Source organism: Phyllobates terribilis, unplaced genomic scaffold (genome assembly GCF_046119375.1).
Source record: "Phyllobates terribilis strain yellow unplaced genomic scaffold, ASM4611937v1 Scaffold_8__6_contigs__length_399053987, whole genome shotgun sequence".
Lineage (NCBI taxonomy): Eukaryota > Metazoa > Chordata > Amphibia > Anura > Dendrobatidae > Phyllobates > Phyllobates terribilis.
Window position 1 is genome coordinate 275,499,676 of NW_027362768.1, and position 123,194 is coordinate 275,622,869.

The 123,194-nt window shown below is 43.6% G+C and overlaps 1 protein-coding gene across 2 annotated transcripts; it reads left to right on the forward strand.

The window, feature by feature from the left end:
• Positions 1–23,076: 23,076 nt before the first annotated feature.
• On the forward strand, positions 23,077–95,989 carry SYNGR1 (synaptogyrin 1). 2 transcript variants are annotated; one of them, XM_073644255.1, is made up of 4 exons: positions 23,077–23,567; positions 83,018–83,255; positions 86,803–86,948; positions 95,598–95,989. In XM_073644255.1, the coding sequence occupies exons 1-4, from the start codon at positions 23,469–23,471 to the stop codon at positions 95,808–95,810; spliced, it is 696 nt and encodes a 231-aa protein (XP_073500356.1). In that variant the 5' UTR covers positions 23,077–23,468; the 3' UTR covers positions 95,811–95,989. The 2 variants fall into 2 exon arrangements, with proteins under 2 accessions (XP_073500356.1, XP_073500357.1); XM_073644256.1 differs by lacking the exon at positions 95,598–95,989 and adding an exon at positions 91,644–93,069.
• Positions 95,990–123,194: the final 27,205 nt, after the last annotated feature.

Below are 123,194 nucleotides of genomic sequence, written 5' to 3' on the forward strand. Positions count from 1 at the left end.
GCTGTTGGTTTGACGCTGCGTATTTATGCAGCGTCAAACCCGCAGCAGCCAGATGTTACAGCTCAGTGGATGGGATTTCTAGAAATCTCATGTCCACTATGCGTGCATCAGAGGCTGCGGACCACCAGTGGACACTGACATGCGGTGCGTCTTTCAGGACCACAGCATGTCAATTTCTCTTGCGGACTCGCTAGTCTCCGCAACAGAAATTTGACCACTAGAATGTATTTAATGCAGTAAATCCGCATGGTTCAGTGAACACATGCAGATTTACCTGCGTTTAATAGAACGCAGCAAAAATATGCTGCGTCCAAAGCGCTGCTACGTCCGGATTGTGGGCACATACCCTTAATTTAAAAAAATGGCGTCGGCTCCCGCATTATTTTCATAACCAGCAGAGTGAAAGACAACCACTGGGGGCTGATATTGCTAGTGAGGAAGGGGCCATTAGCCAAAAATGTTCCCTGGCTATTAATAACAGTCCACAGCTGTTTGCTTAGCCTTTACTGGATAGATTACAGGGGAACCCCAGAAAAAAATTGACGTAGGGTCCCCTTATAAAATCTAACCAGCAAAGGCTAATCAGACAGATGCTGGCTGATATTAATAGCCTGGGAAGGGGCCATGGATCCTGGCCCCTTTCCAAGGCTAATAATATCAGCTCTCAGCTGCCCCAGAAATGAGAAAACTCTCACACATCAGAGCAGTAAATGAGCTCACCGGAGCTTATCAGCTGATCATCAGCTGATTAAACTCCAGTGACCTGAGTCCCGGCAGCTGAGTGCTATACACTGTCGGGAGCTATTGCGCTCCTGTCAGTGTATAGAGTGCCACTGGGTGATCAGATCGCTGTGAGACACTCGTGATTAAGGCGGATAGGTGAGTATGAAATGCTTTTTATTTTAATAGCAATATATTTTAACTTTTTTTTTTTTTTTTACACTGCGCACAGATGCCAGCTGAAGAGACTACTTCTCCCTTCAGTTGTGCCTGCTCTCGCTATTATAAGTGGTGTGGGGGTCGTGATGACATTCCACTCGTCCTCCAGTCACTCCAAATTCAAACTATGAGCATGGGTCAACCATTCAAAGAATGAGTCAGACAACAAGCTGGTTCAAGCTCAGAGCATGCTCAGAAGGCTACTACAGACAACGTCCTCAGCAATGTTCTGAATTTATTTTTTACATGCACAAATCTAAATACACTACATAATGGGAGGGGAAAGGGGTTGTCCGGAGCGGGGTAAGCCATGAAAGTCCAATGTCTGGCCACTCCTGATTGGTCCACATCTCCTTATCTCAGTCTCTGGGCAGATATTGCAGCCGTCAGCTTATAATCTTGTTTCGTTTCTCTGAAATAAGTCTTGGCAACACTGGAACTGTCTTAGTTTAAGTTTCGATTTGAGTATTACGTAGCAAGGAAAGCTTATTGTTATATGACACAAAATGGTGGTTAGTACATTAGCAAAAAAGCGTATAAAAATTACAAGAATATAAAAGTGGAAATAAATATATTCTCTTTTACCCCGACATTCCCCCCTAAACACTAAGCTTTCCTTTGCTTCGGGGCCTTTGAGACTGTCCATGTGTGGGGAGAGGGGAGGTGGATTTCTTCACCCAATCATCTTAGAAGCTGCCCCCTTATGGGACGCCCCCAGACAATCGAGCCCTATCCTGAATGACACATGGAGTTCTCCCAACTGATCCTAAACTGAATCTTTCAATTGAACTTTGTTATGGGGGGCTGGTCAGACTTGTTCAAAGAAGTGTATTTCTCTATATAAGAGGACTATGCAGCACAGGACCACCAGGCCCAATACTAGTAGACCTCCCATTACTAGACAAACTTGTTGGAAAAATCCCTTGAGCCCTCCCAACCAACTTGAGAAGAAGGAGGTATCTACCCCTGTGTGGTAGCTGTCCACCCTGGGACAGACAGTAAACATATGGAAAGGATATAGAAGAAGGTAGTCATCTTTTATAGACTCGTTCTGTCTCTCTTGCAGTGGGAGGCGTGAATCCAGGTGCTCTTGCCCTCAAGCTTCAGAGCCGTCGGGGTGGTGAGAAGCACAGTGTACGGTCCCTCGAACCGCGGCTGGAGGCAGTCTTTCCGGACAAACTTCTTCACATACACTAGATCGCCTGGGATGAAATCATGTACTGCATCACCTGTAGATTCTGGGAGAGAAGCAGATACTGGAGAGCGGGTGTTAGTCAATTCTCTAGACAAAGCAATCACAAATTTTACCACTCTATCATGTGTTTCAGACAACTCTTGGGGCCTAATCTCTCCTATCTTGGGTGGGGTCCCAAACAAAATTTTATAGGGAATCAGCCCATGTTTGGCCTGAGGAGTGTGTGTGATATGATACAATACTATAGGGAGTAGGTCGGGCCAGGGGAGGGGATGATCTTAGGTCATTTTCAAGAGCTGGGTCTTGAGTGTGGAATTCATTCTCTCCACTTTGCCTGAACTGGCAGGATAGTATGGAGTGTGGAGGCCCAAATCTGTTCCCAACATGTTCCAGAGTTCTTCGTAGATATTTGCTGTGAAAGCTGGTCCTTGATCCGATTCTATGACTTGGGGAAACTCCAAATCTGCAGGCAATTTCGGTGATCAGTTTCTTGGCTGTGACTTTAGCAGTCATGTTGACAACCGGGTAGGCCTCGGGCCAGGCTGAGAACATATCCACGGCTACCAAAACGTACTCCTATTTTCCTGTTTTAGGCATTTGGATATGGTCGACTTGTATTCTCTGCTAAGGGTAGTCTGGTTTAGCCAGGTGTTGGAGAGGGACCCGTGCCGTACACGTTGGGTTGCAGGTAGCGCAGACAGAGCAGGATTTTGAGTACGCAGTCACAGTGGAAGAGATTCCGGGTGCAAAGTACAGTTTCTTGATACATGCCAAAGCTTGATTTTTTCCTCTGTGTGTAGGCCCGTGAGCCCATGCTGCCACAGCTGAGTACATGCGTCTAGGCAAGCAAGGCTTCCCATCCACTTGGTAAAGAGTCGAGTTGACCTTTGAATCTTTGCAACCTGCCAGCACAGCTCCTGCCGCTTTCCATTGCTTGACTTCTTCCGTGGGGGGTCTTCCTTTGTTCCTCACACAATTTTTCTTTAGGCATCCTGACCCCCCTGGATTCCACTCGTGTCTCCGCTGGACTTGTATGGTCTTCCGCCGGCTGTTCCTTGGCTCTTGCTCTAGTGAGCGCCACAGCTACGGTTTGCAGAGTCTCTCCCATCTCTTCTTCCTTTTCCTGCCACTTTGATGACACATTCTCCACTGCTGCAGTCTTGGCTGCTTGGTCAGCTAGGTGGTTGCCCCTGGCTTCTCTGGATTCTAGTCTTCCATGAGCCTTGACCTTGATAACAGCAACCTGAATGTGTAGTTCCAGGGCCTCCATTAGGGCCTTAATCCATGAGGCATGTTTCACTGGTGTACCTGCAGCTGTGATGAATCCTCTAGACTTCCACAAAAGTCCAGAACCATTGCAAATTCCATGTCCATACCTGGAATCGGTATATACATATATTCGCCTTTTTTCCTGCTGCCAGGTGGCAGGCCTCTGTGAGAGCCACAAGTTCAGCTTCTTGTGCAGACATGTATGGTGGTAGAGCTTCAGCCTTGAGGACTGTTAGGTCCGTTGTGACAGCATATCCCGTGTGGAACTTCCCTTGAGGGTCTGCGAAACGGGATCCATCAGTCCATAGGTGCAAGGCAGGGTCTGCGAGCGGATGTGCCACCATATTCTCTGGAGCAGAAGTCTCTTCCTGCAAAATTTTTATACAATCATGAGGTTCCACCAATGGATCTTCACCCTCTTCACCTTCCCCCCTAGAAGGTGGAAGCAAAGTGGCAGGATTGATAGTCAGACATCTGGTAAATGTTATATTGGAGGGCAACAATAGGGAACACTGCAGCCGCAGGTGTCTTTGGTTGGTGAGATGTTTCGGAGATGTTTGTTGCAGAACAGCTGAGAGATCATGGCCAAGGACGATATCAGCTGACTTGTCAAGGAGAATGTGAGCAGCGTGGACCGCCTTAAGGCACATGGGGGCAGTTCGGGCGACAGGGTCCAGGCGGGCTGAGTAGTAGCCCAAAGGCCGATACTTATGATCATAGCGTTGTGCTAGAACTCCAGAGGCATGACCTTCCGATTCCGAGACAAAAAGGTGAAATGGCTGAGTATAGTCTGGTAAGCCCAAGGCCGGGGCAGAGACAACAGCCTGTTTAAGACGGTCAAAACATAGTCTGTGTTGATGAGAAACACGTGGATCTTCAGCATGAAGCCAAACTGAGCCTTCATTCTTGAGACAGTCGTACAGAGGTTGCATGAGCTTTGAGGCATCAGGGATCCATTGCCTGCAGTAAGTGATGAGGCCAAGGAAAGTCTGCATAGCGGAGTAGGTGGTTGGGAAGGTGATATCCATGATGGCTTGTTTTCTTTCTTCAGTCAGATGTCTAGCACCTTGTGATATACAATGCCCGAGGAAAATGACCTTGGGCAGACACCATTGGACTTCGCCTTTCGAGACTTTACAGTTAGCTGAGTGAAGAAACCAGAGAAGGGATACTGACATCTCTGGCAAATTTTCTTCAGTGCCACAGAGTAAAAGATCATCCACATACTGTAGAAGGGTGACCTGAGGGTTCTCTTGAACCCATGGCTCCAGAATAGACTTCATAGAATGAATGAATTGGTTAGGAGAGTTCTGGGCTCTTTGAAAGGTGAAGGCAAAAAGAAACCACGAATCTTCATGTAAGGGTATACTGAAGAAGGCGTTGGCCAGATCTAACACCGTAAACAAGGTGGCCGTTGGAGGCAGCTGAGACAAGAGGGTGTTTGGGTTGGGTACCACTGGAGTTTCTAAAATGGTAGCTGCATTGACGGCTCTGAGATCCTGAACCAACCGGTATCTTGGAGGCTCTCCCGGAGCGGTTTTCTTTTTTACAGGAAAGAGGGGTGTATTGCATGGAGATACACATCTGACAAGGACTCCTGATTCCAGGAGCGAAGCGACTTGGGTACTCAAGCTTTGTTCTTGTGCAGCCTTGAGGGGGTATTGTGGCAACCGTGGGTACCTGTGTCCAGGCTTGAGGTGTACCTGGACCGGGGGAACCTGCAGGAGGCCAACGTCCTCTGGCCCGCTGGACCACAGAGAGTGAGGGAACTGTGAGGTTGTATGGTCATCATCATGAGAGGGAAGGCTTTAAGAACACCGCGGTCTTCAGTCCCTTGTTTGGAATGAGGGTCCCGCAAAAGAAGCTCCATACCATGGTTTCCGAAGGTAATTGTTGCCTTCATCCGCTCTAAGAGATCGGCTCCCAACAGGTTGACAGGGCAAATTTCAGAGACCAAGAATCTTGTGAGTACTCCGGTGAACGGTCCTGCAGACACAGGGACTGTGAGTGGAGAAGAAATATGTTGGCCTTCTACCCCAACACAGGTGAGGGTATCCGGTGATAGGGATACAGAAGGAGGGAGCTGTGCAGAGGAAATGACAGATGTGGCCGCCCCAGTGTCCACCTGTAACTCCAGTGGTTGATGGTCCACCTGTAAAGTGACAGTCTCTGAGGATGTGGTCAAGGCTACCACACTCCCAACATAACATTCATCCTTCAGAATCACGAGATTGTCTTCTGTTTCTAGATGATCCCTTGTCATCTCTTCTGTCTTGTTTTCTATATGTGGGAGGAGTATGATCACCTGTGCCTTTAACCATTACCCACTTGATTCCATGTTGGTTGCCAGGGGGTGGGTAGCTTTCTTGAGCTTGATATAGCATGGCAGGTGCGACTTTCTTCTTTGGCTTAGTATCTTTTTCCATTTTTAGCATTGATTTTTGGAAAGCTTTAACGATGTCCACCGCGTCGTTGAAAGAAGAAGAACGAATCTCGGGCCGTACTCTCAGGACTTCATCTCTGAGAGCGTCTTGTAGGCCATCTACTAGGGCCTGAACCAACAGGGCGGCCTGCGTCCTGACGTGAAGACTGTATCCGAGATCCTCAAAATGCATGCTGAGTCTTGCAGCATATTTTTCCACAGATTCATCAGGGTTTTGTTGAACATCTTGTACAGACCCAGCTTGATCTGACAAGCGATCCTGAGCCCAGGCTTTTAACTGTTTCATGTATTCTAGGCCGGATTCATACGTACTAAGGGGTCCTGCTTTTGTGGAAACCATGGCCTTTTGAAAGCTCTCCGTTTTCGGCTAAGTGAGCCTGGCATTCTGCAGCCAGAGTAGAACCAACAGCAAGGGAAATTTTGCGAGCCAATCCTCCAACATGGCTCATACAGGTGTTTGCAGGGTTGACTATGGCCCCCACCCGATGTGTAAGGATGTCACCATAGCCTATTGACAGAGTGACAGGGCGTCCTGATGGGTCTACTAGATTACGGGAGCGGCAGGGGTCTCAGACTTCTGAGGGGCTGGGGGGGGGGTGCTCTTTCAGCAGTTGCTTGGAGCAAGGGCCAGAGTATGGGCAATGAATGTGGGGTGGAGGATGCCATAGGAGACGTATGGGGTAAAGGAGGGGGGGCTGGAGTATCTTGAGCCCATCCCTCATCTGGCTCCGTATCGTCTTGAGTAACAGTATGTTGGCGGAGGGAGAGCAGTCTGGCCTGAAATTCTGGGGGGGTTGAGGAGGATATCCCCAGGGTTGTGAGTGACTCCCATAGGGAACAGGGGAAGCGTCTCAGCATCGTGGACTGGAGCAGAGGGTGTCACATTAGTTTCAGACGGGTGCTCTGGGACTGCGGGCTTTTCCACTTGTGCTGGTGGCTGGTAATATGCACCGGACGGATCTAGTAGTGGATATAGGCCAGATTGGGGCTTTCCGGGCCTCCCACAACAAGTAAGAGGTGTAGCAAGATGGCCGTGGGAGGGAGGAGTTAGAGTGGGAGCGGGATAGTTCTTGGGGGCAGGAAAAGGTGTAGTAAGATGGCCGTTGGAGGGAGGAGGGGGGAGTGGGGGTGGGATTGTTCTTGGGGGCAGGGAAAGGTGTAGTAAGAGGCATCAACGGGGTTACGGCCAATTTAGGGTCACATAACAAATCACAGTCTGCAGCTTTCATGTATCCGAACAAAGGCTCGGCATTCTCTGTTCCCCCCCTGCACCATCTACTTATTTCCAGCCTTCAGACTTCAAATCACTCGCTACTCTAAGATGTGCCTGAGCCTGATGCAGAAGTCGTCACCCAACTTTCCCAACTTTTGTGTAACACATTGTTTCCAAACTGAAGACTAAAGCCTGCCTGTACTGGATAAGCTTATCATATTCTACAAATTCCTAACATTCTTCTTGCCTTCTTGCCTTCCCGTAACTCCACTAATTGGCTTAACTCCCACAGCAGCATTCCGCAACTTACGAGATCTTTCAAATTTAAATATACACAACATTTTCTTATAGAATGCAATGATCTGTCGCGACTCAGATCACTGGTGCAGTCTACAGGTCGCCACTCCTCAGCGTAGAGTACTCCTCAATACACTGATAAGACAGAGAGTACACCTCGATCCGTCCCTTCCCTAACCTTGAATGGCGACTTTACAGTACGACTCACCACGGCACCCTGACTGACAGCAGAACCCCTCCTTATGAGGTTTCTCTGTATAAGACGAAGAGTACACCTCAATTCGTCACAGACCCTTACAGCAGAACCCCTCCTTATGAGGTTTCTCTGTATAAGACGAAGAGTACACCTCAATTCGTCTTCCTTCCTACTACGGCACCACCCGTCAGTGTAGAGTACTCCTCAATACACTGTTTCCTAACCTTGACTTTACAGCAGTCTCTGTGTTAGACGAAGAGTACTCCTCAATTCGTCACAGATTCTGACAGCACAACACCTCCTTTACACTACAATTCAGGAATGCTTCGAAACTTCGACTATCAGTTACGGGAGGCAGCTATCTAAGAAAAGTACAGTGACCGAGGGAGGAGGAGGTGGTGTTCACACGAGCACGCGCAGGCATGCGACGTCACTCGTTTTAACACTTGCTGGTTCAGGACGTGGTGCGGGACGCCTGAGGTCTCACCACTCGACCGATCACCCACCCAGATCCAACCTGACAATCCCACAGGAACCGCTGCGGCTGACACACAGGCAAGTGAGACATATAAAATACATCTCAACTTACCGTGTTCGATGGAGGTTGATCAGGCCTCAAATTCAGCCACCGCGGTCACCACCAGGGAAGTCAGCAATATGGGTCCGGGAGGGCGGCGTACCGCTAGCCACGCCGCACGTTGGGCGCCATTTGTGGGGGTCGTGATGACATTCCACTCGTCCTCCAGTCACTCCAAATTCAAACTATGAGCATGGGTCAACCATTCAAAGAATGAGTCAGACAACAAGCTGGTTCAAGCTCAGAGCATGCTCAGAAGGCTACTACAGACAACGTCCTCAGCAATGTTCTGAATTTATTTTTTACATGCACAAATCTAAATACACTACATAATGGGAGGGGAAAGGGGTTGTCCGGAGCGGGGTAAGCCATGAAAGTCCAATGTCTGGCCACTCCTGATTGGTCCACATCTCCTTATCTCAGTCTCTGGGCAGATATTGCAGCCGTCAGCTTATAATCTTGTTTCGTTTCTCTGAAATAAGTCTTGGCAACACTGGAACTGTCTTAGTTTAAGTTTCGATTTGAGTATTACGTAGCAAGGAAAGCTTATTGTTATATGACACAAAATGGTGGTTAGTACATTAGCAAAAAAGCGTATAAAAATTACAAGAATATAAAAGTGGAAATAAATATATTCTCTTTTACCCCGACAGTGGGAGCGGCCGTAGGATGATGGGAGGAGTAGTCTCCCGTGGGCAATTCTTGGTGCGTTTTTGTCTAATTTTTGATTCATTGACTTGAATTGAGTCCATCAAATACGCAGCAAAAATATGCAAATATTTTTATATCGGCGTTTTTGCTACGGATTTGACTGACTCAATTGAAGTCAATGGGTTAAAAACGCTGTAAAAACGCACAGAGGTTTACTAGTCCTCTAGTGGGGATTTACCTACAAAAGGGAATGTGTGCTGAAATAGAAAGAGATTCCAGAGGGAGTAAAATAAACCACAAAATACGAAATAAAGGATTAATTACGTACTGTTAGAGAATATGCTGCCAACTTCCTAAAAAGAAACAGAAGATAGGTGCAGGGTAAAGAATATAAACAGCAGAGAGATAAACCCTAGCTGGTCTTTCACGGACTGGCTAAAACTATAGCAGTGTGGCTGGACATCCAAATGAGACTATCACCAGCAGGAAATACCAGTAGGAGAAAAGTATATAAAGCTGCACCCAAAACGTGATAAGGCAGACAAATGAGTAAATGAAAACACCTGTTACCTTAAAAAGACTGAAGCAAGGATACCAGAAACTAAACACCCGGAGAAAAGGTGTAACTGTAGTGGCTCAGCAGACAGAGAAGCCAATCACACAGCACAGGCTCAAGGGTTCAAACCCAGACGCATGACACCTCCATATTCATGAGCTCTGTATAAACCCCGCCCACACCACTGATTGGCAGCTTCCTGTGTACACTGTGCATAGGCAAAACATTCAGAGAGCTGGTAGATCTGCAGCAGATAAAACATAGATTTTTATCAATACTGCAGCAACCAGCAAAGTAAGTGATCTATTACTGTAATCAGGGTCTCTACCCCTATATCATGCTGCTCTCAGATGGGGTAGCAAAACTCTGATGACAGATTTCCTTTGCTATAGCCAGTGGACTCCGCAGCTCTGCTGATGTAGGCGACACAAACCGTTGATCTCAGTGATTAGCTGCAGTGGTCACGTGCGATGTATACATGATAGCCCTACTGCAGTTTGTTAACAAATACTAAAGCTGCAACATCTGAGTTTATCATTTTAACCTAGGGAAAACCAATTGAGAAGAAAACATTATTCGTGCAAAACTACTTTAACATATTAGCACACTCTTTAATCAATGGAAGACTAGGAGTACTATTGGCTTACAAAAAAGAAAATTATTTATTAATCAATAGGTATACAGTACCAAATTTTAAATATCATAAGCATATAAATAGGGGACAAAAAAAGTGCAAAGTGCCTATCCAAAGCCCCTAAGATGTAATGCGTCCCATCCCAGTGCAGTAAAATCACTAGAGCCGCCAAGGAACCCACATAACTAGTCAGGGATGCAAATATAGAGTGCTCCTATCAAAATTAGATCAATGGCAAGTTGAGTCCTTTTTATACCTGCTCAGGTCACTACTTTAGTGGCGAGTGCGATCTAATTTTGATAGGAGCACTCTATATTTGCATCCCTGACTAGTTATGTGGGTTCCTTGGAGGCCCTAGTGATTTTACTGCACTGGGATGGGACGCATTACATCTTGGGGGCTTTGGATAGGCACTTTGCACTTTTTTTGTCCCCTATTTATATGCTTATGATATTTAAAATTTGGTACTGTATACCTATTGATTAATAAATAATTTTCTTTTTTGTAAGCCAATAGTACTCCTAGTCTTCCTTTATTTCTAATACGATTTGAGTAGGCTTTCTGGGTTAGCCCCGGTCATCCGGGATCCTAACCCGGTCTTTTCTGATTAATGATATGTTGGTCGTTGTTTATAAATGCTTTAATCAATGTAACTGTGTTACATAGTATCTTACATGATACGGATTGCATCATTTGTACATCAGAACCAATTTTGGTCCATTAAAAGGTTGGTCCAAAACCTAAAAGTAATTGTTAATTAATGAAACTTTAACAATCACTTTTTGTAATTTAATTCAAGTTAAAATTCCCTACCACTCACTCTGTACTCTAACGTACTGCATGTGTCTGGTTGTATTACTCACTTTCGATGATGATTCAGATGATTGAGAAACCTCGGTGCATGAAGGGAGACTCAAATAAAGCATAATCATAGGGCTGGGACTTCCTTTACTCCCCTTGCTTCATTTGCCGCCATGAAATGAAGAGTCATCAGGGGACTGGGACTTCATTTGCTCTCTTGGCTCGTGAATCGAGATGTCATCAGTGATGTTTCATTGGCTGGGCTGTGTAATTTCTACGGAGCATGCATCGGTTGTTAAACCCGAGGCATGCTCAGTATGCACTCCCTTCTTGCTATGTTCACTTACATTTTGCACACTCCTTCGCTGGTGCATCAGTAACCCTTTACTGTGCAGGTGCAAAGGTAGTGACAGCAGTCGCAGCCTCAAAATGACTCTTCGTTTTGCGGTGGCAAATAAAACAGGAGGAGTGACACCAGAACCAGAATCATTGTCTGTAAATGAGTACAGCAGGAGAACCATCATCAGTACTTTAATACAGCACCAGAATTAAAATCAGCACATGAAAACAGCACCAAAACCAACATCAGTAAATGAAAAAATCACCAGAACCAACATCAATACATGAACACCACACCAGAACCAACATCAGTACTTGATTAAAGCAATAGAACCAGCAACAGTTCATGAATACTGCACCAGAATGACACATGAATACAGCATCAGAGCCAACATCAGTATATGAATATAGCATCATAGACACCATTATTACCTGAATACAGCACCATAACTTCCATTAACACCAAACCATAAGCCTCATCAATACAGCACCAGTACATGAATACAACACAAGAACCACCATTAGTACATGAACACAGCATCAAAGCCAACATCAGTACAGGAATACATCATCAGAGCCACCATCATTACCTGAATACACCTTCCCACCTGTTTTCCATCTACCTTTGCCCTTTTCTGGCTCTATGAGTGAAGCCAGAGCTGTCAAACAAGAGAGGGAGAGGAGATTGAGGGAAAAGAAGCAGGTGGGAAGGTGTATTTAAATGTTTAGCCACACCTTAGTGCATTGAGCGCCTGTCCTTAACTTGTACGGTCATTCAACGCTGACAGAGTCTCTTTAAATGTTGAGTCGTGTATATATAGCTAGTGCAGCAGCTGTAAGCACAACTCGACACTGACAGCCGGGTCTACGGTGCATAATTGAAGAGCCGGCTGCCAGTCAGTGTGCTGGAGCATAATTACAGCCACCGCCCAAAGTGCTGTGCGCGTTGACTGCAGCCGTGCTAGCACGCCTATATGACTTAAAGCTAGTATCTTCTGGGAAGAATAAAATTAATTTTCTCCCATGAGCCGCGCTTTCAAGATGGAGGCCAGGCTCTTTCTTACATTATTAACCGGCAGATTAACCCCAAATCTGCAGGTTACTAGCGTTATCCAAAGTGACAGGTTACCTTTAAATCACATTTATGAAAAAATGCAAGAATGTGCCTGTTCAGGAACATGGCTAAATGGCCTTTTCCTGAACTGTTTAATGACTTTGGCTTTATGTTTGGGGTCAGTTTTCTTGTTTCAGAATAAATTTGGATACAATGAAATGCCTCCCAGATGATACTTTTCCATCATGCAATACCTTCTTGTATTTCTCAGCATTGAGAACACTTAGAAATAGGCAATACTGAGGACCGCAGTGATCAGGCAAGGAAACTTGGTGCAGCAGATGAAAGACACATAATAATTAGTGTTGAGCAAGTATGTTCTATTAACCCTTTCGCCGAGTACGCTTGGGCCGAGCTTCGAGTATTTATAGCTGTTTGGTGATATGGTTGAATCGCTCCCGTGTGTATGATTTGCAACTGTTTGACAGTTTTATTACATGGGTGGAATGTCTATTTCTTACACATTCCTCACATGTAATAAAACTGTCAAACTGTTGCAAATCATGCACAGGGGAGCGATTCAACAATATCACCGAGCAGCTATAAATACTCGGAGCTCGGCCCGAGCATACTCGGACAGAACATACTCACTCTACACTAATAATAATGCTTACTTCCCTTCGAAGTCAGAAGATGTTGCCATCCATCTACTGTTCGAAGAAGTCTGGCCAGAAGTGATCTTTATGGAAGAATTGCAGCTATAAACATAACTTAGAAATGGAAACAAGGCCAAGTTACTCAACTATGCCTGAAAAGAGGAACTGGAGTGCAGAAAAATGGCAGCAAGTGCTTTGGACTGATGAGTCAAAATGTGCAATATTTGGCAGAAAGCCACACGTTGAGTGTTTGGTGAGTTTTTACATCAGTATTTGTAAGCCAAAACCAGCAGTGGGTAAAAATGCAAAAGTGGTGACATGTTTCTATTATACTTTCTCTCTGATTTTTCCACTCCTGGTTTTGGCTTACAAATACGGAGGTAAAAAAAATCGCCAAATACTCAATGTGAACGCATGACCTAACAAAAGACAGTTTGTGCCCCAAAGAGCTGGAAAGTGGTACAATAATAAGTGTCTGCAAGCAACAGTGAGGCATGGTGTAGGGTCCTTGGAAGTTTGGGGTTGCATTTCAGCAAATGGAGTTGAGGATTTGGATTTAGCCAGGATCAATGGTGTCCTTAAAGTAAACCTATCACCAGAAATAACGCTATTAACCTGCAGTTATGTGGTTAATCTGCCGGTTAATAGCATTATTAAGCTGCCCGGCGCCTGCACGCAGCCGAATGCAGCAGGGAGAAAACAAACTTTATTTTCCCTGCCAGCATTCAGTTTCAGTGATGGAGGCGGGGGTGCCACAGGTTCAATCCCTGCTCTGAGAATACCGAGTGGCAACTGTAACTGCGCCCGAACTCTGACTGACAGACAGCCTCAATGTAGAGCCAGTGTCAGTCAGGGCTGGGGGTGCGGCTACAGTGGCCATTTTGTATTCTCAGAGCGGTGACTGAACCAGCGGCGCCCCCGCCTCCATGACTGGAACTGAATACTATAAAAAAAAAGGTCAAAGTTGCCTCCTAAATTGCTAAAAGTGATTGCTCTAAGACATTGAAACTGTATTGCTGCTATAGAAACATAAGAAAGCGCTACAAAATGTACACATGAAATATTTCAAAAAATGTTTCTGTAATATTAATATGAAAAATTACAGTAATGGAAGATACTTATCGCATAGATGAGCACACATATATTGGCCAAACAGCCAGCGTCAAGGCGTCCTTCATTGTCGGGTCCCTGTCCTTTTCTATCACCTCTCTTGGGCTGAAATGCAAGCCTACAATTTTATGGGTCAGGACTGAACCAGCTAACTACTTAAAATCACCTGAGGCTGAGGTGGGAGGGAGTGCACATGCCAAAAGGAGAATTAGAAACATAGCGAAAATGGCCAGCACATCCTAACTAATGAGAACAGGAGCCAACTAAAAATATTCAAACTATAAAAAAATGTCAAAGTTGCCACCTAAATTGCTACAAGTGATTGCACGAAGACATAGAAACTGCATTGATGCTATAGAAACATAAGAAAACGCTACAAAATGTACAATTTCTTTTAGTTGGCTCCTGTTCACATTAGTTAGGATGTGCTGGCCATTTTTGCTATGAAACTGACTACTGGTGAGGAGAATAAAGTTCATTTTCTCCCCGCTGCATGCAGGCGCCGGGCAGCATAATAGTGCTGTTAACCTGCAGATTAACCGCACATCTGCAGAAGACACTTGTTTGGGCTAAAGAACACAAGGAATGGACATTAGACGAGTGGAAATCTGTGCTTTGGTCTGATGAGTCCAAATTTGAGATCTTTGGTTCCAACCACCGTGTCTTTGTGCGAAGCAGAAAAGGTGAACGGATGGACTCTACATGCCTGGTTCCCACCGTGAAGCACGGAGGAGGAGGTGTGATGGTGTGGGGGTGCTTTGCCTGGGATTCTGTTGGGAATTTATTCAAAATTGAAGGCATACTGAACCAGCATGGCTACCACAGCATCTTGCAGCGGCATGCTATTCAATCCGGTTTGCGTTTAGTTGGACCATCATTTATTTTTCAACAGGACAATGACCCCAAACACACCTCCAGCCTGTGTAAGGGCTATTTGACCAAGAGGGAGAGTGATGGGGTGCTACGCCAGATGACCTGGCCTCCACAGTCACCAGACCTGAACCCAATCTAGATGGTTTGGGGTGAGCTGGACCGCAGAGTGAAGGCAAAAGGGCCAACAAGTGCTAAGCATCTCTGGGAACTCCTTCAAGATTGTTGAAAGACCATTTCCGGTCACTACCTCTTGAAGCCCATCAAGAGAATGCCAAGAGTGTGCAAAGCAGTCATCAAAGCAAAAGGTGGCTACTTTGAAGAACGTAGAATATAAGACATATTTTCAGTTGTTTCACACTTTTTCGTTAAGTATATAATTCCACATGTGTTAATTCATAGTTTTGATGCCTTCAGTGTGAATGTACAATTTTCATAGTCATGAAAATACAGAAAAATCTTTAAATGAGAAGGTGTGTCCAAACTTTTGGTCTGCACTGTATGTATATGTGTATATATATATATATATAAAAAAAATTTGGAATACTATGAATAGTCTGGTATAATCAATCAAGCTTATTTTCTACAATATTAAGTTTATTTTACTCGTGAAGAATCATTCCCAATGAGGAAAAAAAACAATGCTGCTTCAGCAAATGCTTTTTCTATATAAAACAATTTCAGCTAATTACTGGAGTTTACCGCTACAGTGCTAACAATAATCGGCTCAGCAGCACATTCAATAACGCTCTTAGCAGATGGATCTGTAAAACTGGCAGAAATGCTTGTTATTGGTGATACTGGCCAAGTTATCTGTTTCTGTCGCCATCTTTCCCCACTACAGATATTATGAAACATCAATGAGATATACAACAAATGTCTGATGAATAGAACAGAGGTTTTTCTGTGTAAGTTCAAAGAAAACAAATGGGCATGCTCTATCATGGGATGTACATGGGTAATCTCTAAATGTTCTCCTTCTAGGAGGAACATCTCTATATACTACAGCACCTGGCTCTTCCATGTACATGTGGCACACCTGCAAGGACCCACGATGAAGCTTTTATTCACACGCCAGTGTTGTCATTTGTGTGCTGTAGTTTTTTTCCACTGACAGCACACTGATACATGATATTCTATAGGGGCTATGCCCGTCAGTTTTTTTTTTTTTTTTTTTGCTGATAGCCTGAATAAAATGGAGACATCCTACTTTAGTCCATTTTGCAGACAGGTCAGATAAAAAAAATGAATCGTACATAAAATAGTTGGCTGATTTTACTAGCTGGTTGCGAGGAGTAGCTTGCAAAACCTTCATAATTTTTTTTCATGTATTGTAAAACAGATGATACGTGGATGGTACAAACTGAGACCAAAACTGGATCCAGAACATTGATGAAAAATTGAACTTTTATTTTTTCAGATGTGAAAAAGCGCCAACATAGCGCCAACATATTCCGCAGCACTTTACAATTAAGCGGGGACATGTATGTGGCACCCCAGAGAGTCTGGTTGCCACAGTGGTAGTAATACCATGTCTGGGAGCAAAACAGGGGTTTCCTGGCTAGGAACACACTACATGCAACACCTCCTGCTCCAGACCAGAAAGGGGAGGATCCTGCCCTTTATAACCGGGTCTGGAGGCGGGGTTAGTCAGTCTAAGTCTAAGTCTAACTCGGAGTCAGTCTAGTGTCAGGAGACAGATAGGACACAAAGGAGCAAGGAGCTGAGGACTGGAGCTGGCAGAGCTCGTCCTGGCCAAAGTACTTACAGAGAACCGGACACCGGAGTCCGAGGCTGTGGGGATTGCATACCCAGCAGCAGAAATCGCACGGCAGGAAATTGTAGGTCTCCTGGCCCCATCAGAAGCCCGGAGACTCAGCCACATGAGAGGATCAGTGTCGCCACAGAGGAGCGAGGAAATCACGGGATCCGAGTCGCCAGCCATACGGGTGAGCACAGCACGTCACACTCAGGGACGTGGGCTACCACACGACTATAAGCGGGATAGCCAAAGAGTACAGTCAGAACGGCAGGCCTACAACTCCACCTGGCCAGGAGGATTCTAGGATTGCTCCCAGACTGACCAGGCCCTCATCCCTAGCAAGTACTCCCGTTGGGGCCTATATAATTGCCACCAGTAAAAACCCTAGGACTGCACTGCAACGACTCCGTGTTGTCATTAATGATCCCGGCACTATCACCACCATCATCCATACACTCTGCCCTGAAGCTCCACTCTTCCTGTGGGGAGTCACATCACCTTGCTGCACACACCATCAGCTTCAGTGGACTGCTCCGCAGCGGGGGTTCCCAATAACCGCATCCCACAGGTGGCGTACTCGGACTATATATAACAGAGACACATAGACTACCCTGGTTTGACCGCCCTGAGTCACGGACCGGGTCACTGCCACAGTGACTACAACTCCCAGCATCCACAAGGCCCGGCTCCGGGTACCCCACAGCCCAGGGGGAACGTCATGTACAGACAATAAATTCAATACAAGGTAAGACAGTTTGAACAGCTACATTAGGAGTGAGGTCCCTGCTCGCAAGCTGACAATCTATTACTGATGTGTGACTGAGATGTGTCTGGGCCCTATAATGGCAGCAGGAGGGGGACTGTGCATATACAGTTCCTCTCCATTATAGTGAACGGGAGATTAGCAGCATGCCCCCATCAGAGACGTGTACCAGCTATAGGGAAGGTTCACCATGTCAGATGTCAGGGGTGTGTTCTCTAGCTTTGAACTTTCTGAAATAAAGATAATCTAATCTACAAGTTAAATTCTTGGAATTTCCAATTCTTCTCAATGGGACTGCATTAGTAAAGGTATACCAGCATGACTACAAAATGGCCAATGCTCAACAAAAATTTGGTACAATATCCATGAGTTTTTTAGCCGTGCTCTGTGATAGAAATTCGCACTCATCTGACAACTAAGAGAGTGACAGATTTCTCACTGCACATGGAGGGGAAAGATAGAGAGTAAGGCCATGTTCACAAGTTCAGTATTTTACATCACTTATATGTAAGCCAAAATCAGGAGTGGGACAATCCAAGGAAAAGTATAATAGAAACACGTCACCACTTCTGTATTTATCACCCACTCTTGGATTTGGCTTACATATACTGATGTAAAATACTGTACGTGTGAACATGGCCTAACAGACTTTGTGCTACACATAGAGGGCAAGTAGAGAAGAACAGACCCAGCAATACACATAAAGGACCGATAGAGACTGACAGACCCCACAGTACACATGGAGGACATGTAGAGAAGAACAGACGCCGCAATACTTATGGAGGGCAGGTAAAGAGTAGACCTAAAGATGAAAACGGCTGAGGAGAAAACCCCTTACATTGACGCCTGTTGTTTGGGGTGGAACCTCTCTGCTGAGAAACCTTGTTTGTAGGTCACTAAAAAAAGATGAATTTCATTTAAACCCCTTCACGACCTTTGACGTACCCATATGTCATGATTGGATAGGGGTTCCCGACTATTGACGTATGGGGTACATCATGGAAATCATGCACCGTTCCTGGAATTTTAACCCCCTAAATGCCGCGATCGATATCGATAGCCAATCGGCACTCCCACGACAAGAGGGCCCAACTGTTGCCATGGCAACCCAAGGTCGTCATGACGACCCCCTGGTCGGCCAACTATGGCCAGCCTGTTGGACCATGCCAGGGGTATGGTCTAAGAGGCTTTTGTCAGTGCAGCACTGACAGGTATAATGCATTGCAGTTCTGGTGCATTGCAATGCATTATACCAGTGATCAGAGTTAAAAAAATGTTAAAATTCTATAGAGAGACTAAGTAAAAAAAAAGTTTTAAAAAATTAAAAATATAATTTTTTAAAAATAACAAAATAGAGAAAAAAAATGAAAAACAAAACATCAATAAGTACATATACATATATATAAGTACATGTAAAAAAAATAAACCACAAAAAAGTACACATATTTGGTATCACCATGTCCATTCAGGACCCAACCTATAAAACTGTCACACTAGTTAACCCCTTCAGTGAACACCGTAAAAAAAGTGGCAAAAAAAATCATGATTTTTCATCATGCCGCCGAACAAAAAAATGGAATAAAATGCAATCAAAAACACAAATGCAAATAAAAATGGTACTGCTGAAACGTCATCTTGTGCCGCAAAAAAAAAGCCACCATACAGCTCCATCAGCAGAGAAATAAAAAAGTTATAGCTCTCAGAATAAAGTGATGCAAGAACAATTCTTTTTTTATAAAAAAAAATTTGTGTAAAAGCAGAAAAACATAAAAAATTTTTATAAATGTAATCGTACTAACCCAAAGAATAAAGCTACCTTATCAATTTTACCACACGGTAAACGGCATAAAATAAAAAAAAAAAAAATAAAAATCCTGAATTGCTGTTTTTTGTTCATTCTGCCTCTGAAAAATCGGAATAAAAAGAGATAAAAAAATGTTATTTGCCCAAAAATAATACAAATAAAAATGTCAGCTTGTCCTATAAAAAACAAGCCCTCACATTACTCTGTCAGCGGATATATAGGAAAATTATAGCTCTCAAAATATGGCGATGCAAAATAAAAAGCGTTTTTTAGTGTATGACAGCAGCCAAACATAAAAAAGCTATAAATCTGGTATTGCTGTAATCATACTGACCCGGAGAATAAAGTCATCTAATCACTTATACAGCGCGAGGAACGACATAAAAAATAAATAAAATCAATTCTTGACCTGCTGTTGATTTGTTCATTCTGCCTCCCAAAAATCACAGTAAGGCTCGGCTCACATTTATCCTGTGGTCTACTCTGAGCGCTTGCACCTGTGTAAATTTCTGAAATATGTGATTCAAATGGAAACCTCGATGGAAGATTCCCTATAGTGAGGCAGATGGAGGCACTGTGGTCTATGATCCGGCGGTGTCCGTCTTTTTAAGCATGCGCAAAAGAGTGGTTAGCCAAAGTTTTGTACACCTTTGAAAAAAAGGACACCGCTGAACAGAGTCCAAACGGAGTCCAGAGTAACTCTAGTGAATGGATCCATCAGAGTTTCATCGGAATTATGTCATTCAGAGATTTAGATGGAAACCCTGATGTAAGTGCTCAGCGTAGAGTGCAGTATAAATGTGATCCCAAATGTTATGTAAAATGTCCCAATAAAAGCTTCAACTCAATCCACAAAATAAGCAAGTTCCCACTCAGGTCCGTCATCTGTTAATGGAAATATAGGGGGCATCCACGTTACTGGTAGTACAAAGGCTCTGGAAAAGTGAAATGCTCCTCGCCCCCAAAAGAAATCCAGCGAATTCTATGCTCCCAAATCCAGATGCCCCTCTCCCTTCTGAGCCAGAGTGTGCCTAAACCACATTTAGAGTCCACATGTTTGACAACTCTGTAGCGGTGAGAACTCGCTTAATTTATGGGTGCATGTCTCCAGAAGCACAAACTGGGCACTACAACATACGGGCACTACAACGTACTGGGCACTACACTGGCAGATTTGCAATTTTCACTCAGCAACATCCACTGCTGCTTATTTCTGGAAAACAGACATGGAGTCAAAATTGTCACTACACCTGTAGATAAATTCCCAGAGGGGAGTAATTTCCAAAATGGGGTCACTTGAGGGGGAATTCTGCTCTTCTGGCACCTAGGGACTCTGTATATGGAGTCCGCAAACTATTCTAAATAATTTGTTATCTAAGAGTCAAATAGCGCTCCTTCCCTCCCTAGTCTATGGGATATTGCCACGTTCAGCAGAAATTGTGTGACAATTCTTTTTGACAATTTTACTCCTTTCCCCATGGGAAAATGTAAAATCTGGGGCTAAAACAAAATTTTTGTAGTAAAAATGTAGTAATTTTTTCTTCACTGCCCAATAGTATAAAATTCTCTGACACACCCGTGGTGTCAATATGATCATTGTACCCCTACATGAATTCATTGAGAGGTGTAGTTTGTAAAATGGGGTCACTTATGGGGGTTTCTGCTGTTTTGGCATGTCAGGGGCTCTTCAAATGTGACATAGCATCCGCAATCTATTCCAGCCAAAATTGCGCTCCTTCTCTTCCAAGCCTTGATCTGCGCCCATACAATAGTTTTCCACCATATATGGAGTATCGGTGTACTCTGAGGAAATTGCACAACAAATTGTATGGTCCATTTTCTTCAGTTGACCTTGTAAAAATGAATTATTTGGGGCTAAAGCAACATTTTTGTGGAAAACTCACGGAGACAAGTCCATTTTCTCTGGTATCACGGATGAAAAGGGCCAATACAAGTCTATGGGTCCGTGAAAAGACATATGGCACATAGGTGGCATCAGTGTGCTGACCGTGCTTAAAATTGCAAAGTACAGGAGAAGCTTTGTAATTTATTTCTTTATCTATGTGTGAAAAACTGATGACACAATGATAGTAAAAAAGGACACATGGACCATACACTGATCCAAAACACTGAAGACACCGATACCATTTTTCATATACGTTTTTAAACACAGATGTGTGAATGAGGTCTTAGGCAAAATTCACATGAGCATATTTTCGGTCCCTGTGCAGTTTGTTTTACATATTCACAGCATATACGATCTAATGTTAATACTTTTGGTAGTTAACATGAACATTTTTCCATAGGTCTCAGACTTTCCCATTTGAAAATGTCATATTGTGACACCACAGACAGCAACTAAATGGCATCCGTTTTTAACAAATTCAAAGATTACTTAGGAATCTGTATTGGGCCTGTTATTATGTTTTGTTAATTGTAGATGTAAAACATAAAGGACACGCGGACCACTATGTGAATGAAAAAATATCAGTTTTCTCTGTGGTCCAAAAACAGATAATTTTTCATACGCTTGTGTGAACTTAGCTTTAGCCCGATTTTGGAGTATATACTGTATGTCACGCAAGGTGTGGGAAAGACTGAGTGCAACACGAAGGGAAGAGGGGTAGGAAGCCCAAACACTAGGGAAAGGGGGAGTGGAGACCCCTAGGCAGATCTAATAATACCCTGCCTATCCTACCGTCCGTATATTGGTTCCACACCAATCGCCGAGCAGGACCCTAAACCATGTATATCCCTAGAGCTTGGCCCTAAATAGGGAGGGGGAGGGGTGAGCACTGGTCAGGCCCCACTGCAAACTAAGGACAACAAGGTAGACAAACAAAGGGGATTAATTTAGCTTGAGCAGACAGCAGAAGAGTAATGCCAACTGTCCTCCAAGGGCACCAGAGAAGAAGCCCGCCAACAGCTAGTGCTCCAACCATGCACAAAAGAACCGGCAATTACCTGGAGCAAACTGAGAGTTTTTAACTCACATGTAAGGGAGTGTCAATCAGCAGCAGGAGGGAGGTTGCCGCTGCGTCTTAAAGGAAGAAGGATTAAAAAGGTGTCTGCAATGCCAAGCGCAGTGACCTTCTACAGCCAGCTCCACAGCGACTGTCTATTACACCTGACACACCCGTGACAATATAGGTACATCTTAAAGGGACATTCACAAGTTTGGAAGTTATTCCCTATCCATGGCATAGGGCATATCTTCTATGGGATAGGGCAACGCTTCCCGATCGCTGTTACCCCCACCGATCCAGGGAACTGGACCTCTGAAGAGCCTCGTGTGAATGGAGCGGTGGTCGATCATGCTCCAGTCATTCTGTACGGCCGCCGGAGATTTCTGAGCCCAGCGCTCCCATAGGAATGAATGGAGCAGAGGTGATCCTGATGGACCATCGCTCCCATCAAGCCCCGGCTCTTGGGAATCGGTGGTGGTCCTAGCGGTCAAACCAGGGAAGGTTTCCCTTTTACTATAGATAGGGTATAACTTCTAAACCTCAGAATCCCCCTTTAACCCCATTCTGACGTGGAGCAGTCATGAAGGGGTTAAGCCACGCCCCCGACAATACAAGACACACCAGCTATGCCCATTACGCCACGTTTTCAGTGTGGCCCTTAATAAATAGGTCCATTTATGTGTGTAAAGATGCCAGTTACATTTCCTTGCATTTTAATCATTACTTTTTGATTTTTTTAACCTGCTAATTGAGAATTTGGGCAATCTCTACCTACATTTTAACTAGGTCATTATAACATCACAACTTCATTTAACAATAAGCAGGTGAAGCCCCTTCTATCTCTACTACTGAGGGGCACTGTTTGCCAAGCCGTCCTCCCTGCACCCCGCCTGCTTCTGTCGCCATGGAGATAAGTAGCGGTCCGAATCCAAGATGGCAGCGCGAGGGATCACGTGACTTATGCCATCGAGGAGGCAGCTGTGAAGAAGGAGAGGGGCGCAGTGCGCAGGCGTCGGACGCTGCTACACACAGCAGCAGCCTGTAGCTGTCGCACTGGCTCTGATCGAGGGTTTGGCTGCATTCTCTCATCACATCAGCTGCTTCCATCCCATCTCCTGTGCAGGCAGCGGCTCCCTCCCCCCGATCTGTCCCCAGGAGCCGTGATTGTGCCCAGATCGCCATAACCCGGCACATAACCTTGTCCTTCTCTGCATTTACTGGGAGCATCTGTAGTGGATGGTGCTGCGCTCACCTGGAGAGATCCTGCCCATGCCCTTGAGCTGTGTAGCCATTATCTGATCAGCCTCATCCCCAGTCATCACCAGTGCAGACCCCCACATTGCCTCTGCAGATACATTTTGGAGGTCGTCAGCATGGAGGGAGGCGCGTATGGAGCTGGTAAGGCTGGAGGAGCCTTTGACCCCCAGACTTTCATCAGGCAACCTCACACTGTCCTAAGGATGGTGTCTTGGGTAAGTCATACCTTTTGTGTATTTTTAGATCACCGTCTCTTTAATCTCTGGCAGCATCAGCACACCTGCCCTATAATAATGCTCCTGAATCCCCCCATCCCTGGTGCCCCTCCTGGGATCCAGCTGTGATCTTGTGTCCTGCATGTAGGAAGGTCGCAGTGACATTATGTGGTGGCCGCCGGTCTGTGTAGGTGCTGCTGTGTCTGGCCTGCTGCACAAATCTGGGGCATCACTCAGAAACTTGCATCAAATATTGTCTCAATTTTATCCCCAAAACAAAATGCATAAAAAAAAAAAAAAAAAAAAAAAAAAAATGCCATTGTGTTTTAGTTTTTTTAAATTATATATGATTATTTTTATTTTTTTTTCCAGCATTTAATTTTGTTTTAATTTTTTTTTTTATAAGTTTCCATATTATGATTTGTGACGCCAATATTCCTGGTACGATTACCTGACTTGTAATGTCAAAAATGCAACATAAATGTGCTGCACATAAACAATGAAGGTCCACGATTGCCTGAAAAATCACCATAGCCATACAGAGGAGAGTGCTGCCATTTGGGAAAATAAAATCTGCAAACCCCAAAAAATGCAAGTAAAGTGAAGGGGGGGGGGGGGGGGAGCACAAAAAAAACAAAGCATATGCAAACCACAGGCTGGAGCCTTTCTTGCCATTAAATATGCAGCAAAAACAGTCACAAAAACCCCCTCTGGTGTACATTTATCAAAAACTGCCTAATATGTCCTGTAGTCCCCTACTCTGCTGCTCCAAACTTCTCAGTTAGGCTATGGGTTGAACTAGATGGATTTAGTCTACCTTAAAGACTATGTTACTAGATGTGGCGCCTTAATGTTAATGTGACTGCCGTGTTTCAGCATGGTCGCGCACCTCCAAACGCTATGTAGGGGCCTAGGACACGTGTGTCAATTGTCACAAAGTTTTGCCCAGATTGTGACTTTTTGTGCTTGTTATTCAGCACAGTTCCCTATGTTAGGCCTCATTCAGACGTCAGTTTCTCCCACGTACCGACCGATAACACTCGGACCACATGGTGATGAAAGTAATCAGTTTTTCTCATAAGTGGAGGAAAAAAAAGTTTCTCCACCTCCTTCTTTCTGACAGTCCATGATGTCGTCTCAGTGCGGTCTGATGTTTTTTCACAGACGCACACCCTTGCATTTCCAATTCTGATCCGACACTCAGATAAATATCGCACATGTCCCTGCAATTTTCCACAAGCCAAAAAATCACAGACATGTGGATGGCCCCATAACACTCGTATCTGTGAAAACCACAGATTGCATTCGTACATAAAAGAAAATGGACATCTGACTGAGGCCTTCAAAAAAAAAGCGGGAACCAAATGTAGAATTAATTTTAAAATTGTGACCATTTATGCATATTAAAAATGGTTGGTCCATAAATGTCTTTGTTCCAGGCGATTGTTTGGGACCCTGCACCCTCAGGCTGATATCCGCTCTGAGCGCAGCGTGATATAAGCAGTGTACAGGAGAGAATCGCTTAGTGACTGCTTCACAAGACGGTGTTGGGATATTTCACACATCCGTGACAATCCTGATCCAGGGTGGGGTCTGTGAGACTCGGAGCAGGTCCTATTTTGTTCCCATTTTGAGGATTAGAATAGGACGTACCCAACAGGTCTGTGGAGTCGGTATAAAATGGACCGACTCCTAAAATATATAATAAATTGCGTAAAGTAGTTTAATGCAGTTTGTGGGGAATATTTTTTCATAAGAATTTGGGAAAGTTATGAAATGTCCTATTCCTGATCTAAGGGTCTAGACATTTAGCTGAGATGAATCTGTGCTACAGTAAATCTATCACTTAAACATGAGCCATGTATGAGGGAGTCGGTGTCATGGAAATTGAGGAGTCTGAGTCGAAGGTTTTGCTTACTGACTCCATAGCCCTGGTACCCAATGGATCTGTGTGCTCTCCGATAAACCGATCGGGCAGCACACCGACACTTCACACAGATGTGGTAATGTAGCCTTATAAAGGGGTCGGCCAGTGAAAACACTGAAATATGTTACGGTTAATGAAGGTAACCTGCCCTGCTGGATAAATGACACGCCGCAATGGAAAATGAAATGATGGTTTATTGTCAACGCGTTTCAGAGTCACTCCAACTCCTCTTTCAGGACAACCTCGGAGTGACTCTGAAATGCGTTGACAATAAACCATCATTTCATTTTCCATTGCGGCTTGTCATTTATCCAGCAGTGCAGGTTACTTCCATCGCCTGTGACATATTTCAGTACTTTCCTTGGAAGCTTCAGCAGTTGGAATATATGCTAATCTAGTGGTTGTCACACACAACCCTACAAGGTGAGCATAACTATCTATTTTTTCCCCTCTACCACTTGGATAAGACCCTATTGTACTTTTGTATCTTATATCTATCCAGTGAAAACAAGTTATTACCAGTACACAAGATGGGGGATAACTCACTGATAGGAGGGAGTCCCACCTGTGGAACCCACACTGTTTGGCAGAAGAGGGAATTTTTAACACTTACAACATGGAGCCACAGATCAGATTACCAAACACTGCTCAGCTCATTGTGTATGGGGCTGCTCTAAGCGTGTCGCTCTGCAGCACCGTAGGGAATGAAAGGAGCAATGGTTGAGCATGTGCACTGCCGCTCCTTTCTAACGGGGATAAAAGTCCCCAATTCTGCCGATCGGTGCAGGTCATAGCAGTTAGACCCCCTTCCAATCAGCAAGTTATTACGAGAACTTGTTTTCATTGGCGAATCCCTTTAAGGCCACGGCCCCACTATCAGTATTCGGTCAGTACTTTTTCTCAGGAGTGGAAGCCAAAACCAGGTGAGGAACAATCAGGGGAAAAGGTATAATAGAAACAAGTCACCAATTCTGCGTTTATCACCCACTCCTGAGAAAAAATACTGACCAAATACTGATATTGAAGCTGTGGCCTAACATTCACTTACATGGTAGATAAAGCTCAGCTCTTCGCAGTGGATTTCAGCTCATGGGTGGCAGTGTCGTACTCCCACCAATCTCCTTTAATGACCTATTCTTTGGATAGGGGCTTATGCACACCCCACTAATGCATGGACTGGCACGGCTCTCCTGACCGGAGCGTGACAGCCTGCTAGAATTACAGTATATGAAGCTGTCATGCTTTGGTCAGGGACCCTGCGGCCTGTCTGTGCGTTGCTGTCCAAGATTGAACCGAAATCCAAGGATGTCTTCATGAGCCCCAAGTCATCAGTAGTTTAGTCTTGGACAGCCCCTTTTAACTTTTTTTGCAATGACTAAAATCTGGTGTAATGGAATAAAACATTGATATATATGGCTTCGGCATTGACAACAATGAAATGTTGCAATTTGCACAAATTTTGGAACAAACCCAGTGATAATTGTCCCCCATTCTGCTTGTGCTTGTATATCATGTCGATCTATAATTTTTCCAACTTTGTTATATTTGGTGGACTGTTCTTAAATTGAGGCTGTGGAGAAAAATAGTGTGAACGCATGTGACCCAGTCTATCACAAATGATACTTGTGTTCCTGCTTTGTATTGTCTGAAGGAGCCGTTCACTTATTATAGTATTAGCCAGAAACAGACATGGATGCATCCACCATGCGCAGAATCCTGTCCTGGAGTTTGCTTGTGACCTAATCTGTGTCGTGTGACTGATCCTCATGTTAGGGTTTCTCTGTATTTTCTGAGACCACTCCCTGTTCATGGTTGTTCTGTGATTGCTGTCATTACCCTAGTGTGAGATGTTCATCATTGTATTCTGATAATTTGGGTATCTTTCATATCCATTTCAGGAGAATGGGGTCAGGACTAGCCTCACAATAATTGACGGATGGGGGAAGTATTTATTATATACTAGATGGTGGCCCAGTTCTAACACATCGGGTATTCTAGCATATGTCTCCCGACCCTCCTATATAATGCCCCATGCAGGAAGTCACATCCCCCCTATATAATACCCCATGCAGGATGTCACACCCCCCCCGTATATAATACCCCATGCAGGATGTCACATCCCCCCCCCCTATATAATGCCCCATGCAGGATGTCACATCCCCCCCCCCTATATAATGCCCCATGCAGGATGTCACATCCCCCCCTATATAATGCCCCATGCAGGATGTCACATCCCCCCCCCTATATAATGCCCCATGCAGGATGTCACATCCCCCCCCTATATAATGCCCCATGCAGGATGTCACATCCCCCCCTATATAATGCCCCATGCAGGATGTCACATCCCCCCCCTATATAATGCCCCATGCAGGATGTCACATCCCCCCCCTATATAATGCCCCATGCAGGATGTCACATCCCCCCTATATAATGCCCCATGCAGGATGTCACATCCCCCCTATATAATGCCCCATGCAGGATGTCACATCCCCCTTATATAATACCCCATGCAGGATGTCACATCCCCCCCCCCCCTATATAATACCCCATGCAGGATGTCACCTCTCCCTATAGTGCCCCATGCAGGATGTCACATCCCCCCTATATAATACCCCATGCAGGATGTCACATCCCCCCATAGTGCCCCATGCAGGTCCCCTATGGCCCCATACAAAAAAAAAAAAAATCCAATACTCACCTCACTGCTTCTCTGGACTCCAGCGTAGCCGGCATATTCCCGCTGTGCGCTGTGACCGCTCAGGAGAGAGCGCGGTGTAAAGACGTCACCGCGCCCTCTGACCTGTGACCTGAAACATCACAGAGCAACTGCGGAAGACACAGGAGCTGCTGCGCAAGCATGGGGAGGGGTAAGTATGACGCCGGGTGCCGGGGTCCTGATTGAGTGGGGGGAGGGATGGGAGAGGAGGGGAGGGGCGTCACACTTGTCCTCGGGAGATAAGCGGCTGTAGCCGCTGATCTTCCGACGATAGCTACATGTAGGTCAGCGGCGCCTGTGGTCGGGGGACTTATGCTGCGAGCAGCTGGCTGCATCGCCGCTGACCTCCGTGCCACACATGAGCCGCTAATGGCCGCCATGTTTTTCTGAAATGCCGCGTTGCTGATTGGCCGCGGCCGGACCAATCAGCGACCCGGGATTTCCAGGACAGACAGACGGACTGGATAAGACAATTATATAGATAGATGTTCATTTCTTTTCTCTACTTTCTCTAATTTTTTAGTTTTGTTTTTTTTCCTACATTTGGCCTTATGTGACGAAGTATATTCTCTCAATAGGCGCATTGCACCAAAGATCAGCACATGGAGCCCGTACAGGCCTGTGGTATGGATCGATAGGCACAGTACAGGAACCATGTCCGTGGCATTGGATATTCTGTTTTCCCAGGAAAATATCTTTATTTAAACCCTTCTGGAAGTGCAAGAAGTTCCTGATACAGTTTTGTTTTGTGGGTTGAGTTGTCACATTATGGTGACCTCAAATTTATCGTTTTCAGGAGCTGAGCAGGTGGCGGCAGTGTTATACAGCCAGCACCTGCCTGTACCTGCAGCGTTCAGAGTTGAACATGCTTAAATCAGAAGAAGCTGAGCTGATTTATTAATGAATTCATTATTAGGGTATGTGCACACGACGTCTTTCCATGTGGGTTCTGTCCGGAAAAGCATTAAAAAAGAGCATAATGCACAGCAATGTCATAGCGACTTGTCACAGCTTTGGAAGCTGTGAAACCAGCCTGCGGTGCATGTTTGAAATTCACAGCATGTCAATTTCTCTTGTGGGTACGCTGCGTTTTATGTGCAGATTTTCTCCCTAGAATTGCATCAGATGCGAAAAATTCACAGGTAAAAAAACATATATGCACTAAAAACTCTTGTAATCCAAACAAAAAGTTTTGTCAAAGCAAAATATCGGGAAGTATTAAATACAAAGCAGCTTTATTTAAATATGTCACACCAAAAATAGACAAAAACACAGCAATAAAAATGCATGTAAAAAAGAAACAAACAAAAAAAACTTCCCAAGTAACCTATTTAACAAATCGGTGCAAAAATGCTTTAGAACATCTGCAACATCAAAACATCACCAAATGTTCACTTAAAAGGGCTATTGTCAGCACAGAATGACTGTTCAAACCAAGCACAGGTTCTCCATGGCGGGCCAATCATTTAATATACACCTCCCACCTGCTTGTTTTCCCTTTATCTCCATCCCCCCCTCTTATTTGATTAAGGCCATGTTCAGTATTTGGTCAGTATATCATATCAGTATCTGTAAGCCAAAACCAGGAGTGGGTGATAAATACAGAAGTGGTGACGTGTTTCTTATTCTTTTCCTCTGATTGTTCCACTCCTGGTTTTGGGTTAAAAATACTGACCAAAAACTGAACGTGTGAACGTGGCCTAAAGAGCCAGAGAAGAGGAGATGGATGGATAACAAGTAGATGGGAAGGTGTATTTAAAGAGGTTGTCTTGTCAAAAACTGTTACTGCAGACTTATGAATCCCCCCCCAGCACAGGCACTGTGCGCTGCAGGGATTCACCGGTTTCAGACCCGGTAACGGAGGGTATTAGTTATACATACTCCCGGCCAGTGAGCGCGGCCTCGCTCCATACACTTGTACTGACCGAGGCTGCGCCCTCTAGTCGAATGCGCCCACTAGACGATGGGTATGTATGACACATATACAAACCCTCCGGACACTGGTCTGAAACCAGCGAATCCCTGCAGCGCACAGTGTGTGCACTGGGGGGGATTCATAAGTCTGCAGTCACACAGAGCGACTGCAGACTTATCACTTTTGACTGGACATCGCCTTTAAGTATTTGGCCACACTAAGGGTGCACCGAGCGGCTGTACTTGATTTGAGCAGTCCTTCTGTGCTGACAGTCCCTGTAAGTTATTCTTGCCTATAAGTAATAGAGCTGGACCCGATTTACATTTGCATTTTTCCAGTTTTGTGGAGTAATTTCTTACTCCTCTCGCTCCAGTCCCTACCTGGAATAAGATTTCTGGTGGCTTTCTTAGAGACATGTGCAACTTTTGGGACTAAATAGTTGGATAAACCAGTTATAGACCAAAATAAAGTGCATTTTTGGTGTATTCCTGAACCGCTTTTGCCATTTTCACGTGTTTGGTGCAGAAAAACGTCAGCAGACACTACAAAGAAAGAAAGGTGAGTAAATCGCAAATGATGTATTGGGGCCTCCACCGTATGGCAGCAGTCAGCGCCTATGGCTCCGGAGTACAGTGCTCCTCCGCGAAAGCTCTGACAAACTGCTATCAGATGGTTACAAGTGTACAGTCCATGAGATTACAGCAGCTGGAATGTACATCAGGTTTTCATGTGACTCTTCATTGCAAATCACGTGATCATTAGTAATGAATCCAACATGTGACAAGTGAGATGTGTAACGGGACACAACAGACTCGGGGTGGATTCATACACGACTTTTTTTTTTTTTTAAGTCAAAGGAGAATTGGGAAATGTTTTTGTGGTATTCTCACTTTCAGTGCTTCACTGGCTTTTTTTTCTATTTTTATTATAAAGAAACTTTTTCCCATAGGCTTCACTATTCAACAAGAAAATGCATGGCCCATTAAACTTTTTGGAGCAACATACATACATACATACATACATACATACATACATACATACATACATACATACTAGCCAGGGCCCCGGACAGTTTAGAAGGCGTGCTGCCCCCCCCCTCCCCTTCCCGATACCTGTTGCATCACGTGACATGTCACGTGATCCCCTTTTGATAAATCATGTGATGGGGCATGTGAGTAACATACAGGTGCTTTGGTGCAGATCTGTAGATGGAAAAAGACAGATAGCGGTGTAGAGCCCTATACATAACATAGCACCATACATAATAGGGCAGGGGTGGGAGATTAATTTTCCCAAGGAGCAACATGAGAGACCGTGACTGTTGTGGAGGCCGAACAATAGGCTGAACTTAATTCTACTTAATATTAATATATTAAATTTTTTTACATTAATTGTATGAGTTAATATTGAGCACAATTAATTATGCTGACATCCCCCTATATACAGTATGAGACCCTACATACATTTATGCCCCTGCATAGCCCTCTACAAACAGTTTGAGCTTCCACATAATTCCCATATATACAGTAAGAGCACCACGTAGCCATCTATACACAGCGGGAGGCCGCACGTCGCCATATACACAGCTGGAGGCCGCACGCACACCCATGGTCATGCACATGCAGACTTGCACGTATATGGGTCGCAAAAAAATGTGCACACACAAACATACACATGCATTTACAAAGGCACATACATACAGGCATAAACATATATTTGAAACACAAAAATACATATAAATAGACATATCACAATGATATCGTCGCGCGCACACACACTGGTCGTCCAGCTCCTCCTGTGGTAAGTAGCAGTACTGGGCACACTGTGTGACGTCACTTCAGCAGACACGGCCGCGCACAACCAAGTTTACAGGTGCAGTGCCAGCCCTTGCCCTCATTATAATACATACAGGCACTACCGTTCAAAAGTTTGGAATCACCCAGACAATTTTGTGTTTTCCATGAAAACTCATACTTTTATTTATCAAATGAGTTGCAAAATGATTAGAAAATATAGTCCAGACATTGACAAGGTTAGAAATAATGATTTTTATTAGAAAGAATAATTTTCTCCTTCAGACTTTGCTTTCGTCAACAAATGCTTGATTTGCAGCAATTCCAGCATTGCAGACCTTTGGCATTCTAGCTGTTAATTTGCTGAGGTAATCTTGAAATTTCCCCCCATGCTTCCTGAAGCCACTCCCACAAGTTGGATTGGCTTGATGGGCACTTTTTGCATACCATACGGTCAAGCTGCTCCCACAACAGCTCAATGGGGCTGAGATCTGGTGACTGCGCTGGCCACTCCATTACAGATAGAATACCAGCTGCCTACTTCTTCCCTAAATAGTTCATGCATAATTTGGAGGTGTGCTCTAGGTCATTGTCCTGTTGTAGGATGAAATTGGCTCCAGTCAAGCGCTGTCCACAGGGTATGGCATGGCGTTGCAAAATGGAGTGATAGCCTTCCTTATTCAAAATCCCATTTACCTTGTACAAATCTCCCACTTTACCAGCACCAAAGTAACCCCAGACCATCACATTACCTCCACCATGCTTGACAGATGGCATCAGACACTCTTCCAGCATCTTTTCAGTTGTTCTGCATCTCACAAGTGTTCTGTGTGATCCAAACACCTCAAACTGGATAGAATAGCCAAAAGAAAATCACATTGTATAAATTAGATACTTATTTCTCACTGCAAAATGCAAATAAATGTATTTGATCCCTCTGGCAAACAACACTTAATACTTGATGGCAAAACCCTTGCTGGCAAGCACAGCAGTCAGACGTTTTTTGTAGTTCATGATGAGGGTTGTGCACATGTCAGGAGGAATTTTGGTCCACTCCTCTTTGCAGATCATCTCTAAATCATTCAGATTTTTAAGCTGTCGCTTGGCAACTCAGAGCTTCAACTCTCTCCATAAGTTTTCTATGGGATTAAGGTCTGGAGACTGGCTAGGCCACTCCATGACCTTACTGTGCTTCTTTTTGAGCCATTCCTTTGTTGCCTTGGCTGTATGTTTTGGGTCATTGTCTTGCTGAAAGACCCTGCCACGAACCATTTTTAATGTCCTACCGGAGGGAAGGAGGTTGTCACTCAGGATTTTATGGTACATGGCTCCATCCATTCTACCCCTGATGCGGTCAAGTAGTCCTGTGCCCTTAGCAGATAAACACCCCCAAAACATAATGTTTCCCCCTCCATGCTTGACAGTGGGGATGGTGTTCTTTGGGTCATGGGCAGCATTTCTCTTCTTCCAAACATGGCGAGTTGAGTTAATGCCAAAGAGCTCAATTTTTGTCTCATCTGACCACAGCACCTTCTCCCAATAACTCCCAGAATCATCCAGGTGTTCATTGGCGAACGTCAAACGGGCCTGCGCATGTGCCTTATTGAGCAGGGCAAGATATCTATCTATTATATATTCCTTACAGATTTGTGTGTCCGTTCCATAAATCTCAGTGAATGTCCTATTATTTTCTGCGATTGAGGATCAGACTTGGCCATTAATGTCTATGGGTAGACATCTGATTAAAACATTGGAAGATATCCGTTTTAAATCCGTTTTCAAGTGGCGCTTTTACTATGGGGAATGGGGAAAATGTTTGGACAGTTTATATCCTTCAGTTTTAATAACAGATGAGAAAATAATGGAGGAAAATCAGGAAAAAAATGGAAGACACGCAAGAGAAAATGTTGTCCTTATTGGACAGATTTAAAAGCAGAAATGTGTACGTGCTGCCTTAACCCCTTCAAGACATCCGCCGTATATGTACAGCACATGCCGGAAGCGAGCCCACCCGATACCCGGCAGATGATAGCTGTGTAATACAGCAAGGACCTGCCCCTAACAATCGCGGGTGGAGCAGTGCAAAAAATAAGCCATCACACAGCTCTATTGGGCAAAAACAAAAATGTTACCGGTCTCGGGAAAATGATGTCTCAACCCCCAAAATTGTTTTTGAAACTTTTTTTTTTTTTTTTTTTTTTTTTTTTAAACTAAAATAATAATAAAAAAAAAAAATGGACATGTTTTGGTATCTCCATAATCGTTTTGATGAGGAGAATCATTGCATGGTCAATTTTATCACAATGTACACCGTAAAAACAGTTCCCAATAAACAATATCAGAATTGTGTTTTTGTTTTGTTTTTTCACAATTTTGCTGCGCCTAGAATTTTTTTTTCCTGCTTTCCAGTAGACCACGTGGTAAAATGAATGGTGTCATTCAAAAGTACAACTTGTCCTGCAAAAAACAAGCCCTCATATGGCTATATGGCCAGAAAAATAAGAGTTATGACTTTGGCAGGAAAAAAAACAGAAACCCAAAAACGAAAATGGTCTGTGGCGTGAAGGGGTTAAAGCCCTTGCAATGTTTGTCTGGTTCATCACCACAAGTCAACAGTGTCATAAAATGGGATTTTTACCAAATACCATAGGGGGAAAAGATTAGATTTCTGTCATGTATAAAAGCTCTTCTATGTCTCCAAAAGTTGGACTTTTGATCCAAAATACTTTTTTTATGAAGGCGCTTTAAAAGCACAACTTTTTCCTGATGTAAGGCCCCTTGAGCGGTGATATAATGGATGAGTCCATACAGTAACTCTGCTTCTAAATAATATTACTCAGCCCCCACTGCCTGGCTATTCTATCTGCATCTACTTTTTTTGAGGTGCAGCTTCAAACTGCTCTCCCCTGAGATGTGATTTATAAGAGCTTACAGGAAGGAACCTATTACAAGTAGGAGGCAGGGTAGTGAAGCTGCCTTATATAGGCAGCACAAAGATTTTGCAGTGTCAGGAGACTGCAGTTTTAGGTCACTGATCCATTACATAGTGTCCATAGACAGGGCACAGAGCAAGTGCAATGTCATAATATTCTACCCTCTTTCTTGAAAAGCTGCTAGAGGCATAATGGGACACACAGGATGTATTAGCGGAAGAAGGAACCACGAGCTATAAATGCTACATCTGTTAAAATATAAAAAAGCGATAAGCAGGAATACTCCAATACAATATACAATTGCCAGCTATTGCCGATTTTAAGTCCATGCCTAACAGTGGACTGAGCAATAAACCCATCAGATGGACTGCAAAAAAAGCCCATATGTCCTCGTTGATGTCCATAGAGCAGAATTGTGTACTTCTGCTCATCTCAAAAAATCATTTCATCCAAGTTTCATCATTTGCTAAAGTGTATAGAAACTAAACATACCTAAGAACACTTACATTATGCTAATAGATTTGTTACAGTAAATGGGCCAAACAATTGGAGTGCTTCTTTACCTCCTTCACGTTGATCAGCATAATACACTGCATTGACAGTGACCTCACTGATCCCCCTGTTGCTCCAGGGCTTCCTGAGTCTCTGGTCTCTACTTCTACTATGACTTGGTGCCTCTCGACATACAGGAAATGACTGCTTAGCCACAATGGACACCCTTCATCATTTCACTTAAGAGGGCCCGGGAAGGAGGTAAGGAGATGGCAGTTGGTGCTCATATAGTTCTATGGAGAATTGTAACTGTTGTTTCAGTAGAATTTTAAAAGCCCCATTTATCCTCTCATATTTCAGTAATGGGAAGATCTGTCTTCGCTGAATACAGACCATACAGATTTACCCATGTCCATCAAGTATATCCTAACATGTTTTCAGGTTTCACGACAGTTACTCTTTAAACGGAATCTGTCAGCAGGTTTTTGCTATATAATCTGAGAGTAGCATGATGTATGGGCTGAGACCCTGACTCCAGCGATATGTCACTTAGGTTGTGTGTTGCTGTTTCAATAAAATCAGTGTTTTATCAGCAGGAAATTATCACTATTTATTTATTTTATTCACTGATATAGCATGGTTAATTCCACAGTGCTTTAGTTACTACAGGACTAGGTGTCTCATAGTCAACTGCTGTGTAACTCCACCCCTCCCCTCCCACTGTCAGTGTAGAGTGTACACAAGGCCCTCCCCTCCCACTGTCAGTGTAGAGTGTACACAAGCCCCTCCCCTCCCCCTGTCAGTGTAGAGTGTACACAGAAAGCTACCAATCAGTAGTGTGGGCAGGGTTATACAGAGCTCAACATTCTGTGCACTGCTAGATCTGCAGCAGAGAAAAGTGATTGCATCAAAATGACATCATGCAGACCAGCAAGTGATACATGGCTGGAATCAGGGTCTCTGTCCCTACATTATACCACTGACAGATTTCATTTTAAATGCCATTTTTACCCTTAAAAAATACACTGGCTAATCAAGTGTCTATAACTCTCATATATGGAGTGTGTGTGTGAAGAACATGTGAGGGTCTCATTGTAAACTGCATGGAAACGCAGTATTCTACACACATGTCATTGTTTTCTTTTTTTTTTCTTTTGTATTTACATTTGTTTTTTCTACTTTTCTTTGCATAACAATATCCTGACTTTGATTTGACTAGGGGCAAACTAAATGTGTAATGGAAGTGACTGATCTTCTGCGTGCCAGTGAGAAAACGAGTAAAGGGCCTTATTGTGATAGCATATGGTATGGAGGCAAGGTCCCCTCCAGCAAGAGGCATTACTGACAGGCCGCGATGACTTCTGTTCCTTCTTCCATCAGTTGTCCGTTTTTAAGCTGGATCAAAAAAGTTTGTCTGGCCAACAAAACGGATAGCAACTGGATCAGTTTTTTTTTTTTTCTTTTTTTTTTTTCCCCTCTGAATTGTGATAAACAGATCCTAACTGATTGTCGTCTGTTAACTGATCCGTTTTTGTTTTTTTTTTAGCACTGCACATGTCCAGAAAACTAGGAGAGATCAGAAACAGATCAGTTACAATCGTAAACAAAAAAACTGATGCAAAGTGTCAGTTCATAAACTTGTCCATTAGTTAAAAAAAAAAACTATTTAAAATATAAACTTTTAAATGGGCTGTCCACTAGTTCAACCAATCAGAGGCCACATAATGTCATGTGACTTCGGGGAGACAAAGCACCGACATTAGAGAAACTGCATTAGTCTGAGAGATTAGTATTTGTTGTTGCTTTTTGTAGTTTGTAATTTTTATTTCCAGGGCACTTTAACTGTGAAGAAAGGGTTGTCCAGTGGTGAAACCATTTCATTTTTGCTTTGTTGGTTTCAAAAAAGAAGGAAAAAAAAAATAATAAAATGCACCGCGTAAAATAAAAAAAATAAATAAAAAAAAGTCTAATTTTAAATGTAACCGTTAGGCTATGTGCCCACGATGCAGAAATGAAGCAGAAAATTTCTGCATCTCCCTGGCAGAAAAAACGCATGCAGATTGTGCATGCGTTTTTCCTGCAGAATACATGCGGATTCACATGCGTTTCCGCATGCAGATTGACAAGCGCTTTCCAGGCGATAGCATCACTTGGAAAGTGCTTGACAACTAGGTCACACTGTATAAATCCATGCAAACAGCATGGATTTATACAGTGTGAACCGTAAAAATTAAAACAAATAAAGCTATACTCACCCCCGAGGCCCCAGCGTGGCAGCAGCGCTCGTTCCTGTCTGGTTCCCGGCTGCCGGCATATCGCGAGACAGAGCGGTGAAGGGCCTGCGGTCACATGACTGTGACGTCACCGCAGGTCCTCAAGCGATGCCGGCATTCAGAGAAAAGCCTTCGGAAAGGTGAGTATAAACTTTATTTGTTATTTTATTCTTTTTTTACAGGTACAATGGTACCCAGGTCTGGATGAGAGTCTCTTCTTCTCCAGACCTGGGTACCATCTGCACAGAGACGCATAGAAGCCGCTTGTACAAATGTACAGTCGCGGTTTCTATGCGTTTCAATGCAAGTCAATGGCGGGAGTTCCGCTGCGCTTCCGCAAAATTAAATGACATGCTGCGGATTTTTGTACGCAGCATAAACGCTGCGAAAAAATCCGCAGCATGTGCATAGAACATGCGGAATCCCCTTGGGGACCATGGGGTGCGGATTACCTAGCGTTTTACAAGCGTTTCCGCTGCGGAAATTCCGCAGCATAAACGCTTGAAAAACGCTACGTGGGCACACAGCCAAAAGCAATCGGCAGATCATTGTTCTCGAGCCGCCTACATAACCTGTTAGTAATCAGCAGCTATGATCATGGAAAGATGCCGCTCTGGGTGTAATGTAGTGTTACAGTGGCCACGGAAAGTATTCAGACCCCTTTAAATTTTTCACTCTGTTTTATTGCAGCCATTTGGTAAATTCTAAAAAGTTTATTTTTTTTTTCTCATTAACCCCTTTACCCCCGAGGGTGGTTTGCACGTTAATGACCAGGCCAATTTTTACAATTCTGACCACTGTCACTTTATGAGGTAATTACTCTGGAACACTTCAGCGGATCCCCCTGATTCTGAGATTGCTTTTTCGTGACATATTGTACTTCATGATTGTGGTAAAATTTCTTCGATATCACTTGCGTTTATTTGTGAAAAAAAAACGGAAATTTGGCGAAAATTTTGCAATTTTCAAAATTTTAATTTTTATGCCCTTAAAACAGAGAGAGATGTCACACAAAATAGTTAATAAATAACATTTCCCACATGTCTACTTTACATCAGCACAATTTTGGAACCAAAATTTTTTTTGTTACGGAGCTATAAGGGTTAAAAGTTGACCAGCGATTTCTCATTTTTCCAACAAAATTTACAAAACCATTTTTTTAGGGACCACATCACATTTGAAGTCACTTTGAGAGGTCTTTATGACAGAAAATACCCAAAAGTGACACCATTCTAAAAACTACACCCCTCAAGGTGCTCAAAACCACATTCAAGAACTTTATTAACCCTTCAGGTGCTTCACAGGAATTTTTGGAATGTGGAAGAAAAAAATGAACATTTAACTTTTTTCACAAAAATGTTACTTTAGACCCAATTTTTTTATTTTCGCAGGGGTAACAGGAAAAAAATGGACCCCAAAATTTGTTGTGCAATTTCCCCTGGGCACGCAGATACCCCATATGTGGGGGAAAACCACTGTTTGGGCGCACGGCAGGGCTCGGAAGAGAAGGAGCGCCATTTGACTTTTTGATTGTAAAATTTGCTTGAATAATTAGCGGACGCCATGTTGCGTTTGGAGAGCCCCTGATGTGCCTAAACAGTGGAAACCCCCCACAAGTGACCTTATTTTGGAAACTAGACCCCCCAAGGCACCTATCTAGATGCATAGTGAGAACTTGGAACCCCTAGGTGCTTCACAAATTGATTCGTAAAAATGAAAAAGTATTTTTTTTTTTCCTTTTCATTTTTACGCATCAATTTGTGAAGCACCTGAGGGTTCCAAGTGCTCACTATGCATCTAGATTGGTGCCTTGGGGGGTCTAGTTTCCAAAATGGGTTTATTTGTGGGGGAGCTCCACTGTTTAGGCACATCAGGGGCTCTCCAAACGCAACATGGTGTCCGCTAACAAATTGAATGGAAAATCGGCTCAAATTGTTAGCGGACACCATGTTGCGTTTGGAGAGCCCCTGATGTGCCTAAACAGTGGAAACCCCCCCACAAGTGACCCCATTTTGGAAACTATACCCCTCAAGGATTTTATTAAGGGGTATAGTGAACATTTTGAACCCAGAGGTACGACACAGAATTTGATGACATTAGGTCATCATATTGAATAAGTTGTCATTAGTCTTGAGCGCAAGTGTTCGCTACTTGAGTTTGCATCGGGTACTCAGGTATGCACCATGTATCACGGGTGCTCAAGTGAAATGCTCGAGTCCCCGCCCGCATGTTTCGCGGTTATTAGACACCCCCAAAAAAACATGCAGGGATCGCTCGTGCATGGCAGGCAATCCCCGCGAGGTTTTGTGCATACCCGAGCACCCGATGCAAACTCAAGTAGCGAGCACTTGCGCTCAACACTAGTCGCCATATCGTCATTTTTTTTTTTTTTCTTTTGAACAACCCTAGCGTTTATTTTTTACGCCGTTCCTCGTGCGGTATAAGTGATGAGATTACTTTATTCTTCAGGTCGGTGCGATTACAGCGATACCAGAATCATATCGGGTTTTTATGATTGACAGCTGTCACACACTAAAAGACACATATTTTGTAAAATCTAGTTTTTGCATCGCCATATTTTGGCAGACAGAGTCATGTGATGGCTTGTTTTTTGCAGGATGAGTTGACGTTTTTATTGGTGCCATTTTCAGGCACGTGACATTTTTTGATCACTTTCTATTCCTATTTTTGGGAGGCAGAATAAACAAAAACCAACAATTCAGGAATTGTGTTTTTTTTTACATTTTTTAATTCTGCTCCGGGTGTGGTAAAATTGATAAGGTAGCTTTATTCTTCGGGTCAGTACGTTTACAGCGGTACCACATTTATATAGTTTTTTATGTTTTGGCGCTTTTACACAATAAAAGCTATTTTATAGAAAAAATTATTTTTTAGCATAGCTTTATTCTGAGAGCTGTAACTTTTTGATTTTTCTTATAATGGTGCTGTATGGCGGCTTGTTTTTTGCGGGACGAGATGACTTTCAGCGGTACCATTTTTATTTATATTCGTCTTTTTGATCGCGTGTTATTTCATTTTTTGTTTGGCGGTATGATGATAAATCATTGTTTTTTGCTTTGTGTTTTTTTTTTTTTTTACCGTATTCACTGAAGGGGTTAACTAGTGGAACAGTTTTATAGGCCAGGTCGTTACGGACGCGGCAATACCAAATATGTGTACTTTTATTGTTTGTTTTTTTTTCATAATATTTATTGATGGGTACATTATATTTTATATATTTTTATTCTGATCGCCTGCACAGCATAGGGATGGAGCACCATCCCTGTGCCATGCAGGCAGTCAGCGCTGGACAGGGAGAAGATTGTTTGGACATGCGCAGTGCATCTCCAAACTATCTTCCTGCTGTCTGGTGACCCGGATGTTGTCATGACGACATCGGGTCGTCATGGCAACACCCGGGGAGCCGTGGCACACAGCGCTGGAGGCCGGAAGAGGAGGTGAGTATCTGCGATCACCTCCCCTTGCCTCCGCAATGCTGCGATCGACTTCGATCGCAGCATTGCGGGGGTTAATGTGCTGGGAGCGGTGAGGGACCGCTCCCTGCACATTGTCACAGCTGACACCCGGTACTATCAGCTGACACCCGGCGGCGATCGCGCCCGCACAGCCTGTGTGCAATCGCGATGACGTACTAATACGGGTCAGGCTCTTAAAGCCCAGGGCACTGACGCGTATTAGTACGTCATGGGCTTTAAAGGAGTTAAAGTACACTCTGCACCCCATCTTGACTGAAAAAAAACAGAAATGTAGAAACTTTTGCAAATTTATTAAAGAAAAGCTGAAATATCACATGGTTATAAGTATTAAGACCCTTTGCTCAGACATTCATATTTATGTCACATGCTGTCCATTTCCTTGTGATCCTCCTTGAGATGGTTCTACTCCTTCATTGGAGTCCAGCTGTGTTCAATTAAACTGATAGGACTTGATTTGGAAAGGCACACACCTGTCTATATAAGACCTCACAGTGCATGTCAGCCCAAATGTGAATCATGAGCTCAAAGGAACTACCCAAGGAGCTCAGAGACAGAATTGTGGCAAGGCACAGATCTGGCTAAGGTTACAAAAGAATTTCTGTATTACTCAAGGTTCCTAAGAGCACAGTGGCCTCCATAATCCTTAAATGGAAGAAGTTTGGGACCACCCGAAGTCTTCCTAGACCTGGCCTTGCAGCCAGACCGAGCAATCGTGAGAGAGGTAAAGAAGAACCCCAAGATCACTGTGGCTGAGCTCCAGAGATGCAGTAGGGAGATGGGAGAAAGTTCCACAAAGTCAACTATCACTGCAGCAGGCACTGCTCATCACCTGCCCAATACAATCTCAACAATGAAACATGGTGGTAGCAGCATCATGCTATAGGGGTGTTTTTCAGCTGCAGGGACAGGACGACTGGTTGCAATTGAAGGAAACATGAATGCTCCAAGTACAGAGATATCATGGATGAAAACCTCTTCCAGAGTGCTTTGGGCCTCAGACGTGGCGAAGGTTCACTTTCCAACAAGACAATGACCCTAAGCACACAGCTAAAATAACAAAGGAGTGTCTTCAGAACAACTCTGTGACCATTCTTGACTGGCCCAGCCAGAGCCCTGACCTAAACCCAATTGAGCATCTCTGGAGAGACCTGAAAATGGCTGTCCACCAACGTTCACCATCCAACCTGACAGAACTGGAGAGGATCTGCGAGGAAGAATGGCAGAGGATCCCCAAATCCAGGTGTGAAAAACTTGTTGCATCATTCCCAAGAAGACTCATGGCTGTACTAGCTCAAAAGGGTGCTTCTACTCAATACTGAGCAAAGGGTCTGAATACTTATGACCATGTGATATTTCAGTTTTTCTTTTTTAATAAATTTGCAAAAAATTCTACATTTCTGTTTTTTTTTTTTCAGTGAAGATGAGGTGCAGAGTGTACTTTAATGAGAAAAAAATGAACTTTTTAAAATTTACCAAATTGCTGCAATGAAACAAAGTGAAAAATTTTAAAGCGGTCTGAATACTTTCCGTACCCACTGTGCACAGCACTGATAAAATCATAATGTAATGGAAAGCCTCACAAATATGTAAAATGTCGAAATAAATATTTTGCTGCATGGATAGTACACAGCTTTGTTTGTGCACGAAGTACGGCTAAACTTATAAATTTATGATTCTTTTGATCCGTTTCATCAAATTGTGTGAGCCCACTGACCAGTGACAAGGTGACCTCTGTATATGGGAACCTATGCAATAAGACATGCCTCTTCTGGCATATGCCAGCTCTAATTTATTATAAGTTTGGACAGATGGAAGAATTGCTCAGTAAGTATGGAGGCCATTACCCCACACTTGTATGCTGCAAAAAAAAAAAAACACTTGACAACCCCACCTTTTGATATTAGAGCTACATTCTGTAACAACTATTGGTGGCAACATTTTAACAGGCATATTACAAATAGTTAACCCTTAGGTTGGGGAATTCTTCAAAGTCATGATGCTTGTTTTGTGGCGTACAAACCAGGGTTTCAGAGTCATGGAGTCGGTATAAAATGGACTGACTCCTAAAATATATAACAAATTGGGTACAGTAATTCAATGCAGTTTGTGGGGAATATTTTTTTCATAAGGATTTGGGAAAGTTATGAAATGTCCTATAAATGTCTGACCTATTCCTGATCTAAGGGTCTAGACTTTTAGCTGAGATGAATCTGTGCTGCTGTAAATTTATCACTTAAACATGAGCCATGTATGAGGGAGTCAGAATCGTCGAGTCGGAGTCATGGAAATTGAGGAGTCGGAGGTTTGGCTTACCAACTCCACAGCCCTGGTAAAAACGTGGCACATTTTTACTCCGTATGTATTTTGTGCAAACTTTTGGTAGCTTTTATTACTGTGCCAGTTAAGTGGTCTGGGCTTAGTAGTTGGGTGCCACAGGTCACCGTAGTCTCTATACAAGTGACGGCAATTTTACCAGAAATGTAATTGAGCTCATGGTGATCTTAGCTCTCAGATGATGACGCACACCATCCAAAGAGGCACCAGATTCCTAATTTGATCCATCATACTACAGTGAGCTTTTGATCAAGACTGATATACATCTAACATCAATATATTGCTCTCAGCCTTGCAATGTACATCTGTATAAAGCTTTTACTTACCTATATATTTAAAAAGTAATCTACATAATTATTTTTCATTTGTGATGTAAAACCTCTCTTCACTTGGCATAGACCTGATTGATTGAATTTACTATTTGGATCCATATCATGACCAAGCGCTACAAATTTACAATGCTTATTTCTGGGCTTTAATCCTGTTCTAAATTTATGGCGCAGAGTTAAAGCTCCGGCTCCTGCAAACTAGCAGCAGCACGTGAAACACAGCCTGAGACCCTGGATAGAAGACAGAAATGGCTCTTTAGCGTTTCTGTCTTCTATTTAGCTGGCTACATCGCGCTCAATGAACGCTGAGCAGTGAATTTTAATTTTTTTTTAAATTTATTTTGAGGACGTGGTGATCACTTGATTGCCAGGTGTCTGCCAGCATAACAGCTGCTGGGTTCTTAGACTGTCAATGGTAAGCTCTGCCAATGGTCTGTGGCACAGCATAAAGTCTTCCCCTGTAACTGGGGCTTCAGTGGATGCCCCAGTTACATTGTAAAAATGAAGAGAGGTTTTGGTGCTATTTTGTGATTTTTATTTTTTTTGAGGGACAAACTATGTAAAATAACCTTCAATAATGTCTACCCCCAAAAGAATAAATAAATAAAAAATCCCCTCTCCCCATATAAAATTCTTTAAATTGTCAACATAATAAAAAAAAAATCTAAACAAGAAATCAGAAAAGGTTTGGTAACAACGTGATCTCTAAGGCCACAAACCAAACGACAATGACAGGTACATAGGTACCGTATATATAAAAATCCTTTATTAAATAAATGGACGAAAAAGTGAACAAACATATATAAAAAAAAAGCACCTCCATCTGTGAGGAACCGCAGGGTCTGTGCAATCACAATGGAGATCAGAATAGTGTGAAATCACAGAAATATGGGAATGACCCTAAAGCATGTCATGATGATGGGCATAGCCACTGAAAGATTAGCCAGTGCAATGAAAAAAGCAGTAGACCTTTCCAACTGCTAATAAAGTGCAATGTGCATACAGACTGCATACATGCATTAATAGGAAAAGGCTATAAGCATAATAATAATGGAGCTAACTGTACCTTTTAAAAGGCTGCCAGAAGTTATATGGGGACAGAGCCAGTGGTCTCTCCCCACTGTGCTGGATGCCCCAGTTACATTGGAAAAAATGTTTTGGTGCTATTTTGAGGTTTTTTTTTTTTTTTTGAGGGACAAATGTAAAATAAAAATAACCTTCATATAAAGTAATGTCTACTGCAAAAGGATTCATAAATAAACTACCCCCCCCCATATAAAATTCTCTAAATTGCCAACATAATAAAAAAAATATATATACATCTACCCAATAGTCAGGAAAATTAATGAAATAAGTTGTTTCACACCAAGTATGAACAGTAAAATAAAAAAAAAATATATATATATATTATCGGCTATCTTTTTGAAGTTTGCGTTGCAAAAAAATATGGCCTGCAGCATCTCCGGACTTGCCTTCCATCGGGCCTATCTGGGATGTCGTTGGTCAGTGATTGCACAGAAGCTGCCAGCATCGGATCTTGATGATTTGCCCGAGCACATTCTGTGTGGCAGAACATTCCTCACCCAACCATTAATACTCACTGATTGCAGCCAAGAAGTGTAAGTGCGGGGATTTCTGCACATGTCACTCATACTTCGTATACTGAATAAATTGAAATGTTTTGAAAATTTTATTTCAATTTTACACCATTTGCTTATCACTAACATGTCTGTCCAAACTGTGATTTCCAGAATTCACAAACTTTGCCTTCTTGGTGTTGCAATTTGAAAAAAAATAAATTTATATATTTTCAAGGTGTTAATATTCAAATCTACTTTGCTCTGACATCTAACTTCTGGTTGGGCGAGCTTTTCCTTTTTTCTGTCAGGTCATTGTGCTTTACTCTCTCTCCATGATGAGCTATGGACAGCTATAATAAAGCTTGTGATAAGGATCCCTTTCACCGCTACCAGGGACATGTTTGCAGTACTCGCTGTACTTCTAGCAGATGGACTCTGTACACAGCTTGCTCTATTTTTGGCCAGTCCAGCTTTTGGCTAAAAAAAGCCACCGCAACAAATACAGACTGTAATATCCTTTTTAGTGTTCAGTATGTGACCATAAGATCATGAATAATATAAAATATAAAGCTCTCGGTTTCAAATGCCCCATTATGTAGACTCTGCCTCACCTACAATATTTGAGGATGTAGAAAAAAGGAGCAGTCGAGTCTGGGTCCTGCTTTGCCCCCATCTATTTTGAAGCCTGACGATCCATAGGGAGGTGAACTACAAGCGTTGGGGTCCATCCTGATTGGGTACACCTTGTCGTGGTGGAATGGCCTTTACACTCTTTTGATCAAAATGGTGTCCGCTAAGTACCTCATGTTATTTACATGTACTATTACCCTGCAGTAAGTAAATAAGTAGTATTTGCTCATTTGTTTTCATCTTGGGTTTTGTCTTAGTGTTCTCAGTGTGAATGTGCACTTATACCAACAAGTGTGCCCACCCATTTCTTCAGTTAATTCTATGAATAGCTCTGCGAGAGCCAGCGGATTGGAATATGTGCTGCCTAAAAATCAAATTGCTTTGACTGATGTGCCAAATACAAATGACAAATAAATAAAAGCTGCTAAAATGTTACCTTTAATTATGCCCTATGGCCCCCATTAATCAGGATTGGAGTTGTTGACTCCAGTCTTGACGAGGAGACGTATTGGTCCCTGATGCTAATGATTCATTAATTGGTGTGACTCAGGAGTGTCTAACGAGTTAGTGTGCTCTTTGCCACAAATCTTACTCCAGTCAGTGACTGCAGAAACTTTTATAGTTAGCTGTGGCAACACACCCCAGTCCTAGCCCAGCTTCACACATTTTGGTGGAGCTGGTAGAAACAGGCATGAAAGTGCTAAAAGTCTCAAAACTTTCGCACAACTCTGCCTATGTGAATTACATTTTTTTTTATAGTTCCCAGAATCCACTCATGCTTATGGATTGTAAAAATATTTCTTCATGTATCCACCTTTTAATTTTAGGGGATCTTTGTTTGTTGCTTCTTTGCGGATCTATGAACACAGTGTTTGCCTCTTGGCCAGTTTACTGTTTCTTTGTAGCCTATACAGCAAAGCATTGGTCTCACTTCTGCAATAATGTAAAATTCCCTTATCCTTTCTACTTCCCACCTAAGCTGGCTAAGATACCGCCTGTAAAGGTTCCCCCCCACACACCCCACCCTACGTTGGGTCACCATGTTTACCCACTTTCTCTTCCCTTCTCATTCCATCTTGTTTGTGCCCCAATGCATTTCTATGCCCTCGATTTGGGGCAGCAGATGACTCTAGCGTCTGGAGCTGGATTCATGTTCTACACATTGTAGCCGTTTCAATTTGAGTCCCCCGAAAAACTTTCACCCGAAATATCTGATGGGGAGAGGTATCAGGACATTGTTATTTTTCTTTGCTTAGACTTGTATGCTCCTAATTAAATCTTGCAATGTTGCCCTCAGGCAGTGACATTCACTGTTACATTCCTGATACTTGTTAGCAGAACCTGTTAAACAAAAATCTGTTGTAGCGTTGCGCTTGGCTATGAGGCGACACCACACCGTTTTTGTACTGTAACTGCTCAGATTTCAACTTGCGTCCAACTTCTTCAGCTGCAGATATCACACAATTTTTCGGCAACTTGCATTTGCCATTTTTCTTTTACTTACTACTCTATCGTTGGCATAAAATTCTCATGAAGGTTACAAGTACGCGTAATTGACTTCATATCCCTATGCGCTATGACATTATACCACAAAATTTCTACGTAGCCCAGTTGTGGGTATAAACGTGTTAGTAGTATGGTCAGATTCCTCCAAAAAAATCAGGTGTTCAATGTATGTTCATACTTCATAATTCTTGGTTTTGCAAGGCTGAAACGCATGGGATGTGAACTGAACTGAACTGAACTGTGAACTGAAACGCATGGGATGTTTTCCAGGTACTTTTGGTGTGGTACCAGAAGTGGCGCTTTAAATATCCAGATTCAGTTGGTAAAATGTTTAAAGAGATGGTCCGAAACTAATATTGATTTTCATCCTTGAGCCACGGCACCACTATCAGTATTTTTTCTCAGGAGTGGGTGATAAATGCAGAATTGGTGACTTGTTTCTATTATGCCTTTTCTCTGATTGTTTCTCACCTGGTTTTGGCTCCCATCCCTGAGAAAAAATACTGACCAAATACTGATAGTGGGGCCGTGGCCTAAATGTCTCTCTAGTTTTAATAGTTTTTATAATATGGTTTAATTAAAAAGTCCCTACCCTTCCCTCTCAAATCTAACGGCTTTTTTTTTTTTTTTTTCTGCCTATTTCCATTTTGATGACGTTTCGTTTGAGAATCCAGAGTGTGTGCTTGGACACTCAAACAAGATGTCATCAGGGACAGAGGCTGCAGTCATTGCCACAGCCTCTGTCCCTACCCTGAAATGAAGCATCATCAGTGACATCTGTTTCAGGGGATGGGCTAGTCCCTGCTCTACTGCGCATGCGTCGATTGTTAATTCCAATGTATGCTCAGTACGAGCTCCCTTACTGTGAAATATTCTTCACAGTGAAAGTGCACTCTCTCGTTGGCTGTAATTAGAAGTGATGAGCTGGCAAAAGAGCGCACTGTCAATGGGCATTTTAAGGAGAGAACGCGGCGAGCAGAAACCAGCCCCATCACCCCCACCCCCAACATGACATCTGTTTTGGAGCCACGGTTGGTCTCTGCCCACCATGTTCTTTTCTTGGGGTGAGCACTGACGTTTGCTCTGTTGCCAGCTTGTTACTTCTAATTAGACCTTACAAGGAAGCGCACTGTCACTGTGCACTGAAAAAAATATTGCACAGTGGCAAGGGAGCTTCTCCTGAGCGTATGCCTGAATTGACAGCTAGCAATGCTCAGTAGAGCAGGGACTCGCCCAGCCCTTAAAATGGATGTCCCTGACGACGCATTGTTTCAGGGTGCGGCCAGAGGCTGTGGCAGTTACCGCTGCCTTTGCCCCCTGAACACGTCCCATTTGAGTATCCCAGCATACACTGGGCGTTCTCAAACTAAGCGCCATTAAAATGGAAATTGGTTACAAAAAAAATAATAAATTAAAAAGTCCCTTCCCTCTTTAATCTTTAACTATTTTAGAAACCTATTATTAAAATGGATAGCCATTTAAGATGAAAATCAATATTTCATTTTGAAAGGCCCGTTTAATTATATACATGTGTTCTTACTGACTGACTCGCTGTTTTGTATTTGGAAGTTCTTTGCACTATCTCCGAATATTCCAGGCCTAAATGAGTGGAAAGAACAATCGCACCACGGAAAATAGAATGCATCAATCTAAAGGGGGAATGGGATGGAAATACTTTGCTGGCAGGCTGGACAGCACTGCTACCTTTCCAGGTACTCGTCGGCTGCAGTACTTTACTGCTGATCTTATAATGCCGGAAGATCAGCAGAGCTGGCTGCGAGAACACAAGAGATGTCAGATAAAGATTAAGACAAGAGGGTAATGAGAAGGATGGATTAGCGGAGCAGAGGATAGCCTCGTCCATCTGTGCTTCTGCTGGGCGGTGGGATGGTGTAAATGCCATGTCTTTCTCAGCCATCACTGACTCTGCACAACAGTTTTTCCTATAAATTCTACTGATGTTACAATATCCCCTTATCAGGACCTTATTTCCATATGTTATTAGGATGGGAGCAGTTTATTCTTATTTATAGGGTCATGTGGTTCTCAATCTCATTTTGTTTAGGGAACATAAAATGACCAGATACTTTCCCCTTCCCTGCCCCATAGCTACAAGCAGTTTACCAATATCCATAGAAAGAAAACCCGATTCTTATCTGGAGTATTGTCGGTTAGCTTGTATATCCTACTGCTTTTTTAGTACATCCATTACCCTATGTCTATAAGGTGTTTGGTTTTTGTGGGGTGATAGCACTTGGCTATCTCCATCACTCCAAGAAAAGGTGAATGGAGCAGTGGAGAGAATCCTTGCAAACGTTTCCATTCAAATTCAGACTTCAGAGACCCCATTCTCAGGATTAGTGGGGGTCCCAGTAATAAGACCCCTCACTAATCCTCATCTTATTGCATATCCTGTGGTTAGGTGATAAGTTTCTGGTGGGCCAAGCACTTTGTTATTAAAACTACAGTATGTTTGCTGCAGGTAGTAGTGTCAGTTTTTTGATAAAGAATGTATCAAAGCTATTTTATCATAATCCACTTTCATTTACATACATTAGAATAGAGATGGCTACTTAGGCTTATTTTTCCTTTTTTTTTGGATTTAAAAAATTATGGTACAAACAAATACTCCTACTTTTATCTGCCATTCATTTCCATTATTAAAGGAAATCTGTCACTGGGTTTTTTTTCCACCTAATCTGAGAGCAGTGAAATGTAGGGACAGAGACCCTGATTCCAGCAATGTATCACTTGCTGTAGTTTTAAAATCCGTTTTATCAGCAGGAGATTATCACTAGAGGACTTGTGAACCTTTTGCCAGGTAGTCCTCCATATTCATGAGCTCTATGCAACGCTGCTCCGACCACTGATAGGCAGCTTTCTGCCTTTGCACCGTGTACATGGGCAGAAGGTTGCTAGTCAGTGATGTGGGCGGATTATACAGAGCTCAGCATTCAGAGAACTGATGCATCTGCAGCAGAGAAAACAACTGATTTTTATCAAAACTGCAGCAAGCAGCCCAGTAAGTGATACATCGCTGGAACCAAGGTCTCTGCCCCCATATCATGCTGCTTTCAGATTAAAGCATAAATCTGGTGACCGATTCCTTTTAAGAGGAAAATTAGACTCGACTTGTATGCCAATTACAGTGTCTATCCAGAACTCTATGCTTGGGGTTTACTGTAATGGGGTCATCACCGTGCCCAGAAGAGCAGAACATCCATTTGTTTAAGGTGATCTTTTAGGACCATCTTATGGTAAAATGTATTTTTCTTTGTCCAGTCAGAGAATAGAAAGGTTAAGGCCAAAAAAAATATATATATAAGCTAACTAACTAACTAACTAACTAACTAACTAACTAACTAACTAACTAACTAACTAACTCACTCACTCACTCACTCACTCACTCACTCACTCACTCACTCACTCACTCACTCACTCACTCACTCACTCACTCTCTCCCTCCCTGGGTGGCGAGCATTTTTATTGGTATATGGTCTCCCATGCTGGTATGTGCTGCCCCCCTCTTATACTGGTATGTGTGGTACCCCTCACCCCAATCCTGGTATGTGTAGCCCCCGCAACCCTTTCAGGCTGTACACACATCCAAAAAAATAAACACTTATACTCACCTTTCTTCCCTGTGCTCCAACTCTTCTGCGTCCTGTTCTGCCGGAGGCCGGGGAGGAGCGCTGCGCCAGAGCACTGCGCTGTCCGGTGCCATTTTGCTGAAGACACTGCAAATGTGTCTTCAGTAAAATGGCGCCGGATAGCGCTATGCGCATGCGCCGATCCGACGCCTCACTCCTGCCCCGGTCTCCGGCGAAGAGAGGCGCTGCGGCAACGCTCCTCCCGGTCAGGTAAGTATGGCGCTGGAGATCACGGTATGCGTTCAGTGTCTACACATACCGCGATCTCCGGCGCCATACACTCCTCTTACCTGTAACGGCTCCAAGCGTTCTTCTGTCTGGAGCCAGACTGTGTCTCACGCATGCGCAGTCTATAAAGGCTTCAGACAGAGGGATTATATATATTTTATATTATAAAAAATTTTGCTTAAAACAATAAAGGGAGCACTCAAATAACACATCCTAGATCTGAATGGATGAAATATTCTTATAGAATACTTTGTTCTGTACAAAGTTGAATGTGCTAACAACAAAATCACACAAAAATCATCAATGGAAATCAAATTTATTAACCAATGGAGGCCTGGGTTTGGAGTCACCCCCAAAATTAAAGTAGAAAAACACACTACAGGCTGATCCAACTTTGATGTAATGTCCTTAAAACAAGTCAAAATGAGGCTCAGTATTGTGTGTGGCCTCCACGTGCCTGTATGACCTCCCTACAACGCCTGGGCATGCTCCTGATGAGGTTGCGGATGGTCTCCTGTGGGATCTCCTCCAAACCTGGACTAAAGCATCCGCCAACTCCTGGACAGTCTGTGGTGCAACGTGACATTGGTGGATGGAGCGAGACATGATGTCCCAGATGTGCTCAATCGGATTCAGGTCTGGGGAACGGGCGAGCCAGTCCATAGCCTCAATGCCTTCATCTTGCAGGAACTGCTGACACACTCCAGCCACATGAGGACTGGCATTGTCCTGCATTAGGAGGAACCCAGGGCCAACTGCACCAGAATATGGTCTCACAAGGGGTCTGAGGATCTCATCTCGGTACCTAATGGCAGTCAGGCTACCTCTGGCGAGCACATGGAGAGCTACCTCTGGCCACACCATTACTGACCCACTGCCAAACCGGTCATGCTGAAGGATGTTGCAGGCAGCAGATCCCTCTCCACGGCGTCTCCAGACTCTGTCATGTCTGTCACATGTGCTCAGTGTGAACCTCCTTTCATCTGTGAAGAGCACAGGGCGCCAGTGGCGACTTTGCCAATCCTGGTGTTCTGTGGCAAATGCCAAGCATCCTGCACGGTGTTGGACTGTGAGCACAACCCCCATCTGTGGACGTCGGGCCCTCATACCACCCTCATGGAGTCAGTTTCTAGCCGTTTGTGCAGACACATGCACATTTGTGGCCTGCTGGAGGTCATTTTGCAGGGCTCTGGCAGTGCTCCTCCTGTTCCTCCTTGCACAAAGGCGGAGGTAGCGATCCTGCTGCTGGGTTGTTGCCTTCCTTCGGCCCCCTCCACGTCTCCTGGTGTACTGGCCTGTCTTCTGGTAGCGCCTCAGGACACTACGCTGACAAACACATCAAACCTTCTTGCCACAGCTCGCATGGATGATCTGCACTACCTGAGCAACTTCTGTGGGTTGTAGAGTCCGTCTCATGCTGCCACGAGTGTGAAAGCACAACCAACATTCAAAAGTGACCAAAACATCAGCCAGAAAGCATTTGTACTGAGATGTGGTCGGTGGTCCCCACCTGCAGAACCACTCCTTTATTGAGGGTGTCTTGATAATTGGCAATAATTTCCATCTATTGTCTATTCCATTTGCACAACAGCATGTGAAATTGATTGTCAATCAGTGTTGCTTCCTAAGTGGACAGTTTGATTTCACAGAAGTTTGATTTACTTGGAGTTATATTCTGTTGTTCAAGTGTTCCCTTTATTTTTCTGTTTTTTGAGCTGTGTGTGTGTGTGTGTGTGTGTGTGTGTGTGTGTGTGTGTGTGTGTGTGTGTGTGTGTGTGTGTGTGTGTGTGTGTGTGTGTGTGTGTGTGTGTGTGTGTGTGTGTGTGTGTGTGTGTATGTATATAGATAGATAGATAGATAGATAATTATATTATATATATATATAATATTTTTTTTTCTTTATCCTCCCATAGTGTATGACTCTGGTCTTTTTGCAGTCGGCTTGTGGTGTTTTCTCTTGCATTGCACTACTTATATTGGGAAACAATAGAAAGCTCTGTGCCTTCCCTAGCTGGACACAAGAGCCATATTATGAGGCCGCGGTAACAGAATTTCCTGCAGGTCACATGCCAAGCTAATGCAGTTTTCTCTGATTCATTTAACATGGCCAATGTGACCACTGCCTTGTGACACTCAGGAGTTCTTGTGCAGATGGCTTTGATGCCTGACTGCGTTCTGGAGCTGGCATTAACTACAAGTACAGGAATAACCCTGTTCATAGCATGAAGTGGAAGCATAGGATCCTTAGGATTTCAGTAATGTCTTGTATGATTTTTTTTGTGTATGTAATTTTAATAAATCTGCTTAGATGTTAGAAAATGCCGATGGTTTCAGATCCTGGAGAAGAACCTGAGCTGTGGAGCCCATCTTCTATTCAGTATTTACAGCTACCTCTAGTGAATGAATATTTTAGGAGTCTTGTGTGGAGACATTCTGTGCCGCTTCTTTTTTTGCACATCTGATACTAGCGAGTTGGTTGTCTGTAATGTAACAGTAGAGGCATCAGATGATGGCATATTTAAAGCTGTTGTCTGTAGATCAAATAGAGTTTTTGTTTTTCTTTTCCCATGGCCGCATCAGAGAGAGAATCCACCCTCAAGTACAGGAGGCTCTGTACATTTCAGTGGGTTTCTGTCCTTGAAGGGAAAACCTACAGTCCTTGATGCTGCTAGGATTAGTTGTTTGACCCTGATTTTGGCATAAATTGATTTGAAAAGTTGCACTTTTTTTCCCATAATAGTTTCACTTAGCTATGCCAAAATGGGAGGAACAGGTGCATGACCTACATGTTATACTAAGTATGGGAAGAACCCAGTGTACGATGACTGGAAAAGGAGGGGGGGGGAGTGGAGACCCCTAAGCAGATCTAACACCCTAACTGACTCCCTCATCGTCCCTAAATAGGTTCCGAGCCTATCGCTGAGGAGGATACCTTAGCACTGGCTGACCCTAGAACTAGGCCCTAGGTAGGGAGGGGGAAGGTTGAGCGCTAGTCAGCCCCCACTGCAACTAAAGACAAACAAGGGAAACAGACAAGGGGATACACTTAGCTTTGAGATCATGACTACAATCCACAAAGAATATAAGCCGACTGCTAGAATTCCAGACCTGAACAGAGGAATTTACTCTATCACCAGCAACTTTCTGGAGAAACTGAGTGTATTTAAAGATCCAGCAAGGGTGTGTTATTTAGCAGCAGGAGGTGGAGATCACCACTGTGTCCTAGAGAGAGAGGGATGATGAAAAGCACAGCAACATTCTACAGCTGGATCCAGAATGTCTGTCAAACCTGATACACCCATGACGCTACATCTCGTCTAATTCATAACGAATGTGATGTACCTTATGCCAGAGATCTTACTCCAGTCCCTGAGTGGAGTAAGATTTGTGGAGAGGGCACACTGAGGCGCACATCACTTTTAAGATGTACCTGATTCATTAAGAATCATGTGAGCGTCTGACTCCCAACAAACCACCTCATCAAAACTGGCATTTTTCACATCGGTCTTGATGAATCGGGAGCCATATCTTTAACCATATTAAATTAGGAGTTTTCCATTTTACCTGGCAGTAGTTCCTTGTTTGGGGTTTCTTTGCAGGAAATTCATGGGAAAGCTCTGTTTTGAAGCCTCATGCCCAATCTTGGATCTAGTCTTGGCAATATGGTCCTAGCCAGTGGTGAGTTCATAGGATAGGATCTCTGGAGTCGGCGGAAGACCATGGCATCCATATGGCTCCAGTCAGTCTTCCTGGCTGTAAATCTGTGGCTGCTTTTCAGTCTTTCTTGTTGGTTGGTTCCTTGTCATTTTTTCTTCTAAATTAATTGAGCTGAAGCCAGAAAGGGGAAAAAAAGAAGAAAATTTCAACCTTGAGCAAATTATCACTTTTGTATGTTAAGACTTTGGCAGTCCTGAATTAATAGAACCTTAGTTGAGGAATCTAAAGTCTATGTTGAGAAGCGAAATTAGGAATTCCCTTAGAAGGAATAAGCACAGCAGACAAATATGACTCCCCCCCAAGTTCAAGTTCTGAGAAGGAGTTGGAGGATGATGAATTAGAGGATTTCTATTCTGCTACTTTGTCATACTCCTCTTATGGTAACAGAGGTCTTCCATGTTTTCTTGCCGAAGATAAACTTTTAAAAGCAGTGAGTAATAGGGAACCAAAATCTGTAGAGAATATTATGTTTGGGGTCTGGAAGTTTACAAGCAAAGATGCTTCCCAGGCAATGAACATTTCTTATCCTTGATTTAGAGAGTAAAAAAAAATTCATTCCAAATGGGGTATGAAAGAAAAATATACTTTAGAAGTAACTGTATGTGAATCCTGGGACAAGGCCAAGAAAATTGATGTAGCTATTTCCAAGGTATCCTACTGATCAGCATTGCCCTCTGATATGGGTCTTCTAAATGACTCTTTGGACGAGAAGGTTAAGGGTTTTCTTGAGAGCATGGGAATCCAGGGCGGCTTTCATTAAGTCGACTACCGCTGTGACATGCGCTGCCAGATCTTTCTGTGGCCAGATCAGCTGGAGTCCTTTAAAAGAAAAAAAAAAAAAAAAACAATTGTCCACAATCAAATTCTTTCTTTTCCTCTGACTTTACAAAAAGCTGCGGATTCTCCAACAGACGAGTCATCTGATGCCATTAGGCTGACTGCTCATACTTACTGTCTACCTCTATCCAATGAGCCTTTTGGTTTAAAAATTGGAGTTAATCCGGGTAGTGGAGAAAGGGATAGATTGGAGGGGTGTTAAGAACGTTTACACACTCACACTGGCAAAAGGAAGTTCAACCAGAGACAGATGCCGCACCTACACCCGACTGGTCCCCGTACAGGCTAGAAAGGCTCTAGCCTCACAGCTAAAAACACCACCTCGGGCCCAACTCCTTAACAGACCGTCGAGGGGTTTCTCGTACCTCCTGAGGAACCAGAGGGGAGGCTGCAACACACTGCCAACAAGAAGAGAGGAAAGTGTGAAGAAAGATACGGAAACCCAGAGTTAGAAAACTTGTTCCTTTTTTATTTTGGTTCTCCTTAGTTTTCCCCCTCCACCCTATATGAACAAGTAACCTCCCAGAAACTTATAGGAGTTGTCCGGTCAAAACTGATCAGTGTGCATTCACTGCGTGTGACTGCAGACTTATGAATCCCCCCATTGCATGCACTGTGCGCTGCGGGGATTCGCCAGTCTCAGACCCAGGACCAGAGAGTATGTATGAGTTATACATACCCCCGGCCAGTGGGTGCTGCCTCGCTCCCTACACTTGTATTGAGCGAGGCCATGCCCCATCTGACGTGGGTGGCCAGTGGGCATGTCCAACTAGAGGGCGGAGCCTCGCTCAATACAAGTGTATGGAGAGTGAGGACCCCCTGGTCTTGGGTCTGAAAAAAGGTATTGGCTTTGGCAGTTAGTAGGTCGTTTGTAAACTTTGTCTAGGCCATTTCAGTGGAGTGATGGGGATGTCTGAATTAGTTGAATGAGAGGTGGGAGGTGAGTTTTATGTGGATATTATGTTCAAGGAGTTTTGAGACAAAGGGGAGTAGAGATATGGGATAGCGGGGTGTAGAGACTGTGTCTACAGAAGGTTTCTTCAGAATGGGTGTGATGGCTGTATGTTTGTAAGAGATAGGGAAGACACCAAAGACCAGTGATGATAAATTGAAGAAATGGGTTAAGACTGGGATATGCATAGTAGTATGGTTGGGTAATGGGATAATGTCAAGTGCACAAGTGGTGAGGTGGGACTTGGAAAGAAAATTAGTTATACTTTCCTCCAGTGAAGGCAAGAATGAAGGTTGAGGGAAGGTCATTGGTCTGATGTACAGAGATTGGTAGTTCTTACAGTAAAGGTTTCTCTGATGCCGTCAATCTTGTTTTTGAAATGTGAAGCAAAGTTTTATCCTGAGATGTGGGAAGGAGCAACACTGGACAAAGGAAGGATTTTGGTGTGTGAGATCGAGAGATGGTAAAGTAAGAGTAGTGAAGTATTCCTGTTTAGCAGAGGTGAGGGCCAAATTGAACTTGAAAATTGTTTGCTTGAGTGTGATAACCTGCTCACAGGAAGACTTTCTTCCAGTAGCACTCTGAAATCCTGGATGCTTGTCACATGTTTATTTTGTGAGGTTGGCGTCTTGACGTGGTCAAGAGATGATGCACGGGTGACATTGTAGAAAACACTTGTCTGTGTCGTGGAATATATGACGGACAATGGTAGTCAGTGTGTGAATGTCTGTCTAGGTTGATGGGTATCTGTTAGGGGTGTGCTCATTTGCTGGACTTGGGAGGCAATAGATGAGAAAGATGGAGTTCAGATGGTGGGAGAGGTGAGGCTATAAGGTTAGATGTAGAACAGAGGCGATGAAAATGAGTTATTGTATGTCCGTCTTTATGGGTGGGTGTGGACCACCCATTGTGTGGGTAACATTTTTACAGTCTTCTCTATTTAGTTGGAAAAAAGCTTTGTATACAGAACCATGATACATACGGTACTATAAGAACCTCTGTAAAACTACTTTTTACAGACTGTTTTAAGGTAATCTTGGACCTCTTCGGACCTCTTCAATGCATTCTGTCATGTACTCATATACCTGGACTATCAGAAGGTCCTAACGATTGTTGTAAATATTAAAGGAACTCTCCATTTTCAATTTCGGGGAATTCTTTTTGGGGTTTCCTTGGATGCAATAGTTTTCACAAAGATTGCAGCAGAAATGTCTGCTTACATCCCTGAAAAGGATAATTTATTTATTTTCTAAGCTATTATCTAATACTCTGGTAAACACCATTGGCCCACAGAGAAGCAGAAACCGTTTCCCCCATTCTAACCAGGGCTGTGGAGTCTGTAAACCAAACCTCTGACTCCGACCCCACAGCACGGCCTCACTACTGAGCGTGTACATAAAGCGCAGCACAGATTCATCTCACAGCCTCACTACTGAGCATGTACATAAAGCGCAGCACATATTCATCTCACTGCCTCACTACTGAGCGTGTACATAAAGCGCAGCACATATTCATCTCACGGCCTCACTACTGAGCATGTACATAAAGCGCAGCACATATTCATCTCACAGCCTCACTACTGAGCGTGTACATAAAGCGCAGCACATATTCATCTCACTGCCTCACTACTGAGCATGTACATAAAGCGCAGCACATATTCATCTCACGGCCTCACTACTGAGCGTGTACATAAAGAGCAGCACAGATTCATCTCACAGCCTCACTACTGAGCGTGTACATAAAGAGCAGCACAGATTCATCTCACGGCCTCACTACTGAGCATGTACATAAAGCGCAGCACATATTCATCTCACTGCCTCACTACTGAGCGTGTACATAAAGCGCAGCACATATTCATCTCACGGCCTCACTACTGAGCATGTACATAAAGCGCAGCACAGATTCATCTCACGGCCTCACTATTGAGCATGTACATAAAGCGCAGCACATATTCATCTCACTGCCTCACTACTGAGCATGTACATAAAGCGCAGCACAGATTCATCTCACAGCCTCACTACTGAGCATGTACATAAAGTGCAGCACAGATTCATCTCACTGCCTCACTACTGAGCATGTACATAAAGTGCAGCACAGATTCATCTCACGGCCTCACTACTGAGCATGTACATAAAGCGCAGCACAGATTCATCTCACAGCCTCACTACTGAGCATGTACATAAAGCGCAGCACAGATTCATCTCACTGCCTCACTACTGAGCATGTACATAAAGCGCAGCACAGATTCATCTCACTGCCTCACTACTGAGCATGTACATAAAGCGCAGCACATATTCATCTCACTGCCTCACTACTGAGCATGTACATAAAGCGCAGCACATATTCATCTCACGGCCTCACTACTGAGCATGTACATAAAGCGCAGCACATATTCATCTCACGGCCTCACTACTGAGCATGTACATAAAGCGCAGCACATATTCATCTCACTGCCTCACTACTGAGCATGTACATAAAGCGCAGCACAGATTCATCTCACAGCCTCACTACTGAGCATGTACATAAAGCGCAGCACATATTCATCTCACGGCCTCACTACTGAGCGTGTACATAAAGCGCAGCACATATTCATCTCACGGCCTCACTACTGAGCATGTACATAAAGCGCAGCACAGATTCATCTCACAGCCTCACTACTGAGCATGTACATAAAGTGCAGCACAGATTCATCTCACTGCCTCACTACTGAGCATGTACATAAAGCGCAGCACAGATTCATCTCACAGCCTCACTACTGAGCATGTACATAAAGCGCAGCACATATTCATCTCACAGCCTCACTACTGAGCATGTACATAAAGCGCAGCACATATTCATCTCACAGCCTGTAACGGGTCTGGGAGGCGGAACCTCTGAGCTACTATACAAGGGGGCGGTCCTTGTAAGGGAGCGGGTGGCGACCAGGCAGGCAGTCACAGCAGGTGACCAGGACAGTCTCTAGAAGAACGGGCAGGAGGTCACGGCAAGTGACCGGGGCAGTCTCTGGATGAACGGGCAGATGGTCACGGCAAGTGACCGGGGTAGTCTCTGGGTGAACGGGCAGATGGTCACGGCAAGTGACCGGGGCAGTCTCTGGGTAAAGGGTTGGTACGACCTGTGGCGGCTGATGATAGACGTGAGCTCCCAGGTGAGCGGGCAGAAGTCTCTGGACAGGCGGGTGGTCACAGCATGTGATGGCGGAGCCTCCAGGTAGGCTAGCAAACAGGCAGCAGATGTGCGCTCCCAGGTGAGCGGGCAAGCTGGTCCATAGACAGACTGACAAGCGTTGGAAGGCAGACCGTCGGACCTCAGGCAAGCAGGCAGGTAGTTGATGTGCGCTCCCAGGTGAGCGGGCAAGCTGGTCCTTAGACAGACTGACAGGAGTAGTAAGGCAGACCGTCGGACCTCAGGCAAGCAGGCAGGTAGTTGATGTGTGCTCCCAGGTGAGCGGGCAAGCTGGTCCTTAGACAGACTGACAGCAGTAGTAAGGCAGACCATCGGACCTCAGGCTAGCAGGCAGGTAGCAGGATATCAGGCAGGAATTAGACAGCAGACTGGCAGGAATCTGGCAGGTAACTGGCAACGGGACCTGAGGGCTGAAGCAGAGTAGTGAACAGTGCTACAACATTGCTCGGGTGCCTTTTATATGGGAGGTCCTCCGGCAATTGGCCGGGGACTCCTTAGGACGGCGCGCGCGGTCCCTTTAAGAGAGGGGGAGCGAGCGCGCGCGCCCTAAGCACACTACCGGGGAAGGAGCGCGTGCCGGAAGCAGCGGGGAGAGCAGCGCTGGAGGACGCCGCGCCAGGAGCGGGGAGGTGAGAGGGACGGCGTCTCTGCCTAGAACGGGGCAGAGACGCCGATGCTACAGTACCCCCCCCTTTAGGCCCCCTCTTTTTTTGGCCAGAAAGAAATTTCTCAAGGAGAAGCGGGGTGTTGATGTTCTCCCTGGGTTCCCAAGTTCTCTCCTCAGGACCTTCCAATCTACCAGAAAAAAGGTCTTTTCTCTTACCCTCTTGGAGGCCAGAATACTCTCTACCTCAAAGACGTCATCAGCGGAAACCGGAGCAGGAGGGGCACCTGGATTATTGGAAAAAGAGTTAAAGACAACGGGTTTGAGGAGAGACACATGGAAGGAGTTAGGAATCCGTAAGGTGGCCGGGAGTTTTAGTTTGTAGGCCACCGGATTTATTTGCCTGAGGATTTCGAATGGGCCGATGAAGCGAGGAACTAACTTGTAGGAGGGTATCTTGAGCCGTACATGTTTGGAGGAGAGCCAAACCTTGTCTCCCGGACGGAATTGAGGCGGATCCAGACGTCTCTTATCAGCATATCTCTTCATCCGCTCGGAGGACAGAAGTGCGGATCTAGTACTCTCCCAAATGGTAGAAAACTCGCTGACAAGAGACTGCGCGGCAGGGTTGTCCACAGAGGCGGAGACGGGAAACGGAATCCGGGGGTGCTGGCCAAAGACAACAAAGAACGGGGATTTGGAAGAGGACTCGCTCTCGTGGTTATTGTAAGAGAACTCGGCCCAAGGGAGGAGGTCCACCCAATCAGAATGGTGGGCATTAACAAAGTGCCGGAGATAGCTGGTAAGGATCTGATTGATCCGCTCCACTTGACCATTGGACTGAGGGTGGTAAGCGGAGGAGAAGTCCAGGGTGACGTCCAGCAGTTTACATGTGGCTCTCCAGAAGCGCGAGGTGAACTGAACTCCTCGATCCGACACGATGTGGAGGGGTAGGCCATGAAGACGGAAGATATGGCGGATAAAGTCCTTAGCCAGCTCAGGTGCAGATGGAAGACCAGGCAGGGGAATGAAGTGGGCCATTTTAGAAAAGCGGTCAGCGACCACCCAAATGACAGTACACCCGGCAGAGACAGGAAGATCGGTAATGAAGTCCATAGCGATGTGTTGCCACGGGGCAACAGGTATGGGAAGCGGCAGGAGATGACCAGCTGGTAAGTGTCTGGGAACCTTGTTGCGGCCACAAGATGAACATGCAGAGACGAAGTCTACCACATCCTTACGCAGGGTAGGCCACCAGTAATGCCGGGAAATGAGTAGGAAGGTATTTTTTTGGCCGGCATGGCCAGCAAGTTTAGAAGAATGACCCCAGTGAAGAACCTTCTCACGGTCAGGAGGCGCCACGAACGTCTTGCCGGGTGGAAGACGAGTCAAATCCAGGGGGGCCACATTCATCACCTTGGAGGGGTCGATAATGTGCATAGGCTCCTCCTCTTGGTCGGAGGACAGGAAGGATCGGGACAAGGCATCAGCTTTGACATTCTTGTCCGCCGGGCGGAAATGAAGGATGAAATCGAAGCGGGCAAAAAACAAAGACCACCGGGCCTGACGTGGATTAAGTCTCTGGGCATTTTGGAGATATGCCAAGTTTTTGTGATCCGTGTAGATGATCACCGGGTATAGAGCCCCTTCAAGCAGGTAACGCCACTCCTCCAGCGCCAATTTAACAGCTAACAGTTCTCGGTCTCCAATGGAGTAATTGCGCTCAGAGGAGGAGAAGATTTTAGAGAAGAAGCCGCAGGTTACCATTCTCCCGGAAGAAGACTTTTGGGTGAGCACCGCTCCGGCTCCAGAGGAGGAAGCATCAACCTCCAGGTAGAACTGTTTGTTGCAGTCCGGACGGTGCAGCACAGGGGCAGAGGAGAAGGCTTGCTTCAGGGAAAGGAAGGCCTCCTCAGCTTCGGGTGGCCATACCTTGGGATTTGCTCCCTTACGGGTGAGCGCAGATATGGGCGCAGTCCGAGACGAGAAGTGAGGAATGAAGAGACGATAGTAATTAGCGAAGCCCAGGAATCGCTGTATCGCCTTCAAGCCCTCCGGCCGGGGCCACTTTAGGACAGCAGAGAGCTTCTCGGGATCCATTCGCAAACCCGTCTGGGAGATAACGTAGCCCAGAAATGGAAGAGAGGTCTGCTCAAAAAGGCACTTCTCGTATTTAGCATAGAGGTGGTTCTGCCTGAGCCTCAGCAGGACCTGACGAACATCCCTCCGGTGTGAGGGAAGATCCGGAGAGAAGACCAAGATGTCGTCCAGGTATACCACCACGCAGGAGTAAAGAAGGTCACGGAAGATGTCGTTGACCAGTTCTTGGAAGACGGCGGGAGCATTGCAGAGACCGAAGGGCATCACACGGTACTCATAGTGTCCGTCACGGGTATTAAATGCCGTTTTCCACTCGTCTCCCTGACGGATACGGACCAGGTTATACGCTCCACGTAGATCCAGCTTGGAAAAGATCCTGGCGCCTTTAAGGCGATCAAATAACTCGGAGATGAGCGGAAGGGGGTATTTATTTTTAACCGTGATCTGATTTGAGTCCTCTATAGTCGATACAGGGGCGTAGCGAGCCATCCTTTTTTTTGACAAAGAAGAATCCGGCTCCAGCCGGGGAAGTAGACTTCCGGATGAATCCCCTGGCCAGATTCTCCTCTATGTACTCAGACATGGCCCGGGTTTCGGCCGCAGACAACGGATAAATACGCCCACGGGGTGGAGTGGCGCCAGGAACCAGGTCAATCGGGCAATCATATGGCCTATGAGGTGGCAATGTCTCTGCTTCCTTCTTACCAAAGACGTCAGCATAGGTCCAGTAAAGAGCCGGAAGACCGGGTAAGTTAGCTGGGGTAGGTGGAGGACGAACCGGAACCAGGCAGGTCTTATGGCAGTCCGGCCCCCACCGGAGTACTTCACCGAAATGCCAATTCAACACGGGTTCATGTGTTTGGAGCCAAGGTAGACCTAGCAATAGGGAGTGGGAGAGTCCGGGCAACACATGGAAGGAGATTACCTCAGAGTGCAGCATTCCCACCTGCAGGGTTATGGGTTCCGTGGCGAGCAGGATGGTCACCGGAAGGAGTCTTCCATCCACTGAGGCGACCGACAAGGGTTCAGCCAGAGACTTGGTGGGAATACGGTATTTCTCAACCAGGGACTGGGAGATGAGGTTTCCAGCGGATCCAGAATCCAGGTGGGCGAGTTCAAAGTGACGGGTCTCTCCCCAGGAGATAGATACAGACAAAGTCAGGGTTGGAGAGGATTTATTTTTGTCTAGGGCGACCTCTCCGAGCGGTCCTAGACACTGGAGTTTCCCGGCCTCTCCGGGCAGGAACGAATCAAGTGCTCCTTACTGCCACAATAGAAGCAGCTCCCCTCGGCTCGGCGAGACTCCTGGCGAGATTTGACCATCTTGGTCTGGTCGACCTGCATGGGCTCGGGTGAGTGTGCCCGGGGAGTGACAGAAGAGGAGACAGGTTTCTGGAAAGTAGGAGCTAGGCGGGGAAACCTTCTCTCTCGGGTGGTCTCTTTGGTGCGTTCTTGAAACCGGATGTCAATCCGGGTAGCCAACGACACCAGGTCATCCAGGGTGGTAGGAATATCCCGACCGGCGAGCTCATCTTTAATCCGACCGGAAAGGCCCTCCCAGAAGACGGACACCAGGGCCTCATTATCCCAGGCAAGCTCAGAAGCGAGGGTGCGGAACCGTATGGCATATTGGCCCACGGTGAGACTCCCTTGACGGAGACGTAGCAAAGAGGAGGCAGATGAGGTCTTTCGTCCCGGTTCATCGAAGACTCTCCGGAAAGCAATGAGGAAAGACGACAGGTCGGACACCAGGGGATCCCCTCTCTCCCACAGGGGGTTAAGCCATGCCAGTGCCTCCCCAGTGAGATGGGACATGATGAATGCCACTTTGGCCCGGTCGGAGATAAACTGGTGAGTCAAGAGTTCAAAGTGCAGGGTGCACTGGTTTATGAAGCCCCGAGCTTGAGCGGGGTCCCCTCCGAAGCGAGGAGGTGCAGACAGCCGGGGTCCGAGACAGGATGCCATGGTATTGGTGGGCAACGGTGCTGCCGGGGTGCGAGTCGTGACACTAGCGGTGGTTGCTGGTGGAGCAGACAGTGTGTCCAGGCGGGAGTTGACATTCCGCAGGTGGTTCAGGATGGACTCCTGCTGGGATCTCTGACGGGAGAGTTCATGGTATAGGTCAGAGAGCGAGGGAGCTTGGGTGCCACCGGGTTCCATGGCCCGAGCAAACTGTAACGGGTCTGGGAGGCGGAACCTCTGAGCTACTATACAAGGGGGCGGTCCTTGTAAGGGAGCGGGTGGCGACCAGGCAGGCAGTCACAGCAGGTGACCGGGACAGTCTCTAGAAGAACGGGCAGGAGGTCACGGCAAGTGACCGGGGCAGTCTCTGGGTGAACGGGCAGATGGTCACGGCAAGTGACCGGGGCAGTCTCTGGGTAAAGGGTTGGTACGACCTGTGGCGGCTGATGGTAGACGTGAGCTCCCAGGTGAGCGGGCAGAAGTCTCTGGACAGGCGGGTGGTCACAGCATGTGATGGCGGAGCCTCCAGGTAGGCTAGCAAACAGGCAGCAGATGTGCGCTCCCAGGTGAGCGGGCAAGCTGGTCCATAGACAGACTGACAGGAGTAGTAAGGCAGACCGTCGGACCTCAGGCAAGCAGGCAGGTAGTTGATGTGCGCTCCCAGGTGAGCGGGCAAGCTGGTCCTTAGACAGACTGACAGGAGTAGTAAGGCAGACCGTCGGACCTCAGGCTAGCAGGCAGGTAGCAGGATATCAGGCAGGAATTAGACAGCAGACTGGCAGGAATCTGGCAGGTAACTGGCAACGGGACCTGAGGGCTGAAGCAGAGTAGTGAACAGTGCTACAACATTGCTCGGGCACCTCCATTTTGGAGGAGGTGCCTTTTATATGGGAGGTCCTCCGGCAATTGGCCGGGGACTCCTTAGGACGGCGCGCGCGGTCCCTTTAAGAGAGGGGGAGCGCGCGCGCGCGCCCTAAGCACACTGCCGGGGAAGGAGCGCGTGCCGGAAGCAGCGGGGAGAGCAGCGCTGGAGGACGCCGCGCCAGGAGCGGGGAGGTGAGAGGGACGGCGTCTCTGCCTAGAACGGGGCAGAGACGCCGATGCTACACAGCCTCACTACTGAGCATGTACATAAAGCACAGCACCTATTCATCTCACAGCCTCACTACTGAGCATGTACATAAAGCGCAGTACAGATTCATCTCACTGCCTCACTACTGAGCATGTACATAAAGCGCAGCACATATTCATCTCACAGCCTCACTACTGAGCATGTACATAAAGTGCAGCACATATTCATCTCACTGCCTCACTACTGAGCGTGTACATAAAGTGCAGCACAGATTCATTTCACTACTGAGCATGTACATAAAGCGCAGCACAGATTCATCTCACTGCCTCACTACTGAGCATGTACATAAAGCGCAGCACATATTCATCTCACGGCCTCACTACTGAGCATGTACATAAAGTGCAGCACAGATTCATCTCACGGCCTCACTACTGAGCATGTACATAAAGCGCAGCACATATTCATCTCACAGCCTCACTACTGAGCATGTACATAAAGTGCAGCACAGATTCATCTCACAGCCTCACTACTGAGCGTGTACATAAAGTGCAGCACAGATTCATCTCACAGCCTCACTACTGAGCGTGTACATAAAGCGCAGCACAGATTCATCTCACGGCCTCACTACTGAGCGTGTACATAAAGTGCAGCACAGATTCATCTCACAGCCTCACTACTGAGCGTGTACATAAAGCGCAGCACATATTCATCTCACGGCCTCACTACTGAGCATGTACATAAAGCGCAGCACATATTCATCTCACGGCCTCACTACTGAGCATGTACATAAAGTGCAGCACAGATTCATCTCACGGCCTCACTACTGAGCATGTACATAAAGTGCAGCACATATTCATCTCACGGCCTCACTACTGAGCATGTACATAAAGCGCAGCACATATTCATCTCACGGCCTCACTATTGAGCATGTACATAAAGTGCAGCACATATTCATCTCACGGCCTCACTACTGAGCATGTACATAAAGCGCAGCACATATTCATCTCACGGCCTCACTATTGAGCATGTACATAAAGCGCAGCACAGATTCATCTCACGGCCTCACTACTGAGCATGTACATAAAGTGCAGCACAGATTCATCTCACGGCCTCACTACTGAGCATGTACATAAAGCGCAGCACATATTCATCTCACTGCCTCACTACTGAGCATGTACATAAAGTGCAGCACTGCCTCGCTACTGAGCGTGTACATAAAGTGCAGCACTGCCTCGCTACTGAGCGTGTACATAAAGTGCAGCACAGATTCATCTCAACTAAAAGCAGAGATCCTTAGATCAGGAATAGAACAGACATTTATAGGACATTTCATAACTTTACCAAATTCTTATGAAAACATTTACAGCACATCCTACATTGTACTACTGTACCCAATGTATTATATAGAGTCGGAGTCAAGCATTTTATTCCGACTCCACCAAAATGGACACAGACTCCGTCTCCAGTTCCACAGCCGTGATTCTAACTTCCTTTAGTTGACTAATAAATATGAAAAAAAATCAAGGCCTCTTCCAGAAAAAAGCAGGCATATGAGTATCCTTCTAGAATCTTCCATGCAAAGATGTTTTCTTCCTGCAGAAAATATAGGGAAGATTTATTGTATATTGTAATTACCAATCCAAGAATCACCCTAAATAAGGCCTTGTCAGTTTTGGGATGCCTAACATCCAGTGTAACGCTGGTGAGTGAGGACCCACTGCACTACGGGCTTGGCTTACCCTTCTGGGGCCGTCACTAGGTGTCTACGGGGTCTTCACTAGGACCTCTGGTGGTGAGGATAGGCTGGGCTGCCGGTAGACACCAGGTACCACTCCAGGGCAGTGCCCGGGACTGCAGCAGCTGACCGAAGGGTCAGAGGGGCGGATACGAGGTAAAGGAGGGCGAGACTGTGGCGAAGTCAGACGGTCCGAGGTCGAGGCAGGCAGCACAGGATCAGATTAAACAAATGAGCTAGAGGATGAGCAGATAACCTACATATATGTCTGTGTATATAATGCCTTAAAAAGATTACCCTATAAAGCATTGTAGTGACAAAATATGAGTATTGAACAGGTTAAAATACCGCTATAGAACCAACACCCTAGGGTACGAAATAACTCAAATGGTAATATTGTGATCATACATAAAGCCTGCAATGCCTATATTCAGGTCCAATAGGGCATAGGGTGCCGAGAGTGCAGAAAAAAACGAGATGACAGTATACCACCAAGAGGACTGTGTAATAAGTGGTAACGAGGATGCATAAAGTATGTATCATGTACAGTACTCTTTCATGTAATAGAATATGAATAATTGCAAATCCCCTTTACACAGTAAAACATAAGGTGTATTAACCTCCAGTGTGGTGTGTGTATAATGGCACATCCTGGTATGAATTATTGCACAGCCCGATTGCCTGATGTATTATGCATAAATAGATGTAATGATCTGAGTAAGGCAAATAGTCGTACCTATGTAGGATGGGATCCAGCAGAGTGTGGCACTCATACCGACGCGTTTTTGATGCTTTTTAATCATACCGCCAAACAAAAAGTGGGATAAAACGCGCGTCACATGTTAACTCCTTAGCAAAGATAGCATATTCACTGTGTGGAGCAGGCTCAGAAACTAAGGGTACAAGCTGTGTAACATGCCTGACATCCGACAGTTACTCATGTCATCAGAGCGCACTCCGATTTAGTTTAACCAATAAATGGCACTCAAGCCTGACAGCAGAGTTTTAAAGTCTGCAAGATATTGGCCATCACCGAGTATCAATTGGCCTGGCACCTGAGTGCCTTCTGACAGCCCACATGTCCACCATGTGAGATCTATGAAGACTAGCCGTGGCTGTACTTAAGTTTTTGTGTCTATTTCATAATACACAGCAATACTATTGTATTGCATAGGCAATCAACAGATTGCAGCCTCAAGTCCTCTAAGGGGGCGAATTAAAAATAAAAAAATAACACCTCCTTCCTCCTCCTTCCACCTTTATTCCTTCGAATATATAAATTATTAAATTGCATCCTTTTCCCCAAATGTAAATAATGAAATTTATCAGCAACATATGTGGTGTTCCTTGGTCACAAAATTACTGAAACAGAAAAAAAAACCGGAATGCTGAAACTGGGGGAAAGAATGGACATGCTAGAATTGTTGATTTTTGTTTTTAACTGCAATAACCTCAAATGATGGCCAAAAAATTGATCAAAATGCCATATGTACCCCAAAATGGTATTCATAAAAATAACATCTTTGCACACAAAAAAGCAAGTACTTGCACAGATCCATCAACAAGAAGAATAAAAAAGTTGCTGGTCTGAAATGTAATTTTTTTTTTTTTTTTAATTTCAACTTTGCTAATTTTTCACATTAAAATCACTATGCAAGACTATTACTGTATTCATACTGACCTGGAAAAATCATGTTGGCAGGTTATTTTTATAGTACAATGAACTCCTACCCCTTCCCATCCAGTTCCCTTTGAGCTTTTCTGTTGAAATAGCCATGTGTTTTTTTTATGGGACAAATTGTAGTTTTTAATGACTTTATTCATTTTTCTAAATAATGGACAGAAAAATTAGGTAAAAATTCCAAGTGGGACAAATCAGTGAAAAAAAAAATAATGCATTTCTTCATTTATTTGAGGGTTTAAAAAACTCAAAGTAGAGATAAACGCACATTTTTCTTTGCTTGTTCTGAGACCCATAACTTGTGTTCTTTCTTTCCGGCAATGGACCTTTTTATTTGGGCTTGTTTTTTTTCATAACAGCTAGTAATTTTCATTTATTATATTTGAGATGCATACAGTGTTTTGTTTTCTTTTCATTGCATTTGTTAAGAGCAGTGCAGTGACCTCAAAATTGGCAATGCTAGATTTTTTTTTTCCCCCTCTTTACAGCATTTTACTTTTTATGGTTAATGACTTTTTTATACCATAATTGCTGTCCGAATGGTTTCATATGAAGCCCAGCCTATGGCTGTGCTTCACAGGGGTACCCAACTGGCAGCCATAGGGACCTTCATCATGCTTCCAGCTTCCTTGGGAACACATCTGCATCCGGTGATCACGTCGGACCTGATGAACCACTAGCTACAGCACAAAACTGCCGTTGCCTAAAGAATGCTGCCTGCATGCTCCAACCCCACTGACCGCTTTATCCACAGCATGAAGCTGCTTGCGATGTCACATCCAGGGTGATTCCTGCTTATTCTTCCACTGAAAAGAAATGTAAGTGTAAATTGTTATTTTTTCATAGGGTAGCTAACTTCAGTAGGTGGCACTAGCAAAATAATTTTTTATTCCCTCTTAGGCTATGTTCACACATCTTGGTTTTTTTTATGCACATTTTCAGCTGCATTTTACAGTACCAGCAAAGTCAATGAGATTCCAGAAATCTCATGCACAGATCTTGTTTTTTTTTTGTTTTGTTTTTGTTTTGTTCAAGATTTTGTGCTTTTGCATGTTTAATTTGCAAAATGGAGCATGTCACTTCTTTCAGCGGTTTTTTCACCCATTGGAAGTAATGGGTGGTGAAAAAAACTTAGAAGAATGCAGGTGTCAGGTTTTTCAGCTTTTTTTTTGTGCTAAAACCATAATGAAAAGTTTTGTTTTGTTTTTTTTCCACTGAACTTTATGCATAAAGAGACAAAAGGACAGTGAAAAAATGCACCAAAAAATAAACAAGAAAAATCCTGAACAAACCTCCTGGCAAGAGGTCAGGTTTTGCTGCAGAAAAAAAAAAAGCAAAAACGAGATGTCAGCATATCCCAAGGCAGTGGCTGACCCTTCAGCATGACCAGGGATATTGGCCAAGCCAGGAACCCATCTACAGGACATCTGTTTAGGAGTAGTTGCCCTTCATCAGCACAGAGCAGGGCTGGTCTGTCTAAATCAGACGCCTGCTGATCTTTATATGACTTGTCAATGATCAGATCCGTTTTGCTGTTTTAGTTTTTTTTGCTAAGCAGTGACCTGTCCAGTCATATAATTATGTGCATAGAAGAGAGAAAAGAAAGTCACAAGGAGCCAGGAACACTGCAATGTGCAAGGCATGCAGACGCGACTGCAGATCATGTTACACTGACTGCAGAAAATAGAATCGTGGAAGGCAGCTAAAAGGCTAAGAAGACTGTCAGCTGTGCACGTGAGCCGTATACAGCGGCCCCTCTATTACAATGAGATGCAGTAGGTATATAGAGCTATAGAGATCATCTGCTGTGCTGGATCAGTGGTAGCACTGCTGTCCATGGTCGCATTCGAATCCAGGACAACAAAGAGGTTCGTATTATTGTACCTAGTTCATGTGGGTTTAGTTGTGACCCAAATGGGACAGTGACTGATCACAATCTGTAATAGTGCTGTGGAAAGTGATGGCGCTATATAAGCAGGGCTGTGGAGTCTGTAAGCCAAACCTCCGACTCCAACTCCGACTCATCAATTTCCATGACACCGACTCCACGACTCCGACTCCCTCATACATGGCTCATGTTTAAGTGATCAATTTACGGTAGGACAGATTCATCTCAGCTAAAAGTCTAGACCCTTAGATCAGGAATAGGACAGACATTTATAGGACATTTCATAACTTTCCCAAATCCTCATGAAAAAAAATATTCCCCACAAACTGCATTGAATTACTGTACCCAATTCTTATATAGTCAGTCCATTTTATACTGACACAGACTCTGACTCCACAGCCCTGTATATAAGTAGCCAAAATATAAATGTATGGTAGTTCTAATAAAATCACTATTTCTGCTGCAATATCCTTGTATTCATGGGCTGTGCCTCCCTCCATTCTCCCGGATGTATAGGGAGAAAGCTGTCAATCAACTGTGGGTGGCTTGGGAAAGCAGAAGCTCGTGAATATCAAGGACTCCTTGATGTGGGATGGACTCCTCAGATCATGAGCACTACAAGAGGAAAAACAGAAATTTTATTGTAGCAGCAAGGGATCCAGCGAGTATTGGGATATATGGGGGGTTTATGCAATTAAACAGCTTTTACTGGTACTGTAAAATACAATCAGATTTAAGAAATCTGCTGTGCTCGCACACAATTTTGCTGCATTTTTGTAATCTGCACCAAAACCTCTGCAAAAATGTAGCAAAAGCATCTTTTTGTAGTCAGCGTTTTACTGCCAAGAGAGCAGGTTTTGACTTCAGAAAATATGCTTCAAACAACGCTGTGTGTGAATATATCCTTACAGTTTTGCTCAGGGTTTCTGTTACCAGTTTTAACGACCCAATTTCCATGAATACTGACAGCTACATGCATGATTCATCCTGTAGACGTGAATATTTATTTATATAGCGCCATTGATTCCATGGTGCTGTACATGAGAAGGGGTTACATACCAAATACAGATATCACTTACAGTAAATGAAATAACAATGATAGTGGTGCAGAGGGAAGAGGACCCTGCCCCTGCGGGCTTACAGTCTACAGGAATGGGGAGGAGACAGGTTGGGAGGGTTGCAGCAGCACCGGTGGTGAGGAGGCAGCGGGGTCATGGCAGGCTGTAAGCTTTCTTAAAGAGGTTCCGTCTGAAGGATCCAAGTGTGGCGGATATTTGGGAGGAGTCTTGGAGGCGATTGGTTGAGGAAAGAGTAAGGGTGGAGGAGAGAAGGTCTTGGGAGGACCGGAGATTACGCGAGGGAATATATGGGGAGATTAGTTCAGAGATGTATGGAGGAGAGGGGTTATGGATGACTTTGTAGGTCAGTGTTTGAACTCGATACGCTGGGGAAATGGGAGCTAGTGAAGGGATTTGCAAAGGGGGATAGCAGAAGAGTAGCGAGGAGAGAGATGAACTAGACGGGAGGCACAGTTAAAGAAGTTGTATACTACTGCTATCGGTGGCCGCTCACAGGCATCACGTAACCCCGCGTTGATGTCACGACATGTGAGGCGTGACAGCGCTGGGGTCCCCGCGGTGGCTGATGGGTTGTGGTCGGGGTTACCCCCGTGGTGGATGTTGGGTGTGACGCGGGGTGGGGGGGGGGCGTAACCTCACCCACAGCCTGGCATCCACCTGGAACACGGAAGACAAAGACCCCCGGCTGCTTCCAGCACTTGTCGTGAATTCTCCTGCGCTCACGGCAAGCGCAGGAGAATTCTCCCACGCTGTCAGTGACGTGCATGAGGTGAGCTGAGTTCATTGGACATGAAATCTGCTCATCTGGATGCCGTCACAGCCAGACACTGAGGAGCACAAGCATGCCTGCGCTTCTCAGTGTCTGCGGCATGGCAAGCTGGATGGCAGCTTTCGGCTGCGATCCAGCCTGTCATATGAATGTAGCAGAGCTGGAGCCGTCCTGGGAACCATGGAAAGGTAAGGATGAGGTTGATTTATTTTATTTTTATTGCAGAAGATCGTTGACTTCAGCTGGAATGGGCGTGACGGTAAGTATAGTTTAATTTAGAACAATAAAGAATTGTGTGTTTATTTCAATTAAAGGACTTTATTCTGGGTGTTTGTGTTTTTTTTTGTAACTTTGACTATGGGGTTAGTAATGGGGGTGTCTTATAGACGCCTCTCCATTACTAACCTGGGCTTGATGTCAGCTGGAATTATAAGCTGACATCAACCCCAGCCCTATTACCCCACTGCCACCGCTACAGGGCAGTGGGAAGAGCGAGGCTAAGTGCCAGAATTGGCGCATCCTATGGATGTGCCATTTCTGGGGCGGCTGACGGCTGGTGATTCTAGCCTGGGCGGGGGCCAATATTCATGGCACCCTTCCTGGGCTATTAATATCAGCCCCAGCTGTCTGCCTAGCCTTTGCTAGCTGTTAAAATAGGGGGGACCCCCATTTTAATAGCTAGTAAATGCTAGGTATTCAGCTGGGGGCTGATAGTAGCCTGGGAATCTCTGTGGGTATTACCCCCTTCCCAGGCTTCAAACATCTGCCCCAGCCGTCTGCTTAACCTCCGCTAGAGACTAAAATTAAGGGGAACCCCATGCCAATTTGTTTTTTAATCCTTTATTTTAACACTAAATGACAATTACAGTAATCAACACTATCACTGTACTTCTTAGATAGAAACATGTCAGTCACATATATATCTAATCTGTGTGTGATGCTCTATTCTTTCTGTTCTAAATTGTTGGGTACCGATGCTGAATTGCCGGCCGGCTTTTTTTTAAAGAGAGTGTCTTCTGAGCAGTTTGTCAGCTTTTGGACACCTTTTTGAAGGTGTTTTTGTTTGCCTGCCATTGGTTTTAACGGTGTTCCACGAACCGAACCCGAACACTACGGGGGTGGCTCAACACTAGTCCCAACCCTATTTATAAGCCAAGAAATCCCACTTATTAAACCTGACAGGGCACACCTGTGAAGTGAAAACCATTTCCGGTGACTACCTCTTGAAGCTCATCAAGAGAATGCCAAGAGTGTGCAAAGCAGTCATCAAAGCAAAAGGTGGCTACTTTGAAGAACCTAGAATATATGACATATTTTCAGCTGTTTCACACTTTTTTGTTAAGTATATAATTCCACATGTGTTAATTCATAGTTTTGATGCCTTCAGTGTGAATGTACAATTTTCATAGTCATGAAAATACAGAAAAATCTTTTAAATGAGAAGGTGTGTCCAAACTTTTGGTCTGTACTGTAGGGGGGTGTCTGCATACTTAATTCTGCTCAATATTAAGTGATAAATTAATTATAATTTCTTTGTTAATTGTAATATGGCAATTTTGATATTGAGCAGAGTTAATTTCAGCCTATTTGTCCGGCCCTCCACAGCACTCATGTGGCCCCTCTGGAAAATTAATTGGCCGCCCCTGGGTTAGGACAGGGCAGAGTCAAGGGTTACTCCGAGGCAGCGGATTTCTGGTACAGGGAAAAGCGTGATGTCGTTTATTGTGATAGATCAGGTAGGGGAGATACGCGAGATGGAGGAAAGATGAGGAGTTCAGTTTTGTCTACATTGAGCTTGAGGAAGCGAGAGGAGGATGAGGAGGATATGGTTGATAGATGCTCTGGAAAGCAGAGAGGTGATGTCTGGGCCAGAGAGGTAGATCTGAGTGTCGTCTGTGTATAGGTGATAGAAGCATTCATGTATCTTACACAGCCCCTTTTTTAATCCTGCATAGTTTAAATGACTGCCATCAGAATATGGTCCGTGACGCACGTGGTCAGCAACAATAATCTTATTTATTTAATGCCTACTTCTTGAAAGGTAACTTTTGTTAAACTTGGCTAGTTGACTACATGTACATGATGAAAATTAAACCAAAATGGTGTGTCCTGTTTCATGAAGGACTAAAGGAGTCACAAAAACTGTAGTTATTTCGGGATAAACTGTTTTTTTTTGTTTTTTTTGTATTTTTTGAGCGAAAATGTGCCACTTTTTTTTCCCCCTTATGCACTATGGCACCTTATATTTGACTTTGTCCTATACTCACATGGCACCTATCAACATCGGTTTATTAATTATTGTAGTACTGATGTAGGCCCTTATTGTGGGTCAATGTTTTTGTATTGTTTTGTCTTGTCTGGGTCAATCCTGATTTTTATGATTACTAATAAACGTTATATTTTAAGGAATCTTTCTACACTGTTTAGAAGACTTTTTCATATGGAAACAAATTTAAGGGGGTTGTCCCACAAACAAAGTACATTTTAATTCATAAATCTTAGAATATAATATTGGCATAATATGTTATGTAAGAGCAGTAAAAAGCATATGGCCTAATTAAAATATGTACTAACAAAAGATAAAAAAAAAAACTTGAATAATAAAGTATGATGCAAACAAGTGCCCCCAAACACAGTATGACACCCCCACAGTGAATTCCTCCACACGCACAGTATGGTGACCCTACTGTACCCCTCTCCGTCAATCCCCCCCCCCCTTCAACAAAGAATGGTGACCCCATCACAATATGATTCTCCAACTCTAATCCTCACAAACTGACCACAAAAAGTCCTCCATACAGAATAATGGGCCCCACACGGTCCTCCATACAGTATAATGGGCCCCACACGGTCCTCCATACAGTATAATGGGCCCCACATAGTCCTCCATACAGAATAATGGGCCCCACACGGTCCTCCATACAGAATAATGGGCCCCACATGGTCCTCCATACAGAATAAATAAAGGGCCCCACATGGTCCTCGATACAGAATAATGGGCCCCACACGATCCTCCATACAGAATAAATAAAGGGCCCCACACGGTCCTCCATACAGAATAAATAAAGGGCCCCACACGGTCCTCCATACAGAATAAATAAAGGGCCCCACACGGTCCTACATACTGTAGAATGGGCCCCATATTTAAAAAAAATAATAATATATATATATATATATCTATAAATACTCTCGTCTGCCCTTTCCCCCCACTGCTTTGGTCTCTCAATTGTCTTCAGATCCTCTGCACACCTCTGTATATCGGGCCCTTTGTAATGACGTCATTGCCCACTGCGCTGAGACATCAGACACCGAGGGGGAATGATGGGAAAGGGAGCTTCAGCTGTCGCTCCCTCCTCCATTTTTGATTTCAACTGTATCAGCATCTGGGATGCTGATATTATTGAAAGTACAGCGGGCCAAATATATAATTGGGGACCCGCCCGGCATCATGGGCCAACTATACTCCTCCTACGGGCCAGATTTGTCCCGCGGGCCAGAGTTTGACATGTGTGCCTTAGTGCAGCACACACTCTGCCAGTTGTTGCACCATTTCTTGGGTTCAAAGACCATTTCAACTAAAATTAGAATTTTAATCTTATGGTATATCCCCGTCTCATGCTGCACATAACACATCTGCATCTCTGGCTGCTATGGGCATAAAAGGGGACAAACTTATGGTGTCGCACCCATGCTCCCCTGACCTCAACCCCATTAAGAACCTCTGGAGCATCATCAAAAGGAGTGTCTATGATGGCGGGAGGCAGTTCACATCTAAGCAACAGCTCTGGGAGGGTATTCTGTCCTCATGCAAAACAATTGAAGCAGAAACCATCCAAAACCTGACAAATTCAATGGACGAGAGAGTTCAGAAGCTCCTTTCGAACAAGCGGTCCTATGTGCAAATGTAACATCACCTAGAATAAAGTTTTGAGTTGAAAACTGTTTGATTTCAGTTTGTAATAACCTGCTAATGCTTATAATTTCAAAAATGACCATTTTTTTGTTCTTTATTAAAATGAAAAGGTTGAAAACTCTGCTGTGCATAATAATTTGGAACATGTATTTTGAGTGCAGTTTGAGTTTTTTATTTTTTTAAAATATACTGTTATCATAGGCAGTTTATACAAAAACCTTTCAATTGTACTCTAATAGTTATTTGACTGGAAAATTACAATGACTGCAGTTCATATAGGTAATTTGGGAAAATCTGAGAAAATATTATTTTCATAATAATTTGGAACACAGTGTACACACGCATGCATTTATACATTTTAACAGTGGCATATAAAACTTTTGGCACCCCTGGTCAAAATTTCTGTTATTGTGAGTAGTTAATCAAGTTGAAGATTATTAAATTATCTCTAAAAGGCCTAAAGTTAAAGATGACACATTTCCTTTGTATATTAGGGGGGGGGGAAATATATTGTAATTTTTTTACATTTTAAAAATTACAAAAAGGAAAATGGGTCTATGCAAAAGTTCGGGCACCCTAGGAGATTTGTGCCCAGATAACTTTGACCAAGGTTTCAGACCTTAATTGGCCTGTTAGGGTTATGTCTTGTTCACTATCATCGTTAGGAAAGGCCTGCTGATGCAAATTTCCAAGCTTTATAAAAACTCAGCCTCCTCTAACCTTGTGCCAAAAACAGCATCCATGGGTTCTTCTAAGCCGCTGTCTATCACACTGAAAATGAAAATGGTGGAGGCCCATAAAGCAGGAGAAGTCTATAAGAAGATGGCAAAGAGTTTTCAAGTTGCCCTTTCCTCAGTTCAAAATGTGATTAAAAAATAGCAGTTACTAGGAATAGTGGAGGGCAAGATAAGGTCTGGAAGACCAAGCAAAACTTCAATGAGAGCTGCTCGTAGGATTGCTAGAGAGGCAAATCAGAACCCCTGCTTGACTGCAAAAGGGGTCATTCCACATCAAGTGGACCAGTTTTAAAAATCGTCCCCACTCGACCTTCTCCGATTTTTGTTGAAAATTTATAAGGATGTACATGTATGTTTGAAAAGAGGTTCTGTAAATTTTTAGGGCCAGATCTCAAATACATTGGGCACTGTTGACCTTTCACTGGAGGTTCCACCAAGCCTGCGGCTTCAGCTAAGAGGATTTTGCAAACTTTGGCACATAGCCAGTATAGAACTCTAATGGCCATGATGCTGAAATTTGCCATACTAGCTCAACTTTTGCAGCTAAACACGATAAAATTATTACCGGCTATGACAAAACAATATTTCGGCCGCAATTTTGTGTCAAAGTAGCTTGTAAAACGCGTCGCATAAAATTTATGCCAAACTTTGCCCATATATAACTCAAGACCAAAAACCAATAGTAACTGGTGCTTTGCCCTGTACAAACATCTACATGACTTTGCATTGCTGCAATATCACGGTCAAATCATATGTATTTGTGGAAATATTCACACCCACATATGATGAAAAACTTAAAACAGAATTTTACCTATTTTTAGGTCAAATTTCTCAAAAAGGGTACCCCTAAAATATATTAATTCTGATATCATTAGAAAGAGCACATTTTTCTCTACAAGGATCATTGGTTTTTTTTTTTTGGTTTTTTTTTTGGAGTCTCTCAGTTTAAGAAAAGAAAAATGCCACTGAACATGGTGTTATTTATGCGCGTAATGCATTGATTTTGTTTGATTTTCAGATTCTTATCACATGTTACAGAGTTGTATTGTTGCTAGCAATGTCTATTATCAAAAACCTATAAACCTTTTTGTTTATGAAAAGTTATTGACTATTGTTACATTTTAATGCATATATTATTTATTTTTTAGCGATGGAGAATGAAATTGATGAAGAATCGGCCAAGTGCTCTATCGGCCTTGCGAAAAATTCGAAGTGCCACCTTAAGACATTCACCCATAGCAAGGATGAGTTGAAATTGTTTACAAGCTTTGGATTGGATGAACAGAAATTGCTGCGTCGACGAGTGGGACTAAATTTTGACGAACATTCACAAATCTGTTTACACCATGAAGCTTCATTCTTGACCAAATATGAGCATTTGCAAAAATCGTGTTGCAATCCTTTTGGGAAGAAAGGTCATAACACCAAAAAGAATTTGCGAGCTATCAATTTGTTAGCAGCTGACCAGTTGAACGAATTTACAAAGAATGATGTGAAGCCTGGCCAGAAGATGTGTGCATCATGTCGAAAAGAATTTGCTAACAGGAAAAAATCAGCTGATCCAATTTCCTCTGAATCAGATCCAGATGGAATGGAATGTTCTCCTGAAAGTCTAAATTCAAGCTTAACATCCATTGGCATCTCTCCTCTGAAATATCCACGGGTAAGCCAGCGGGATTCACTTGGATATGCAAGGAGAAAGATAAGCCAGGTACAAAATGCATTTTCTAGCAAGATTGCTTCAATTGGAGGGCTTGAGCCGAAAGACATTGAGCAAACAAAAACAGCACAGTGCAAAATGTGTCTGGATTACAATCCCCTTTTGGCAGGTTTGAAGCAAAAGCTGCAGGTGTCCAGTCAGGCAGAAAAGGTCCAAATCTTGACATTGGCACCTAAAAGTTGGTCCATTAAGGCTATATCAGACGAATTCGGTGTCTCTGAACGAATAGTCAAACAAGCTCGAAAGCTTAAATGTGAACATGGGATCTTAGCCTTACCTAGAATCAAGTGTGGCAAGAAAGTTTCTGAGGAAGTGAAGAAAAAGGTGCAGGCATTTTTTGAGGATGATGAATTCAGTCGAATGTGCCCTGGTAAAAAAGACTATGTATCAGTGCGAATAGCAGGAGAAAAAAAGCAGATGCAAAAGCGACTATTACTGAGCAATATGAGGGAAATGTTTGTTGCCTATCGGGATCGGAATGGCCCTGAAATTGGATTTTCCAAGTTTTGTGAGCTTCGGCCAAAGTGGTGCGTAACCGTTGGATCTGCTGGAACACATTCCGTTTGTGTGTGTACCATTCACCAAAATGTCAAACTAATGCTTGCAGCATGCCCAATCAATGATGACTACAAAGAGCTCATATGCAAAATGGTCTGTGGAATTGAATCCAAGGACTGTATGCTTGGCCGTTGTGATAAATGCCCGAGTCCTGAAGTTTTAAAAGAATTTCTAGTCAATGTGTTTGTCAACAGTGACCCTGAAGATATTGAGTTCAAACAATGGATTCACACTGATCGAGACACGCTTGATACCAAACAACTGACTATAGAAGATTTCATTGAAGAATTGGTTTTGAAAATTTCTAAATTTTGTAGCCATCACTACATCGCCAAGTATCAAAGTAGCTATTTGAAATCGTTGAAGGAAAATCTGAGACCTGGAGAGCTTGTGATCCTTATGGACTTTGCTGAAAATTACTCATTTAATGTTCAAGATGCCATTCAAGGTTTCCACTGGGAAAATAGTCAAGCTACAGTACACCCATTTGTAATTTACTTCAAGGAGTTAAATGGTGAAGCTGCGCAGAACATCAGCTTGTGCATAATCAGTGATTGCTCACGACATGACACAGTTGCAGTCCACACTTTCTTAACAGTAATTGTGGAGTATCTCAAGACTCTCATCTATGGGATTCGTCATATCCACTACTTCAGCGATGGATCTGCAGCCCAGTACAAAAATTTCAAAAATTTTCTCAACTTGTGCCACCACAATGCTGATTTCAATATCAGCGCTGAATGGAATTTTTTTGGTACCAGTCATGGAAAGTCGCCCTGTGATGGGATTGGAGGGACAGCAAAGAGGTTGGCAGCTCGTGCCAGTCTTCAACGCCCAACTGAAAACCAAATACTGACCCCGGTGGATTTATTCAACTTTTGCAACGAGCAACTGCATTCTTTTTGTTCCAAAAGAAAAAATTGACGAAATACGGGTAGTTCAAGAGGAAAGGTTCAAAGATGGACATACAATTGCTGGAACAAGAGAAAATCACCAGTTTGTGCCAATTGATGACAAAAAGATTCGCATTTCAAGGGTGTCAAATGACCCATCATCTTTCATTGCCCATGTAGATAGATCTGTCAGATCAGAAATGCCTTTTGTGGTAATTGCAAACCTCCAGCCAGGGCAATACATTGCCTGCATTTACGATAGGAACTGGTGGATTGGAAATATTTCTGAAATTTCAGTCGACGACCATGATGCATTAATACATTTTATGCATCCTCATGGACCTGCTAGCTTCTTTCACTGGCCTGTGAGAAATGATACATGCTGGATTCCCGAGCAGTCAATCATTGCAATAATTCCAGCACCAGCTGCAACAGCAATGGACCGACAATACAGCTTCTCTGAACCGATTATGTTGCAAATTCAGCAACAATTCCAGACCACTTAGACTGAACATTATGGCTTGGGAACCAACAAAAGATACCCAATATTAGGCTTGGGATCCTAGGCAAAGACACCCACCCTCAGGCTTCGGAACCTGCGATAAAGAGACCGCCCGCGGCTGGCCTTGCACGGCTATCGGCCATGGCTCCTAGGCGATGGGGCTGCCAATTCTCGAAAGACAGCATTATTACAATTCTTAATAGGATTAGAATACCAATTCTTAGGGAATTGGTTGTGGTATAACCACCATGGACTAACGCAAGGGTTTGAATAGTGCAGTTACCATTCATTGCTTATTAATAAATAACACCATGTTCAGTGGCATTTTTCTTTTCTTAAACTGAGAGACTCCAAAAAAACAACAATGATCCTTGTAGAGAAAAATGTGCTCTTTTCTAATGATGTCAGAATTAATATATTTTAGGGGTACCCTTTTTGAGAAATTTGACCTAAAAATAGGTAAAATTCTGTTTTAAGTTTTTCATCATATGTGGGTGTGAATATTTCCACAAATACATATGCTTTGACCGTGATATTGCAGCAATGCAAAGTCATGTAGATGTTTGTACAGGGCAAAGCACCAGTTACTATTGGTTTTTGGTCTTGAGTTATATATGGGCAAAGTTTGGCATAAATTTTATGCGACGCGTTTTACAAGCTACTTTGACACAAAATTGCGGCCGAAATATTGTTTTGTCATAGCCGGTAATAATTTTATCGTGTTTAGCTGCAAAAGTTGAGCTAGTATGGCAAATTTCAGCATCATAGCCAGTATAGAACTCTAATGGCTATGTGCCAAAGTTTGCAAAATCCTCTTAGCTAAAGCCGCAGGCTTGGTGGAACCTCCAGTGAAAGGTCAACAGTGCCCAATGTATTTGAGAACTGGCCCTAAAAATTTACAGAACCTCTTTTCAAACATACATGACAATCCTTATAAATTTTCAGCAAAATCGGAGAAGGTCGAGTGGGGACCACTGGTCCACTTGACATGGAATGACTCAAAGACCTTCAGAAAGATTTTGCAGACTCTGGAGTTGTGGTACATTGTTCTACTGTTCAGAGACACCTGCACAAATATGGCCTTCATGGAAGAGTCATCAGAAGAAAACCTCTCCTGTGTCCTCACCATAAAATTCAGCGTAAGAAGTTCTAATCAAGCCTGATGCATTTTAGACACCAGTCCTGTGGACCAATGAAGTTAAAATAGAACTCTTTGGCCACAATGATCAAAAAGGTATGTGTGGAGAAAAGAAGGCACAGAAGTTCAGGAAAAGAACATCTCAGTTAGTCCTCAAAATAGCAGTGCATGCAAGACGACCCAGAAATCTCACAGAACTGGAAGAATTTTCCAAGGGAGAATGGATGAAAATCCCTCAAACAAAAATTGAAAGACTCTCTTGTCTGGCTACAAAAAGCGTTTAGAAGTTGTGATGCTTGCAAAAGGGGGTGCTGCTATCTACTAACCATGCAGAGTGTCCAAACATTTGTATTAGCCAATTTTTCCTTTTTGTAATTTTTAAAATGTAAAAGATGAAAATGTATATAATTGTTTTTGCCTAAAATACAAAGGAAATGTGTCATCTTTAACTTTCGGCCTTTTAGAGATCATTTCATCGTCAACTTGCTTAACTGTTCACAATAACAGTAATATTGACAAGGGGTGCCCAAACTTTTACGTGCCACTATATGTGTTATACTATATTGTTTGTTTTCTTACACTCGGTATTTTGGATCTTTTCCAGGTGTTCTCTATCGTGGTCTTTGGGTGCATAATTAATGAGGGATACATTAATAAGGCAAGTGAGGAGGAGGAACACTGCATTTTCAACCAAAACCGAAGTGCCTGCACCTATGGTGTGACAGTAGGGTTGTTGGCCTTTCTCACCTGCCTTCTGTACCTGGCTGTAGATGTCCACTTTCCACAGATCAGCAGCGTCAAAGACCGCAAAAAGACTGTGATATCTGACGTCGCTGTGTCTGGTAAGCTGCTGCTTCTTCATTTTTAGCATCACTCAATTCTTAATTGTGTTACAAATTATCCCATTGTTGTCTAAATCAGAGGTCACTGATTTTTTTTTTTTTTTCTCAATAACTACATCACCGGATTTTACAGTACAAAATGAATTCATCTGTTATAGATTTCCTAGACTTGGTGAGGCTGTTGTATTTACTTTCAAAATCTGTACGAGAATGTCTGAACAATTCTTCTCGAAAGTTTTCCCACCTGATATTAAAATGAGCATTTTAACACTTTGTGGACACATATAAAGCTGATTTTAGTACTCAGCCATGGCCACTAAGCACTGTATGATTCTGCTGCGTTCTGCCATGACATCACATATCCAACCACTGCCATGGCAAATTTCAGCTCATCGTGGGGTGCCGGGTGATGGAACCCTAGCAATCTCATATTGATGACCTATCCTAGAATTAGGTCCTCAGTTAAAGGGGTTGTCCACTACTTTATATCCCCCCCCCCCCCCATGTATCCCTCTGGCACCCCTAAGACTTATTGTAAATACCTTCTGTTGCTGATAATTCCTGTGAGCGGTGCTATCAGTGGACCACAACCCAGCAGCCACCGCGGGGACCCCTGTGCTGAGTCACGACAAGTGAGGCTTGACGTTAGCGTGGGGTCACGTGATGCCTGTGAGCGGCCACCGATAGCGCCGCTCACAGGCATTATCAGCAACACAAGGTATTTACAATAAGTCTTAGGGGGGCCTGGGGGGATACATTGGGGGGGGGGGGATAAAGTACTGGACATCTTCTTTAAGTCCCAGACAACCCCTTTAAATATGACCTCGATCAGCCTTTGAACTGATTGTTGGCTGCGTGAAAATACTGTATGAATACTATCTGCTGACTGACTGGTCATATTGGTGATTGTCACCATAAAATTTGACTTGGCCCATGTAAAAGGGCCTGTCACCAATCAATGTGTTATGTTTATCATTCATCACTTAGTTCTTCAGATTCGCTGTTGCTTACCCCATGTGCAGGGCATTGCAATAGTTTATGTATCCATGGTAATTATCACTCATATAGTGACAGTTAGTTAGCTCTCAGTGCTTGTAACCATGGATACCTAAGCTACTGTAATGCCCTGCACACGAGGTAATCAACATAGTGAATCTGAAGAACTATACTACAGTTCTAATTGGAGGAATTTGCTAATATTATTATTTATAGTTATTATTTATTCCTACTAAATATTGGGATAGATTCTTGGAGATGGGAATACCCCTTTTAAGATACAGCAGCCGTGTGGCCAACGGTCAGTCAACATGCATCGGTCTGGCTTTATAAGTAAGTTTGCTGCCAGGTTCCCTTTTAAGTGTCCCTGATAAGCAAAATAATAGCCATGAAATGTAATCTGAAACTCTGTGTGTGTTTATGGTGAAATCTCTGCTTCTGTTCCCACTAAACTGATGTGTGACGCCAGAGCTGGAGCTATTAAGGCTGTGGGAATGCACATAAGCTCAGATTTCCAACGCTTTAGATCCTTTTGAAGTTTTTTTTTTTTTTTTCATTTTAGACTAATTATTCATCATGGTTCTACACTAACACAAACTGAATTATTCAGTGACCAGAAAAATACAAAAAATATGTAAACCCAATATAAAAATCCATGTTCGAAATGGAAAGGTTCTAGATTGCTGCAATAGTCTAGGTTGTTTCACCCTCTTTCCCTAGGCCTCATGCACATGAGTGAGCGGAGTGCATGGAGCCTGTACAGAGGCACTCAGTCCCTGCAGCTCCATACTATGGTGCATTAGGGACTTTGCACGATGTCATGTTATGGAAGTTTTCCCCACTAACTGCAAAACATCTAGGAGAGAAAATCTTCATAATATGGCAAAATATACACTGCAGCCTTCTAGGAGCACCCAGTTTTCAGCTTTACCGTGGTCACCGGATGGTCTTTCTATAATCCTATCCAGCCAAGATAAGGTGTACATTTTTGGAGGACATCTACCAACCTACATCTGCCCATATGAATGTTATATTCCATTGTTGTAACGTTGAGAAAAAGAAAGAACTGTTTTCTATGTTTAGTGGAAAATCAGTCATTATATACTAATATTTCTCAAAAAAAAACAAAGGGAACACTAAAATGCCATATCCTAGATGTCACTGAATAAAGATTTGCAACTGGAATATTTCATTCATTACATAGTGAAATATGTGTTGAGAACAATAAACATAAAAATGATCAATGTAAATTAATATCCCATGGAGGTCTGGATTTGGAATGCTTCTTAAAATCAAAGTGGAAAATCTAATTACAGGCTGATCCAACTTCAATAGAAATGCTTCAAGAAAAGGAAATGAATCTTGTGTGTGTGTGTGTGTGTGGCCTCCATGTGCCTGTATGACCTCCCTACAACGCCTGGGCATGCTCCTGATGTGGTGGCGGATGTTCTCCTGAGGGATCTCCTCCCAGATCTGGTGTAAGCATCAGTCAACTCCTGGTCAGTCTGAGGTGCAATGTGGCAACATTGGTGGATGGAACGAGACATTATGTCGCAGATGTTCTCGATTTAGATTCGGGTCTGGGGAATGGGCTGGCCAGTCCAAAGCATCAATGCCCTTCATCATGCAGGAACTGCTGACTCTTCAACCACATGAGGCCTAGCATTGTCATGCATCAGAAGGAACCCATTGCCCACTGCACCTGCACATGGTCTCACAATGGCTGTGAGGATCTCATCCTGGTACCTCTGGCGAGCACATGGAGGACTGTGCGTCCCTCCAAAGAAATGCCTCCACCGACCATTACTGACCCACTGCCAAACCGGTCATGCTGGAGGATGTTGCAGGCAGCAGAACGTTCTCCACGGCGTCTCCAGATTTTTGTCACGTCTGTCACGTGCTCAGTGTGAACCTGCTCTCATCCGTGAAGAGCGCAGGGCGCCATGTTGAATCTGCCAATCTTGGTGTTCTCTGCCAAATGCCAATCACCCTGCACAGTGTTGAGCTGCAAGCACAACACCCACCCGTAGGTCCTCATACCACCCTCATGGAATCTGTTTCTGACAGTTTGAGCAGACACATGAAAGTTAGTGACCTGCTGGAGGTCATTTTGCAGGGCTCTGGCAGTGCTCCTCCTTTTCCTCCTTGCACAGAGGAGGAGGTAGCGATCCTGCTGCTGGGTTGTTTCCCTCCTAGGACCCCCTCCATGTCTCCTGGTGTACTGGCCTGTCTCCTGGTATCTGCTCCATGTTCTGGTCACTGTGCTGACAGATAAAACTACCCTTCTTGCCACAGCTCGCATTGATGGGGCTGACTTGCTAATTGCCTATCATGTCTTCTTGTTGTCTGTTCCATTTGCACAACAGCAGGAGAAATTGATTCACAATCAGTCTTGCTTCATAAATGGTCAGGTTGATTTCACAGAAGTGTGATTGATATATATGTATATATGTATTTCATTTTTGTAGTGTTTATTTTTCTAAATATCTTGACAAATGTTACTAACTTTGATCACTCATCTGCTACATTTCCTTTTACATTTTTGCTGTAGGTGTTTGGTCATTTTTTTGGTTTGTTGGGTTCTGCTTTTTGGCCAACCAATGGCAAGTGTCTAACCCGAAGGACAATCCAATGAATGAAGGAGCAGACGCTGCCCGTGCCGCCATAGCGTTCTCATTCTTCTCCATCTTTACTTGGGTGAGTTGTACTATTAAACAATGAGGTCGGTTGCTTGCATGTTCTGGGGGTGGGATAGATTAAGACCTGGCTGGTTGGTAAAAGCATTGCACACGTGCAAGCCTCAGCCAAGTAGTATGGGATCCTTTCATAAGGCGCATGTTCAGGCTAAGGATGAGTGTTCCCCATTTAGAATTGCATTTCCTGTACGTATAGAGCTGCACAAGGTGCCTATTCCAGTATCTGTGGGCTTTTGCCACTTTAGTTACCATTACTACTGGTCCACTCAGATTCTTGCGTTCTGTGCAGTAGCACAAAGTGTTATTAAAGTTCATGTGTTTTCCATCCTCCTTTAAACGGTTTCAAGAGTGAAGGATAATCGTAAAATACAGTGTTACACACTTCTCCGGACCTCCGCCTCTTTGGTGGTCTTCAACATGATATAAAATAACTTCCCCCTCCATACCATCATCATTGATTGGCTCCAGGGTCTGGTGATGATAATGGACAGGATGTTGTCTATTAATTTTTAGAGCACCATTGATTCCATGGTACTGTATTCGAGAAGGGGTTACATACAAAACATCTAAATTGCAATGAACAAACTCACAATGACAGACTGGTACAAAGGGGATAGGACCTTACCCTTGTTGACTTACATTCTACAGGAAAATGGGGAAGGAGACTGTAGGTTGGGGGGGTTGCTGCATCTTCGGTGATGGTGAGGTGGCAGCGGGGTCATTGCAGGCTGTAAATGTTTTTGAAGAGATGGGTCTTCAAGTTCCGTCTGAACGTTTCGAATGTGGTGGATAATCTGATGTGTTGGGTCCCAGAATTCCAGAAAATGAGGCATACTTGGGAGAAGTGTTGCAGTCGATTGAGTGAGGGACGTACTAGTATGGAGGAGAGAAAAAGGTCTTGCGAAGACCGGAGATTGTCTGGAAAGAATCAGGAGATTAGTTTGGAGATGTATGGATGAGACAGATCATGGACGGCTTTGTAGATCAATCTTTGTAGTTTTATCCGTTGGGGAATTGGGAGCCAATGCAGGAATTTGTAGTGGGGAGAAGCAGAGGAGTAACACAAGTGGGAGGTGAATTAATTGGGCAGCAGAGTTGATTACAGACTGGATAGGTGTAAGTGAGTTAGCAGGGAGGCCACACAGGAGGATATTGAAGTAGGCGAGGTGGGAGACTAATAGGGCATGCATCAATATTTTAGTAGATTAGGGTTTAAGGAAGGGAAAAACTTTGGAAGTCTTTTTTAGTTGAAGGTGGCCAGAAGTGGTAAGAGCTTGGGTGTGCGGTTTGAAGGACACTGCAAAGTCAAGTGTTACTCTGAGGCAGTGGACTTGCAGTAAGGGGAAAACATAATGTAATTGATAGATTGGGTAGGGGAGTTAAGTGACACGGAGGAAAGATGATTAGTTTGGTTCTGTTCACATTAAGTTTTAGGAAGCGAGAGGAGGATATGGCTGACGGATACTCTGGGATTCTGGACTGCAGAGGTCATCTGCATATAGCTGGTACTAGAAGCTGTGGGACTTTGAGTTGTCCCAGGCCAAAGGTATAGATCAGAGATGTCAATCTCAAACACACAGAGGGCCAAAATCAAAAACGTGGACAAAGGCACGGGCCAACCAGTGTACAGTATAATGGGCCCCACGCAGTCCTTCATACAGTATAATGGGCCCCACGCAGTCCTTCATACAGTATAATGGGCCCCACGCAGTCCTTCATACAGTATAATGGGCCCCGCGCAGTCCTTCATACAGTATAATGGGCCCCGCGCAGTCCTTCATACAGTATAATGGGCCCCGCGCAGTCCTTCATACAGTATAATGGGCCCCGCGCAGTCCTTCATACAGTATAATGGGCCCCGCGCAGTCCTCCATACAGAATAATGGGCCCCGCGCAGTGCTCCATACAGAATAATGGGCCCCGCGCAGTGCTCCATACAGAATAATGGGCCCCGCGCAGTGCTCCATACAGAATAATGGGCCCCGCGCAGTGCTCCATACAGAATAATGGGCCCCGCGCAGTGCTCCATTCAGAATAATGGGCCCCGCGCAGTGCTCCATTCAGAATAATGGGCCCCGCGCAGTGCTCCATTCAGAATAATGGGCCCCGCGCAGTGCTCCATTCAGAATAATGGGCCCCGCGCAGTGCTCCATTCAGAATAATGGGCCCCGCGCAGTGCTCCATTCAGAATAATGGGCCCCGCGCAGTGCTCCATTCAGAATAATGGGCCCCGCGCAGTGCTCCATTCAGAATAATGGGCCCCGCGCAGTGCTCCATACAGAATAATGGGCCCCGCGCAGTGCTCCATACAGAATAATGGGCCCCGCGCAGTGCTCCATACAGAATAATGGGCCCCGCACAGTGCTCCACACAGAATAATGGGCCCCGCACAGTGCTCCACACAGAATAATGGGCCCCACATAGGGGTGGTGGTTCTGGTGTCGCAGGCCAGATAAAACCACCCTGCGGGATAGATTTGGCCCACGGGCCAGAGTTTGACATGTATGGTATAGATGGAGAAGAGTAGGGGGGTCACAGGACAGAGCCTTGAGTGACCCCAACAGAGAGAGAATGGGATGAGGTAGTGGTCCATCAGTTATAAGGGGAAAGTCATCCATCCACCAGTCGCCTGAGCCTACAGGCAATCATTGTTCTTAGCTGTACAAACGGTCCCCACATTTGTCCCGATGAAGATCACCGAAGCAGCAGGGCAGGGTTCGGAGAGGTAAGTAACACTTTTTTTTTTTTTTATATTCTATGTTGATTCCTTCTCTCTTGTCCGATTTGAAAACCATATCGATGTGACTACTAGCTGACGTAATTTCATATTTGACTAAATTCTGCAGAATTGGTTTGAACAGTTGTGCAATGTTAACGTGTGGTCATCTCTGGGGACTTTTTTTTTTTTTACTTGTTGTATTTTTGCAATTGGGTTTCATTCAAAATTTAGCAACATTTGATTTTTACAGGTGTTATGTTTCTCTGCACATTTAAAGGGGTATTCCCATATCCAAGATCATATCCCAATGTGTATTAATAGCAAATACCCCCCAATTAGAAATGTAGTATAGTTCTTCTGATTCGCTATGCCGCTTACCCCATGTGCAGGGCATTGTAGTAGCTTAGGTACCCATGGTCAAGACCACTAACAACTGTTACTATATGAGTAGTCGTAACCATGGTTACCTAAGCTACTACAATGCCCTGCACATGGGGTAAGCGGCATAGCGAATCAGAAGAACTATACTACATGTTGCTTACCCCATGTGCAGGGCATTGTAGTAGCTTGGGTAACCATGGTTACAACTGCTCATATAATAACAGTTGGTAGTGGTTGTAACCATGGACATAGTGAATCAGAAGAACTATACTAAATTTGTAATTAGGGGTATCTGCTAATATTATTACACCTACTACATTTTGGGATAGGATTTTGCAGATGGGAATACACCTTTTAACTTTTGTGGTCTAGGGTGATAAATCAGCTGAGAGGATCTTTGAAAAATACAGATAAGAGTTGCAAACCCTGTTAGGCTATGTGCCCACAATGCAGAAATTCTCCGGATTTTTCCTGAGCGTTTCTGCATCTCCCCTGGCAGAAAAAATGCATGCGGATTGTACATGCGGATTGTGCATGCGGGTTGTCAAGCGCTTTTCCAAGCGATTTTAGCATCACTTGGAAAGTGCTTGTCAACTTGGTCACACTATATAAATCCATGCAACGGGCATGGATTTATATAGTATGACCTTAAAAAATGGTTAAAAAATAAACATTATATCCCCCTTCTGATGGCCCCCGGTCTCCATAACGATCCGTCCTGGCTTGCCGGCAGCTCTCGGTGGACTGAAAGGACCCGCCATGACGTCATTTAGTCATGTGACTGGTCACACGACCGCTGACGTTAGCAGTAACGTGACCCGTCACATGACTAATTGACATCATGGCAGGTCCTTTCAGTCCACCGAGAGCTGCCGGCAAGCCAGGACGGATCGTTATGGAGACCGGGGGCCATCAGAAGGGGAGTATAATGTTTATTTTTTTATTTTATTCTTCTTTTTACAGGTTCTATGGTACCCGGGTCCAGAGGAGAGTCTCCTCTTCTCCAAACCCGGGTACCATCCACACATTGAAACGCATGGATTCTGCATGTACAGATGCAGTGATGCGGATGTCATGCGGTCCAATGCAAGTCAATGGCGGCGAAAACGCCGCGATTACACAAAATAATTGGTAGTGCTGCGGATTTTTCCACAATTTTGATCCGCAGCGGAAGTTTCCGCAGCATGTGCACAGTACATGTGGATTATCATTGGGGAACATGGCAGACCTTCTACCATGCGTTTTTTAAGTGTTTCTGCAGCGGAATTGCCGCTGCTTAAACGCATCGTGGGCACACAGCCCTAGACCGTCACAGTGGGCTCACTGATTCTCAGCTGACTTATTCTGCAGCCAATAACAAACTGTGCAACACAGAGGCCATAGAAGGCAAACAGTGCATAATTTGTAATGAAACCCTATTGCATATAAATGGGGCTCAAAATAATTTGTTTTTTATTTTTTTTAATTAAAAGCAAAAACAGCTGGACAACCCATGTACTTTTTACCACTGGGCAACTTGTGTTGCACCTAGTGGGGGGATCCTGCTGGCTGGTAGTGGAGGGATCTCATTATTTTGTAATTTTATCCATTCCGCAGGCCATCCTAGCAGTGCTGAGGCTGCAGCATCTGAAGGAAATTACTTTCCAAGAGGAGTACAGCAGGCTTTTCCCCCCTAACCCCCAACCCTTCCCTTAACCTATTAACAAAGCTTTATATATCTGCAGTGCCTTAACCACTCCGTCCAATGTGTTACTGTTTATAAGCATTGTTTACGCCTGGCATTACTTGTGTCTCCCCTTTAGAGCTTGCCTATACATATGCAGATCTTGAGCACATGATGTAGACCACCTTAGGTTATTTTATGGATGCAGATCTTTGATCTTCATTGTCCTGTGATTAGATACCTACAGCAGGTCACTCCTATTTCGTGAGCTTCCACCTACCGGTCTCTGATCATATGTGTAAGCAAGCTTTTAAAGACAATCTTTCATACATCATTATTGTTTTTTTTTTAATGTTAAGAAAAGTTTTCTTGAAGTGACATGTATTGATGGAGGAAGGTGAGGTAGCCTCAAATGAGGGCATAGTAGAGGATTGACTACTTTTTGCTTTATATTCTCTACAATGAAGAAGCGTGAATGGAGCTCAGTCCATTTCATTGGAGTAACAGATTAGTGGGAAGTGCTTAGAAGTGCCAACTAAAATTGATCAGAATAGATACAATTTTACCGAAAATTTAAAGGGTCATTCCTGTCTGTATTGTCGGATAGTGCCTGTAAATACAAGCAATTTTTCAGTTTACTGCTCGTTAAAATATTTGGTCATTCTTGAGATGTTTAACACTTTTTTCTCTTGTTTTACAGTTTGTTTCCTTGGAGACTGACCACCACTGCTGGACAGCAGAACATGCCCAGCGCTAACGAGCTCCTTTTTTTTTTTTTTTTTTTTTTTTTCTTGAGCTTGCCTGCACTGTTTGAAGCTGTCCAGGATTGCTGGCATGCACGATTACCTCTAATCCTAATCCAGGCCGGCTTCAGCACAGTGCTTACAAGCTAGACGGCAGCAGGGGTCGGTCTCCTAGGCAAAAAAGAAGATAACGTGTTAATATCTCAAGAAACGCTGCAAATTTTAATAATCACTAAATTGCAAAAGTGCTTGTATTTACAAGCACAATCCGATAATATCCATCTTTGAAGATGGGAATAACCCTTTAAGTGCCATACAGCAGTCAAGTAGTTGTGCCAGCCAATACATGGAGGTGCATGAAAACATCAGCCATTTATAAGACTTGGGAAGTGTCAGATATCTTATTGCCTTAATGAACCTTGTTTACTGTTCCATTATAATTGACTTCTTGTTCCTATTCTTACACCTCCAGTTTTTCCTTGAATTGTATGTTGTCCTAATACTTGGATATTGTTTACCTTGTAATGATACTTGATGCATTAGTATGTTAGTCCAAACACTGGTACAAGTTAATAAAATGTTTTGTTAGTTATACACAGTCAATATTTTTATAAAAGTGTTTCTTTTCTACTTTTAGTCTGTTAGGAATGTTGTTAAGCACATGCTAAAATTCAGGCCATTCACGATGGAAAATTGCCCATGTGACTAGCTCCATGTGCTTGTCCACATAGAAGACAAGTGCAGCAGCTGCCTGCTATGTATATGCTCTAGTCTGGTCCATAGATCAGACCAGAATCGTGCACGCTGCAATTTTTTTTTCCCTTGCAGACCGTTGAGCATGTGCACTGGCATGTTGGCTATAACGAGTGCGTGTGGTCTATGATGCACTCGTCCATATAAAATGCTCATCTAAACAAAGACCTAAAAGTGGAGAACAGCTATAGATTGGTCACACTGCAAAGCTTTAGGTTAAATTCCCACACTGAACTCCATTAAGCTGAATGGAACCAATTTTCTGCTGCTTGAGAATTTGACCCTTAGGGCAAAGACAGACTGCTGTATAACTCGTGCGGTCATCGCACTGCACGGACTGGCCAGCACCTCTCCTGAACGGAGCATGACAGCGTGATGGATTTCTATGCAGCAGTCAATGTCCAGTCAGGAGAACTGCTGGCCAGTACGAGGTTTACGATGCGATCCTCACACGAGAAATACTGCAGTCTGTCTCTACCCTTAGATTAAGTTCAGGATAGTTTTTGACACTATGTAAATTTACTCAAAAAACACACACAGTGGGGAAAAAAACAATTTCATTGAGCTAATTGGTGCAGAAAATCTTCAACATCAAAAGCTCATCAAATATTCCTCATGGGAACTTGGTCTTAAAGGGGCATTCTTAAGTTATTACATTGCTTTAATTAGTTAGAACATGCAAGTCAGTTGCGAATATGCTTATTTCCATACTGTATCTGCTGCCATTCTCCTGCAAAGTGAGCTTTTATTTTTCATATTGTACAGCTGGTTTCCATGGAGCATGGCCTCTAGTGCCTGTCCTGACCCGGCCAAGAGTGTGCAGCAGTTACATTGCAGGACAAGACTAAACTCTTAACATACTAGCCACCTCTCTCCAGCCCTTTGATTTCTATAGAGCAGTTATTTACTCACCACCCTCCACCTCCCTCTCAGCTACTGTTATAAGTTTTACTCTTATCAATAATGTAGAATGACAATCCCTGGCACCCAACCTCATGGTTTTCACTGTCTGGAGCTGTGTGCTTGTTCAAATGCCCTACGATCTCTGTATGCAAATACATTGATGGCTGTGTAGACCCAAAACAGACAACTGATGGCTGATTGTGTTACAGCAGATCTTGTTCTTGATCTTGAGCTTTATCGTTCTACTAATACTATAGCTTTGCTACTCAGACCTGCCACTTAAAGAGAAGAGGTCCTACCAGAAAACTGAGCTGAGCTGCTCAAGAAATAACTTTAAGAATATCCCTTTAAAGGGTTTTTCCATTAAATATATTTAGCATTCACAGAATAGGTTATTATTGAATTGTTTCTAGGGTTCCCAAAGTCGCCTTTGTGACTTGGCCAGTAACATGCATGTTTGATCACCTCTCCTATAGAGAGTGAAAGGAATGTATGTGATGCAGTGATGTCCACGCATGCTTACTGCTGCTCTTGTCACAAAGGGGACCTTAGGACCCTCTCTTCTCAAGATAGGTCCAACCACTGGGACAACCCAAGTGATGATATATTTATGACCTAGATTGTTTATGGGTGATTAAATACATATTATCAGATAACTCGTTTACGTCGGCCATGAACAATATTGTCCACCAGCCTGCCAGCTGCATTTGGCTCTCCTGACCATCTAATGCCTATGGGAGGCCTCTAAAAGGCTTGCGTTCTCATGATGAGCTTTTGGTGCATATTTAACGCTGTATATTTTTGCTGCATCAAAAATGCATCATCTTACAGTTCCAGCAAAGTAGATGGGATTTATAGAAATCTCATGCCCACTGTGCTTCTTTTTTACTTGCCGTAAATTGACCTCAGGTGTGTTTTTCAAATCCGCAGCATGTCAATTTCTCTTGCAGGTACACTGTCCGTACGTGCATTTTAGGTTCAAAAACGCATGTTAAAATAACTCCCACAAAAATGCAATGAAAAAACGCAAGTAACCTGATTTTAAATAATGGGTGCAAAAATTCTTCAGCGTCCAAAACTCACCAAAAGTTCATTGTGGGAAGAGCCATACTCTCCCAAAAGAAAAAACTTTTTATTTTTTGTTTCCCCTGTGAGAGAGAAACTGCTGATAGGGATAGGCCAATTACAAACACATGCATGCTCTGCGGAGCCAAGTGTGCATGCATATGGGGTTGCTTAGAAAGCGGATTCTTCTAACCTCTGTCTAAATGTATGGTGTGCTCTAGTGTAATTTGAGGACCAAGTACGTTTATAGAATCCGGAAAGAATACTTTTATGTTCAGTAATGCTGATTTAACAGTTACTAACTATGGTGATGGGTGTTTGTTTCTCTTTTGTCCTTTCCACCTTCTCCACTCTCTTGCCCCAATTCCTTACGCTTCCCTACCACTCCTTGACCCATTAATTTCCATTCATCATTGATTCAAGGCGGGACAAGCTGTGCTGGCCTACCAACGCTATCGCCTGGGCTCTGACTCCGCATTGTTCTCTCAGGACTACATGGACCCAAGCCAAGATCAGGGGCCTCCTTATCCCCCCTATGCCAGCAATGACGACTTAGATCCTTCTGCTGGCTACCAGCAGCCTCCCACAGAAGCCTATGATGCAGGCACACAAGGCTACCAGGCCCAGGATTACTAAAGCACCTCCTTCAAGGAACTTTCATTGTCCGACAGGCGCGCAACTCCTCAGTTTGCAATTTGTTGCTGCCTCTCCGTTAGTGAAAGATGTAAAAAAGTATGTCCTTATTTTTTATGACATGATCCAGGAAAGGATCTATTCTTATTTTTATGTTTGTTTATAAATACAGATTTAGCCTTTTTTTTGTTCTATATCTTAAGCTTTCTGCAATTTTGCCAGGTTTACTCCATATCATTCCTCAAGTCCTTTTTTTTAGTTTGTTATTCTGAAATGGAGAATGATTATTTCCAATCATTGTTGTAATTACTTTAAAGAGGTTTTCCACTACTATACAGCATGCCCATATCGATTCAAACGCTGGAAATAAGTATTTTTGTAATTACCACCTGTTGTGATAGCGCCACTCACGGGCAACAATCGCTGACCGCTCACAGGCATCATGTGACCACCGGCTGCAGCTGGCTCCGACATCTGCTGATGACACGTTAAGTTCCAGGCGTGACCCAGTGACGCGCGCCCCCGATTGATGGGCTGTGGGCAGGGTTTCACTGCACGTCACAGCCCAGCATCCACCATGCACTTTCTATCTTCTCTGCTTTCTTTAGGAAAGTGCGTGGTGGATGCTGGACTGTGACGTGTTGTGAAACCCTGCCCACAGCCCATCAATCGGGGGCGCGCGTCACTGGGTCACGCCTGGAACTTAACGCGTCATCAGCGGATGTCTGAGCTGGCTGCAGCTGGGGGGTCACGTGATGCCTGTGAGTGGTCGGCAATAGTGCTGCTCACACGTAACGATCACAACAGGTGGTAATTACAAAAATACTTATTTCCAACGTTTGAATCGATATGGGCATTCTGTATAGTAGTGGACAACCTCTTTAAGTAATATTCTGCAGAGCTGGAGTAAGATGTCCACAGCAGTAAATAAAGGTTTTAACCATTCCCAGGTTTACAGAATAGAAAATGTAAAAGGGATTTTTCAGAATTAAAAACAAAAAAAAATACTGTTATTCTCCAAAAGGAGATTTGATTCTCTTATCCATTATCCAGCATTTTCTGATGGATACAAATGCTGCTGTCCATCAGTAATGGACAAGGTAAAAATTAAAGGAATGATACAAATAAAGTAGTCTTGGGCCATAGAGGACCTGAGAAAATGTCATCCGGTACCAGTATTTGAACAGTTATGCAGGAAGATGCCCGATACTGGTATTGAGGATACATGGCTAATTAGATCTAGGAAACCTATTTCCCAAAATGTTCTAATCCCTTTCAGTTCCAGAAATCTGTTCACTATATGCAGTTATAAATAACTTTTTTCAATTTAAACTTTTTTTAAGTATTAAATTTAGATGTGATATTCTGCACATAAATGCACACAGAAGACTTTCCTCGTTGTGTTTTGACTGTGATAATAAATCATATGGCTCATCTAGGCAATGATGAGGGTACCATTAACCCCCTTCTCCGCAAGCCTAAAAACTCTGCATACCATTATGCGATAAAAACAGTTAATCTTCTAAAAACATGCCGTTGGAGCATAGAATAAGTAGAAATTTAAACATATATTTGGAATTTATTCAAAACCATTTATTGAGCAGTAATTCTGAATTTACCATTTATTCCTGAAAAAAAATAAACCAAGTATCTAGTAACAGATTGGGCACAGAGTGATAAAATATCCTCGTGAGAGGTGATCAGTTTTGATGGAGGAAAACTTTTTTTTTATATAAAGGGCTTGTCCAGGATGAGAACAATAAGGCTGCTTTCTTTTGTAGACTGTGCTACACCGATCCTTTACTTGCGTGTAGTTTTCAGTTTATACCATTAAAGTGTACCTGTTCCCTGATACCTACTGCTCACGGATTGGCAGAATTTATCCGGCACGGGCTGTATGATCTCAGCCAGGTATGTTTGACTGTGACACGCTGCGGCGTTGCAGGTTAAGACATACTTTAAGAGCCGCCAGGGACCAAGGCACATTGTAAACTAGTTGGACAGGTGGGTCTCCAGGGGGGGGGTTCTCCCCATCTGCTACCCTGGATTAACAGGCGGGAAGAAGCCGCTGGGGACCCGCTACTTCGGCTAGCCTACAGCGCAGTTTCAGTCCCCCGGCGACTTTTAAAGATTTTCTCTGAAACTTTGCAGCGTTTCAGAGTCAAACATACTTGTCTGAGATCATACCAAGAATATATATATAGGTTCACTTTAACTGTAATGAAGCTTAGCTGAAACACTAGGAACAGGTTACGGGCAGGTGTACTGTTTCTACAGATAAAGCTGCCATGGTTTTCTAATCCGGTACAATCTTTTCAAAGGATATGGACACTACTTAGGGACTTAGTTTTCACTTAAATGCATGTATTTTTGGCTAAAGGAAAAAAAAAGCACTTATGCAATAGGGTTTCAGTAAAAAAATCTAGATAGTTAGTCTTCCAAAGCCTTTATGTATCACTGTACATGGCACTGCAGATTGAAGTAAAAGTGCACCCAGTTAGTTTGTTCTGACAGCAACGTCAGTAACTTATCTACCTTCTACTGAAGCCTTCTTCGTTTCAATATACTAATTTGTCATTTTTCAAGTGCAGAAAGAAAAAAAGTTGTCGGAACAGGTGTACTGACTGATATATACAGAATGTACTGTTATACATAGAGGCTGTAGAAGCTAAACCGTACACAAATTTTTGCAAAATCTTATGTGCATTTTAGCCAAAAATATATGCAATTAGCTAGAAAATAAAGCCCATTATGATTTTCATGTCCTTTTTACATGTAGGAATCCATTATAACGAGTCTCGGATCTTGTATATAAGATATATTGCTAAATTATAAACATTATACATTTAAGTGTATATATGATCCTATAAATGCCCTATTGACATTGCTGGAATAATTACAATACCTCAGTATGTGTAAAGTGTTATCCTAATGTTGTTGCTAGCTTAGGGGTCATTAATTAGATAGCTAAATGTGAATGCCTTTTATTAAAGAAGAGAAAGGCCTAAGTAAACTTTCTAGTTGAATTTTGCTTGCCACATGGTATGTTTCATAACATTGTACATTACTGGAAGAGGATTCTTGGGATGACCTAGATTTCATCTGGCAAAAATGTGTTGTGCGGCAAAAAAACGAGTTTTTAGAAGAATGGAAGCCCGAAGCCAAATTTGCCCATGCAAGCAACGAAGAGCGATCACAGGATTCAGTAGAAGAATAACTGTTTTTCAAGTTTGCAGAGCCATCTTGGATATGTCATTTGCCAAATGTATGTTTGCTTCATTTGAGAAAAGACCTCTACATCCTTGTAAGTGTTGAATAAAACATCCAATTGGGAAGGCTGAGTTGAGTAGTGGTATGAAAGGGAAGCCGTCATCTTATTAAAGTCCCTTCATTGTCTTCTTACTGTTGTCTCTATACTGACGATAAAATGACCTGATGGAATTAGACATGAAATGGTCTTTTTTTTTCTTTGGGGTCCGTTGTGTATTTTAGCTTCTGCTAGTGATCTAGTAGTGGAAAGTGCTCCACATCTTGTCATATTATACATGGTTATGAACTTTTACAGTAACAATCACTAAAAAAGAAAAATATATACCAATTTTTGTTTCCAATACCAAGAACATCTTAGCTCATCAGTCACTGAATTGGATTGATACAAATCTGCCCCCCATGATACATTTATGCTTTGATGGTTTTTCCTAGTTCTTCACACATCAGACAATTGATGATGATAATTTTACTACACCATTAACCATATACAGACAGTACTGAGCAAAAGTATTAGGCAACTGTTAATAGATCAAATCAATATTTAGTGTGACCTGACCACCATTTTGCCTTTAAAAGTAGCACTAACATATCAATTTTTCTAGATACTTGCACACCGTTTGGAAAGGAACTCAGCAGGAAGGTTGTTCCAAACATCTTGGAGAGCTAACGACAGATCTTTTGTGGATGTAGGCTTGTCTCTTCATGTACGTTGTAAGTCCACACAAGCTCGATCTTAAGATCAGTGCTCCGTGGTGGCTGTAGAATCACTTCCAGGACTCATTGTTCTTTTTTATGCTGAAGATCGTTCTTAATAACATCGGCTATATGTTTGAGGTCATTTTCCTGCTGCAAAATAAGTTTGGACTCTGATGCCTCCCTTATGGTATTGTATGATGGATCAGTATCTGCCTGTGTTTCTGTTCTTTGAGGACACCAAGAATTTGGCAACGTTGAGGACTGTAGATGCAATGGTCATCAAGGAAACTTAGTGGAGCAGATGAAAGGCACATCATGCTTCCGTTTGAAATCGGAAGATTTCCCGCAGTGCCATCACCTCAGAACTATCAGCAACAAGTGGGAGCCAGCTAACCTTATCTATACTGTTCAGAGACGTCTGCTTAAAAGAATTCATGGAAGAATTGTATCCAAAAACCATACCTTTGAGATGGAAACAAGGCCAAGCAACTCAAACTGGTGTGCAGAAAAATGGGAGCAGGTGTCCTGATGTGACGGAGTCAAAATGTGAAATATTTGGTTTTAACAGAAGGCAGATTGACTGTTTGCTAGAGGGCTGGAGGGTTGTACAATAATGAGTGTCTGTAGGCAACAGTGAAGCATGGTGGAGACTTCTTGCATGTTTGGGGCTGCATTTCATCAAATGGAGTTGGGTATTTGGTCAGGATTAATAGTGACCTCAATGCTGAGAAATGCAGGAAGATACTCCTCCATCATGCAATACTGTCAAGTAGGCATCTGATAGGCTCCAAATTTATTCTGTAGCCGTTGAATAATTCCAAACCTACAACCAATATCATTAAGGACTATCTGCATCGTAAAGAAGAACAAAGAGTCCTGGAAGTGATGATGTGGTTCCATAGAGCCCTGATCTTACATCAAGTCTGTCTGGGATTACATGAAAAGACGTGTAAACTGACCCGCGGTGCTTTTTTATTATTTTTTTAAAATCTGCAACTTGTCAATTTCTTTGCTAATCACACTAGAGGTGGATTAAACACATGCATTTTTAGTACATTTTTGCTGCAAGAAAACAGACTAAAAACGCGTGTAATCTGCACATGGCTGTATCAATAAAGTTTTGTCAAAGCCAAATCTCAGGAAGTATCAAAAACAAAGCTATTATAATTTAAACATGACATAAAGAGACCAAAAAAAAGGTAAGAATGCAAGTAACCGAATTGGTGCAGAAAGTCTGCAACATCACAAACTCACCAAATACTCATTGTGGGAACTTGGAAAAACATGTCTAGAGACCCTCTAACTATGTAGATAACTAATCTAGATAATTGACATATATTCACTGGATTATTACTGACTCAATACATCTAATTCCAATGTAGAACAAGCCTAATAATATATATGTATAATCTTATATTGAAATAATTCCAAAATGGATAAAGGCGTGGTCCCTGGCATCTAAAATGTAATTTCTAAATATCTATCCTTATACCCTAACCACTTTTCTAATTTGCTTTATTACTAGTGATGAGCAAGCATGCGTGCCCGAGCATCTCACTGCCGGGATGCTCAGGCAGGAGCTCAGGTTCCTGCCTGCCATGTTTGGCGCTCTTTAGACAGCGAATAAACATGCGGGGGATTGCCTGCCACTCACTGTAATGCCGTAGCCATGTTGGTTGTGGCATTACAGTGATTGGCTGACTGCACAGCGTCATCAGGTCTATATCAGACCCGGGACCCTATGCTCGTCACAGTCTACCCTCCAGACAGGGAGAGTAGAGAGAGCTGCAGCTGAGTGAGGGAGAGAATTGGCGGTTTATTAGTTGAGTATAGGTATTCCACAGCAAGATATACAGGTGCTTCTCACTAAATTAGAATATCCTCGAAAAGTTAATTTCAGTTCTTCAGTACAAAAAGTAAAACTCATATATTATATAGTTATTACAAACAGAGAGATCTATTTCAAGTGTTTATTTCTGTTAATGTTTATGATTATGGATTACAGCCAATGAAAACACAAAAGTCATTATCTCAGTAAATTAGAATACTTTATAACAACAGCTTGAAAAAAAATTTAAAATCCGAAATGTTGTACTACTGAAATGTATGTTCAGTAAATGCACTCAATACTTGGTCGGGGCTCCTTTTGATTAATTACTGCATCATTGTGGCGTGGCATGGAGGCGATCAGCCTGTGGCACTGCTGAGGTGTTATGGAAGCCCAGGTGGCTTTGATAGCAGCCTTCAGCTCGTCTGCATTGTTGAGTCTGGTGTCTCCCATCTTCCTCTTGACAATACCCATAGATTCTCTATGGGGTTAAGGTCAGGCGAGTTTGCTGGCCAATCAAGCACAGTGATAGTCTGTGTGCCCACTATTCATTTTTTTAAGTGTTTTCGCAGCGGCAATTCCGCTGCAGAAACGCTTAAAAAACGCTTGGTAGAAGGTCTGCAATGTTCCCCAATGATAATCCGCATGTGCTGTGCACATGCTGCGGAAATTTCCGCTGCGGATTATCATTGCGGAAAAATCCGCAGCACTACCAATAATTTTGCGTAATCTCAGCGTTTTTGCCGCCATTGACTTGCACTGAATCGCATAATACCCACATGACTACATGTGCACATGCGGATATTAAGCGATTCAGTGTGCTTATGGTACCCGGGATGGAGAAGAGGAGACTCTCCTCCAGACCCGGGTACCATAGTACCTGTAAAAAAAAAATATTTTAAAATAAAAAAATATACATTATACTTATATTCTGATGGCCCCCGGTCTCCTCAGTGATGCGTCCTGGCTTCCCGGCAGCTGGCGATGGTCTAAAAGGACCTGCCATGACGTCATTTAGTCATGTGACGGGTTACGCGACCGCTGACGTCGGCGGTCACGTGACCCGTCACATGACTAAATGACGTCATTGTAGGTCCTTTTACACAACCGCAAGACATTTGGAAGACCAGACGCACCGGAGAAAAGACCGGGGGCCATCAGAAGGTAAGTATAATATATATTTTTTTTACCATTCTTTTACGGTCACACTATATAAATTCATGCCGGTTGCATGGATTTATATAGTGTGACCAAGTTGTCAAGCACTTTCCAAGTGATGCTAAAATCGCTTGGAAAGCGCTTGACAACCCGCATGCGAAATCGCTTCACTTATGCTTGTCCCTGGCAGGAAAAACGCATGTAAAATCCGCATGCTTTTTTTTCTGCCAGGGTGATGCAGAAACGCTCAGGAAAAATCCGGAGCATTTCTGCATCGTGGGCGCTTAGCCATACTGTTGTTTGTAAACCAGGTGTTGGTACTTTTGGCAGTGTGGACAGGTGCCAAGTCCTGCTGGAGAATGAAATTTCCATCTCCTAAAAGCTTGTCAGCAGAGGGAAGCATGAAGTGCTCTAAAATTTCCTGGTAGATGGCTGCACTGACTTTGGTTTTGTTAACACAGTGGACCTACACCAGCAGATGACATGGCTCCCCAAACCATCACTGATTGTGGAAACTTCACACTAGACCTCAAGCAGCTTGGATTGTGGCCTCTCCACTATTCCTCCAGACTCTGGGACCTTAATTTCCAAATGAAATGCCAAATTTACTTTCATCTGAAAACAACACATTGGACCACTGAGCAACAGTCCAGGTCTTTTTCTCCTTGACCCAGGTATGACTCTTCCGGTGTTGTCTATTGGTCATGAGTGACTTGACACAAGGAATACGACACTTGTAGCCCATGTCCTGGATACGTCTGTGTGTTGTGGCTCTTGAAGCAATGACTCCAGCAGCAGTCCACTCCTTGTGAATCTCCCCCAAATTTTTGAAAAGGCATTTTCTTAACAATCCTTTCAAGGCTGCGGTTATCCCAGTTGCTTGTGCACTTTTTTCTACCACACTTTTTCCTTGCGCTCAACTTTCCATTAATATGCTTGGACACAGCACTCTGTGAACAGCCAGCTTCTTTAACAATGACCTTTTGTGGCTTACCCTCCTTGTGGAGTGTGTCAATGACTGCCTTCAGGACATCTGTCAAGTCAGCAGTCTTCCCCATGATTGTGGAGCCTACTGAAACAGACTAAGGGACCTTTTTAAATGCATACGAAGCCTTTGCAGGTGTTTTTTGTTAATTATTCTACTTTACTGAAATAATGACTTTTGTGTTTTCATTGGCTGTAAGCCATAATCATCAACATTAACAGAAATAAACACATGAAATGGATCACTCTATTTGTAATGACTATATAATATGAGTTTCACGTTTTGATGATATTCTAATTTTGTGAGAAGCACCTGTATATCCATCTGAACTAACAGTCCTTCTAAGGACTAATCCAGCTGCATATATTAATCCTGGTGATAAAAGGAGTTAGGCAGGCAAAGTTTGTGGACAGTGTTTAGAGCAGAATAGGGTCCATTGCCCATTTTGTCTGCTGCTGCTGTTACAGATATATATAGCCCTAGATATCAGGGCTAATATTCTTTTTCCTCTTAATCCTGATTATTTGCTTAAAAAGCAATATAATACACCATTTTAACTGCTCCATTTGCTTGTTAGCAGAATACAGTCAGATTTGGTTGATTTTATTCGCATTGCTGTATTGTGGAAGCAGAGAAACTTGTCCATCATTAGACGTGATCCGATATTACGGTAGTAATAATACAGACATTTTGTGGAGCTTGTCAAGTATACTCCATTTAAAATGGGCAACGTGCGTGGCAAGGGAAGTGCACGTGATGGTGATGTGCACGCCGAGGCCATAGGCAAGATGAAACTGCCTGCTGAGGGAGCATAACAAACACCCATATCATATCGAACTACCGTCCTGTCCCAATTTATAGGGTGCCGCAAAACACCACTCTTGAAGCCAGAGCAGTGTGAAAAGGTTGTTAGTTGGATAGCAGATAATGCTTCCAGTCAGTTTGCCACCACCCTGTCTTCCACACGGTCCAGTCTCCGTAGCCATGAGTCTGGACCACATATTCCTCTCCCTGATCCTCCTTCCTCCCACCAGTCCAAGTTCCCGGAGACAAGTGATCCCACACTTGGACACTCCAAAGAGCTGTTCACTTTTCCATTTATAGATTTGGGCATCTCACCCGCTTCAAGCGGGGCAAGAGGAGATTGCATGTAGCAATGCCAAAATATTTGAGCAGCCACGGTCATACGAAGGCAAAAGTGGGAAACTGTCGCAAGAGGTGGATGATGAGACAATTGCCACCAAGTCAGGAGGAGGCCCAGGGTGCGTACGTGGAAGACGAGGTGGTGGACGATGAAGTCACTGACCCAATTTGGCAAGGTGACATGCAATAACTAGGACAGCAGCACACGTGGAGGGAGGAGTAGCACCACAACAGGCAGGAACAACCTGTGGGGTGGCCACAGTCAAAGGCGGACAACTGCTCCCCGGAACACCAACATGAGGGAAGTTGCCAGTCCAATTGTTAGGTCTTCCAGAATCTGCCTTTTTTTTAAAGACTGTCCAGATACCCCCAAAAGGCCATTTGCAACATCTGCCATGCCAGCATCAGCAGGGGCACTAAAATTACCAGCCTGACCACCACCAGCATGCTCAGGCACATGACAGCAAAGCACCCAACTAGGTGGGCTGAACGCCTGGGTCCACAATACGTGTCTGCGGGAGACACCACTGCCTATTCTGCTGCTGTGCGTACACGCCAATCCCCTGTCAATGGCGCAGATGAAGATTCTTCCCACCCTGCTCCTGTTGCACACTCGTAACCACCACCATCAGCAACCATGTCCTTGTCCCAGCGCAGTGTTCAGTTGTCCCTATCCCAGTCCTTTGAATGCAAGCGCAAATGCGCAGCCAATGCCCCACAGGCTACAATTGTAAACTCCCACATTTCTCGAATGCTTGCACTTGAAATGTTGCCTTTTAGGCTCGTGGAGACAGAATCTTTCTGCAACCTGATGGTGGCGGCTGTCCCTCGGTGCTCGGTCCCCAGCTGCCACTACTTCTCCGTGTGTGCCGTCCCCACCTTACGCAATCACGTGTTCCAGAACATTACCCGTGCCCTCAACAACACAGTTACTGGGAAGGTCCACCTAACCACGGCCACATGGACAAGTGCTTGTGGCCAGTGACGATACATCTCACTGACTGCACACTGGTTTAATATAGTGGAAGCTGGGACGGAACACGTCCTCCCTACGCTGAGGATTGCGGGCCCTAGGACAATCAGGGTTGCCCCCATATTCTACAGCTCCTGCACCACCTCCTCAACCTCCATCTAAGAAAACACAAGTTGGAAACACTGCCTAGGCCATGCAGCAAAAGGCTGTGCTGGAGCTAATATGCTTAGGTGACAAACTACACACCTCTGCAGAGTTGTTGACAGATGTAAAAGAGCAGGCAGATCTGTGGCTGTCACCACTGAACCTACAGCCAGGCATGGTCATGTGTGACAATGGCCGGAACCTGGTGGCGGCTCTGAAGCTAGGGAAGCTCGCACACTTGCCATGTCTGACCCATGTGCTCAACCTAGTGGTTCAGCAGTTTCTTAAAACCTACCCGGATCTTCCTGAGCTGCTTGTCAAAATACGCTGCATGTGTGCCCATTTTCAAAAGTCACCTACAGCTTCCGCCACCCTCGCTGTGCTTCAACAGTGTTTGCAGCTTCCAGCTCACCAACTGGTGTGCGATGTCACCAACACGTTGGAACTCAACATTGCAGATGTTGGGAAGGATTTGTAAGCAGCAGAGGGCAATTGTTGAGTACCAGCTTCAACACGCCCAGGTCAGTCTCCGCACATAAGAGCTGATGAGTGGGCATGGATGTCAGACATCTGTTCCATCCTCCAAAACTTTGAGGACTCCACCAAGATGGTGAGCGGCGATGACGCCATAATTAGCGTCACGATCTCGCTTCTCTGTCTACGTAAACGCTCGCTGCTCACAAAGAGTAGACATTGCAGGCGGAGCACAATGAGATGGAGCAAGGAACCATACAGGGTGATGCCACACAGCCCAACCTCATCTCATCCCAATGTGGATTGGGTGATAATGAGCAGGAGGAACAGGAGCTGGTTTCCTGTGCTACAGATGGTACTACCCACACAACTGTCAGCGTGGATGGCCTGAGAAGATGGAGAACCAGGAGGAGGAGAGCATGGACAGTCATCCTCTTGATCAGGACAGGGAAGACTTGGCTGTTGTCAGTCTGGCACACATGGCTGACTTTATGTTCCTCTGCCCTTCCCGTGACCCTCACGTTGTTCACATTTTGGCTGACAGTAATTACTGGTTGGTCACACTTCTAGACCCACGCTACAAAGAGAACTTTCTATCTCTTTCCCGTGGTGGTGAGGTCTAGTAAAATGTTGCAGTACCAGAAGGCCCTTGTTAAGGAATTATTGAAAAAAATTCCCATCTGAAAATGCTGACTGCAGATATCACAGTTCCTTGGACAGCCAAGGAGTACAGGCGAGGGAGACACAAATATGAGGCAGCAGAACACTGTCAAAGTTCTGGGGCAGTTTTCTCAGACCCTCCCAGTGCCCAGGCCCTGATGCGCGTGGTACTCTGACAAGGAGGGAAACGTTTTGGAAGATGCTGAAGGAGTACCTTGCCGACCGTACCAACATCCTCTGTGATTCCTCTGTGCCTTATTATTGGGTATCCAAGTTGGACACGTGGCATGAACTGGCTCTCTACGCCTTGGAAGTCCTGGCCTGCCTTGCCACTAGCGTTTTGTCAGAGCGGGTTTTTAGTGCCGCCAGAGGCATTTTAACTTATAGGCGTATCCGCCTGTCAACTGAAAATGCTGACAGGCTGTCTCTTATAAAAATAAACAAGGGCTGGATTGGGCCAGACTTCTCAACACCACCAGATGATAGCAGCGGAACATAAAGTCAAATCCAGTGGCTTTTTTTTTTTGGGGGGGAGGGGGGTCTAGTCCCATGCACCTCTTCACACTCAGACATGGGTATACGCTTCCTGATTTTGTCTATTTTCTGTTGTCCTCCTCATCCTCGACCACCATATCACCAGGGTGACCGTGATGCAACACCCGCAAATTTTTTTCTACTGAGGCCCTCCTCTATGTCTCTTCAAAGACGTATTGGGGTGTGTCAAAAGTTTTGGCGGCCCTGGCAGTCACTGCATACGCAATAACAGTATAGGAGACCTACTCTTTAATAATGGGAACAACAAAGCATAGCCGGCTGATGGCCCTCTAACAATAGTGAAGGCCGACTGCTGGCCCTTAAACAATAGTAAGGGCCGCCTGATGACCCAGTAAAAATAGGCTTTATGACTTTAAGTCTCTCCTTCATAAATGAAACAGGATGTTTCTGATCATGTCTCACACACCATATGGGCAGATAAGGAAGTAAAATGTTAAAATGACATTTACTGGTGAATGTATTTTTCACCATTGAAAGTAATGCAAAAACACATCAAAAACGTTACGTGTGAACATAGCCCAAGGTGTGTTTTTTTTACCTTATATACAAGTCATTACCCTGGAAAGAATGTTCCTTAACGTTTTTCCAGGAAAATCCATTTTGGCTTCGTTTTTGTATGTTTTATTGTGAATCCGTAAAAGTGGCATAATACTCTGACAGCATTGCTCACAGCAGTGACCTGGAAGTCAGAGATGCTTCCAGGGGTCTTCCCCTTGCTGTTCCCATGTCATTTCAGCCCTGTTCCCATCGATTTGGGCAATTTTTAGGCTCGAGTTTCCCATTGACTTACATTGGGCTCATCGCATTACGATTTGCTCGACCCGAGCAACGAGCACCCTGGCATTTTAGTGCTCTCTTTCACTATTTACTACATAATACCCTAAACTTTTCCCTTACTAGCTAATTCCTAAATGTATTATTTTTATACTGTAGGCTATCAGAAAAAGGCAATCTGGATTTATTTTAATGTGGGGTACAAATTATTATTTTTCATTTTGCAGTATTTCCCTTTTAAACATTAGGGTTGCAGTTGACAATTTAACACGCTCAATTTCCAAAAGTTCATATACAAAGTCCTTCTATAAAACCTAGTGGCTAATATCACATGAAAACCATTTGTTTTTCTGTGCAAATTTTTTTTATTCTTTTTTTTTTTTTTTAATAAGTTAAGCCCCTTAAAAGTTGATTGTGGCAGTCGAGTATTGAGACCTCCACGTATGGCACAAATCACTGGGCAGAAGTACTGAGCGTCATGCATGCATGGTGTATGGATCTATAGAGTTTCTACTGAGCCCGTATGCCATTGTGTGTACTAATGGTTTAATCTGTGATTTGAGTAATTGGTTGGGAACAAAGATTGAAAGATATGACCTAGCGATACAAATTTTAATTATTCACATAGTTTTGATTTAGTGGGCATGAGTCAAGTTATATGAAAGATATTGCACGTTATGGTGGAATGCAAGAGCCGCTAAAGGTCCGTAATGCAGCCTGCCATTTGCATTATCCCTGATACAATTTAAAGCAGGGCATATGGAAATATGGCATTTTAGAATATATTCAGCATTACTACTGTGCAAAAATTGTCTTTGTAATAGAACAGTCCTTCAAAATAGATACATTAAAGGGGTATTACCACCTTGTTACATGGTGAATTATCGCCAGGATATGTCATCATGTAATGATTGCTATTGATCCAACCTCTGGGACCCCCAATAATCCTGTAAATTATTTGGCCACAGCGCTGTGTGCCCTTCAGAATCGTCATTGGCCATAAACTGCAGCACAACTTTATTCCAGTGAATGGGGCCATCTGTAGTTCCCAGCATGGCTAGGACTACCACTATTCATTTTGTAGTAGTAGTAGTAGTGATGCTGCCTGCTCATGCTCTGAATAGGTGGAGATCTCAGAGGTCAAACCCCCAGTGATCATTGACAATCATATACCATCACTTATGAATACCTATTTAAATGTTAATTTAAAGGGAATCGTCACCAGATCTAGCAGTTCCCTGAATGCTGAGCTCTGTATAACTCACCCACACCACTGATTGACATGTTCCTGAACATTGGCAAAGAGCTTCTAACCAGTGGTGAGGACGGGTTATGCAGAGTAGAAGGACTACATGGCATAAAACAACTAGGCATCTAGTGATAATCTCTTGCTGATAAAACACAGGTTTTATAAAAATAACAGCAAGCAGTCCAGTAAGTGACACATCGCTGGAATCAGGGTTTCTGCTCCCACATTGTGCTTCTCTCGGATTACATAACACAAATCTGCTGATACTTGTCCTTTAAAGAAAGATTTCTACTTGAACCAGAGAGACCATAGGAAATTTCAAAACCCCAAAGTAACATAATCAAAACACCATATGTTAGACTAAAAAAGATCAATGCTTTATTTATATATTTTTTTTAAAAAAGATAACACATAGGTATAAATAACATGTGTGAAAGGACATAACATGGGCATGTGAGGCAGCAGGGGGTAGATAAAGACACAGCTGGTATCCAATTCACATTGGACCTATAATAGGTCACATAGTCCAACCCATACATTCCATAAGTCCCCAAAAATGTGTGCTGAAAAAGTTATAGAAAAAGTTATAATGACATAGATCAAGTGACCTGTAACAAGTCACAGTATTGACAACCATCAAAAGTTTTTTCAGCAACACATAAAGTACAAGCATCACATGGAAAGGGTTAAGTAAGGCATACTTAGTGAAAGTAAACAGATAACCAGCAGTGCCAGGGGAGGCCCCGACACAACTGGTATCAAATTCACATTGGACCTATAGTAGGTCACATAGTCCAACCCATACAATCCACAAGTCACAAACAATGTGTGCAGAGAAAGTTATAGAAAGAGTTATAATGACATAGATCAAGTGACCTGTAACAAGTCACAGTATAAACAACCATCAGAAGTTTTTTCAGCAACAATGCCCCTCAATGTCCATCAAATCTGTGACTATTTTAGGTTGATTACATAGATGCTTGTAAGAAATTAAAAACTTTTATCAGAATTTATATGGCATCAATCAGTTGGAGTCGCAGCTAAAATTGGGCAGCTTGACTTGTCTATAACTGAGCCGCTAGTCCATGCCTTTATTTCTGAACAGTTATATGATGTTGAATGGTACGAGTAAGGAGGCGCTAGCAGGCTAGTCAATTTGCAGCAGCGAATTTGGGAGACACAAACCACTATGTGTCAACGAGTAAAGATATCAATATGACAAGTAGTAATTCGCGCTTGGGGTGAGGGATACAGACACAGAGAGAGGTGTTGGAAGTTAAAAAGTGGGTCTTTATTAGGATATCAAGGCATAAAATATAAATAAAAATATATAGAGAATATATAAGGAGGGGGGGGTTTACGAGTAAGGGCTTAAAAGTGGATAAAAATAGGGGGTCTAGAGTCTAAAAAGCACACACTGGGGTGTGTATAGCGAAGCAGTGATCCTGAGGAAACAATATTGCTGGGTTCAAATAGATCCTCTGTGTAGCTCAGAGTAGGAGGACCTGTAGGGAGAAGGAGTGGGTGGTTAGGATATTTGAAGAAGTGGTCATGGGGGAATTTTTGAGGTGGTGTGAGTGCAGTATTACCTGATCAGATAGGTAGAGATGATCGGGTGGGTCGTCTCAGGCGGTCCTCAGGTAAACACCTATGGTTAGTGTATCATATATCATATATCATGAGAAGCTGGTATGATACAGTATTATGGTACAATGTAGAGGCCTTAGTACCTGTGTATGGGGTCGTGCTCCTGGGTCCAATTCGTCGATCAAGAAGTAGGGATGCGACCTGTTGGGGGGTTAGTTAAACTACTCGATGGTTTGGTTCCAATGAAGGTGGTACCTATGGAGGATAACAGGTGGAAAGGTGAGACCAGTGAGAGGGTGGTGGGTTGGGTATACTGGTCTGAATTAGGGGGGAGATGGAGGTTACCTTACTTCCGTCGTGCTCAGGTATGTTGAGGTTTAGTTGTAAGTGGCCCAGAAGAGTCTGGTATTAAAATTGCCGTAGGGTTCCACAGGTAGTATTAATGCATTAGTGTTCACCTGTAAATGGGAGTACAGTATTAAAAGTTGGGCAGAGATGAGGCTCAGGAGGAATAAGTGGTTGTTGATTACCTGGGTCGCTTGGTATTTGGTGTTATCCTAATGTATTCCTGATGAAATAGTAGTGAGCTGGTGGTGGCTTAAAGCCTCTGGTCCAGTATGTCCAGTGGGGCACGGAAGTGGATAGTACCGTCTTAGAGAAATCGCCCCTGGTAGAGGTAGGTAGTTCTGGGGGGAGGTCAAGGAGTATAGTTAATGGTCAGAGGGAGACGGTGTGACGTACAGTATACTCACAGTTAGGTGGCCTTACGTGGGTGTTGTAGCGATCGGTCGTCCAGGGTGTACCGCTGTCTGGTGAGGCGGGCAAGGGTTTCCTGGATCCGGAGCGAGAGCGGAGTCCCGGCCGGTGAGTACCGCTTCCCGCGTCTTCCGGATATAGATACAAGTATGCTCCCTGCAGAGAGCGCTTGAGGACCTGGGTCACGTGATGCCACGTGATGCTCAGGATACGGTGGCTGTAGTGGGGCAGTCTCCAATGCGTTTCAAAAGACTCGGCTTTCTTCTTCAGGGATAGTCCCACACAGCGCTATGGCACCTTTATATAGCATGATGGGGGCGTAGTCCTATAGGTGCCTGTCAATCATGAGTGCGTCTGTCAGTCAGTAAATGCAAATAATTCGATTTCGCTGTTGAGTCCTCTGGGTTTGAGGGTGTTTAATTGAAAAATCCATTTACTTTCTGTTCTGGACATAGTTTTGATAAAATCACCCGATCTCCAATGTTTCAGTACAATTTGGATCCCTGTGATCTGGGTCCCATTGGGGCATCCTTTATGTTTCTCCATATAGTGTTTGGATAGTGGGTGTCCGATATATTTGTTTTTTATATTTCTTAGATGTTCATTAATTCTGATGTTCATAGGTCGTTTCGTTCTCCCCACATACATTTTTTTGCATGGGCATAGTATACTGTATATCACCCCTGTAGTGGTACATGTGATAAAGTCCTCAATGGGGTATGTCTCAGGTCCGTGACTGACAGTACCTTGTTTGGGTATTTTTAATGTTTTGCACATTTTACATTTTTTGCACGGAAAAAAACCTTTAATTTTTTGTTGAAAGGGGGTGTGTGGTTGGTTGGGTTGTTGGCAGTTGCTTATAGTTGGGGCTATGATGTTTCCTAGGTTCCGTGCTCTTTTGTATATGAATTTTGGTTTGTCAGTAAGTAGTTCTCCGATTATTTTATCATCCCTAAGTATGTGCCAGTGTTTAGTGACAATTTTACTGAACAGGTGAGTATTGGAGCAGTATGGTGTGATTATTGGAATATTTAACTGGTGTTTCACCGATTTTTCATATAGGGTTTTTTTATTTTCATTAGGTATCCCCAGGAGGTTTTCTCGTGGTATTTTGGCTACCAAATTTACCGTTTCTTTCAGGAATTTTGCGTTATATCCTTTTTCAATGAACTTCTTAGTTAGTTGGTCGGCCTCTTCTTCAAAGTCTGGACCCTTAGAACAGTTCCTATGTAGTCGTATAAATTGGCTACGGGGAACATTGAGTAGCCAATTTGGAAGGTGGCAGCTGTCCAGTGGTATGTATCCGTTAGTATCTGTTGGTTTACAGTATGTGCGGGTGCGGATATGGTTATCCTCAATATAAATTTTTAGGTCCAGAAAGTTCACCGTTTGGGTGCTGGTAGTTGATGTAAAATGTAGGAAGTAGTCATTAGTATTTATATTTAATAAAAATTGGTCAAGGGAGGGTTGGTCACCTGACCATATGAAGAGTATGTCATCTATGAAGCGCCGCCATAGGACCAGGCCCGCGTGTAGGACTCCACCTGGGTGGATGGCTGTGTCTTCCCACTCACCTACATAAAGGTTAGCGTAGCTAGGCGCGAACCTGGTTCCCATGGCGGTGCCCCACTGCTGGGAGTAGTAGTTCCCCTGATAAACAAAGTAGTTATGGGTGAGGATGAAGGCCATGCATTCCGTGATGAATAGACTTTGTTCGGTTGACATTTTTTCTAGTAGAAAACGGTGGGAGGCCTCGCATCCCTTTTTGTGCTGGATGTTAGTGTATAGCGAGGTGATATCTAATGTTCCTAAGATATAGTTTTTTTGCCATGAGATTTGATTTAATATTTGGATAGTATGTTTGCTGTCCTTAAGGTGGGATGGTAATAGGGGCACCAGGTCCTGGAGGTGGTGATCCACTAGTCTAGAGCGGTTCGCAGTAAGGCATTGTATTCCTGAGATGATAGGTCTCCCTGGTGGTTTTTTTGGTCCTTATGAATTTTTGGTAGGTGGTAAAAAGCAGCTAATCTTGGATGTGGAATATTGACATACTCATACTCGTCCTTCGTAAGGAAACCTGCCTCCAGTCCTTTATTCGTTAGAGTTTTCAATTCCTGTAGGTAGGTGTTGGTTGGGTCGTGGGGAATGATTTGGTATGTCTGTGGGTCACTCAGGAGTCTTAGTGACTCTCTGTGGTAGTATTCATAGTCTAGGATGACTAGGCCACTTTTATCAGCATTTATATGGCATCAATCAGTTGGAGTCGCAGCTAAAATTGGGCAGCTTGACTTGTCTATAACTGAGCTGCTAGTCCATGCCTTTATTTCTGAACAGTTATATGATGTTGGATGTATCACACAGTGGACAGCAATGGCACTGATGGACCCTATTGACTATAATTGGGTCTCTCTGGTTTACATAATGATTTTTATTTTTTTTTTGCTAGGAAAGTAGTACTTTCTCTCCTGTCTGTTTTGATGAAGTCTGCCACAGAGGATCCTGATAGGCTTTGATGCATGTGTACAAAGAAACTGGTGCCAATGGCTGCACATAGCTGTACGATAGAGCGCCACTGCCGGCATTATCTTGCATCAGAGGGGAATGGTTTTGAATGTGCCCTACACATCCCTTTACATTACATTTAGAGGAGAAGAACTGTTCTGCTTCTCCTTGTCGCTGATGAATGGACACATATGCCTTGTAATCAGTGGTGGACAAATAAATATGCCTTGTAATCAGTGGTGGACAAATATGCCTTGTAATCAGTGGCAGACACAGACAGAAAAAGGCCCTAATGCAAGAACAGTATATGGGCCCTTTGCAGTCTAATAATTCAGCTATGACAGAAGCTCCTCGCTGCTTTGGAGGTAGAAGTGGGCCCCTCTTTCCTCTTCAGCCCTTGTGCGGAGGCACCAATGATATGTTCGTCCCTGCTGGTAATGTTATACATTTGGCTAGCACAGTTTTATGCAGTCAGCCACTAAGTGAAGCTGAGCGAGGCCAAAAGGTATATAAGGGATATGAGCTCTCTATGCTAGAATACTCAACATTAAGGGGCATTTATGATTTAATCTAATGCAAGTGCAAAGATCCTAAATGGAGCTTCACTGGTGTCTCCTATGTGAAGGGACATATAGTGACAGGTTAACTCAATGGAATATCCTTATATCTGGCATAAGATTAAAATGTAGTTAAAATGCTGCAGTTGAGAGCTGCTATAAATGATTGCCCGTCGGGAGGGTGCAGGTGCAGGTGTCTATACATCAAACCAAATTTATCAAAGGGGGAAAAAACAGCATTGTTGAAATTACAACAACCAACTTTGCTCTGTAGTTAAGAAAAAAAGGGAGTCTCGTGATCAGTTGCTTTTGGCCACGTAGTGACTATCGACAGCTCGATTTGTATCAAGATGAATCCATCCTTATATTCCAATTGTTAGAAAAGAAGAAAAGCTACACACAAACCGGGCACACTTGCAAAATAATATAAAGTTTATTGTAATACAAAAATGTATAATGGCACACACCATTACAAAAACAATTAAAAACACTTAAAACCGTGTGAAAACATCACAGGGTCTGTTATACAGCAACAAATGAATTTAACCCACCTAAGTACAGTATTTATCATAAAAATCCAGAAAGGCGATGCCAAAGTGCATATAAATACTTAAAGTGCATGGAAAGTTTTCCAAAAGTTAACTACCTGCCAGTGACTATGTTTAGGTTCAAAACAATTATGGACCACTCCTGCCAGCGATTTTCTTGCTTCTGGTTTCTGGTGATATCTCGTCAACAGAGCAGCTTCATCTCTTCCGCTCTGCTCTGTCGAAGGGACGTCACTGCCGATGTCATGCTGACTGACATCCGTTTCACCACTACCTAACTGTAGGGAGTCGGCTGTCAATCATCATGACGTTGACAGAGCAGATTGGGAGTGAAAGAGCTGATCTGTTGACATGAGGTCAAATGAAGCCGAAGAATCGCCACCTGAGCCAGAACTAATCGTCGTAGGACAGATTAGGTAGATAGTTGACAACTACCTGCCTGTAAGTTCTTAACCTCATGGCGAAAAAAAACCTTAAGCCCCAGATAACCCCTTAAAGAATTTCATTGCATTAAGTATAGTTATTAAGCTTTCCCTCCTGCAATTTTCTTTTTTTCTAGGTACCTGAGAGTCACACTTTCCACATGCCCAGCCTACAAGTCAGCGTGAAGGGCTGCTATCACTGAGTATCTCTCTCTCTCTGGCAGCTATGTGTCTTCAAGGCATGCAATGGTAAAATGTGGCGAGGTGGATCATCCTACTTGCAGAAACAACCAATCAAACACCATGGATCCAGTTTTAGAATCTCCTAACGATTGCTGGCCAGCATTAATCTTAAAAGGATATTTTATACTTTTAAAAACACATGGGTCAGGTCTTCCACGGTGTTCTCATATTTATTTTATAATTGTGGTGGGATTGCGAGAAAATGAAAATTTCAAAAACCCAATAAAGTAATCGTGCTATATGCAAAATTTTAAACTTTTGAACTAGGCATCCCAAATATGGCCACTACAACGCTCCTCAATCTGTCTTCTTAAAGGGGTTTTACATACACCCTGGTCAAAATTACTGTTATTGGGAACAGTTAAGCAAGTTGAAGATGAAATGATCTCTAAAAGGCCTAAAGTTAAAGATGACAAATTTTCTTTATATTTTAGGCAAAAAAATTATATTTTGTCATTTTTTCATTTTAAAACGTACAAAAAGGAAAATGGATAGATGCAAAAGTTTGGACACCCTTGGAGATTTGTGTGCTCATAACTTTGACCAAGGTTTTAGACCTTAATTAGCCTGTTAGGGTTATGGCTTGTTCACTATCATCATTAGAAAAGGCCAGGTGATGCAAATTTCCCAGCTTCATAAAAACCTAGCCTCCTCTAACCTTGTGTCAAAAAACAGCTGCCTAGCACTCTGAAAATGGTGGAGGCCCACAAAGCAGGAGAAGGCTATAAGAAGATAGTTGTCCTTTCCTCAGTTCAAAATGTAATAAAGAAATGGCAGTTAACAGGAACAGTGGAGGTCAAGATAAGGTCTGGAAGATCAAGCAAAATTTCAGTGAGAGCTGCTTGTAGGATTCCTAAAGAGGCAAATCAGAACCCCTGCTTGACTGCAAAAGGCCTTCAGAAATATTTAGCCGACTCTGGAGTTGTGGTACATCGTTCTACTGTTTTGAGACACCTGCACAAATATAGTCTCCATGGAAGAGTCATCAGAAGAAAACCTCTCCTGTATCATCACCAGAAAATTCAGCGTCAGAAGTATGTAAAAGAACATCTAAACAAGCCTGGTGCATCTTGGAAACAAGTCCTGCGGACCGATGAGGCTAAATTGGAATTGTTTGGCCACAATGATGAAAGGTATGTGTGGAGAAAAAAGGGCGCAGAATTTCAGGAAAAGAACATCTCGCCAACCATTAAGCATGGGGGTGGATATATCATGCTTTAGGGTTGTGTTGCAGCCAATGGCAAGGAGAACAGCTCATGGGTAGAGGGAAGAATGGATTCAATGAGATTTCAGCAAATTCTTTATGGAAGCATAACACCATCTGTAAAAAAACTTAAGTTGAAAAGAGGATGGCTTCTACAAACGGATAATGATCCTAAACACAAGCCAAAATCCACAATAGACTACCTCAAAAGGTGCAAGCTGAAGGTTTTACAATGGCCCTCACAGTCTCCTGATCTGAACATCATTGAAAATCTGTGACTAGACCTCAAAATAGCAGCGCATGCAAGATGACCCAGGAATCTCACAGAACTGGAAGAATTTTCCAAGGAAGAATGGATGAAAATCTCTCAAACAAGAATTGAAAGACTCTTCTCTGGCTACAAAAGGGTTTACAAACTGATACTTTCAAAAGGGGGTGCTACTAGGTATTAATCATGCAGGGTGCCCAAACTTTTCCATCTGCCCATTTTCCTTTTTGTAATTTTTAAAATGTCAAAGATTAAAATATATATATTTTTTACTAAAATACAAAGGAAATGTGTCATCTTTAACTTTAGGCCTTTTAGAGATAATTTCATCTTCAACTTGCTTAATTGTTCACAATAAGAGTAATTTTGACCAGGGGTGCCCAGACTTTTACATGACACTATACAATATATTCAAATTCGGTGCCATTCCTCCTGTTTATAATTGGTATACTATTGCATTACATCACCTGATCACTGTGGACAATCAACACTGCATGATGCCAGCATTGACAATATGTAGCTGCATAGGTGTCCATTTGTCACACTGGTTACATTATCTCATTCAGGTTTTTTTTTCACATTTTAAAAGGGAGTTTCTCAGCTAAAACTAAGTACATAGCCTTGTAGGGGATTATACCGCACCTGTAGTTTTTTTTAGATTCCGAAGAAACTAAAGTTTAATCAAATATGCTGGTAAGGTTGTAAGATCCATCCTTGGCATGGCCAAGAGGCTCAGTGCTCTGTTGTGCCTACTTGTTTTGCATACTCTACCTCCCTCACTGATGATTGACAACGCTGGCTAGCCTGGAGCATGTACTGTTTGCAGTGAAAGCTCAGATAAGCCGGTGTTGTCAATCACCATTGAGGAGGTGAGGGCATTCAAAACCAGTGGGCAGAACGGTGCACCGAGCACTTGAATTATGCTATTTGTTTAAACTTTTCTGTTTCTGCAGAAAAGAGGCAGTGATTAGGACACTAAAGCTGTAAGCCATAATCATCAACATTAACAGAAATAAACACTTGAAATAGATCACTCTGTTTGTAATGACTCTATATAATATATGAGTTTCACTTTTTGTATTGAAGAACTGAAATAAATTAACTTTTTGATGATATTCTCATTTAGTGAGATGCACCTGTATTTGGTATCGCCACGGCCGGAACGATCTGACCTATAAAACTGTCCCACTATGCTTTATCATCATACCGCCAAACAAAAAATTGAATAAAACGCGATCAAAAAGACGAATGTAAATAAAAATGATACCACTGAAAACTTCATCTTGTCCCGCAAAAAACAAGCCGCAATATAGCTCCATCATCCGAAAAATAAAAAAGTTATAGCTCTCAGAATAAAGCGATACAAAAAAATATTTTTTTCTATAAAATAGTTTTTATTGTGTAAAAGCGCCGAAGCATAAATAAAGATATAAATGTGGTACCGCTGCAAACATACTGACCCGAAGAATAACGCTGCCTTATCAATTTTACCACCCGCGGAAAAGCATAAAAAAAAAAACAATTCCTGAATTGTTGGCTTTTGTTTATTCTGCCTCCCAAAAATTGGAATAGAAAGTGATCAGAAAATGGCACGTGCCCAAAAATGGTGCCTAGAAAAACGTCAACTTGTCCCGCAAAAAAGAAGCCGTCACATGACTGTGTCAGCCGAAATATTGAAAAATAATAGCTCTCAAAATATGGCGATGCAAAAACTAGTCTTTGCCAAAAAAAGCGTATTTTAGTGATTGACAGCTGTCAATCATGAAAATCTGATATGAATCTGGTATCACTGTAAAGTCGTCTAATCACTTATACCGCACAAGGAACGGAGTAAAGAATAAACTCTAGGATTGTGTTAGGGTTAGGGTTAGGTATGTGCTAGGATTAGGGTTGTGCTAGGGTTGGGATTTTTTCAAAAATAAAGAAAAAAAAAATGACAATATGGCTACCAGTGCTCGCTACCTGAGTTTGCATCGGGAGCTCGGGTATGCACTGAGTATCGCGGGTGCTCAAGTGACATGCTCGAGTCTCTGCCCCATATGCGTCGCGGCCAAAAAAAAGTTGCTGGGATTGCCTGACATGCACGAGCGATCCTCGCATTTTTTTTTGGGTGTCTAACAACCGTGAAACATGCGGGGCGGGGACTGCACCCACGATACTTGGTGCATACCCAAGTACACGATGCAAACTCCAGTAGCGAGCACTTACGCTCAAGACTAATAATAACTTATTCAATATGATAACATTAGGTCATCAAATTTTGTCATACCTCTGGGTTCAAAATTTTCACTATACCTCTTGATAAAATCCTTGAGGGGTCTAGTTTCCAAAATGGAGTCAATTGTGGGGGTTTCCACTGCTTAGTCACGTCAGGGGCTCCCGAAACGTGACATTGCGTCCGCTCTTGATTCCAGCCAATTTTGCGTTCAAAAAGTCACACAGTGCGCCTTCCCTTCTGATCCCTGCCGTGTGCCCAAACAGTGTATTTTCCCCACATATGGGGTGTCAGCGTACTCAGGAGAAATTGCACAACAGTTTTTAGGTTCCATTTTCTCCTCTTACCCTTGCGAAAATAAAAAAAATTGGGGCTAAAGATCATTTTTGTGGAAAAAGTTAGATTTTTTTATTTTCACGGCTCCATGCTATAAACTTCTGTGACGTCCCCGGGGGTTCAGAGTGCTCACCACACATCTAGATAAGTTCCCTGAGGGGTCTAGTTTCCAAAATAGTGTCACTTGTGAGGGGTTTTCACTGTTTAGTCACATCAGGGGCTCTCCAAACGCAACATGGCATCCGCTAATTTTTCAAGCAAATTTCACATTCAAAAAGTCAAATGGCGCTCCTTCCATTTTGAACCCTGCCATGCTGCCAAACAGTGGTTTTACCCCACATATGGTGTATCGGCTTACTCAGTAGAAATTGCACAATAAATGGTGTGGGGAAGTTTCTCCTGTTACCCTTATGAAGTGCAAAACACGGGGCTGAAAAACATTTTTGTGGGAAAAATGTGAAAATGTAATTTTTACAGCTCAATGTTATAAACTTCTGTGAAGCACCTGGAGGTTCAAGGTGCTCACCACACATCTAGATAAGTTCCCTAAGGGGTCTAGTTTCCAAAATGGTGTCATTTGTGAGGGGTTTCCACTGTTTAGGCACATCAGGGGCTCTCCAAACGCAACATGGCATCCGCTAATTATTCAAGCAAATTTCACATTCAAAAAGTCAAATGGCGCTCCTTCCATTCTGAACCCTGCCGTGCTCCCAAACAGCGGTTTTCCCCCACATATGGTGTATCGGCTTACTCAGTAGAAATTGCACACTAAATGGTGTGGGGAAGTTTCTCCTGTTACCCTTATGAAATGCAAAACAAGGGGGAGAAAAACATTTTTGTGGGAAAAATGTGAAAATGTAATTTTTACGGCTCAATGTTATAAACTTCTGTGAAGCACCTGGAGGTTCAAGGTGCTCACCACACATCTAGATAAGTTCCCTGAGGGGTCTAGTTTCCAAAATGGTGTCACTTGTGGGGGGTTTCTACTGTTTAGGCACATCAGGGGCTCCCCAAATGCAACATGGCATCCGCTAATTATTCAAGCAAATTTTACATTCAAAAAGTCAAATGGTGCTCCTTCCCTTCCGAACCCTGCCGTGCACCCAAACAGTGTTTTTTTCCCACATATGGGGTATCTGCGTGCTCATGGAAAATTGCACAACAAATTTTCGGGTCCATTTTTTCCTGTTACCCCTGCAAAGAAATAAAAAAATTGGGGCCTAAAGTAACATTTTTGTGAAAAAAGTTAAATGTTCATTTTTTTCTTCCCCATTCCAAAAAATCCTGTGAAGCACCTGAAGGGTTAATAAACTTCTTGAATGTGGTTTTGAGCACCTTGAGGGGTGCAATTTTTAGAATGGTGTCACTTTTGGGTATTTTCTGTCATAAAGGTCCCTCAAAGTCACTTCAAATGGGATGTGGTCCCTAAAAAAATGGTTTTGTAAATTTTGGTGTAAAAATGAGAAATCGCTGGTCAACTTTTAACCTTTATAGCTCCCCAATAAAAAAAAAATGTTGGTTCCAAAATTGTGCTGATGTAAAGTAAACATGTGGGAAATGTTATTTATTAACTATTTTGTGTAGCGTATCTCTCTGATTTAAGGGCATAAAAATTAAAATTTTGAAAATTGCAAAATTTTCAAAATTTTTGCCAAATTTCCGATTTTTTTCACAAATAAACGTAAGTGATATCGAAGAAATGTTACCACTATCATGAAGTACAATATGTCACGAAAAAGCAGTCTCAGAATCAGCGGGATCCGTTGAAGCGTTCCAGAGGTATTACCTCATAAAGTGACAGTGGTCAGAATTGTAAAAATTGGCCCGGTCATTAACGTGCAAACCACCCTCGGGGGTAAAGGGGTTAAAGGGAAACTGTCAGCAGATTTTTGTTACGGAACATGAGAGTGGCATAATCTGGGGCTGAGAGCCTGATTCCAGGGATGTATCACTTTCTCAACAACTTGGTGTAGCTTCAATACAATCAGTGTTTTATCAGCAGATTCTCACTGCAGGACTAAGTGTCACGTGCCAAGCAGTCCAGCTGATCTGTATAACCTCACAACCGATTGGCAGCTTGCTAACAATATACAGTGTACAACTGGGATCTGCCAATCAGGGGTGTGGGCAGGGTTATACACAGCTCAGCATTCAGAGCACAGCTAAAGCTACAGCAGAAAAAAACAGGGATTTTAGCAAAACTGCAGTCCAGTGAGTGTTACATAGCTGGAATCAGGGTCTCTGCCCCTACATCACGCTGCTCTCAGATTCCTTTTCAGGCGCACATTGAAACATATATCAATGGCAGACCTTATTAGTCACTCTCTATGCTATTAGTCCTTTTTTTGGAGAACATTACTGGGGCAGCAAATGTGCATGATGATGCTTGATTTTATGCTCCAATACCAGACTCAAAGTTTGGAGACTTTGGGTAATTTTAAAAAACCTCTTATATTATTCATTGTATAAAATATATACTATATACATAACATTGATTTACGCTTTTAGCTTCTATGTTTGTGCAAAATAATATTTTGGTAAAACCTTTACTTATTTGACTGCCTTTAAGTATAATTTTCTATTTACCTTTAAACGCATATGTAGCGCCCCGAGGGTTCAGTCGCTACAGGGGTATTGCACCTCAGACCAGAGGTGTGATATTCCACTCCCAGGTAAGGATGGAGTATGGACCAGGGCTCAGTTAGCTGCATACAGCACACACACCCCATTTCCGAGGGACAGCTCAACGGTGCTCCCACTAGACAGAAGTGCAGGCACGACCGACTATGTCCCTGCCTGGAGTGGGGAGGGGGGTGGAACACCCAGTGCTGTAGGGGCAG

Coding starts and splice junctions, on each gene's coding strand:
- SYNGR1 (XM_073644255.1), top strand. CDS start 23,469: ATGGAGGGAGGCGCGTATGGAGCTGGTAAGGCTGGAGGAGCCTTTGAC. Junction 23,568..83,017: donor TCCTAAGGATGGTGTCTTGG/GTAAGTCATACC, acceptor GATCTTTTCCAG/GTGTTCTCTATCGTGGTCTT. Junction 86,949..95,597: donor TCTTCTCCATCTTTACTTGG/GTGAGTTGTACT, acceptor CATTGATTCAAG/GCGGGACAAGCTGTGCTGGC.